Consider the following 137803-nt stretch of genomic DNA (forward strand, 5'->3'; position numbering starts at 1 on the left):
AACTGCCATTTTCATCACATCATATTGAGGGTACATAATATCAACACGACTTACCCCTGTTGATGCTGTTCTTGATCATCTGGCTGAGGTCGTATTTGTCAGGTTTCTCTACTATAAAGTCTTTATTTTTACCCCCTTTTCCATACTATACTCATTAGAAAGAAGTCCCTATGCGCAGCCCTTTCTTAAGGGGCAGGGAATAATGTGGTGTGTGTATACACAAATCATTTGGATTTTTCTCTCCAAGAGATATGTCTATTCTCCCCCACTTATTTATTTATTCACTCATTTATTTATATCAGTAGGTAGTCGTGGATATTTACTTTATACTTCGGGTTATAATCCAACACTACTTTATCTTCTTGCTAAAATTGTTCCGGCTTTGGCCATTGGAAACTCCTTCAATTGGCTACTATTTCCCTTTGACATACCCCCATCATTATGGAGCTTTTATTTCTATTTTTGAGCACTAATTTACTTTCTGACCCTACAAGATGCTCTAGGTTCATTTTATATATTTCCCGTTCCAGTCCTAGAATCAGCCATTTATACAGTGCAATTTATTTTTCTAAATTTATTTTTTTTATCTTTTTAACTTTAAAATATTCAAAAAAAATAAATGTACAGTTCAGTGAATTATTGTAAGGAACACACCCTTCCAGCGTTGTGCTGGAACTGGCTCATACAGCCTCCTAAGAGCTGTCTGTGTAATCTCTTCCCAGATCCACATAAAATGACATCATGTTGGTAGCTTGAAATTGGCCATGGTGGTAGTATTTACATGATGGAAATCAGAAACTGCTACAAGTCAGGGCTTTCTTTTCCCCTTGGAGAGTCAGTTGTTAAATACCAGCATACCACTGCTCGTAACCACCACCCAAGGAAAGAAATAAAGCCACTAGCTAATAAATAAAACTTTGCCAGCCACCCCAGTAACCCCTCCATGTTTTCCATCACAGCCCTCTCTCTCCAAAAGTAACCGCTACCCTGACTTTATAGTAAGCACTTCCTTGTGTGTGTCTGTGTGTGTGTGTGTTTTAATACTTTTTATCATCCATGTATCCATCCCTAGACACTATGCTTAATATCACACATTATTAGGACTTCCCTGCTGGTGCAGTGGTTAAGAATCTGCCTGCCAATGCAGGGGACACGGGTTCGAGCCCTGGTCCAGGAAGATCCCACATGCCGCGGAGCAACTATGCCCGTGCACCACAACTACTGAGCCCGCGTGCCACAACTACTGAAGCCCGTGCGCCTAGAGCCCGTGCTCCGCAACAAGAGAAGCCACTGCAATGAGCAGCCCATGCACCGCAACGAAGAGTAGCCCCCGCTCGCCGCAACTTGAGAAAGCCCACACGCAGCAATGAAGACCCAACGCAGCCAAAAATAAATAATAAATAAACAAATTAAATAAAAATCACACATTATTTACACTGATGTATATTTAAGCCCTTTAATCTACAGACTGACTCTCCATCGCTTTCTTTTCTTTACAATTTATCTGTTGAAGCAAGTGGGCCACTTTATCTGTAGACATTCCCCCATCTGGATTTTCCTGATTGCATACTTATGGGTGTATTTCAACATGTATCTTTGTCCTCCATTATTTACCACGTCAAATTGACATTGATAGGGTATCCCACCTAACACATTCTCTTCAAGTGTCCATGAAATATATCAAGACCACATCCATAAAACAAACCTCAACAAAGAACTGAAACCAAAAAGAATGTTCTCTGATCACAGTGGCATTAAACTAGAAAGGAATAACAGAAAGGTAACAGGAAAATCTCCAAACAAACACCTGGAAACTAAGTTACACACTTCAAAATAATCCAGGTGTCAAATGGGAAATCTCAAAGGAAACTAAAAACAACAACGACATTGAACTGATATGCATATAGCATATGAAAATTTGTGGGACACAACTAAAGCAGTGCTAAGAAGTAATGTTTTTTTTTTTTTCTGATAATGCCACGCAGCTTGTGGGAATCTTAGTTCCCCAACCAGGGATTGAACCCAGGCCCCGGCAGTGAAAGCACCGAGTCCTAACTGCTGGACTACCAGGGAATTTCCAGAAGGAAATTTTTAACACCAAATACTCACATTAGGAAAAAAGAAAAGTCTCAGATCAATAGTTTACATCCTCACCTCAAGAACTTAGAAAAAGAAGGGCAAAATAAATTCAAGAGAATCTTAAGGAAGGAAATAATATAGAGAAAAAAGCAATGAAATTGTGAGCAGAAGAGCAATGGAGAACATCAATGGAACAAAATCTAGCTCTTTGAAAAGATCAACAAAATTGACAAACCTCTAGCAAGACTGTCATATAAGAGAGAAGACACAGATTACCAATGTTAAGATTGAAACAGGGAGTATTACTATAGACTCTGCAAGCATTAAAAAATAAGAGATACTGCAAACAACTCTCTCTATGTAAATCTGGCAAATTAGATGAAATAAGCCAATTCCTCAAAAAAATACAAACGACCATAATTCACTCAATATGAAGTATATAATTTGAATCTGGAATACATCAAAAACTCCTCAAAACCCAGCAGTTAAAGAACCAAACAATCTACTTTAAAAATGGGGAGAAGACAAGAAGAGACATTTCACCTAAGAGGATATGCAGATAACAGATAATCGCATTCAAAAGCATGCCTTTAGGGAAACTCACTAACAGTACAAGTGCTCACTATCTCCCACACCCTGCTTTGCTTTTCCCCACAGCATTTATCATCACAATATGCAACATGTATTTATTTGTGTGTTTATTTATTGTCTGTCTCCCTCCAGTAAAAGGTAATCTCCATGTGAGTGGAGGCTCTGTTTTGTTCACTGCTTTTCACCCTGTGGCCAGAATTGTGTCTGGCAGGTGGTAAGCACTCCTTAAATATTTATAGAATGAATGAATACGTGCTTTTGCAAGTTTAGATGGAACTAAGCTATGAGTTTTATCCATGGGATGCTGGTCTTTTCAAATAATAGTTTTAATCACTTTTCCATTCTTGTATATGGTATTTGATTTAGTCCAATTTTCTGCTCCTTCTTGAGTCTTAGTAATTAATATTTTGTTAGAAAATCATCCATTTCCTCTAAATTTTTTGTTAGAAAATCATCCATTTCCTCTAAATCTTCAAAATAACTTCATTAGATTTAGATGTATCAGTCTCTTACAGTCCTTTTATTCTCTTATCTCTTTTCTTTAGCAAGGATCACCAAGGGTTTATCTATCTTATTGATTTTTTTTGTTGCAAAGCATTAATTTTGCAGTTATGTTTCGCTAATTTTTACCTCATTGAATTCACCTTTAACTTATTTTATCTATTTACTCTCTTCTGACTTACTTTATTGTCCTTTTCCCCAAATCTCTTAAGTTGATATGTTAGTTAGGATGAAGGCTAATTTGCTGTAGCAAGAGGATCCCAAAACTTCTTTGTTATTTTTCTTTCATGGAACAGTCCTGGGTAGGTAAGTGGTCTGTTCCATAAAGTCACTCAGGACACAAGCAAGTGGGAAAACCCTGCCATTCTCTAGGGCAGGGGTCAGCATACTACAACAGAGGGACAATTCTGCCTGTTGCTTGTTTCTGTAAATAAAGTTTAATTGCAACACAAAAAGGCTGATTGGTTTACATTTTGCCTATGGCTGCTTTTGAGTTACAATGGCTACAATGAGTAGTTATGACAGAGATCAGATGACCCACAAAACCTAAATTATTTTCTCTTTGACCTTTTTCAGAAAGTTTGTTGACACGGCTCTAAAGCAGTGTCCTGTGTGCATAATCAAAACTGGGTCACCACCCTGCCCTCATTCCAGCTGGTGGGGAGGGGAGAGGAAATGTGGAGAAGTCAAGCCCCCCCGTAGCTACACGTGGCACTTAACACTGTCACTCATATTTTATTGGTGAGAACTTGGTTACATGGCCACATCTAGCTGCAAGGGAGTCTTGGGGATGTAGTGTAGTTGGAGACCAACTAGACACGCCATGTGCCTGGCTACTATTCTTTTACTGTGGTAAAAGGAGAGAATGGATTTTGGAGGCTAGCTACCAGTTTCCCCCATAGATAAACACCGAGTTCCTTTATTTTCTGTCTTTCTCTTTCAATAATGAAGAATTTTCAAGTCATAATTTTTCCCCTGCACAACTTAAACTTTGACTCGGGGCTTTGGATATGACACAGTCTTCTTTTCACTAGCCTTTTTTGGGTAGTTCGTAATTTCAGTTTGGATTTCTTTGTTAAGTCCAAGGGATATTTAGGATGACGTTTCTTAGTTTTCAAGTAGTTACATATTTTTTAAAGTCATATTTTTGTTATTTATTTCTAATTTTATTAACAGAATGTGGCCCTAATATTTATCCTTTTGAAAATGTGTTTACATTTTATTTATGATCACTTGCATAAGAGAGTTTGTAATACCTGGACATACATATGAGGGTGTATGTATTCCTTTTGCAAATGACAAAGTTTTTTTTAATATATACATCAAGTTTGATTATATTATTTTATGTCCTTTCTTATTTTTTTCTTTTATATTTCATTCTGAAAGAATTACTAATCTCTCTCATTCTAATAGAATTTTTGGAATTAAGTTCCTGCATTTCGAATAGTTTCCATTTATATATTTAGCTGCCATGATTTTTGGTGCAACAAATTTATAGCTACTACATCTTCCTTTTAAAATTGTGCATTTCATATTGCTTTCTCTTCTTTTTCCTTTTTGAATGTTTTAATCTTAAGTCTATGTGTTCTGATATTAACAATGCTACTTGTGATGTCTTTTTTGCTTGTATTTATTTAGTACCTATTTCTCATCTATTTTTTTCTAAGAGTTACTTCTCTACTCTGTAAAATGAAGATTAAAAAAAAAAATGCCCTGCCTTTTGTGAGGATAAAAGAAGATAATGGCTGTGTGAGTGTTTGTAAACGGTAAAGAACTATACATATGAGTAGTATTCTTTCTGCTACTGGGCCTAATAATCTGCCTATGTTACTGGGAGAGTCAGATCCACTCTATCTATCTATCTATTTACCTATCTATCTATGTTTTTCATCTTTCTATCTTTCCATCCTGGTTATCATTCTAACCAATTTAATCATTAACTAGTGGACTGTCTCTACTATTCCAACATATATAGATAACTGTACCAGGCACTTGCCAATTTTCATTGCCGACCTGAGGAAGAATATTTATACTAATACTATTTTTCTATACAGCAACTGCTAGGCAGCCAGACGTCTACAAGCCAGCCCAGGGCACTCAAAGTTGTGTGTCCTTAGAGAGGGACTGAGCCAAGGGAAGGTTTATCATTTTCACAACCTAGCCTTATAGGTCTCACAGCAGCATGTATGCTGCATTCTTTTTCTTAGACGTGAGTCACTGAGGTCAGTCCATATTCTAGGGAAGCGGAATTAGCATCATTGGATGGGAGGAATATCAAAGATTTTGTGGACATGTTTTAAATTTGCTATAATCTGCTCTCTGGTCTCAAATTATTTACTTTTTCCCCATATGCAGATTACATATAACCTTCCCAATATCCCTAAAAGTTACAGCACAGACTCAGGTTTGAGGTCAAGAATCTTGTTATCGGGACTTCCCTGGTGGCACAGTGGTTAAGAAAGAATCTGCCTGCCAATGCAAGGGACACAGGTTCATTCCCTGGTCTGGGAAGATCCCACATGCCACGGAGCAACTAAGCCCGTGCACCACAACTACTGAAGCCTATGCTCCTAGAGCCTGTGCTTCGCAACAAGAGAAGCCACCGCAATGAGAAGCCCGCTCACCGCAACGAAGAGTAGCCCCTGCTTGCCGCAACTAGAGAAAGCCCGCGCACAGCAACAAAAAGACCAACACAGCCAAAGATAAATAAATAAATAAATTTATTAAAAAAAAAAAAAGAGTCCTGTTATCTAAATCTGGTCCAGATACGGATGGGGTTCCTTGGGGACGGTGTCTCAAATGCAGCTCCTTGATACAACTCTCCACATACAGCTCCTCTCAATCTGAGATCTGAGAACTAAAAAGACTAATGATCTGCACCCCACACCTCCAACATACAATGGAGGGACAGGCATAATAACCGCTATATGGGAGAACAACTCTCATTCATAAAGGGAAAAATAGGAGGCACACAAGGGATCACTGGTCTATACAATTCTGAAATCCAGCTAGGCACATGTTGCTTTGATGAAGGCTCAGCCCACCATCTGGGGTGATTCAGCATGGCTCTGGGTTCTTGATCCTGCCTTCTGAGTTAGTCTTCCTTTTTCATAAAACGTAGCTATGTTGGCAGCTGAGGAAATTTTGTAGCCTGATTCTTGCCCTAATTGATTTGAGGGTAAAAATCCCTTTTCATTTCTACTGCCTCTGTCCCTTTCAGTCACGTTGATACTATTCCTTTTAAAACTTTGTGGGTTTCCTATGAATCAATTTATTAAAAAATTCACACCCTGAAACCTTGTTGGCTGGGCTGCAAGTGAGGCCGCTGAGAGACAACAAACTTAAGATTCTTAGAAGCCCTTCTGTTTAATGGAGAAGGTCTGTGAGACACGCACTTCTCCATTTTGTATTGTCTCTGTCCCTTTCATGTCATGCTGATACAATTCCTTTAAAAACATCCTGGATTTTCTATAAATCAATTTACAAATCCATTCCATTAAAAAACACTCCATGCACAAGAGTCACTGAGCCAGTCAGGCTGCTTAGAGACAACAAACTTAAGATTCTTAGAAGCCCTATTGTTTAGTGCAAAGGATCTTTGAGGCATGCCCTTAAGAGCCTTCGAGGGCATTTTGTCTGGCTGAATGGTTCTCTGAGGTACCGTCTTAGATCTTTCTGAGATATTAACAATGGAATTATAGTCCTTCTTTGAATTTGATCTTCTCTCTGAGCCCTTTGTCAAATTGAATATCTTGGAACGAATGAAAATAAGAATAGTTTTATTTTGAAGCCAGCAAGTCTTGGATCTTGTAGATCTTTCCTGAGCTTATCTCTCTTTTCTCTTATTTTGTGGTAGTTCGTTACAGCAGCAACAGAAAACTAATCCAGTTACCAAGGCTCTTTAGTTTTCTTTAATATGAAACAGTTCCTCAGTCTTTCTTTGTCTTTCATGACTTTGACACTTTTGAAGAATATTTTATAGAATATTCCTCAATTTAGGTTTGTTTGATATTTCCTCATGACTAAATTCAGGTTATGAAATGTTGGCAGGAATACCAGTGAAGTAAATGCTGTTGTGTTCTTCTCAGTGTAGCATATCAAGAGGTCTATTGACTTGTCTGATTACCTATGAGGTTCACTTTGATCAATTGTTTAAGTAGGTGTCCACTGGTTTTTCTAATGCAAAGTTACTCTTTTTGTAATTAGTAAGTATTTTGTGGGAAGATACTTTAATCCTATATAAATATCCTGTTTTTCATCATAGCTTAGCCCACTACTTCACACCCATGGATGATTCTCGTCTGAAGTAATTATTACTCTGATAGTTGCCAATTCATAGTTTTCTAATTTCATTATTCTTTCTCTGCAGTTATTACTTGTAATCCTACTTCTCTAGTTATTTATATTTATTCATTGTATTTTTATCACCATAACCTCATATAGTCTTGTCTTAGTCCATGGATTATAATTTATTACTGTAACTATTTATTAATGCCCCAAGTTTCCCAAATTAGGCCACTGGGTACCCATTCATGTTGGCTCCTGTGTCGTTTTTCACATGTTCTTTATCATTCTTTGAACATTTCCTTATTTTCTGGTAAAAGATGTTCCAGGATCATCTTGTATTTTCCTAGCCCCAGGTCCTAGAAGCAGCCATTTTTCCAAGGAGCTCCAAACCTTTTGGTGGAGAATGGTACTTAGAAACCAAGATCTGGGTGTTACTGTGCTCATTGCCATAAGTATCATAGCTTCTAAGCCCTCTCAGGAGGCAAGTTAGGAAACATATGTGTGAGTGTGTGTGTATTTACATATACATACATCTACCTGTATACCACACACACATACACTCTACAGAGTTTGTTGTGTTTTCCTTGTCTTGGTGGAACAGACATTTAGGTAATCCTGTCCGGGGAGAACTTCTCATGTTATTTTGGGAGTGTAGTCTCCCGAACTCTCAATTTCTGCTTTCTTCTCTCCTGTGGATGCCCGGATACTGGGTCTCCTGAAACTATAGTGATAAAGGGCACAGGCCCTGGAGTCAAATAACCTGGTTTAAATCCTGTCACTTCCTAGCAAGTCAATCTCACTGAGCCTTAGTTTCTTCATCTGTAAAATGAGGACAGTAATAGTACTGACAAGGGAGACAAAGACACATAATTTTCATTATCTTCCCAGAATTTGAAATTTTGACGTAACACGTGAAACTTTAAAGAAATTTCTGCTTGTAGCCTTGCACGTTAAATTATGCCTCTTCCTTCCAACAGAGCTGGCTCCAGTGGGAAAACTTCAGACATCTGAAAGCATAAGGAGCCCGGGATTGTGTCAGGAGGCCTGGGCCCTGGTCTCAGTTGTGTGGCCCTGTACAGCAGCTGTAACTGCCTGGTCCCATCTGTAAAAATGGGGGGAAAACCTCAGAGGTCTATTCTGGTTTTGATTTTTTTTTTTAAAGAACAAATTGATTTTCACTGTGTATGTAGAATAAGCAAACAAAAATGTTCCCTTTCAGTGGTTTTTTACTCATTGGCCTAACTGCTAAGGAGAAAAGGCAAATTAAAATTTAAATAAGATCTAAGGAGATTTCAAAATGATAATTTCAGTTAATGAGAACTTATCCTAGTACTTGATGAAATAAAATCTTAAGAACCCTACCGGGCTTCCGTGGTGGCATAGTGGTTAAGAATCCACCTGCCGATGCAGGGGACACCGGTTCGAGCCCTGGTCCAGGAAGATCCCACATGCTGCGGAGCAACTACGCCTGTGCGCCACAACTACTGAGCCTGCGCTCTAGAGGCTGCGAGCCACAACTACTGAAGCCCACGCGCCTAGAGCCCGTGCTCCGCAACAAGAGAAACCACTGCAATGAGAAGCCTGCGCACCGCAACGAAGAGTAGCCCCCGCTCGCCGCAAATAGAGAAAGCCCGCGCGCAGCAGCAAAGACCCAATGCAGCCAAAAATAAATAAATAAATAAATAAATTTATTAAAAAAAAAAAAAAAGAACCCTACCTACTGACCTACCTACTGATGCTTATCTCTAGTCACTCAAGTTCCAGGAAGTTTAAACAGAGCTAAAGACTCCATAGTTAGAAGTGTTGAAGTACAAAGTTACAAGAATTGGGATCCTCAAAGGCTCTCCAATTTTGGTCCATTGCAGTGAAAGCATTTAGAGTGGTTTATTTCTGAAGAAATGGTACTGTATTGTAGAATTTGCTCATTTTGATGCAGGAGGGCAGAACAAAATGTGAGGTTTAAGTATGATCACACAATCTTTTTTTTTTTTTTGGCCGCGCCCTGCGGCATTTGGGATTTTATTTCCCCAACCAGGGATGGAACCCGCGGCCCCTGCATTGGAAGCGAGGAGCCTTAACCACTGGACCGCCAGGGAAGTCCCCACGCAATCTTTAGTATATCAAATAAGACTTTCTATAGAACAAAGATAACCCAAGCATTAAAATTATCCTGTAAAATTTTTTCTAGGTTCAACTTTTGAAAGAGTATTTCTTTTAAACTATGTGTCCTAATTGTTAAGATGGTTGAGAAAGGTAAGAGCCATCATTGCCCTTCAGGCAGCAAATATGTGTTGATTATCTGCCGTGTGCAGGGAACTACGTGGATAGGGCTTTCACCTCCAGGGCTTTAAAAGAATTAAAAACGACAGACACATCCCTGAGAAGATCTAATGAACGTTCATAGGGAAACTAAGATACTTTTCAGTGGGTGAGAGCAAAGAAGGTGTTGTGAATGGAAGAGCTATCATCACGAAAGGGCTAGAGGAGGGTAAGCTTTCGGCATGTGGCATTCACAGGCAGGAACAGAGAAAGCAGGCATTCCAGGGATGGAGAACAGGGCAGAGGCATGCGTAAGCACAAGGAACAGCAAGTGACCTAACATGAAAATGACAGAAAGAGGAAGAGGACGAAACGGGCAGACGCTGTCAAGAATGGAAGAGAATTTTCAGGGTCCTTCAAATCACTGACTAGTACTAATCTGAAGCTCTTTTAGTAAACATCCAATTTAGGAATAACTATGGAAATAGCATATGAAAGAATTTATGACAGAAAATACAACAGTAAGTGCACTTTACTCCTGTGAGATATAATGTAACTTAGAAAACTAGGGATGAGGTGAACTCAGCTGCCTGTAGTCTGTAAACAAAATGGTCTTCGAGATGCTTATAAGGGTGTATATTTGTTACAGCCACTGATCACCGCTAATTCTGGATGGGAAAAGCTGACATAGCTTAAAATCTTAAATAGGGCATAGCTTAGGCTATTAACCTACTTACACAATGAACATTCCTAGGGCATGAAAATCTGGTTACAGGAGCCGTCTTAGAAATGTCACCAGGTGTGTGTGGATACTAATAACAGATCAATTATGTGTTTTTAGAAACGGAGCAGTTTTGCAAGAACGACACTTTGTAAGGGGCCCCAAGAAAAAGATTAAAGTTCTCTAATTACAGCTAGAATAAACCAAAAGTTAAACCTTTGCAAAAATTCTACTACCATAAAACAGGAAACTTCCACAGCTTATGTGAGGAGCCATTGCACTTCCAACTCTCATCTCCCTCAGGATCTTAAGACCTTGACTAAGGTATTACTATAAATGGACCATGTTTTCAAAAAAGATTCAATCTACAAATGTTTCCACTTGTGCATTTAGAATAAACATTGGTTTACATGCCAAGTATGCCTCTCTTGGGCAGAGCAAGATTAGCCTGTTTACATTTTTTTTTAAAAAGAAAACTTGCTCAGTAGGAGAAAACCATTTTCATCTGCAATAATGGCAACCGACAACAAGGTCCTACAGTATAGCACAGGGAACTATATTCAGTATCCTGTGATAAACCATAGTGGAAAAGAATATGAAGAATATACTGGCTTGGCCAAAAAGTTCATTTGGGTTTTTCGGACGATGTTACAGGAAAACCCGAACGAACTTTTTGGCTAACCCAATATATACATGTATAACTGAATCACTCTGCTGTACAGCAGAAATTAACACAACATTGTAAATCAACTATACTCCAATAAATAAATTTAAAGAATAATGGCAGCCAAAATAACAGTATGGTAAAGGAGAGTCTGAGAAATCCTTTATAGGTACAGTCTCCATTAAGTACTGTGCTCTTTTTCTGTTTCTTTTCTAAAGCAGTCAGAACCTGGGAATTTATGTTCTCTGCTATAACAGCATATCAGAGAGAAAGATGTTTCTACTTCTTCCAAGGTAAAACTAGCACCTCTAAAGAATGGCAGTTGTTGGAACTAGCTGTGGTAGTGTTTTCCAGAGAAACTGAAGCAATGGGATATGTATACCATAGAGATAGAGATTTATTTTAAGAAGTTGGCTCACATGACTGTCGAGGTCGACAAGTCCGACACATGCAGGGCAGGCCAGCAGGCTGGGGACCAGGGGAGAGCTGGATCTTGCAGCTCGAGTCCGAAGGCCGTTTGGAGACAGAATTCCCTTTTGCTTTTGGAGAGCTCACTTTTTTCTCTTAAGGCCTCCAACTGATAGGATGAGGTCCGCCCACATTATGGAGGGCAGTCTGTTTTATTTGAAGTCAGCTGATTATAAGTCGCACCTAAAAAAATACCTCCACAGCCGCATCTAGACCAGTGTTTGACTAGACCAGGCATCCAGTCTGGGTACCATGGCCTAGCCGAGTGGACACATTAACCATCACATTAGCCAAGAGTCAAACATCTGCAGGTTAGACAGATTTATTATTGACCTTGTGTTGAATAGAATGCAGTCAAGACCTTCTGGGTCTTTTTGTTGTTTTGTTTTAGTTTTGGGCTGAAATTGCCAATATTTGACCATTTTTGATCTACAAAAATGGGTAACTGGGTACAACTCAATACAATATTTACACTTTCCCACAGTTGCAGTGATGCTGTCCTCTTCTCTCTGATACTTGATCAGGAAACAGCCTTCTTTCTGTAAAGCTGACTTCTTTGGAACGGCCCTAGGGCTTAGCACGAAGCAGTGCCTTTTGCTTAAGAAATGCTTAATTAAGGAAAAGTGGCAGCAAAACTCAAGCTGTCTATAGGCAGACTGAACTTTTTCCTCCCCTTAATGGTAAACCATCAGTATGAACCTTTCAGTTAACAAAAACATGAATGAAAAAGTCTTTTAGCCCCATTGGGTCTATGGTGCAGTAAGCAAACTGCATTTCTAATTAGTTTTCCATAAGTGAGAATATACCTTAAGTGAATTAATCCCAAGCATCCTTTTTCAGAGTATTCTAACTATAAAAAGCGATAGCATTTTTCTTTCTATAAATAGTCCTTGAAATATTTCATATGTGTGAATTTAAATGAAAATGTATTTAGTGTTAATGCTAAGAATTAACAAAGTAATGCTTTTAGGTTTGCTGGAATTAAGTATGTAAACAGAGGAACTGCAAAATTTGGGGTCACTGTGCATTTTCTTTACCTCTCTGAAGGTAGACAGCCTTAAGATAGGAAAGCCAAAGGTAAAGAAGGAATTTTTTCCTATCATAGTAAAAAAGGTGCTATGAGATACAAAAAAAAAAAAATTCTACAGTTGGCTCCTGGCCAGATTATTAACTGAATTTTCAGAATTAATGTCTCTCTTTCGAAGCTGCATGACTGTTTAACTGATGAATTTTAGATGAAATGACATTTGTGTGCTCACCATTTTGGTCCAGATGAATTGTCAAGGGAGGCTTTTCAGCAAAATTTTAGACAAGCAGCCCAAAGGGAACTTCTATAAAGGTAATTTACAGGCAGGACTGACAGACAATAAGGGCTAAAGGAATGCTGAATGCCAATTTTATCTCACGTGAACAAGAAACATGATCAATTTATACATTCCTACAGCCTTTTGGGGATTCCTTTTTTAAATTCTCACCTGGATTAAAGTTTTGATGCATGATGTTTCGACTTTTTTATTTACAATTTCTGTCCTTCCTTTAAAGGTACAAAAGTTATAAAACAAAAGAAACCCTAGAACTTTACATTTCATTTCAGCAACCAAGTATTGTCCTAGAGGCAGCTATTAGAATCTTACATTTATCAAATGAGAAAATATTTAAAATTCAAAGGGAAAAAATGTTATACCAAATAGAAATTTATCATCTATTAAAATTTCAGGAAGATCTACATTATCTAAAGCCATTCTATAATTTTTATTCATATATTTTGTGGAGTTCACATATCTTTTTCTTACAGCAAACATAACACTGTAGGCCACAAGAAGCTGCAGCACTATTGTTTAATTAGCAGCAAATTAATATTTTATATCTGGGTAACTGGACAATAAATAGCCTGCTTCTTTGGATGTGGATGTTTAAAATGTAGTTATCACTGCAGCCTCGTAATGTGATTGCTAATTTACAGAGCTTATACACACACAAAAAATACGATCTTTGTCTATATTTTATACAAATACAACAGTAGTTTGTGAATACATTTTAAGTACATGATATACATGATAAGCCACTTGATTTCCCATATCACAGAATAGCGATTTTAAATGCAATAAAAATATACAAAATTCAGCCTGGAATGCAGAGTTTTTCTTTCCTATTTTGACTCAAAACTTTATCATTAGAACATTTTTAGAGTACTAGTCCAAACACTTTTTTCATCAGCTAAAAATACAATTTCAGCAGTCCAGCTTATGTTCAGGCATGATGCAATCCATTTCCGAATGGATTCCCAGTTTTTGTTAAATTCAAAGGGCTGTTAGTAACATACAGCATGTTCTTCACGCCACACCATATTATAAAGCCCACGTTTCGTTCTGAGTTACAGTCACCTTGTGGACAAAGCTGGGTTTGTTCTGGTAACATCTGCACGTCCGAGATTTTCTTTTGCAAGTGCACATGAATACATTGTTGTGGGTGGTGTAAAAGTCTTGTTAAAGACAAATGAAGTCACAGTATAAAAATATATTGTACACCTTTACGCCTAATGTAGTCCTTTTTTTTCCTATGGATAAAAAAAACACGACTGAATGAGACAGAGAAGTTTGTAGCACCATGAAGAGTTGTATCCCAAGTTACATTAGCAGCATGATCCAACAGAATATTGAAGGAGTGCTTCTGAGAAGATACACATTCATTCTGGTTCATCTGTACCACTGAAGCTTATACAATGAAGTGTTTTATACATTAGCAATAGTTCTGTTATTTCTAAGCTAGATAACTTATCAAAAGACACTGCCTTCCATCCTCAGAGGGCTGACAACGTTGGAGAAGGGCCTGGGGGGGTGATCCGAGCGTGCCTTTACCATTGTGGGTGGGATCATCTTGATTTATATGATCAAAAAGGAGCTCTGTATGGGTTTTTAGCACAGAACTACACAACACAACTTATGCGGCTCTATGGGATCACAACAGACTATCTGTGTGGTAGACAGCTGCTGACGCAGTATGAGAAAAATAAGACAAGGTCAACGTAGGCACTCATTTCTCAGAGATAACAGTCTGCCACTGCTAATGAAGAATACTCAGTATCTGAAAGATCTCCTCCAACGCCACATGGATCTCAGTAGGCTAGAAGCAACTTGGGTGAACTGGTATTTTTTTTTTTTTAATTTATATACTGGGAAGACAGTGTGTTTTGAGACACGTAAACCTTGTAAAAAAATAAACCATTGTAAAACCTTATGAAAAGACACACACTGATTCTGTGCAATATAGCAAATTGATAAGAAAACACTGTAAAAATGTACCTGTTTAAAATACCATCTACCATTTTTGAACACAAAGCATTATATATCAAAGGCCTACATATATATCATCTAATGGCACTTGAAACAAATTATAATAAGTCTTAAAATAAAAGGCATAACCTATAAGAAAGTTTCTGTAAAGGTTTAGATTCGTTTTGAAAGTGCTATATCTTGTAATATGTGTAGTATAGAGGTTGACCAGGCTCTATTTTTTAAAAAAATATTGGCCTATATATGTGTATTGCTTTCTAGATGAATGATCCTGAAAATATGTACTCTTTAACATTCATTATTAGCTTAATAAAGCAATCAGCTCTGGCTCATGTTTCAGTCAGTATATGGTTTTTAAAAACCGCTACTGTCCAAATTAACACAATATGTCACTATATTCCACAAGTGACTAAGAATAATAAAGCACAAGCAACAAATAGGCAAAAATACACAGCTTGGAAGAAACACTAAATGAAATTAAAAAGCTGCACAAAGAGTAGTGCATGATCTGCCAGGACAACTGAAGTTCTGAAAAATGGAACCTGGTAATAGGATTTTAAGATGCACATTGTAACAGTGACCAACAGCTATAAAGATGATATTTGCATCCATCGGTGGAGAATATTGCTTACGGTGTCAAGATCCTTCCACACTCATGCTTCTGTGTCTGGTGATCTAATTTGTACAAACACATGGAAGGGCAAACTGAATGAGGTTCAATATCTTGTCTGAGGTCCAAATTCTAAACTGAAATATTTTTACTTAATGATAATCCCTTTTTTTTTTTTTTTAAACCAAGCAAAGGCACTACTAGAAATTCCAGGGATGATGATTCTGGCCACCGGAGAATGAAAACAGCATTGGCAACAATTATTTTTAATCACATCCAGTTGACAAAAATGTGTCAATTTTTTTTTTTTTTTTTTTAGGAAAAAAAAAAAAAAAGAGTCAGTTCGGTGTTACAGCCTTGTCAGACCATTGTGCAATTAAAATAAATGAGTCAGCCTCATGTTTAATATAGATTCTCTCAAAAGGGGTTTAGTGACCGCTACAGTCAATTTAAAAAACAAATTAGCTGAATTCCCTCTTACTTGGAAGTGTTATTTCAAGTCTGTGGGGCAGCAACAGGCAAAGGGGTGTACATATTAAAATATGAGTCCACAATTTTAGCACTGGTGCCCTGGAAGATATGCCTCCATGTATTTGAATTCCACGCAGGGCGAGAATTAGGCTAAAAATATATATACCTACGTGGTGCCATTCCCCATTTCCAAAATGCTTTATTTAATAAATCCTGGTACTCCCTTTTTAATTTTTTTTTAATTAGCAGTGAAATACAGCCTACTAAGGCCAACGTCTCAGTTCGTTGTTCTGACTTCTCTCTAAGCAAATTTTAGACAAAATAAAGTAGTGCTTCCACACTTGTATTTGTGATTTCTATTTAAAAATAGGTTTTCTATTTATTTGTGCTCTGTCACCAGATTTCTTTTTCCTTTTTTTTTTTCCAATGGTGATTAAAGCAATATTGAACACTAATCATTCAACTAGTGATTTAAGTAAGCAATCTGTTTCATAGAAACTAAAGGAGGCGGTAATAAAGCAGAGCTAAACGCCTACTTTCAGAGCAAATATTCTCCTAATCAAAAGCTTAGGAGCAGTTTGAAAAATTTAAAAATGTATTTCCTTATTAACATATATAATTTTAATGCCTTTGGAACACACTTTTTTTTTAATAAAATGTAACTTTTAATAATAACATTTAAATACATACGTATAAAAACTACTGCTCCTAGGATTAAAAAAAAAAAAAAAAATAGGAGCATGATAAAATATCAGGAGCCCAGGCTCCTTAAGAGAGCAACTTTGATTCTATGAAGTGCGATGTGTGTGTACATATATATAATATATATAGTGAAACCCCCATTTACATTATTACAATTTACATTTCTCCACAAATTATACTACTCCCCAATATTTTAAATAATGTATTCTATTCAGTAATCTGCACTCATTTTTAGGAATTCTTGGTAAACATCGAAATCTGCAGTGATAATTGGCCCTATAAAAGGGAAAAGAAGCTTCCACATAGGGCAGATGAGTGCTCAGAAATATTTTTCTCTCTCTTTTTTTAAAGAGATATATACTCTTCTATAAACCCTCCCTCCTCATACCCACCCCAAAAGACAGGGTCCCCAAATAAGGTGTTAACAAGTGCTTACTAGATATGTTTCTTAGGTTGATGCCCCAACTGATTATTAGAAAAACAGAATAATAATTCGACCTTTGAGAACATATGCTGGTTGCCTAATATGAAGAAAGCCCACAGTAACTGTAGTTGTATTCATTGAACACAATGTTCTCGATTGTTCTTTTCACAATCACTAAGATAATGCTTGTTTTGCTTTACTTTTCTCCCTCCCTCTACAAATTCAACTTATTTGCAACGTTCCTCCCATTTCCCAGGGACGTGTAAAAGTGGGGTTTTACTGTATATATTTTTAGTCGCTTAAGACTTTGTGGTCATTCCTCAAATAGTTTTCGAATGCATTTAACTTTAAAGTCTCCGTCCAAAAATAGCAAGGAAAGATGAATTAACACTGAATAAGAAAGATGCCATGGGAGCAGGGCTGTTGTTTTGTTTTCTGTTTTTGGTGCTTAGGGACCACGAACTGCCTCAAATTCAGCAAGAAGTGACATAAGCGATGTGCTTTGACTAGACTCCTAAGGGATCTCGTTTCCACCCTGGCGACAGGGGACGCGATCCCCAGACAAGTTCCCAGGCAGAGCTGCAGGTCTCACATCCGTCTCCCTGCCTAGGGTCTCTCACCCTAGAAGCGGAGACACCTCCCCTCCCCACCCCACCCTCCTCCCCCCATCCCCTGCTGGGATAAACACACCTGTGTTCCCCAACGGCTCTGGACTCTGGACCGACTGTGCACTGACAATCCAAGGAAAACTGCTGGCTGTGCTTGACCTACCCTCTGGCCATGTAAGGTGGAAAAGACGAAAGAGATCCATCTAGAGACTGACTGAAGACTCTGATGCCATACACTATTAGTATGAATCGAACGGAAAGAGAGCAAGAAGTATAAAACGTGGCAAACATCCTGTGTACTAATTTAAGGCCAACTCTTAAGTAACGTGGAGTGCCGTGTCACCTTACTAGGGGTCTCTTTTTGCTACAGATACTGGTGCTTTGTGTTTCGGTTTTGTTTTTCTTATATGTGCATAATAAAGACGGCAAACATTTGAGCCAGACGATAGCAAGTCTTCAAAATATACTGACCTGAAATTATGGTCTATCTAAGAAACATATGTCATGTCCCCCGACTGGATTCTTAATTCATTTGAAGCTTTTGATTCTTAATCCATTTAGAGGCTAGTAAAAATTTTACAACTCTCAGGTCATTCATATACATTTTAGAAAATTTAACTCTCCTGCAAAATTTTTTAATGAGCCAAATGTCAAAAGGTAGAGCCATTGTTATTGGACAAAAAATGAAAAATTTAAGATCTAACAGTAATTGGAACACGGGGTTGGTAAGACTTTACTACTAATAATGGCTTTCCTATATGAGAAATCATCTTCAAATGTGACAGTTGGCAGTGAGTCAGGACAAAATACCCAGGTAAACATAACTGAACACAAATGGTTCCAAAGCTCATTTAAAAAGCTAGTTTCTATTTTATACTGGCTTAATGAAAACTGGTACTATACAGAAGCAGAAATGTTTATACTGTCTGAAAGTAGGCACTAAAATTAAAATGGTCACCTAAGGCAGGGCTACACACACACTTCTGTAACGGATCCACATCGTGGAACCTACTGGAAAGCTTGATGGAAACGTGGCAGCGTTGTGCTTGTGCTTAAACTACTGGTGAAAGCTGCTGACAGTGAGTGCAGAGAGCCCAGACCTATGGTGCTGGCAGGATCCGGAAGATCCTGGGTTTGTGGCGGGAGCTGAGCCACAGAAGAATGTGCCTCCTCCTGGGGAGAGCTCACCCCAAGGCTCCCCACCGATATGGGGTTATAGGGGGGACCGCTTAATGGTATGAAATTAAACAGCTGAGAAAAGTCCAACGCTGCTGTGTTCAGGGGCTCGCTGATGGAAATCGAGCTTTTGGACAGGGAGAGGTCCCCTGTGCCGTCATCCAGGGACCCAATCTGCGGCTCCAACGCTAGTTTAGACGACGATGCTTGAGAGTCCTGGGAAGAGGGGGGCACGCTGCCTTGCAGTTCCATCAGGTAGCTCTCGATCTCCCCCTTCAGCGGCTGTTCCTTTTCGGGGATGGAAATCGCGTATGAGGTAGAACTGAACGGGTATTTGAAAGAAAGGTGGTGAGAGGGGTGGACAGCATCCATGTCTATCGGGCACGTCATGCCCAAGGGCAGAGTTGTGATCATCTGGTGGGCAGACCCCGAGCTCTGCATGGACTGGAAAGGAGTGTTGTAGAGGTTCAGCTGCAGCGTGTTTGTGAACGGCTTCGACAACAGTTCGCTGGAAGGCAAGGACATCACCGGGAGGAGCTCGTCCTTGATGGGCACGGACACGTTGCAGGTAAAGGGATCCAGGAAGTCCACGGGCTCCGTCTTGACCTTCCGGAGTTCCTGGTTGTGACTCTTCTTCATGTGCCGCGTCAGGTGGTCCTTGCGCCCGAACCTCTGTGCACAGTACTGGCAGAGGAAGTCCTTCCTTCCCGTGTGCACCACCATGTGTCTGCGCACGTCCTTGCGCGTGTAGAAGCGGCGGTCGCAATGCTCGCACTGGTGCTTCTTCTCCTTCACGCCCCCCGACGACTTGCCCGCGTGGGACTTCAGGTGCTCCAGCAGCACGCCCGTGCTCTCGAACGTCTGCAGGCAGACCTTGCACGTGAGGTCGCCGCTCGTGGCCGCGTGCAAGGCCAGGTGCCGCTTGAACCCGAGCTTGGTGTTGTAGTTCTTGCCGCACTCTTCGCACGTGAACGTCTCTTTGTTGGGGTCGTGTGTGTGCAGGTGATTCTTCAGGTGGTCCTTCCGGTGAAACATTTTCTCACAGTAATTACACTTGTGGGTTTTCTCGGGAGAGTGCGTGGCCATGTGCCTTGAACACAGACATATTCTGTCAGCATCACGACAAAAACCGCCCGACCTCACTGTTCAAACGGAAGCTAAGCTGCTAGGCTAACACAGAACTTCCCTCGGCTCGGACACTCTTTTAACTTAATATGCATCTGCTACGAGGGTAGTTACCACACCTAAACACTGCAGAGCTGGAGCCATCTAAGTCGCCACTTTAGTTTTCACTGGTTTTTAGCGATTACAAACGTTAACGAGCAAGGCTGAATATACTCACGTTAATGTCCACACCCTTTTCTTGCAATTTCTTTTTGTACAAACGGAAATTCTACTCTCATTAAGCATTGCATTAAAAAAAAAAAAAATCCAAAAACACTAACACATAAAAGTCTGTGACTTAGAATGCTAAAACTAGCCAACGTCTAATCTACTTAACATTTCTCTCTGCAAATCAGCGGAAAGATGTGGATACAAATATATACGTTTACAATGGCTTCAAATGGCCAACATAATAGAAAATAGAATCTGAAAGACAAATAGAGTTTAATACCTTTGTAATTTGTACTTAGAAACAAAGGCTTTCGTGCAGTCTTGTTGTATGCACTTGTAGGGCCTCTCTCCTGTGTGAGAGTAGGAGTGGACCTTTAATTTCTCAACACTGTTAAAGGCCTTGTCACACAGTTGGCAAGGAAAGTTTTTTCTTGGTTTGGTTTCACCACGCTTACGTTTCCCTGAAGGGACTTTCTGGGTATCTCTTACTTCTGACAAATCACCAGGAATGACAGTGGCCATCGCAGCCTAAACCAGGCCTTCTTGTTGGACACTTGGGAACTGCCCAACTCCACTAAATGATTTAGCTTTAGGTGGCTTCTCAAGTTTCATGTGGTCGTAAAAGAAAGCAAAAAGGGACTGGAAAAAAAAAATAAGAAACAACTAGTTTGTAACTAGATTTAATTTTTAAAAGTTTTATTTGCTATGTGATGCTTTTGAATTAAAAAAAAAAAAAGAAACCATAAAATGGATTCAGCTGGTCTAATGTAATATCTGTAGGCTTCTTTATATTTGTCAAAACACATATTAACGCATTGCTCAGAATGAACAGTTCACAGATCCCCTGAAATCCCACCTGACAAACGTCGTACTCAGGGAAAGCAGTCGGGAACTCTCAGGAAGCATCAAGACATGATACTAAAAGTGGCATTATTAAAGCTTCACTTTTTACAAGGGACTAGAGGACATAAATCTCGCTAAGAACATAAAAATGTTTCCGCAAATATTTTAATGTCTAAAAATCATTTGTGCAATAATTTGTGCAAGCCAGGTCTAGTCACGCTCTGTGTTAGAGGAAAATATAGATTCGCAGCTGAAAACTCTTTCAGGCACCTTGTGAACCATTTACTCCAGGGAAGGAGTACTCAAGGCACAGACACCAGAGGCCTGAAAGAGTTGAACGCATCACCCGAATTAAAAATTGATTCTTTATACCAGTGTCATCACACACAGAGGGATTTCTGAGTCAAGAGCAGAAATGACTTGTCTTCATAACGAACATGCATTCTTGAAATGGTAAAACCTTTTGGTGTTACATTAGATGAGGATCATGGCTCCCTGTCTCTTGGGTGGAAGCAATGATTTGGCTGAAGTAATTTTCCCCACCATTTTTCACATCACAGAAAATGATGCTGTTCATTGGGCACCCGAGGTGAGTGGAAGAGCCAGAGCTGGGGGACCAGTCTCTGACACACCTGTGACCCGTGTGAGTGTGAGCACACCGGTGGGCCTTGTGGCTTAGTGCACAATACCTGTGCAGGGATACATCAGTGTAGAGGTGTGTCAGGTTGTAAAAGGTGTGTCAGAGTTTCGATTCATTATCGGTGCTGTGAGAAAGAAGGAAATGTATGTATTGTGCGGCAAAGAGTATGTCTACCTAAACAAAAACTTAAATTGACTGAAACCTTTGAAAATTTGTGGACAAGAGATAGGAAATATTATCAACTGTATTTCTCAGCGGAAGAAACCAACTCCCCAAAGATCCAATTGATATAAACAAGTTAAATGATTCCTCAAGGTTCATGAAGGCTAGTTTTTAGCAAGGTATTTATTTTTAAGAGACACAGAAATAATACCAGCAACCTCTTTGAAAAAGATCTGATTTTAAATTGAAAATTGGCATGTGGCTAAATGACTGTCATCAGCTACTAATCAATTGGATTTCTCATCCTATTATATATTCAGAAAACAAGGAAAACCAATTTCTTTGTTTCACTTGTGTTTTGGCATCAGACTGACACTTGCCCTCGCGAGCTAGATGGATGATCTGACTTTTGCAGATTCCAGTTATCCTTTTGCAGGAGCTCCAAATTTAACCTACATTTTTGTAAAATTAAGTGTACATTACAACAGATCCTATTGCATTTTAATGTAGAGGCTATCGTTAAACAGGCAAAATATAGCAATTATCCACTCATTTGATTAAAGTGTACAGCATATGGGTAAATTAATTGGTGTCTGGTTCACACAGCCTTTCTTCTTCAGTGGGTAGATACGGGCAAGGCCTTGCTTCACGCTGTTCAAATTGCCTAAGTCTCCTTTGCAGTTTAAAACTGACATTAACACAATTAATGCAACTGACGTTACTACTGCTAACACAGTATGTTCCCTCTGGTTTTAGATTTTTCTGCATCTCAAGGACTTGTTCTTTTCCTGTTATATTTTCATTCAAGAGACAGCTTCTCTGCCTCTCTCAGAAATATCTAAACAGCTATTCTGCTGTAACCAGTAATGACACTGTAAATTGGTATAAAGCATTCTGCCAAAGCAGGAAAAAAAGAATAATTTTGACTCTCTTATTTCCTAACATGATGCTTTTGCGCACCTATTTAGAACATTGTGGGAAACAGGCTGATAAAATTTTCAACTGTAAAATCAACATGGAATGAGAAGTATCTAAATCCCAGTATGTAGCTAATATCTGAAAATATTTCAAAGACTGGTCATATTTTGCCATTATTGTGTTATGAGACCCAACCATAATTGGGCAGAGAATTCCAGTTGAGAAAAATAACAACTTCTAAGTTATTGAAAAGAATGTACTAATAGCGCACCATGAAACAACAAACATTTGATCGTATGAAAATTGGTGATACTCAATATGGAGTAACAAATGAATTCTGTTATCTTTGGATGTACAGACTGAGCAATGAAGAATTGCAGATTTCAAATATTACACTTTTCTAAGACCAGCTGAAATTTTTTCATGGCTAACAATATCTTTTATCTCAATATATTACAAAACTCAAATTACTTATAGGTGCATTTAAAAACTACAGGATAAACATAAAGTTGCGAGCTCAACATTGAATAAAAATCCAAATTCATAATATTCATAGCAATCAAATACTTTAAAGATACGTGCATAAAACTATAGTGATTTCTCTTTAATGCATACCTGATGACAGATGGAAAAAGCGTCAGACCTTGATCTTAGCCAGTTCCATTGACTCTTCGTGGGAGAGAGCGGAATCCAGTCCTTCCCATTTTGGCCAATCTATGAAACAAAAAATAAGAATGGACTACACTCTAAACGGAACCAGTCCGCAAGTGACGGAAAATACAGGATCAAAGAATGGCAATTTCATGACACATGCTTTCATTCCGTACTCTGCTGAAGAGTCATGCATTAATTTTCACCAATTGCAAATCTTTATTAGTTCAAAGCACATTTACATGACCAAATTAAGGCAGAAACAAAAAGTAAAACAGTATTACCTAGATAAATGGCATTTGGTGATGCTGAATGACTCCCCACTTCTTTCCCAAATTCAATTTAATTTTTTAAACCTAACTCGCCTACTGAGAGAAATGGATATTAGGGTTACTATTTGTAAACCAAACGGATCAAGTTTTCATTAAGCTAAATAATATTCGGGAAGAGACAAGCTCAGTTCTCTCTCGGGGAGAGCACACCTGTAGCCTGACCGCAGCCCAGCAGGCTCCCGAGGACAGCACCCCCCACCCAGGCTCACACGGCACACGGCTGTGCAACGTGGGCTTCTCTGGGCTACACTTGTGTTACCTGCGATACCCGCCAATTTATTTCTCAGAATGCTGCAAGCGCTGCTGAAATGTAGCAATAACTCTGTGCTCCTTAGATTTCAAAAGCATGCAAGGGAAGTTAAATATAGGTTTGCTACAGGAGAATGGGTGTCAGGAAGAAAGCATCATTTGGTTTTAAGAGATCGTTGTTGAAAAATCTTAAAATATCTTAAAAAATGCTATTAGTAGCATGATCCTCAGTAGACTAAGAACGCGCATAGAAAAAAATCTGCTAATAATTCTGACTGTGCAAGTAAATGTGAAAAGAATAATGGTCAAAAAGAAAAAAAAAAATAGAATTATCTATTATAGAGAGTACAGGGTAGTAAACCCTGAATAGTTTAAAGATGACCATTCAGAAATCATGATTATGACAACTTGAGAGGGATAATACAAATCAAATAGTTAGAATAAGATTCACCAATGACAGGTTAAATGAAAATAATTTTACTTAACATTCTAAACACAAATCTAATTAATTTCCCCTGAAATCAAATTTTCACATACTTTAAGAATTTGATGATGTGTAAATAAAATATTTAATAGAGGGCATTCAAGCATCATTACAAAAATACTAAGGGTATATTTGAAAGCAGCATTATTCTCATAGTTTAAAAGACAAGAAAAATAAAAATGTAGACTAATAAAGGATGTTTAAAAAGTTAAAGCAAAAGCTCCATTGTTTTGTAAAGCACAGGACATGCATAAATGGAAGAACTGAATTCTGCACATCAAAATTGCGAAATAATAAAATTAACTTTGTAAATACTTACTTGCCCAGGGCACATACTGAGTTTTGGGTAGGCTAATTAAGAATACGAAGGCCTATTTTGCACATTATGTTATTGTGATAATGTAAATACCTTACAAGTGGAAGGTGTTTCCATCTCTATCGCCTCCCTGGAATTCAATGGGCCAGAGAGGCGGATGCTTTTATCACCATATCCATTGTAAGGTGAGAGGCCCAGGGAAGCTGAACATCTCGACAGCACATATGTGGTCAAGAAGGGGCTAGTGCCCTACGTCACTCTTATTCTACTGCATTCTAGGAGAAGGGCTGATTGGCAAACCAATTTGAGAGTGCATAAATCCTGTCATTGCACTTAAAAGGCAAGAACAGGTGACAGTGCCTATTTCTCTATCGGAGCTGCCAATACGATCCCCAAACAGAAACACATTTAAGATTTAAAAAGTTTCTTTTAAATAAAGACGGTTGGTAAAGTAAACTTTAAGTAATTTAAATAGCAGTTAAAAGAACAACTAGTATATCTGTCTTAGTGGATAGTGATTTGGGTAGAAAAAAATCTAAAACCAAAGTTGACTAGTGAACAATAAACTTACATATTTTTTTCTTTTTTCCCCTGACCAATATAAATTTTATTGCATCTCAAATACATCCATAAAAATTTTATTTACGCTTACTGTTCAATGGCGTTTGTAATAAAAACCCTTTAGAGTCAAAATGTTTCAGTACAGTTTAAAATTGTACGTCTCTCGATTTGAAATGTTACAATAGTCTACAAATTACCCCAGTTACATATTTTACAGCTTGAAATAAAATAATAAATAGATATCATTTTCATTCATTTTATCACAAAACATAATTCCAAAGTCATGGTTAATTTCCCTAAATTCAGCCTAATTATTTTGAGTTCTTATGAGTGGCTAATTATTTCCCCAAACAAAGGAAACCAGAAGCTATCTAGAGTTCATTATTATTTGGCTTGGTATAATAAACATATATACACAGTTTCCATTCATGGAATCCTAACTAAAATGTCAACTAAAATTACCTGTGTATTCTCTTTTATACTGTTAAGAAAAACTTTAATTAATTTATTTTTAACATCTTTATTGGAGTATAATTGCTTTACACTGTTGTGTTAGTTTTTGCTGTATAACAAAGTGAATCAGTTATATGTATACGTATAACCCCATATCCCCTCCCTCTTGAGTCTCCCTCCCACCCTCCCTATCCCACGCCTCTAGATGGTCACAAAGCACTGAGCTGATCTCCCTGTGCTATGCGGCTGCTTCCCACTAGCTATCTATTTTACATTTGGTAGTGTATATATGTCCACGCCACTCTCTCACTTCGTCCCAGCTTACCCTTCCCCCTCCCCGTGTCCTCAAGTCCATTCTCTATGTCTGCATCTTTATTCCTGTCCTGCCCCTAGGTTCATCAGAACCATTTTTTTTTTTTAGATTCCATATACATGTGTTAGCATACGGTATTTGTTTTTCTCTTTCTGACTTACTTCACTCTGTACGACAAACCCTAGGTCCATCCACCTCACTACAAATAACTCAATTTCGTTTCTTTTTATGGCTGAGTGATATTCCATTGTATATATGTGCCACATCTTCTTTATCCATTCATCTGTTGATGGACATTTAGGTTGGTTCCATGTCCTGGCTACTGTAAATAGTGCTGCAATGAACATTGTGGTACATGACTCTTTTTGAATTAGGGTTTTCTCAGGGTACATGCCCAGTAGTGGGACTGCTGGGTCGTATGGTAGTTCTATTTTTAGTTTTTTAAGGAGCCTCCATACTGTTCTCTATAGTGGCTGTGTCAACTTACATTCCCACCAACAGTGCAAGAGGGTTCCCTTTTCTCCACACCTTCTCCACCATTTATTGTTTGTAGATTTTTAAGAAAAACTTTTAAAAAGCATTGTGACTACTATTCTGAAAAGGCTGCAACAAAATTTGTACTCCAGTTTTTCTTTTTTACATATCAAAGATCGGTTACTATGCTTTTTCAAATAATTAAAGTTCGTTGTCTTGATCTAAAGAATCATGAAGCAACACAGAAAATATACATATACCCGTTTCAAATTGCCCTAAGATGAAGTAACACTTCAGAATACCTGCCCAGTTTTTGCTGGTACCAGAACAGACGTTTTTTTCCTAGGGCAACTTTGCATACACAAAAACAATAATTAAAGGGGATACAGTGTGTGTGCCCGCACACACACAGGTTTATTATCTCCGTGTTTTGCATTCTAAAACGGTGACTCACACAAAAAAATAACAAGCGAAATGAATCATACATCAGAGGGTCTACTAAAACGAATTCCTATGAGGATACTGGCAACAGAACAGGCCTGAATTAAAACTGTTTCTGTACTTAAAATTTCACAGTTCTAAAAGTCATTTCTCTAAGAGCTGTGAAGTTTTACAACACTTACCTGCATCAATAATTCTTTCATATTTAAGTTAAAACTCAAGCATATACTTTGCAAATTAAGGGCAAATGCCATCATAATCAAAGCTTTATTCTCCTTCATGCTAATCATAAAACACCATTAGTAAACAATTCAGAAAATGTCAACATTTGCTTAAAACATGTTTTTCATATAGAGTAAATAGGTGGGTTGCAAAAGGAAATTTACCAGTAGTTAATACTTTAATTTACGTGTATAAAATACAATAAAGCTTTGAATAATGTGAAAGAAATTATTAACACGATAACATAATTGAAGTCAATTCTGAAGGGCAACAGCACACTTAGAACACTTCTTTGATCCTGTATGATAATGTGGAAATTTGTACAGCATTCAATTTTTGTAGGTCTGTAAAATCACTTATTAATAAAAGGAAAAAACATATCTTGCAAGTATAAAAATCTAAGACAGCATTAAAAGTAGACTGTAGGCAGCATTGGGGCAGGAGCTGTGTTAGTTTCATTCGCTGTTGTTTCCCATAAAAGGAAGTAGAGTTTTTGTTGAGTGAATGAAAATAATTAAAGCAGGACAAGTGCTTTCCAGCAAGGAAGTGAACTATAGGCTCAACCCCCACAGTAGACACAGGACAGAATACATATATCTAAGTTCAAGTAAAAAATAATACAGTGTGGACACAATTTGGTCCAACACACTAAACAAGTCACTAGAAAGGGACTCCCTAAACCTAACAGCTATTTGTAAGGCCTTAGATTAAAACAATAGCAACTGCAGTAAAAGCTGTCTAAGATACTCGTTTTGTTTCCGAAAACAAGCATCCTCTGATTGACCTTACTGCTAAGGAATCAATTAGTACAAGTGTATAATACCAGTTTGGTCCACATTCATTCCTAATAAAAATTTCTAAAGTGCAAACATGCCTGGAGCCTGCGTCCATGCCTGGCATAGAGCAGGAAGGATGGCTGGATGGTTAGGTGGTTAGAGAGGCTGCTGATGCCGCAAGAAGACGGGAAGGAGTAGGGCGCCCGCCCAGAAGCAGGAGACATGGCAAAGAGCGGGGCTGCACCTGACCTGACCCACCCAAGTTGTAAGCAGGTACCCAAATGACTCATACCCGGAATACCAAAAATTACAGAACTTATCTTCCTATGGTAGATGTCGTTAACTGATATCAATCAACTGTCAGGATGCCTTTTTAGAATTACTGTATGTGATATTTTCAACTTTTGAGCAATTCATTAAAATGCAGTTCTAGGACAACACTTTTGAAACTTACCATGCAACTTAGCCTTACAATATTTAGAAAGGCTTATATTTAATATACAAATACTGAAAGCCAACAGAGACCTGAAAGGAGTAGCAGACCTATTTGTTTTTAGGAGCCAAGAGGAAAAAGTCAACGAATTCCAAAGTGCAATCAACAAATTCCAACGTTAGTTCTCTTATCTGCACGACAAGGAAGTTCCTTTGGGGGCCACCTGGAGCCTGGGTGTGGCTGTTTATTTCATTTTCTAGCGTCCCCAGAAAAGCGAAGAGACAATCTGATGAAGACGGACTATTAAAACACATTTTACCTTTCAATTCAGAAATGTTTTCCTTGGTTAATTATTTCATGGAGCAAAAATGTCATGTTTATAGGTTATAAAGTTTTTCTTCTCTTTTAAAAGCTCTTTTAAGGATCCATAACTTAGAAGTTAGGCATTTCGTTTTAACTCCTATGTGGGAGATTTTTCCTCCTATGGTTGTATATTCATTTCAAAATAAAAAAATCTGAAAACTACAGATGGGTGGTATACCAGGGTATTTTCATTCTCTTCACATGGGCAATTAGTATTTGCAAACAGGAAATGAGAGCAGAATGGTGCAAAAGAAATGATGCCAGAGAGAGAGAGACAGAGAGAGCACAAAGAATCGCAATTACATCTGAATACAAAGTAAGATTGCTTAATCACACGTTAACTATTTTTAGAGGTTTTCCTCTTTTTTTTTGTATAAAGCATTTCCAAAATACTGGTGCTCAGGCTAGGATTATAAAGTAGGCAGCTCGCAGGTCAGCTCAATCTGAAAACTGCATGTGTCCCAAATTATGATTAGTTGTTTTTATGTTTTTCTTACCACTGACCCCTCAAATTCCTGGGGCTTTAAGGAAAACGCTTGACACCAACCATAAAAACGTTCACACTGAAGGACCCCAAACATTTGGAGGGCGTGCCTCTGTTCATAAATGGCTAACGGCCTAATGCTATTAAAATCACAGATATAGCATCTCCCAGGCTTCAGGTTTGACCTTCCCAAGCATACACACTCAGTCTGTCTCTACCTATACATTTAACAGGAGGCAGAGATAGCACACCATAAAACAAGAGGGGCGAGGAAAGAAAGTTTCACCTAGTTACAAAAGCTCATGCAAAGAACTAGTTTCAAGCCATCTCAAAGTCAAGCGCACTTTAAACGTAGGCCCATGCGGTGGTACACGAGACAAGGCATAACTGTGTGAGGTGTGTGTGTGTGTAAAATCTTCAGGAGCACCAGACAACGTAAGGACAGAGGACCCCGCACCCAGGGGAGGCTCTACGTGTGCCATCACCCTGTCCTCCCCAAGCTGCACCCGTGTGACTGTCCAGGGCAAGACCACTTCTACTGATTCCCACAGAGTTGAAGGTGAATGGGATCCGCTCTGGGCAAGACTGTCAAGTCAGGGGACCTGTGCCCTCCCCCGAGCTGTCACAATTAGAAGAGAACCGAGAATTATATTCCTTGACCGATTTTAGTTGAGTGAGGATGAACTTTTTTCAGAATGAAGTTTTTCAGAACTCTACCTCTCTGAGCTTTTTACCTCTAACATGGATTGTAAAACTCATGTTGAAATTACCTGTCTCTCCCCCGGGACTGTAAATTCATCTACAGGGAGACCGTCAGTCACCCCACATCCCTGGCATGGTGCCCTGGCCTGTGGTGACACTGGATGAATATTTGTGGAACACACTATAATCCCTTTAAGGAATTTCAGGAATCAAAGCAAGCAGGTAAACATGTTTTGGGGTTCCGGAAACCTCAAATGAGTTTAAAAGCAAACTGAGAAGACAAACCCTATAGGATGAAGTCGTTAGTTCTGGCACAGGGGTGGAAACCTAGGGGAGCATTGCAGCCCCTGGGAGGCCGTGGGTGTCTAAAGCTAGGGAGACGTGGGCATGTCCACTCACAGGCCCGCGGGGGACCCGACGGGCGGGGAGGCACCCCCTGGGCGGCACCCAGTTGGCCTGGATTTTCAGGACGTTTCTGCTGTCAAATGCTCTGCTCCATAGCTCGACGAGCACATGGAACCTGTACTCGTTATGATTTATTGTTGGGAAATGAATGGTTTTACGGGAAAGAAAAAGGAACAAAGTGAAGTTCAAAATCTTTCAAGAGGATGCTCTTCCTGTGATATTAAATGGGGGGATGAAAACCGAAAACGGCAGAGAAAATTTTTGACTAGTTACAGATACAAGAGAAATGAAAAAGGAGAGAATCTGCATAAACAGAGCTGGCTAAGTAAAAGTAATGAAAACATTTTTTCTTTTTCTAACTGCTCAAAAACAGTTTCATTAAAAGAGAGTGTAAAAACTACAATGAAATAGAAAAAGAAAAAAATCCATAACCCGTTAACACTAAAAAACCATTAACATCTTCATATATAATTAAAAAATACTTACAACATATGAACAACTAAAAGTTTATTCTGACTTGATTTTCATGCTTATTCTTCAGAGTGTGCTGAGATTAGAGGATTTCAACCAGCTCAGTTTATGGGTCTTTTATCCCATCAGAACTCTGTCCCTCTGCACCGGGAGACCCTGCCTGGCTCTCAGCCTCGGCCGCGTCCTCCTTTCCTGGGGTGCTGCCCGCCTACCGTCGGTGGAGTTCAGGGCCTCGAGCCCATCCTCTGGCCCGGGCCCAGGTTCCTAAACCTCCATCCTGTATTTGAGGTCTCACTGACAAACTTACCTGGTACCAAATCCATGTGTGCCTGGATTTCCAAGTATCGCTACACCTTGATCTGTGCCACTGAGCTGCACCTTACAGGCTGGGAAATCTAGAAGCCTGAGTTGTCCTCTTTCCGACAAGGCCAGCAAACTGCTGCTGTCCCACTGAGGTCCTCGTTCTAGCATCTGCCGCATCCCAGCCAGCGGAACAAGCTCCCCTCCCCACCTGCCCAGAGTTAACCAGACCCTTCCCAGTGGACAGAAAGAGATACAGTGGTACCACGGGATAATCCATCATGCTGGGCAAGACTCGGAGAGGGAAGAGTTTAAGAGTTTATCTGCGGGTGATTTGGGGAACATGGACAAATAAGCTTTTACAGCAGCTCTGCGTTTTGTGCACAAGGTAAGGAAAAACTGCTCGTTGCCAGGATTCCAATCCTTCCATTAGACTGTAACTATTAACGAAGTCCTGTTGAACATGATACATTTTGATGGACCTTAAAATAGTAAGTGGCATGCTTATTATGTGGCAGGCTTTTCAAAGCTTTTAATGTCATATCTTATATTATTTCGAAGCTGGAATAAGCGATCACTTTGAAAGCCATGCCATATAATGATAAAAGCCACCTACCTGGGGCCCTGCTCCAAACTCTAGCAAGGCAACCTTATTAATAGACCATCACAGAATGAAGCATTCTGGGTGCCAAATACGGTCAAGGCAGCACCAAGAGGCAACCTAAAAAAAAAAGAAGAGTTAGTTTGAAATTCCAAAAGTCAGACCCAGCTTGGTTAATGGCATATGAACCAAATTGGTTTTTTAAAATTCATTATCACTTATTCACATCTTTATACTTTATTGGAAAATCTTTCTCAAATTCTGTTAGGAACAAATGTGAAGCAAATAAAATATTTACAGTATGCTGAAAAATGAAAAGTAAACAAATCAATATCCCTAGGTTTATATACTTCCCCCCGAATCACAATGAAAGTATCTGGGTTGTTTGTATTTTTACTGGTAAAATATTATTCCAAGTTTACTGCTGTTTCTCAAAATTGCAGCTTATTTTCTTCGTTTATATTCTAAACACATCCATGATTTCCTCTGTAACACAGTTTTGAGAAGAACCTCTTGGGTTGTATATTTTGTTCTGAATAACAGGCGAGGGAGAAATCCTGCTGGACGAGTGTTTCCCTCAGGCTGCGTGTTCTCAGGGAGGGGTGCAAACCACGAGCACCCCGAAGGAGAGGCAGAACAAGGAGAGGGGCGACCGCCCAGCTGCTGTGCTGCTCTCCACGGTGAGGCTACCATTGGTTTTAAAGTGAATTCGCAGGTGGCAAGCAAGCCCGCCTTCAACGCAAAGAAAACCCCGAGTGAGGTCTGAAGCTCCCAATGTGTGCTTGTCCTGAGCTTCCTTACGTTGTGCAGGTGATGAAGACCCACACCTACAGGCGCTGACCAGGAAAGAAAGGGGCGCCAGGAGCTCTGTGCAGAAACCACCTGCTTCACTTCCCTGGACCAGGGCTCAGTGTGCAGCCACATGTGCCCACCCCTCCGGTAAGACAGACAGCTGACACCGACGTAATAACTGTTACTGGCCTCTATCCCATGCGGCACCGATCTGAATCACTGGGGATGCTGTTCTCGAGGTGCACAGGGGCTGCAGCTGCAGGAAGGACGCCTTATGTCAGGGCAAGCAGCGTGACGGTTAAAGTAAAAGCTGCCCCAAGGTGGTATTAGAGTGACCCCCCCTCGACAGCAAAAGCAATACTGTATGGTATGAACAAGTGACAGAAGGTCAGAAAAGGAAAAGAATACTGTGGACTTTCGCCCTGAAGGACGCACAGCACAGACGGGAAAAGGGGTGTGGCGAGCATGCCGGTTAGCCAGGACTCACAGGTCACCCCTGCGATTACAGGGTCCAGGGTGACCCGTGTAGCGTAGTCACAGACGTCCTAAGGGTTCAGATGCGAAAAGTGCAGGGGAGCTCCAGGGCAGGGACCGTTGCGCTCATGTACTAGTGATGAGAAGCAAGTGTGAGACAGCGAAGGGGTCCACGGCACCGAGAACAAGTCCGGGGGAGGTGGAGGGGCGGGGACTTCAATGGGATGCAGGAAACGGGGCTGGATGAGCACAAAGCCCGAGCTGAAAACCAGCAAGAAGAAGCCCTTCCCAGAGAGAGGCCGCCTGTGAGCCAGCAGTGTTGACAAAGGACATGCGGCGGGGGGACAGAGCTGGCTGAGTCGCCTCCTCTCGCTCAGGGCCAACCCCGTTACCGGTCGGCTCACGGTGGAGCCTCCTGACCACCACGATAGGACCAAACCAGGCCATTTAGAGGCGGAGTGGCAGGCAGAGCGTCGAGAAGGAAGGAAATGGTGGCAAAACCCGCAAAGAGACAGAGCTGCTAAGGGTTCCGGAACGCCCCTGCCATTGCCGCACAGAGTTGACCACTCAGGCTTGAGGACACCAGCCTTCAGCAAGAAAGACTGTGGGGCGGGGCGGGCGGGGCGAGACCGGGGCCGGGAGGGGGGGACGCCCCCGGGGCCGGGAGGGGGGGACGCCCCTCCACGTGGGTGCCAGCGGAGGGCCCGGGAGGGGGGGACGCACATCCACGTGGGTGCCAGCGGAGGGCCCGGGAGCAGGGGACGCCCCTCCAAGTGGGTGCCAGCGGAGGGCCCGGGCGGGAGGAGGGGACGCCCCTCCACGTGGGTGCCAGCGGAGGGCCCGGGAGGAGGGGACGCACCTCCACGTGGGTGCCAGCGGAGGGCCCGGGCGGGAGGAGGGGACGCCTCTCCAAGTGGGTGCCAGCGGAGGGCCCGGGCGGGAGGAGGGGACGCCCCTCCAAGTGGGTGCCAGCGGAGGGCCCGGGCGGGAGGAGGGGACGCCCCTCCAAGTGGGTGCCAGCGGAGGGCCCGGGCGGGAGGAGGGGACGCCCCTCCAAGTGGGTGCCAGCGGAGGGCCCGGAAGGGGCTTCCAGCGAGGAAGAGAGAGGTGGGCACTGGAGGAGGAGAAAAACGGTAGGGCGCTGGTTAGAGGCGGGGTCGGGGTGCCTGGCGGGAGAAAGCAGAGACCGCTGCGGGGCTGAGGATGAAGAGGCAGGGGAGAAACGGGGACAAGGCAAACCACGGCCGAGAAAACGGACACGTTTTCCTCGTACCTGATTACAGACCTAAGAGAGATGCACACTCACCCAGGCAAGTTTTCTTCTGGTGAAAGGGGTAAGCGATGCAAGGAGTTTGCTTAACTTGGCCAGTGTCAACAGAGCCAAGCGAGAGGGGTGCGTCTGGTAAGGAGGCAGGAGGAGCAAGGCGCTTGGCCTGGGGACAGCAGCCAAGGCTAGAGGGACCCCGCGGAGGACAAGAGAGGGGTGTCCAGGGGCATCCTTGAGGCTCTTACAGAAACACACTTGCCATACAAAATTAAATTTCTTAAGATACAAGGACGTGATGCACAGCGCAGGGCATGTAACCAATATTTCATAACTTGAAATAGATTATAATCTATAAAAATATCGAATCACTGTTACATACCTGAAACCAATGTAACATTGTAAATCAACCATACTTCAAAAAATGATTTTAAAATTAATTTTAAAAATTAAGCGGTTTAGTTATTGCTGTTGGGAGTGTAAACCATTGAAACTTTTCTGGAATACACTGTGGAAATAGGTAGTCAAAGCTAAGTGTACATGTATGTTGACCTGATAAATCATTTCTAAAAGTATAAGGAAAAAAGCTGAGAAACAAAGATTTAAGTACAGGCATATTTTAAGAATAAAAGTTGATAATGTCTAATAAAAGGGGTAAAGTAGCATATGTCTATATGATAGGATAACTACACAGCCATTAAAAACATGCATTTAAAAAACATTAAGTCACATGATTAAACACTGATATAATGCTAAAATTTTTAAAAGCAGGACATGGAATATACTCTGATTCCAATTTTGTAAAGCACACACTTAGAACTACTCCTCCCCACTCCGCCACAATACCTTTAAATGTACCTCGGTAAGTTATTAAAAAATTAGGAAGATGTAGGCTTTATACTCTTCTGTATTTTACAAATGTCTTACTTTTATAATTAGAAAAAATCTTTTTGCCAAAAAAACAAAACAAAACAAAACAAAACGTTTTTTGGGGAAAAAAAAAGAACTTGGATCCATACCTCATTCCATATACAAGTGGATCATGAACACAAACGTAAAGCCCAAAACTATAAAAACGCTAAGAGGAAACATAGATAAACATCTTGTGACATTCAGTTAGTCAAATATTCCTTGGCTACAATACTAAAAGCACAACCCATAAAATAACAAGTTGATAAATTAGATTCCACCAGACTTTAAAACTGCTCTTCAAAAGGCAGTGTTAAGAGAATGAAAAGACAAGCCACCAGAAAACTAGAAGAAAAACTTTGCTAAGCATGTGTAAAGAAGTTGTATTCAGGCTATATAGAGAACTTCCAAAACTCAACAATAATAAAACAACCCAGTTAAAAAATGGGCAAAATATCTGAATCGACATTTCACCAATAAAGATATATGGATGACAAATAAGCACATTAAAAGATGCGCACCATCACTGGTCATTAGGGAAATGCAAATCATACCACAAGGAGATACTGCTTTCTACACACTAGAATGACTACAATTAAAAAAAAAAAAAAGCACTTCCCTGGTGTCGCAGTGGTTGGGAATCTGCCTGCCAAGGCAGGCGACACGGGTTCGATCCCTGGTCCGGGAAGATCCCACATGCCACGGAGCAACTAAGCCCGTGCGCCACAACTACTGAGCCCGCGAGCCACAACTACTGAAGCCTGCGCGCCTAGAGCCCATGCTCCACAACAAAGAGCAGCCCCCGCTCGCCGCAACTAGAGAAAGCCCGCACGCAGCAACAAAGACCCAACGTAGCCAAGAAAAAAAAAAAAAAAAAAAGTGACCGTCTGACTGTATCAAGTGCTGGTGAGTATGTGAGACAAGTCTAACTCATACTGGCAAGAAGGTAAAAATGTACAATCACTTTTTTAAAAGCTTGGCAGTTTCTTGAAAAGTTAAGTATGTGACACAGCCATTTCACACCTAAGTATTTACCCAAGAGATGTGAGAACAGATGTCTATACAAAGATTTATACATGCATATTCATAGCAGCCTTATTTGTAACAGTAAAAAACTAGATACAACCCAAATGTCCCTCAATGTGTGAATGGATAATCAAGCTGTAGCAGGTTCATGCAACAGACTAATAACCAGCAATGAAAAAGAATATACTACTGATACACACAGTAACATGGATGAACCTCAAAATAATCACGCTGAGTGAAAGAAATCAGGCAGAAAAAAAGAGGACATATTGCGTGATTCCATTTATATACGATTCTAGGAAATACAAGCTAATCTGTAGTGACAGGAAACAGCTCAGTGGTTATTGGGAACTGGGTGGGATCGGGAGGCATCACTCACAAAGGGACATGAGCAAACTTTTGGGAATGACGGTTATGTTCACTATGTTGGTTGTGGTGATGGTATCAGGGATGTATGTCGCAACCTGGCAAACTGTACACTTTAAATATGTGCAGTTTATTAAATATCAATTATACTTCAATGAAGTTATGAAAAAGGCCAAGTTTTCATACTGAGAGAGACTTAAAATTAATGAGGCCAAGAAACAAAATCTTCTTATGAATTTACTGAAGTTTGCAAAAAAAAAAAAAACAAACAAACAAACCCCACTTTTCTGTGAGGTGATAAACTCATGAACTAAATCCTTTATGAGGGTTATGACTCAAAATGGCTAAAATCTTTTCTCCCCAGGCGGAGGGGGAAAAAAAAAAAGATGAGTGGGCTACTGGCCTAACTGTAAGGGTCACACTGAATCCTCACTCGAAAGGATAGATGTCGAGGCAGTTTTTAGAGCCACATTCTCAGCTGCCGCCCTTGGAGGAGGCCAGCTCACCTGTCCCTTACACACTGGCATATCCCACTCCGTGATTTAAAGGCTCCAGGAATACACTCTAACTGGAACTGAGACCTACAAATAATAAACAGTTCTGGGATAGGTTCCATTTATCAAATACCAAAGGAAGTACTCACCGGAGAGTTTCACTTCAGCCTGGGTACAGATCTTTTAAATATGTTAATTAGTGGTAGCCTTAGAAAAGAAAAGTGTCGCGCCGACTGGTAGGCCTGCCTTTGAGTCATTAAAAATATAAAGTGACTGTTCAGCCAAGACAACAAAAGAATGAGTAAGAATTAGCCAAGCCTGGGCAGGTATGGCAGGTGGGGAGTTGGACACTGTTGGTGGATCTGGGTAACTACAGGCAATTGGTTATTTCTGGAGCCAAGAGTGAGAGAGACAGAACGAGGCTGGAGATGGTGGAGGAGTCCCGTATGACTCATGTTATCGAGGGCTGAACATTTTAAATTATTCTCATGATTTACAAATTCTCCTAAATGTAGGGGCCTGAATAATGTGCCCCCCCCCCCACTCCCATCCCCAGCCACGTTTTTAGATTATGCGGCAAACAGCCAACCTTTGTGTGTCGTGTTGCTTTCCGAAACAGAATTAAGTGGTGATTTTCCTATCAACTTTTTTAGGTTAGCTTTTTTTTTTTTTTTTTTAAAGAAATGTGACCTTGACCCTGCAATCCTACTCCAGGGCATATATCCAGAGAAAAACATGGTCCAAAAGGATACATGCACCCCAATGTTCATTGCAGCACTGTTTACAACAGCCAAGACATGGAAGCAACCTAAGTGTCCATCGACAGATGAATGGATAAAGAAGATGCGGTACATATATATACAATGGAATACTACTCAGCCATAAAAAAAGAATGAAATAATGCCATTTGCAGCAACATGGATGGTCCTAGAGATTGTCATACTGAGTGAAGTAAGTCAGACAGAGAAAGAGAAATATCATATGACATCGCTTATATGCGGAATCTAAAAAGAATGAACTTATTTACGAAACAGAAACAGACTCACAAACTTAGAGAATGAACTTCTGGTTACCAGGGGAGAAGGGTGAGGGGGAAGGGATAGTTAGGGAGTGTGGGATTGGCATGTACACACGGCTATATTTAAAATGGATAACCAACAAGGACCTACTGTAGAGCACAGGGAACTCTGCTCAATGTTATGTGGCAGCCTGGATGGGAGGGGAGTCCGGGGGAGAGTGCATACATGTATATGTATGGCTGAGTTGCTTGCTGTGCACCTGAAACTATCACAACATTGGTAATCGGCTGTACTCCCACGTAAAATAAAAGTTAAAAGAAAAAAAAAAGAAATGCGACCTTCCTCAATTATAAACTCACTTTGGCCTTTGCAGTGTTTGCTGATAGCTAATTAGCAAAAAGGGACTGTAAACCCATCAGTGTGAGGCCTTACATGGTCCAGAGCCCAGAGTATGGGGAACAGTGGCACAGAGGCAAAGGACTTGCTTTTTGAGAATCAGAACTGGGTTTGAATCCTGCCGGACCCTTACCTAAGTGTAATTTTGGACAATTTAGTGTCTCTGGAGGATGGGAACGAACGCCGTGCGGTCCTATGAGAATTCACCGAGGGGACGTACCTGAGGTCTCTAGCAGGGCTCTGAGGGCTCAAAATGCAAAACTCTCCTATTCAGTGGGTGACTCAGGAGTTAGTGCTGCCCCCAAACGACCAGATGTGCACTTGAAAATAAGGGTTCTTTTTTTTTTTTTTTTTTCTTTTCTGGCACAGGCTCCTACATAGAATCACAGCCAACAGAATCTTTGAAGGACAGACAAGTGCAGGACTCCGAGTGAAGAAAACTATCCCGTCACATGTGATGTGAGATTCATATGAAAACTGATATTTGGTGAAGCAGTGTACTTTTGATCGTCTCGTCTCTGTGAGAGAGGTGGGGTGTAGCTTAAATCTCATGGTGGTCATGGGCACAGATAATCCCGTATCACTGATAAACAAAACCAATCTGCATGGGGCCAGCAGTCACTTTGCGAGTTGTGTTGAATGGTAATTCAGGGAATATGTGACTGCTGACCTTCCGGGGATGGACTGACCCCTGCTTGTGGCTGAATTGTGGTCAAAGATCCTCACGCACCTGTGGAAATATGACGATTACTAAAAATCAGAGAGAACAGCTACTTTATCAAAGTACATAGTAAACCAAAATTCCACACTGTGAATGCTGCAGCGTGGGAATGTCCCTGTCACATGGCATCTCGAATTCGTCCCCTCCCCTCATCCTGCTGAAACCGAAGCAGGGTTGGCAAGGGATTGGGAACTGAATGCCGTGCTGCAGAGCCAGGCGGGTGGAGGGATTAGGAAGGGAGGGAAGGCACGGGAGGAGATGGCGGTCCACATGTACTCAAGGAAGGCTGACCCCACCAAGGGGGCTGCTCCAGCAGACAGGAACTTCCCCGAGCTTCAAACAAGCAACTCGTGATCTCTGAGGTTTCTAAGTGATCATACGTGCATTCCTCTCACACTCTTGCTCATCCCGTGCAGAGGAAATGTTTCTAAACACTAGATGTAATTTTAACTCAGTAATTTACATTGGGCCCACCTTGTCAAGCTCCCTCCAGCAAAAATGCAGTGTTTGCCAAATTTGTCTACGGGTACCTGTCACAACCCTAGACTTGCCTGTTTTCTTTTATTTTTAAAAACTTTACTGGCATTGATGGAGTGGGAGTTTTGGATTAGCAGATGCAAACTGCGACATATAGGATGGATAAAGAACAAGGTCCTACTGTATAGCACGGGGAACTCTATTCAATATCCTATAATAAACCGTAATGGAAAGGAATATGAAAAAGAATATATACGTGTATAACTAAATCACTTTACCGTCCAGCAGAAATGTACACAACGCTGCAAATCAACTATACTTCAATAAATTAAAAAACACCAAAAACTTCACTGGCACTGTTCCTGATCATGATGGAGTGATGATACAGGGACCTGAGTATGTATTTCTTCGTGTATTAACCTATGCAACATTAACATGCCTTGTGGCCTTTCTGAACCTTAATGTCTTTAACTGTAAAGAGAACACAGTCAATTCTTGATTAAGTGGGATAACTGAGAAGTAGGGTCCCAAGTGGCCAAGGAAAATCATGAAGAAAACAAAATTAGTCACAACAGTACACTGACTGGTGGTCCTTTTGCTTTTTAAACTGAAACCCATTTGGATAATATAAAACTAGGGGTCAATCCATGCCAGAGGCAAGGGGAAAAAGGGGCTTTGGGGGTAACAAAAACAGCAAAGAGACTCCTGGTTCTGTCTCCAGTATCTTCTATGGGGTCCCGGCGAAGGCTGCAGGGTAGGCACCCTCGGAGCTGAGATCTTGCCTTTTCTTATCTGTTTCCATATCCCTCCTACCTAGAACAGTGGATGCACAAAGGAGGTGCTCAAATATTTGCTGAACGAATAGAAGGAGGAAGAGAAGAAGGGAAGGAGGGAAGCCTTCCCTCCTGCTGGCCACATGGACCTGTGAAGGAACACAGGGGTCCACCCTCCTTGACTCCCTTTGTGAATGACGAGGAATAGGCTGAATGCTTTAAATCTGAAAACTCTCTTGGGTCTCCCCCGGGGCCCAGCAGTCAAGAGCACCTGCTGTCTTTCTTGGCTTGGCCCAAGCTCACCGACACCAGGATGCTGCAGTCACTGTGCCACCTGGTGGTCATGCCTAGAAGCTCGTCTTCCTCCAGAGAGGAGGGCAGTCCCCCCACCTGCACAGAGGGGGGAATGGGATGTCCGACCACACTTACCGATAAATATGCACTACTGTATACAAACTAGACAACTAATAGGGACCTACGGCAGAGCACAGGGAACTCTACTCAACACTCTGTAATGACCTATATGGGGAAAGAATCTGAAAGAGAGTGGCTGTGTGTATATGTAGAACTGATTCACTTTGCTGTACAGCAGAAACTATCACAACATTGTACATCAACTATACTCCAATAAAAATTGTTTTTAAAATGTAAAAAAAATAATGTCTCTAAAAAGAAAAAACTGGGGGTGAGAGAGGTGAGAGGTGTGGGCCTGTGGAGTGTGGCCCCGAGGGGGAAGCAGCAGGACAGAGGACAGCGCCCCGCCTGGGGAGCAGGGGCGACGGGAGGCGCAGTCACTGCCTTCTTGCCTGGAGCCAGTGGTAACGTAGGGAAAGGCAAGGCTAGCAGGAGACCAGGAGGTTAGGAAGGGCCTCCGCTTTAGGGAGCCGAGTAGGCAAGGGAAAGGCAGGCTTGTGATTACGGGGTCGAGGGAACCAGCCCTTGGGTGAATGACTTACCATTTCCCAGCTTGGGTTTCCTCAGCTGAAAAGTGAGAAAATTAAACCCTACAGGGTTGTTATGGGGAATAAGTGATGTCGTGTGTAGAGCACATACCGCAGTGACCAGCACTCAGTAAGGGCTACACTATCCATGTTAAGAAACAGCCCATCAGGCGAAGACCTTGAACGGCAGCTTATCTGTCAGACAAGGGAGAAGCAGCAAAGGCTCCGAAGGGCAGGTGAGGGCAGAGGGGAGGCCCAGCAGGAAGGCCACTGACAACACACAGGGCTTCGAGGAGGGACTCCTCCTTTACAGGACGGATGGAAGAGGGTGGCCTGCAGAGGGAACATCCTTGAATAGGAGGAAAAACCAGGAAGAGAGTGATTCATGCAGACAGTGGTCAAGGTAAGGACTACCTCCTACTCCCTTTTGCTTGAGTGACACGCAGGCTTTTAGTAATCTTGGGAAGAGCTATCTCAGGGGATGGAGGAACCGGGATGGATCCCTGAGGTTGAGGAATCAGCTGAACCTGAGAAATCCGAGGCTCCCAGCACGCATTGCTCTTTGGAGAAATGGCATCAGCTGGAGGGCGAGGGGTAGAAAAAGAGAGCCTTCTGTCACCACGTGTTGCTTGTTTTTACAACAGCAGAGGCTTGACGCATTAAGTGCTGAAAGGAAGGACCAGGTAGAGAAGGAAAGGCTGAGAGTAAAAGAACAACGGATGAGAGGGGATGGCACCCACAGCACAAGAATACACAGGAGGACGGCGTGTGTGCAGACGCCGGACCAGGACACCCGGGTGCAGGCAGAGGACAGAGAGGACAGAAACTAGGGCTGCTGCATGAAGGGGGGACCCCCGGGGCACAGTCTGCAAGGAGGAGCGGGTGCCGGCCACGTGGGCAAAGGAGGTGAGAACGTCCCCAAGGACCAGCCAGCAGAGGACATGGCATTTCAAAACATTCCGGTGCAGGTTTTGTTGAAGTTGTTTCCGGAGATGATGCTGGCCCTCAGTCTCCCCTGTGTGGTTCTGCCTCCGTGTGGACTTATCAAGTCCTCTGCCACGGAAGAGCCCCAGGCCACGTCCATCAGTCCCAAACTGACCGATTCCTTTAGAACCGTGAGAAAAACCCGCCAACATGAGCACGGCCACAGGAAACCAGACTGCTGTGCCTGAGCACCTCCGGCAGTTTGGTGCTGGGGGGTGGGACCCGGGGAGGGAGGGACATTCCTGAGGCAGGGCTGGCAGTGGCCGCGCTGCGTCACCAAGTCACAGCGCGGCAGGCCCGGGACTCCGCTGCCGCTTCAGGACCACTCTGCACTCACGTGCCGCCGCCGTTGAGTCACCTGGTTGCAGAGGCCAGCGGTTCAAGGGCCAATGACACGTGGCAGAGCGTTATACAAATGGGAGGTATTCTTCGGATGTACTGTAATTTCAGAGCATCTTGATTAGGACGTTTGAATGTTTCTAAGACTTCAGACTTCTAACTGACGTCCCCCCACGTAGTTAAATGGTGAAAGGTACCAAAAGAGGTGCCAATCTGAATCCTTATTTTTTAGAAAAGGAATTGTCGGGTAATGTGAATAATTACTCCCTTAATTTATGTGTTTTGCAAATTCTGATTAATTCAGAGTTTGGCAGGTGAGTTTCTCCCCCCTCAGCTTAACATGAACTTGTAGTATTAATACACAGTGATCTTTCATTTAAGCTGCAACATCCATGACCTAAAACAGAGGGGGAGAAAGAGAAAGGGGGAACACAGGTTCTGAACAGCCAAAGTGATTGTTCCACATGCACACACATCACACACTTCATAACGGAGGTGGGCGCTGTGCCTGCCCTCACTCAGGGCCAATCTCTCAGGCAAAACCACAGCAGGTTGGGTTGCTGAGATTTTTGGCCCAGGGAAGATTAGCAGCCTCAGGTGTCAAAGGCAAATTAATGATGGCGGCAAGAGGGGACTGCTAAGTGGGGGAAAGAGATGAAAGATAAATACACACGAGAGAAATAAAAAAGCATGGACGGTGGTCATGGCCACGCTGGGGAGGGCTAAGGAAATGGGCATTCCCATGGCGACTTCCAGAAGTCAAACTGGCCACATGACTGCCGAGTAAAAGACGGCACTTATCATTTTCTCCACTCATTCACACCTAAGAATTTATCTGAAGAAAATAACCTGAGATGCACATAACGACTTATGCACAAGACCATCCATCACTGCATTATGTGAAGACTAGGAATAAGCTACCTGGCCGACCACAGGGACGACTAAGTAAATGTGGTGCTTATTCAAAGGATGCTTTGAATTCAAAGGTGCTCATTCAAAGGAGTCCAGCTTCTGAGCAATATGTAGGAGTACCATAAAAGTACACGGGAAATAACCTTTATACAGTGTTAGGATACAAAACAAGGAAGATCCCAATTCAGTTTACAAAAGTATTACACAGGTTGAAAGAAAAAAAAATACCAGAAGGAAATACCTGTTAGTATTGAACATAATTTTTGATGATGTGAACATCAATACTCCACCAGAAATAAGGGGTCACATATCTAGATTTACCACACATATATCAATGTCATTCTTATTGCTTGTAGCACTTCATTCAAAATTTACTCCTTCCGCATTCCAGCTTCCCCACTTTTCTTTCTAGGAGACTTCAACGTGTTTGGAGGCAAAAAGCAGAAGCTGATTCTTACACAAAATGAGGGGCCACAGAAGCACGTGGAGTAACCCAACAGGGATGCAATTAGCAAAATCCAGACTTGTGGGAAACTCTACAGGACAAAACCAAAACCAAACCAGACCGAAAAACCCACTTCTTCAACAAAGAAATTTTAAGAGGTGGGGAGAAGGGAACAGGTAACCTGTAGGTCAAAATAGACTTGAGAGATATGTCAACTGACTATATAAACAGGCTTATTGGATTTGAATCATGCAAATTGTTAAAAAAAAAAAAAAACCTAAGAGACAACTGTGGAGATTTGAACACTAACTAGATATTTGACGATATGAAGGCATTATTGTTCTTTTGGGGTGTGACAGTTGTATTGTGATTATATCTTTAAAAAGAGTCTGTACATTTTGGAAATACATACCAAAAATATACAAGTGATATCAAATAATTTTGTATTAAATTAGTGGGCAGGAGAAGGGGTGGGCGTGGGTAGGAGGACCTAGTCACTGAGGTGATAACTGCTGAAACTGATTATGGGTAGGTGAGGATGCATTCTACTGTTCTCTCCACTTTTGATTTTTCAGTATTTTTGAAATACTCTATAATAAGAACTTTTACCAAAAAATCTCTAAAGGCAGCACTAAACTTAACCTCCACAGTAAAGCTATATGTGATATACTACAAACTCTGTGGGTGCTTAATAAAACCTGGCTGATGATGACAAAGTCAGAAATGATTTACATGCAGTTTCCGACTCTCACAATTTCTGTGAAGGACGGAGTTCATGAGATCGTTTCTGAAATCCTGACACAGGGTCACAGGCCAGCCAACCGTTCTACACACTCTACTGAAGCCAGGCAATTACTGCTCGGAGTTTGAGAGGATGTAAAAGTAACAGAACAAATATCTTTATTAGTCATGGCCTTTCAACTTTGTAAATTATTTTCTAGAAACAAATATTCTGGGAGAGGGTTTTCAACATTCAGGCTTTCAAACAATCATTTAGCATACAATGACTGAGTCATTTTTAACTGTAATGAGGGTAGAGGACAAATCAGTCTAGCAAGATCTGAGAACTGTGTCGGGCCGGGAGGGGGCTGGACACAGTGGCCCGAAGGCGGCAGGCGCCCCAGAGGGGAAGGGCCCCGAGTCACAGCACCGGGGGGAGCACCTGCCGGGCTTGGCGATGGGGTGGTTGTGTGTGTGGTGCATGTGCACAGACATGCTCACGCACGTGGAAGCCCGAAGTGGCGAGGTTTGGGAAAGGAGGTGAAGGCACGAAGGTCTGCAGGAGAAAGGACGGCGGGATGGATGGAGGTGGCAGAGTCCAGCTTCCAACTGCTTGGTCTGGGGAATCCTGAACATCTCCACTGGCCGGAGAAAAAGAGCCAGTGGGGTGAACACATTTCCATACTCAGTGGGACAGGAAAAGAGATGGTGAGCCTTGGGCAGGAGAGCACAGCTGCTCAGCAGCCAAGAAAAGAGGGGATGAGGGGGCAGACGGGGTTGGTGGCCAGGGAACAGGCTGCTGACAGGCAAACCCGATAGACTCAGTCTTCTCAGTGAACCTGGGCAAAGTTACCTAATGTCTATTATAAATTCTAATTAGCTCTCTATTAGACTATTAGCTATTAATAGGTTAGTATTAATTAGAACATAAAATAATAGGTATTCCTATTCTATCAAACATTATAGTAGGATATAAATAAAAGGAAAACATGAATCATGCAACAAATTAATACTTGTCTATTACTAGACTCTTAGAGGTCCTAGTTCTATGAGAGGAACTATTATCGCTGTTACCATTGTCAGGTAGAATTTCGCAGAACGGAGTCGACAGGGCTGACAGACAATGAGAACCGTTTGAGCACGTATATGAACCAGGTCCTATGCTGAGTCTTTTCCGTGCATCCTCTCATTTACTACTTGTACTTGGTTACTCCTCTGAGCCTCCTTTTCTCCCTCCTGGAACTCGGAGGAGCTCAGCACCCATCTACGGCCTTGTGATGAGGCTGGAAGGAGTGGCCAGGTGTGAGCGCGCTGGCTGGAAGCGCGGAGGGAGCGCTTGGTAACGCCAGGTGATGCTGTCGTTCCGAGTTCCCCAGCTGGCTCTCCACGGGGCTCCCACAGAAGCTTCCAGGCTCCCTGGACCCCGTGATGAGATGGGAGCAGCACAGGGAGGCAGGTGGCGGGCGAGGCCCGCTGGGGAGGTGAGGGGGGCCTGGCTCGCGGTGGGGACAGGAGTCGAGCCGGGAGGGGCGGCCCCGAGGAGCGATGGGCGGGTGGGAAGCCGGGGCCTGAGACTCCGCTTTGACTGTTTCAGCCCAGGAGCTGGCACCTCCCGAGGCTTCCCGCGCGCTCGCTGGGCAGAGGTGAGGGGCGATTTCATGACAAGTAAGACCTAGTTCCACGAATGGGCGACAAGGACACCCGCCACTGCAAGTCCCAGCCAGCCGGTAGCGAGCAGGGGCCCGGGGGGGGGCAGGGGCCCGGGGCCCGGGCTAGAGTCCCGGCCACAGCCATGGCGATCCTACTCCCGGACCCGGGAGACGGCTGCGATGACACGCACGTTACCCTCGGAGAAATGCAGCTTGGATGGGAACGTATGGCAGCGTTCAGTCCTTTACTGAGGTTAAGGGCACTGAAGTCTGGCCTTCCGTGTGGAGCTGGGACCTGAGGGCGGCCTGGCGTGTGAGCTCCGCACAGAAGTCAAGTGATAACGTCCGCTCAGAGAGTGTCTCCGGGAAAACCCAGGGGGCGTCAGAACACGTCACCCCCGACCCGGGCCCCGGGTGCGAGCGCGGCCACGGGAGGCGCGGGTGAGGGGCGTGTCTCCGTGACTCGGGGGGGCTGTGTGCGCCCCCTTCGCGTCTGCCCCTCCCCTCCTGGCGTGTGTGCGTGCACGCGTTCTTCCTCGGCGGCTGTCTGTGCGCCTCTCCGCACACCATCTCAACGTGCGCACGCACGTGTCTGCACGTGCGTCACGTGCCAACTCCCTTTTGAATTTGTCTTGCTTTCCCAACGGGGCGGGTAGACACGTCTCTCCCGCTCCTGGTGTGCGCACGCTCCGCTCTCCCGCTCTGGGTACGCGTGTGTCCCTCTCTCCTCTCTGGGCCTCTGTCTCCTGCAGGGGGTGTGTACGCGTGTCTCTCCCAGGCTCCGGGTGCCTCTGTGGGTGTCCAGCTCCTCCTGCGTATGAGGGTGAGTCTCCCCTCACATCCTCGTGTGAGTGTAACTCTCCCGCCTCCTGCCTGTGTCCGTGTGTCTCCCTTTCATCCCCCCAAGGTGAGTGACCCACCCCTTCCTGGTCTGTCTACTGACCCCCCTTTCTGGGTGTCTCTCTCCCCCATCTTCCACCTTCTGGATGCGTGTCACTGCATCACCAGTCTCCCCCCCAGCCCACCCCGTGGGAGCACGGATCTCTCCCTGCTGTGCGTCTGTCCCCTCCCTGGGCCAGAGCTGGTGTGCTCTCTCCTCCCTCCGTCTCTCCAGAAGTACAAACAATAACTTATAGACAGACAGATACAGCAGCCCCGGTGTACGCGTCTCCCCTTGACCCTTGTGGCTCTGTGTGTGTCTCTCTCTCTGGGATTCTGGGTCTCCCCCAGTTCCGGGTGTGTCTGCATCCTCCCCCCAGTCAGTCGTCTGTCCTTCTCGGGGGTACGTGCACTTGTCTCTGCAGACCCACCACAAAGCTGGCCTGCTGGTGGCAGACAGGGGGTCTGTGTGTACGCGCCGCAAGGGCCCAGGCACAGGGTGGGGGGCACCTGGCTCAGAGTCTGGCACGGTACCTGGCCTGTCAATCTGCTGACTCGGGAGGAGACGGAGGAAAGTGTCTTGTACACGGGCGTGGACGTGGAGATGTCCCAGGCCTGGAGGTCCCGGGACGGGGAGAAGGCCGAGGCTGTCCCCACCCGGCTGCCGGGGCGGGCACCGCAGGAGCGGACGCTGGTGCGGACGAGTGGACACGGAGGGAGGAGAGGTGGCCCAGGGGAGCCCGGGGACCGCGGAAATGCCGGTGACTTGGGCCGGCCGGGGAAGCGTGGGCACCGTCCAAGCTGCCGGAGGAGCAGGAGGGGACGGAAGCACGACGCGTCTCCTGCTGCAGGAGGGCCGAGGGGGGACAAAAAGGAAAAGGTGCCACTGGCTGTGGTACCTGGGGACTACTGATGGATGCTCCCTCCACAGCCTCCAATCGGCGGGGCAGGACGGCTCAAGGAGGAAGCGGTGAAGGGAACGGACAGCAGAGACCACTCTTCCAGGGAGCCCGGCAGCGACGGAAGGACGACTCAGGAGGGGGTGTGAAGACGGCAGAGGGCTTCTAGGATATTCTGTTTCTGCCTGGGGAAGACGGGTTGAACGCACCGTGTAGGTGGAAACCCCAGGATGGGAGGGGCAGGGGCAGGAACGAGGCGAGGGGCCCAGCCCCCCACTAGACCGACTCTCCCCAGGCCAAAGGCCACCAGTTCAGAGCCAGAGTTAAGGAGGCCCCGGGCAGGGAGCTCCTCTGTGACCTGGGGAGAGGGCTGAGGAGGGGAGCTCAGGAGAACGTTAGGTGCTGGGAATCGGTGATGGGAGGGCTGAGTGAAGGGATGAGAACGGAGGCCCAGCGAAGAGAGTGGCTTCACATCACTACAGACCCAGCTCGGACCCTCAGGGGTCGATCTCTCAACAGCGAAGATCTGGTCCACCCTGACCCCAGCCTCCCTTTCCACCTCATCTACCAGCGTTCTTTTCACTCACGACACGCTGGGCCCCAGTTATAGGGGAGCACCCAGCGTGCACTGCTGGCCGGCACCCTCATCCTCCCCTCGTTCTTGGCTGTCACCCCCCCGCAACCCGACTCCCTGCTCCAGGACCACCTCCGTGCCAACTGAATCCTCCCACTGGCATTAACGACTCCTTCCCCTACGTGTCCACTTCATTTTGTGTCTCTACGACAGAAGTACCAAGCCTACAATAGAAGTTTCAACTCAACGCGGAAAAGATGGTTTCCTGACCAGGGGCCTGAAAGAATGGTAGGGCCGTTCAGAAAAGGACTGAAGTCTGAGTTGCTAGTAGTAGGGATGCTGAGTTTGAGATGCCGGTCGTCCATGCCTGGTGGTTATGTCCAAGAGGCCCTTGAAAATCAGGGTCTGGAACTTGCTAGTGAGAATGGGCTTAGCAAGAGAGATCTGAGTCGTCCCCCCAGCAGTGGACCACCACCTCAAGTCCGGATGATACTAACATTTTTGTAACTCTAGTCTCACACCCGTGGCCTTGATTCATTCTGGATTCTGAATCGACTTCATTTTCCTAACACCCTCCCCTGCTCAAAAAGCTGCAGTGCCTTCTAAGGCCCAGAGCGCAGATTCCTCAGGCTGGCAGGCGAGATGGCTCACAGTCAGGCCGCAGCATACCTTTCCAGTCCTACGTGGCACTGCTCCCTAACAAACCATCCTCTCCAGTAGGACTGGTCCTCTTGGAGACTGCTGACAACAAGCGCATTTCTGCCTCCTAACCCCTGCTGAAACCATTCACTTCACTGGAGTGTCTGCCCTCCTTTCTGCCTATTCCTCACTCATGCCTTGTTCAAAGCCTACCTCAAGTGCCACCTCTCCCCCTCCCTTGAAGACCTACAATTTTTACTGTCAATATTTTCAGTTGTCATGATATAGAATTACATTATTTACTGAACTGAAACTATTCAAAAAGAGATGCTCATTCTGAAATCAGGCTTTGCTCTAAATGTGTTTTAAAGCAAAAATTAGTAAAACTGTACCTATTTAAGATCATTAAAAAAGAAAGTTTAGGGACTTCCCTGGTGGTCCAGTGGTTAAGACTCCGCGCTTCCAATGCAGGGGGCGCAAGTTCGATCCCTGGTCGGGGAACTAAGATCCTACATGCCGGGCAGCGCAGCCAAAAAGAAAATAAATAAATAAATTAAATAAATAAAAGATAGTCTACTATGTTTAAAAAAAAAAAAGGAAGCTTAGGTTTATATCTTTAAAAATCTCCTTAACGTAGTAAATTCATAAAAAATATCCCCCTTATCTATAACTTTTAAAAATTAAGTAGACATGCAAGCACTTTCTAACTTGAGTTACTCAGTGTCAACTTTATGACTGAAATTTTTATTTTTACAAAAAATCCATTTTAAAAATAAATATTTAAACTTCAATATGGAGATAATTTAGGTTTACTCTAGCAAATTAATGTATTTATTAGCTCCTATGGCTTGTCCAGTCTAAAGACTTACTCATAAAAAGCAACAGAATTCCAGTTTCTGAAATCATTACTGCTCCTTGCATACACATTATGCCTGCACTTCCTATCTCACAAGACTGCTGTAAAAATTAAGTGAGATAATATAGGTGAAAACAGAGATTGCTATCCAGCCGAAGTATTTTATGGCTGACGGACAGTATTAATACTCAAAATATTTGGGGTGATATAATTTAAAAGTCATGTTGGCTAATGATTCGGGGAATAATTTAACCAATCAAGTTTAGTTTCTTTTTCTTTTAAACAGAAACAGTCTCTTTTGTGCTCATTTTTGGTTTTGCTTTTACTAGGAAGAACTTTAACTAAAACTTGGCTAAAAGAAAAGATCTTATAATATTTCTCATCTTTAAAGGATCAAACCCTCTGCTTTCATATTTGATTAATTTCAAGCTGTATTTAGAATACTAGTCCAATTCCGCCTTTAGTGAAGTGACAGATGAAACAGATAAAGGTATTTATCTGTAAAAATTCCCAAATTTTGTTTTTGGCAGTTGAATATCATACTTCTGAATTGTGTAACCTTTAAAAATCTAGGTTTAGTACAGCGTTAAACACAGAGCACAGTATACTAAAATATCTTTAAAATTTATTGTAATATGCATGCTTATTTTCCAGAAGTAGTTTTGGACGTTATCGCTTAATAAAAAAAAAAAAAAAAAAAACCACAGAAAATTAGTGCAGACAGTACCGAGGCACTGCCATACACAGGGTGGCAGCACTGAGAGCAAAATACGTGCAAACAGCAGAACACTTGGAATGGCCAGCGCAGGCATACAAGTGTGCCTGAAATCTGATTATGAAAACACTTCTTAGACACACGGGTATTATGGTTTTAATTAAGAAATTCCTTTTAATTCTGGCAGAGGTATCATGCATTTTAGAAAAGCTCTTGTGAGTCAGCCTCTGAATATGATCAATTGCACTTCTCTCAAAACAAATTGCTTTCTCTTCCTCTTCCTTCACTGGCTGATAAAAGGTGAACTGGGTATGATGAAATTTAAGCGTCACAGCAGACCCAATGTTTAAGTAGACCAACTGGATCTCTAGTATATTTTTTTGTTTTTGTTTCCCATTTAAACTAAAACAAAACCAAAAACAGTTCATCCATTTCTCCTACCCCCTACCCCTTGCCTCTGGCAACCACGAATCTGCTCTATGTATCTATAAACTTGGGGTTTTTAAAAAATTAATTAATATATTTATTAGATTCCACATATGAGAGAGATCATACGGTACACATCTTTTTCTGTCTGACTTATTTCACTCAGCATAATACCCTCGAGGTCCATCCATGTTGGTGCAAATGGCAAGATTTCATTCTTTTTTATGGTTGAATAATATTCATACACATATTTACCACACACACACACACACACACACACACACACACACACACCCCACATCTTCTTTATCCATTCATCCACTGATGGACACAAATTGTTTCCGTATCTTGGCTACTGTGAATAATGCTGCAATGAACATACAGGTGCATATGTCTTTTTGAGTTAGTGTTTTTGTTTACTTTGGATAAACACCCAGATGTAGAATTGTTGCGTCATATGACATTTCTATTTTTAATTTTGTGAGGAACCTCCATACTGTTTTCCACAGTGGCTACACCAGTTCACACCACCAAGGGTGCACAAGGGCTCCCTTTCTCCATATCCTCGCCAGCACCTGCTATTTCTAGTTATTTTTTTGAGAATAGCCATTCTAACAGCTGTGAGGTGATATCTCATTGCAGTTTTGATTTGCATTTCCCTGACAATTAATGATGTTGAGCATCTTTTCACGAGCCTGTTGGCCATCTGTATGTCTTCTTGGGAAAAAATGTCTTTTGCCCATTTTTAATCGGACTGTTTTTTTGCTTTAGAGTTGTATGACTTCTTTATATATTTTGAATATTAGTCCCTTATCAGATATATGATATGTAAATATTTTCTCCCACTCAGTAGGTTGTCTATTAATTCTGTTGATGATCTCCTTTGGGGTGCATAAGATTTTAGTTTGATGTAATGCCACTTCTTGATTTTTGCTTTTGTTGCTTTTGCCTTTGGTGTCAGATTAAAATAATCATTGCCAAGACCCATGCCAAGGAGCTTACTGCCTATGTTTTCTTCTAGGAGTTTTATGATTTCAGGCCTTATGTTTAAGTCTTTAATCCATTTTGAGTTAATTTTTGTGTGTAGTGTAAAATAGTCATCCAAGTTCATTCTTTTGCAAGTGGCTATCCAATTTTCTCAACATGGGTTATTGGAGAGACTGTGCTTTCCCCACTGTATATTCTTGGCTCCTTTGTTATGTATAAATTGACCATCAATGCGTGGGTTTATTTCTGAGCTCTCTGTTCTGTTTCATGGATCTATGTGTCTGTTTTTATTCCAATACCATACTGTTCTTTTACTATAGCTTTGTATAGTTTGAAATCAGGAAGTGTGAGGCCTCCAGCTTCGTTCTTCTTTCTCAAGATTCCACTGGGCATTCCAGGTCTTTTATGGCGTCTTATAAATTTTAAAACCGTTTGTTCTATTCCTCTGAGAAATGCCTTTGGAATTTTGATAGGGATTGCAATGAATCTGTAGGTTGCTTTATAATCTACAAATAAATATGGACATTTTAACAATATTAATTCTTCCAATCCATGAGCATGGGATATCTTTCCATTTATTTGTGCCTTCTTCAATTTCTTTCATCACTGTCTTAATAGTTTTCAGCACACAGGTCTTTCACCTCCTTAAATTTATTCCTAGGTATTTTTTTAATGCAATTTTAAGTGGGATTGTTTTCTTAATTTCTCTTTCTGATAGTTCATTATTAGTATATAGAAATGCAATGTATAGATTTTTTTGGTAATGATTTTGTATCCTGCAACTTTACTGAATTCATGTATTAGTTCTAATAGTTTTTGGGGGTAGTCCGTAGGGTTTTCTATATAAAGTTATCATGTCATCTGCAAGTAGTGACAATTTTATTTCTTCCTTGCCAATTGTCTTTTTCTTGCCTAACTGACCTGGCAGGACTTCCAATACTATGTTGAATAAAAGTGGCGAGAGTGGGTATCCTTGTTTTTTCCTGATCTTAGAGGAAAAGGTTTTCACCACTGAGTATGATGTTAGCTCTGAGCTTGTCATATATGGTCATTATTATGTTCAGGTATATTTCCTCTATACCTGATTTGTTAAAAGCTTTTTTTTTTTTTATCATAAATGAATATTGAATTTTGTTAAATGCCTTTTCTGTATCTGTCGAGATGATCATATAATTTCTGTCCTTCATTTTGTTAACATGATGTATCATACTGATTTGTGGATGTTGAACCATCCTTGCATCCCTGGGATAAATACCACTTAATCATGGAATGTGGTCCTTTTAAGGTATTATTGAATTCAGTTTGCTAATATTTTTTTGAGGATTTTTGCATCTATGTTCATCAGAGATATTGGTTGGCTATAATTTTCTTTACTTATGGCATTCTTGTCTGGCTTTGGTATCAGGGTAATGCTGGCCTTGTAAAATGAGTTTGGAAGAGTTCCCTTCTCTTCTACTTTTTGGAAGAGTTTGAGAAGGACTGGAATTGCAGGCATACCTCGGAGATATTGCAGGACTGGTTCCAGACCACTGCAATACAGCAAATATTGCAAAAAGCAAGTCACATGATTTTTTTTTTGTTTTCCCAGTGCATATAAAAATTATGTTTACATTATACTGTAGTCTATTAAGGGTGCAATAGAATCGTGTCTTAATAAACAATGTGATTAAAGAATACTTTATTGCTAAACAATGCTAATCGTCATCTGAGCCTTCAATGAGTTGTAATCTTTTTGCAATAGTAACATCAAAGATCACTGATGATGGATCACCATAACAAATATAATAATAATGAAAAAGTTTGAAATATTGTGAAAATTACCAAAATGTGACACAGAAGTGAATACTGTTGGAAAAATGACACCAATAGACTTGCTTGATGCAGGGTTGCCACAGACCTTTAATTTGTAAGAAACACAATATCTGTAAAGCACAGTAAAATGAGGCATGCCTGTAATTCTTCTTTGAATGTTTGGTAGAATTCACCAGTGAAGGTGTCTGGTTGATCCTGGACTTTTGATTGTTGGGAGGTTTTGATTACTGATTCAATCTCCTTAACCAGTAATCCATCTGTTCAGATTTTCTATTTTGTCATGATTCAGTCTTGGTAGATTGTATGTTTCTAGAAATTTGTCCATTTCTAGGTTGTCCATTTGTTGGTGTAACTGTCTGTATAACAAAGTGAATCAGCTATACGTATACATATATCCCCCTATCCCCTCCCTCTTGTGTCTCCCTCCTACCCTCCCTATCCCGCCCATCTAGGTGGTCACAAAGCACCGAGCTGATCTCCCTGTGCTATGTGGCTGCTTCCCACTAGCTACCTATTTTACATTTGGTGGTGTATATATGTCAATGCCACTCTCTCACTTCGTCCCAGCTTACACTTCCCCCTCCCCATGTCCTCAAGTCCATTCTCTCATAGTAGTCTCTTATGATGCTTTGTATTCCTGTGGTATTAGTTATACCAACTCTTTCATTTCTTATTTTATTTATCTTAGTCCTCTTTTCTGGGCAGGGTGAGTCTAGCTAAAGGTTGTCAATTTTATTTATCTTTTCAAAGAACCAGCTCTTAGTTTCATTGCTCTTTTCTATTATCTTTGTAGTCTCTATTTCATTTTTTCTCTAATCTTTGATGTTTCCTTCCTTTCTTTTTCTAGTTCCCTGAGCTCTTTTTCTAGTTCCTAAAATATCCCTAAAAGTTAGGTTGCTTATTTGAACAAGAAGATATAACATCTGTAAATATTTGTGTACCCAACATAGGAGCACCTAAATATATAAAGCAAATATTAATGGACCTAAAGGGAGAAATAGACAGCAATACAATAATAGAAGGGAACTTTAATACTCAACTTACATCAATGGACTGATCACCCAGACAGAAAATCAATAAGGAAACACTGGCCTTAAATGATATATTAGACCAGATAGAATTAACAGGTATTTGCAGAACATTCCATCCAAAAGCAACAGAATACACATTCTTCTCAAGCACATATGAAACATTTTTCAAGACAGATCATATGTTAGGCCACAAAACAAGTCCCAATAAATTTAAGAGAACTGAAATCATATCAAGCATCTTTTCTGACCACAATGGTATGAAACTAGAAGATAATTACATGAGGAAAACCAGAAAATTCACAAATATGTAGATTAAACAAAATGCTACTGAGCAACCAATGGGTCAAGGAAGAAATCAAAAGAGAAATTTTTAAAAAAAACCTTGAGACAAATGAAAATGGAAAGGTAACATACTAAAATTGATGGGATGCAGCAAAAGCAGTTCTAAGAGGTAAGTTCATAGCGATAAATGCCTAACTCTAGAAGAAGAAAAGTTTCTATGTAGTATAGATTTAAAAAGATAACCTGAGCTAGATTAAGAGTGCTTCAAGATAGGAACTTCTTTTAAGAATAATATGATCTAGGGAACAGGAATTCTCTTATTAAATAAAAGCAGTTAAAGTTTTGAAATAACTGTCTTAATTAGGTTATAATGTCCAAAAAAGAAAGGGTTTTAAGGAAAACACTGTTACACTACGTAAAAAAAAAACCACCAAAATATCCCTAAGAGTATTAAATGCTTTAATGATTAAAAATTTCAAATACAATGAATATTCAACTGATGTAGATAAAAGCAATACTAAACCATTCATCTCCATTTTTCTTTCAAAGATAACTATAATAATTGAATATGTTATGATTTTTGAAGTAATTTTGCCCACGTATTTGAAAAGTACATTTTCATTAACTGTCAAAGGATAGATGTTTTAGGAACTTCTATAAACTGCCAGATTTTATATGTGTTCACTTTTGTTTACAAACTTCGAGGCACACAAAAATAGATTCGGGTACAAAAACAACTTTCAACTAAAATTCCCTATATTTCAGCAGTACATCAAGTTATCCTGTTAAATACTTAAAACCTTCATTCTATGTCTAATTAAAACGATTACTTGATAGTTTACTTTCATTTTGATTTGGGTAAATGATTATGATAATATATTTTACCTGTAATATCTTTTAAGATGTGATGTATACCAAATTATTACTAAGGAATACCTGTCTTATACAATTTTCTTATAAGAAAGCTAAAGCAAGTTACATTAGAAGCTAAACCTGATATGTGTACTTTACACAAGGCATAGTTAAATCAGTTATTTGTTTGCATGGCAGTAGCTCTGAGGATGCTCAAATTTTATGAAGCAGAAAAAGAAAAGCATAAAATATCACTAACTGCTGTTAGAGGTATGCCTTACACTCATAGGCACTTTGCTGGAAACATTTTAAACTATTCCAAATAAGAACTACTAGGGCTGCTTCCACCACTCTTGGTATAATCAACATACCTATTTTATTATATATCTAATGCTATTTTAGTGCTGAAACACTGTGCATTTGAATAGTAATTTTCAAGTAAAATTCTATTAATATTAGAAGAGAAACATAATTGAAACTGAAATTTTACCCAATTAAATTACTTCAGACAATATCAAATTAGAAAAACACATGAAAAACATTTTCTCAGTTTTATTTAGAAAATAATTTTAGAAGTACAAGGGAAGCAAATTCATGTTTGAGAGGTAGCTTATAATCAGATATGATGATCATATTAATATTTATTTTTTAGGTTATAATAGATCTTACCCAAATATCTAAAGTGACAACCCTCCCATAAACTGTAAATTTAGAGCAAATTTAGTTTTAAGGTAAAGGAGCTAATTTCTCTTCTTTGGAATGGAACAGTTACAGAAACTGGGAATTTGCACAAAGTAGCTTAAAAAAGGTAATGCTCTCTTATATAAAACAGTATTTTCATTTCATTGCCTAAAATTGATAAAAATAAAACCTATTACTATAACTCTTTTGGAGTATGATGAAAAGTGATGCAGGCTCTGTGTAATTCCAGCATTAAGACAATACAAGAAAATAAAATCAAGTTTTTGAGAAAATCTAGCAGGCTAAAATTCAACTGGTGCTATTTTGAACCTGCACATTTGAACTACCTCAAGTTTTCAGGTTCAATTTCTTAAAATTCTTCTGATCAAGAACAAGTCAATCAACTTTTTGCTAAAGTATCTTCAAATGAACAAAATTGACTAAAACATTTTTCTAACTTTGCCTATTAGACAAAGGGACTAAATTCCTCATTCTCTAATTTCTAGTTTAACAGTCTCCAAAAATATATCTCAAAATTAAAGGCTCTAAGGTCAAACTACTGATTAAAAAGATAATTTTTTAAAAAGTCAGATGGCAGCCCTTTAGTTGTAGCATTTCATCTGAGAATTAACATTCCCATATTCAGAAACTAAAAGATAGGATATCATAAATAATCAATAAACACATGTGCAATTCCAATACTGGTTTGAGAAAATAATTCAAACATTTAATATCTGAAAGCCTAAAATGAGTCTCTCACTCTCAAAAAAGGTAGCGCTCAAGACTCTGCAATGGCAGATCATCACACTCTGTAGAGACCCGTGAAGAAAAGATGCCTCCTCTACCCTCAAAATATTTTCTGATATTGAAGGAAAAGCCCACTCCCGAACATAATACTGTAACAGGTCTAGATTCTCCTTCAGAAAATCAATTGCTAATTAGTAAATGGGAAGGAAAATTCCTTTAATTGTCAGCCTACACCTAAAAACATTCCAGAAATTAAGAAGTTTGTGAATGTTCTTATCTTTACCTTGTGAGAAGCTTTTTAAATGTTATGAAGTCTGTAAGAAATGATTTAAATTGCCCTAAAAAAGTCCACAAAGTACACTGTTCCTACACTAAGGTTTTAAAATTTATTTCATTAACTTAACAGAAAGTTTTAAACTTTCTGATGAAGAATGAAGAAAATAATTTTCAACAGTTTCTAAGATTTTTCAGAACACTTCACTTAGGTACACATTTAAAATAATCTTTAATCTTTTAAAAAAATAACAAAAAATCGTTTTTCCTTATTTAAAAATAAAGAATTCCAAATAACCACTACACATTATTCTTAGAATTTAATTTAGTTTAATACAGGTCTAAAGATATGGAGGGAGAACTTTGGGGGAATCTATTTTTAAAATGTTATAAAACCAGCAATTTGTATTACAAATACTCTCTTATAGATCCCCCAATTATCACTCTCATTTTGGGGGGGGGGGGTAAATTTATTATTATTTGCTTTGCATTTAGTTATTCTTTATTCAAAGAAGTCAAATTTTAGCTTTACCATGATTATTATTTAATCTGGTATTCTCATCCTCTAGTTCTTCCCCATTAATTTTGGACATTTTACTCCATACTTATGTTCTTGTAATACACTTTCATTATTGAAAACTCATTTTTTTTTAAAGACATCAAAAAAGAACACTTTTGCTTTCTAACACATTCATATTTCTAGTTTTTCTATGTATTTAGATTAGGAAAAGTTTTCACTTAAAAAAAAATACAGGGAAACATTTCAAGCCAGTTGCTTCTCCTACTAAGCTAGGACATAACTGCCTGAATTCATTCATTCTGTGCAGGCATACCCATTTCTTAGGTTGCCATCTCAAATCCCCCCCACCCCACACTGTGGTTAGTTTTAATACCATGACCCTGCAGTAACTCTGTTTACAAGACATCCAGGGACTTATAAACACTAACAATTTTAATGCAGTATCACATCACATCACTTCACTTTTTAAAAATGAGATATTATTTGTTTTCTGAAATTGTGATTTTGTTTTCTGATAAGCATTAAAAAAAAAAAAAGAGCAAAAACCTTAACACTTTAACAACAACAAACACCAGTACATACACAAAATCAGAAAACAAAAATACCAAAGCACCTTTGGCAGTTCCTCACCACTATACCCTTGTCAGTACCACCCTTGGGGGACAAGGTGGAGACAGGTGGGCACCCAGACTAGAATGCAAACGACTGGGCGGTAGGCCAAGTGATTTAAAAGCAAAAATCAAATCATGGCCCTGCAATCATTTCTGCCAGGCTTTCACACATGTATATTTCTCATAACTTCAAATGGGAAGTACACACCAATACTTTCATAAAATGTTATGGTCTCAAATTTTGCATTTAATTTCTCAAATTAAATTTAAAAATTAAATTTGCTAATGAGATATAAAAATTGCCCTGTATAAATGAAATGTAGTAACACAGTAGATGTCAGGTTCAGGCTTTTCAAAAAAAATAATTAGGGACTGAAATACATACAAAAGTAAAAATTAGTTGCCTCCAAAGTGGTCTTATTGTACAATGGGAAAGAATTCCCCTGCATGGATTCTAAAATCATAGTTAACTTTACAGTTCATCAATCCAATGTACCCTGCCCTCACATTTAACTTATTTGTAAATACTTTTCCAAGGCTACCTAAACAGTTACTAATTGGTTAAATATGCTGCCTACATTAATTCCTGTTAAAATTAAAGAAATCAAAGGTCCATTTTTGTTCTTTTGCAGTGTCTGATATATTTTTAAAGTATTTGATGTTTCAGATAAGGTGTTTATCAGGTTCTTAAAGCATTTAGAAAATGGCTCAAGGGACAATTTTTAGCCCTTTTACCTTTAACATATTCATTATCTTGGATTGTGTTGAACAGATTCAGTTGTTCCTTCCTTCTTCTGAAACTCTTCCCTACTCAAATAACTTAAGAATCTAAGACGTTATCAACATAAAGAGGACAATTTGTTATTTATTTCCTATACATTTGGAAACACATCAAAAAGAACAAGTATTCCAGGTTGTGTAAGTAAAGTTATTCAGTAGAACTTTTTTCTTTTTTCTTGGGTGTGTGTGTGCGTGTGTGTGTGTGTGTGTGTGTGTGCACGTGTGTGTAACAGGTAATTTTTTATATATATTATTTTTCCAAAGAACAAGATTCTAAATAAAAAACATTAAAACATTCCTGGAAGGAACCAATATTTTGATTACACAGCTTAAGGGGCAAATGATTATCAAAACAAAACTTCAAAGATAGCTATAGATACATGTTTCAGTTCTCGGGCTTTTCAAATCTCAAAGACAGGAGCATTGTATTTCATTCAGCAAATAACAATTTAATCCTTACAAAGGAAAATTTCCAGAATACCAAACCAAAATGTATGCAGTGACAACCAGGATTATGTTAAAAACAAAGGAAAGAAAAAGAACACCTTTGTATGATATTAAAACACAGAGTATCCTTAAAATTTTGAAACTATGTTGATAAAAACATTCATTAATTTATTTAGCTGTAAGATGTCTGTTTATTAAAATATTTAGGTTATAATAAATATGCAGGTATTGAATTTTATCAGAATTAGCCCAAATTTATAAATCATCTTCCACAGCAGCTAAATACCTTACAGAATTTCAAATAGCAAAATTAGGCATATAAATTTCAAATAAGAATCTCAGCCTATGAGGTTTCTCTAATTCTAACTGAAATAAAGATTTTGAGTATACAATAACTTTAGGTTATTTCTGTAAATTGGTACAATTTAATGGTAGCTTCAGAAAAAAGATGTTCAACAGGTAGTATTTCTTAGGCATTAAAAAAGCTCAGTACAATCAATTCAAATTAGTAATCATGCTCTATCTAAATAAGACTCTCTGAGGAATTACAGGTTTATACTTGTGCGCTCTGAGTGCATTTTCTGATTCAGAAAAGTAACTAGTTGTGTAAAACCCAAACATGAAGTAAGTTTCATACCAATCTTTGTGAGATAGAAAAAAAATCACAATACCAGCACTTTTATTTAGGTTGACAGTAAACTAATCATAACTTGAAGTGTCCAAGCAACCTCAATAACCCAATGGTCTAATGTAACTGGAAGAAATACTTTTCCTTCACTTTTACAGAAACTGAATTTATTGATATTAGTATCTGGTTTGTGAAAGTGGCAACTATTCAAGATCTAAAAGTCTCACTTATTTTAAACACATAGCCGAATTCTGACCATTTATAGTCAATGTAACTGTCTTGAGCCAAAATACAATGAAAATGTAAGATAAATTTCAAAGGTTTTATAAGTATTAATGGCATTCTGAAACCTCTGGAAAGATTATTTAGGGGGGGGGAGTTTCTCTTCTCCATTGACAGTTTAATCACTTTCCAATCAGTTTTGATTTAACAGTGGTTCATGGGATTAATTTTTTAATGAGTTCTTAGAAAGCTGCAATTGCTTCCAAAATCAGAAACCACACTACACCAATGTAATGCTGTCATGGAGATGTTTACAGAAAGGTGCAGATAAGAGCTCAGAGGTGAACACAGGTTAACATACACTAGACTTCAAAATAATAATTTGTACAGTATGGCAAGAAAAAATATTCTGTATAAGAAGTCTAAAAATCCAGCCCTAATTTTAATCCATTTCTATAAATCATAAAAACAAGGGAAAATAGGCATCTATTCCAGAAACTTCATATACCTGTGGAAAACGGAACACAAGTAAATTCTATTCGAGATTAACCTTAATCTCCAATAGAGGACAGCAAACAACCTACACATTTTAAATTTTGGAAATACTGTGAAAATCTAAGCCATTGGAGTCAGTAGCAGTTTATGATCAGTAAACATTTCCTGTTAAATAACACAAATAAATTCAACTTAAAAGATGCAAACTGCTAGGTCACAGGACTTTAAAACCTTTCAATTTCCAAGGCGCAGAGTTACAGCACATGTATAGGATGGGGTTTTAAAATGGGTATGCGTAAACTTTTCCATGGTGTTGGTGTATGTGCTTTTTTTCCCTTAAAGAAATGTCTCCTGCCTACAGTGTAAAAGAATCTCCACCACTCTGTCTGCAGTTTTCAACCAGAAGTCCTCAATGTACCTTAAGCCAAATTGAATATTAGGTATTTTACAGCTTTTACAAAATGGCTGTAAAATCACATTATGGGCATACACAGCTCTTTGATCTCACTGCACAGAATTCATAGCTGTTCAATAATGCTATACCATTACACCACACACCTTAAACTATTCCCATTTTTCCACAATTCCTTCCAAAATCAGCTTCCAAAGCAAAGCAATGTAACATGCAAAGTTCCTGGGAGGGCTTGTTACACAAAAGAACAGCTTGGATACAAACTGATCTTCACAATATCCATCTTCTGTTGGGCTTGCTTATCCCTCCTTTCCCTCCATCACTGCTAAAGGTGGGTGCATTTGAGTAATGGAAAGAGGAGACTCTTCCATCACCACACCCTCCCAGAACCTCTGCATCTGGTCCTCACGCAGGGATTCTGTGTAGGTGATGAAAATCATAAGAAAAGAGAAGCTGTCCCTTTAAAATGCCCTGCTCTGTCCCATATCCCACGTGGAACCAACATCAGCAGCACTTTCCCACTAACTTCAATGTGATGCAAGAGGCACCATCCTTTTCTATACGTAAAACCAGAAAACCTCAGCTGAACACTCTTTCCTGAGGATGAGCAGGTGAAGGAAACGTGTCAGGAAGGGATAAACCCAGCAGCTGCCCACCCCACCCCAAAAGGTGCTCCAGCCTTGCACACCAGCCTCTGTGTGAAGCATCACCTCTCTACCCCTCCTCTGTAGAGCCTAGTCTGAAGAAACGAGGGAGCCACCAACAAAACCTGAAGCATAAATGCGACGAAAATGCCATCTGAAGCCGGAAAGGTTTATTCTCCCAATCACACATATTAACTCTATTAAGAAAATGGCATCACTTTTTTTTCCAACGGAGGGGGGGGGGAAACCCCGCAACGATCATTAAAAGAGAGTTATAAAATAGCAAATATAGTGTTTATCTTATCTCAGATCAGTCCACATTACCAATAAGTTTAGCAGTTTCTGCACTACCACCTCCCCCCCTCCCTCCCCCTCCTTCTCGAGCATCGGATTTTCACGTTTTCTCATTGTCGGTTGAGTTATAAAAGGCTTTTGCCCTTCGAAAGTTTTAAAAAATAAATAAATATTAACTCCTTGGTCCCTGCAAAGTCAAAATGGGCTTCAGGGGAAAGGCGGTTCATCCTTCTACCTTGAGCGAGAAAAGGGGGAGCATCCCGGATTTTTTGGGATTTTTTTGCGATTTTTAAAAAATTTTTATTTGGTTATATGCCTGAGTTCTCCCTCCATTTTGGTTGTTTATGATACTGACAACAAGCTGTCCCTGCTCTGTGCAGATCTCCTGCTTTCATTTACCACCCCTCCTCCCGCAGGCACACACCCCGGGCTCACACCTCCCCGTAGACCCCGCACCCCGACCCCGACTCGCCCACCTGAGGAAAGGGCAAAAACAAATCCGTTTCTCCAAAAAAGAAAAACCTCTTTTGAAAAAGGGGCAAAGTTCCCCCAAGTCACTCAAAGTGCCCCCCAAATATTGCCGACTGCGGGTTTCCGCCAGGCCCTTTGGGAAGCGACCTTCCCCCGGGATGTTTTGGTGGAAAATGCGGAGAGTTTACTCGTAAAACTGAATTTATATTAATTTTTCCCTTATTTTTCGGGTCTCTAATGTCTTCCGCTCTCGCTGCTGCCGCTGCCGCTGTCACAATATTCACAGCACCAGAGAGGAGGAGGAGGAGGAGGAGGAGGAAAACTTTTCAAACTTTCCAGACCCTGAATAAAGGGGTTTTTTTTTTTCCCACCGACCTCACCTTCGGGTCTCCAGCCGCATCGCCCCCTGCCCTGTCAGCAGCGACTCCGGGAGTCCTCGCACCCCCGCTGAATGATTTTATTTTATTTTTTATTATTATTTTTCTCTCTGGGGTCCTGAGCAGGGGCTGAGAGTAGCACAAACTTTTCCTCCTCCTGCCGCCGCCGCGGCTCCTCTGCCCCCTCGGCGAGTCCCATAATTTAAATAACCCTGATATTTCTCCCGCTAAACGCCTCTCCGCCGCCCCGGACCCCGGGAGAACTCACCGCGGGGCTTTAACATCCTCCCTCCGGCCCGTCCGCCGCCTTTACACCGCCCGCGGAATTTCTAATAATTTTTTTCTCATATTTCGGGCTGGACGCGGCGGGCCTGGAAATTGTTTCCTTACGCCTCTTTCCAGCAGCCATTGTAGTGTATGCGCTGCCCCTGCAGCCCAACTTGCAGCTGCCGCCGCCGCCGCCGCCGCCGCCGACGTCGCGCCCACCGCTGCCTCCCCCGGCCCGCTCGGCCGCCGCCCCCGCCTCCCGCCGACCCGCCCCCTGCCCCCGCCCGCCGCTGCGCCCGCCCCCCCCCGCACGCTCCGCCCCGGGGTCGACCACTGGACGCCGCCGCCGCCGCAGCTCGGCCCGCCGATTGGCTCGTCAAGCCGCCCGTCAAGCCGAAGTGTTAAGAGGCGGGCCGCGGCGCGGGGGGGCGCGAGGGGGCGGGGCCGCGCGCGCCGCCCCGCCCACTCCTCCCGCCTCGGCCCTCCTCCCGCCGGCCGGGGGCGGGGCGAGGCCCGCCCGCCCCCGCCGCGCCAGGCCCCGCTCGGCTGTCAGTCAGGCGGCGGCGCTCCCCGATTGGGCCGGCGGCCGCCGGGGAGCGGGGGCAGCACGTTGGGATGCGCGCTACTTAAGGTCCCGCTGCGTGAGCCATTGACGTGTTTGGAGCTGGAGACGGCCTGGGCGCTGGTGAAGCGGCCGCCCGAGGTGAGTAGTTCCCCGCCCTTCCCTCTGCGGCGGCTGCCGGGCTGCGGGGAGAGACCGGCGCGCCTGGGCCGCCGCGGGGCCCGCATCCGCTTTTCCGGCGTGACGCCGCTTCCACCAGGCCTCGCCTGGGCGCGGGCCCCTTCCCGTCACATCCTCCCCGCAACACGGGTCTCCTCGGGCCGGGGACGAGGAAGTTGCCCCCTGACTGGGCACCCCCGGCCCTTCCTTCACCCTTCTTCCCAGCCTTTGGAGCGTAACTGCCTAGCCCTGCCCCCAGTTCCCTGCGTTTTTCTCTCCCCCTGCCCTCCTGGGCGCCGTCGAAGGTGAAGGTCGGAGCAAGGTGGGTTCACCTGCGCCCGCCGTCGGGGGGCCGGGCAGCTCGCTGGAGGCAGCGGGGCCTGGGGCTCGCCTGGCTCCAGGCTCTCCGCTCGCCTTCCCCGCCCCCTCCGCAGGGCCACCGCGACTTCCTGACCCTGCCTGCCTGCACCCAGCCGTGGGTTAAAGACTTGAGGGCCTCGCAGGACGTGTTTCAGCTTCCCGACGGTTGTCCTGCGGTTTGGGAGGGCCGCAGCCCCTGCCAGGGCAAGGACCAGCATGGGAGGGGTGGGTTGCACGGGTCAGCAGCGTCCGCGTCCCCCTTCCCTTGCGGAGCTGCTCGGAGTGGGGACCTGAACCACTCACTGGGTGGGAAATCAAGAAATACTTTTTAAAGCAGTTTGCCCTTTGGAAAAGGTTTTAGAGCTATTCCTCAAACGTGCTGTGCTTTTGCGGCCCCTCTCTCAAATCGTTGGTTTCTTTCTGACTGTCCCCTGCGAGTAGAGCTTCGTCACGTTTGTTTGGTACCTTCAGAAACTAAGTAGATAAGGCCTCGCTGGCGGAACACTCGATCTCGACTTCAGCCCCGCTCCTCACTGTAAACTGACATTTCCTCTTCATTTCCAGTTGATACATGAGGATTCATGCAAAGAAGGTGACAGTCGGAAATCCAAACTTAGATTGACTTGTATTTAGAATCCGGAAGGGAAAGGAAATGAAAGGTGGATAAACTCCTACAGCAGACCTGATTCGGTATATGTGATGTTACCCGGTGTTACTTGTAAAGAATTCCTGACCCATGACAATGATAAAATGCGAAGCAGAACATTTTCACAGAAGGCAGGCAACCTGAGTTCTGTCTGCGTCTGATTGTTGTTGAGATTATATCCAAGGCATATGAACAGCTAAGCAGAGTTCTCTGCTCTCACAGCATAGGACAGATGCAGAAAGGAAGACTGTGAATTTACTTAGTGCCCTCACCTCTCATAAGAAGAAGTGAAGCCTGCAAAGGAATTGTATTCAGGAGAGGAAGAAGCTTCTACATATAGTTGAACAGCATCTTGAATTTCCTTTTTGCCAAGATGTTTCTGCTAGCTAGGTATACTCATGTATTGGTCAGTGAAGATCATAAAATAGAAGGATTATTTAGTGGGTACTGAAAAGACCCCCGAATGATTAGGCTTTTTTCCATCCTTCTTTGCAAAGGTTACCTCCTTCAGCCTGGACATCCTGGTCTTTCTCTTAATAGAGAAACAGTACTAGTTGACTCAAGATTCAGAATACCTTCACTTTTCAGGAGCTTGTGGGGTTTGATTGTTTTTCCTGAATGTACTTTATTTATTTTAACATGACTGATATTTTTTGATGGTCCCATCTTGGGCAAGGAAAGTAGAAACCACTTTGTACAAAAATTCTGAGCTCTTGTCTGGTTATACTGATGCAGTTTTTATTCAGTGGTGTTTTTGGTAAGTCATACTGCATTATTTGCTGGCTTCTCCTTTGATCTTTACGTAAAAGACAGTTAAGCTAGAACACCGTTCAGGAGTAAGTTCCTTAAACTTAGTGCAGAGCGTTTAAAAATATTTGTGGGTGGCTTCATCGATAGTATGCCAATACGCTGAAATAAACAAAAAATTACTTTTTAGTAATTAACAGTTAGTTGATAATTTATTTGTTTAGTTTTCTCTTTTAGTTCATTTCTATGGCATGTCTTTGAAGATAATAGTATACCAATTTCAATTAACTTCATTATAGAGAGTAGTTGTCCTGGGATAGAGTCGACATACTTGTTATAAGAGTATATGAGTTGACTTGGAATCACTAATTGGCTCTTAGAGAGCTGTGATCGTCTTTAATGGATACAGGCTTCTTCAGAGCTGTACCTGTATACGGCTTTAGTTGGAAGATGAATGCTCCACAGTAGCGTTCCCTGACTTCCTTCAACCCTGGCAAGTACCAGTTAAATAGAAGATGCCCCTGGACGTTAAGTTTCAGATTTATTTTTTTAACTTTTCAGAATGTCAACTAAGTAATAACTTTGTTTTGTTTTTGTTCTTGGTATATTGGCCACCCCAGGGCCGGCCATGGAGTAGACATTCACGTACTTTAGTTAACAAATGTTTTTGCTAAAGTTGGGTTGTACTAAATTATTCCACCCTTATTTTGTGTGCTAATCCATGTATAATAAGGAAGTAATAGAGTGCATGCGGTATTCTTAGCTTTCGTTAATACATTTAATTGCTTAACCTTTAGAAATAGGAGTAAACTAAAACCAAAGTTTAGCTGAACTATCTTTCTTTCTGGACATTGTAATCAAATTTCAGTAGATGCACTTCAGTAATTTAAATAAGGCCTTTGTCCTGAGGCACACGTAAGTGCAAAGGAGAATCACATCCAAGTCTTTACTCTGAAAATACAGAGGTTATATGAGTTCCTCACTGGATAATCATTATGCCAAAATTAACTTTTCAAGTACTTGTGGAGCTGATGAGATTTACTGGCTTATATTGTCATCCGCTGTGTAACTCTTCCCCAACATCTGCCTGCAGGAAGAAGACAGTTAGGATGTCCGTGGTAACTGGAAGGCTGAGAGATCCTGACATAAATCCTTGCTTGTTGGTAAGCCAGTTCGTTTTTAATTGTCGCGAGTATTAAGTTGGAAAAACAGGCTTCTTCTGATTTTGTGGGTGTCAGTTTTCTGCAGTTCTTAAATAAAGTTATTTCTGTACAAGAAATATTCCTGGCCTGTGTATCCTTATTTCAGTAGAGCATTTTTAGATATTCATAATCTAGCTAACAAGGATTCATCTCTTTTAAGTTTCCCTAATTTGTATAACATCACTGTTAATGCTAGACAAGCATGTGTAACACTGAGGAAATTCTTGAGTCCAAACACGCAAAGATGGAAAGTAGGTATTTTTAAACGGTCACTGAAATTTATGTTTTGATAGCAGTGATTTCATCATGTCCCTGAGACAGCCTGGCTGAGGATATGGGCTGATAACTGAATTAGGCTATTTAAAGCCTGAAGGTTTTCACAAAGGTATCATGTAAACAGAACATTTTGTTGTAATGGTAAGGTTTTATTGGCATTTATTTGGTAAGATTAGCGGTTCTTACTTGTGGCATTGTCACCCTTGAATAATGCAGTCATCGGACTGGTGCTATGAAAATTATATTCCCGATCCTATATGCATTTTCCACATATACACATTCATTAAATATTCGGCTTAGAAAATTAGCTTTGCTATACATATGAAATCTGTTTAACAGCTTTAGCTAGACCATGTTTCTTAGATCTGTGAAGCAAGTTACCTTCCCCTTTATTTAAAGCTTTCCTTTAGCTGGAGTCTCAGAATCATGCCTTTCACTTTGAAGTTTGTTCTCCAATCTACTTCCAGTTCAGACAGCTGAAATTTAACTCCCAAATGGCAGCTACCCTCCTTTGAACTCTTAGCCCTGTGTTGCTTGCTCATTGTGGTTTTGAAGTGATATTAATGATACCTATTAAAATTGCTCCCACACTAGTGTATTTACTTGCGTAATGGAGCAAAGGATAGCCGAACATGCGTTGAGATGACTGTCGTTAATTTAAGTTACCTCGATGCAGACCGGTCATTAGCAACTTACTTAGGTTCTGGAAACCACCTCAGCTCAAACATTCAAGTCCAAGCGAGAACTTGGAGGGGCGGAGAGCTGCCCTCCGAGTCGGGAGACTGGGTTTTGCTTCCGTGTACAGCAGTGATGCCCTCCCCGCTCCACCCCGCCTCGCGTGGCTTGTGGGATCTGTGTTTCGAGACCAGGGATTGAACCCGGCAGCGAAAGCGCCGATTCCTAACCACTGGGCCGCCAGGGAACTCCTTGCATCGTGATCTTGAGCACGTTGCACCTTGCCTCGGCCTCTTCATTGAACGGTTACTGGGTTAAGTGATCTCGGTCAGTGCTTCGACTCGAATTCCTGTGATCAGATATTCAGAGAACTGACGCAACTGTGAAAAGGAAGATGTCTGCTTTGAGCAGAACGAATGCTGGGATAGTTGGAAAGATATTTCTGTTCCTGTTCATTATCTGTTCGTTCAAATGAACGAAAAGGAACTATTTCACATGACCTGCTCTGGGGGGGGAAGCAGCTTCAGAAGTTTGTTTGTTTTTAGATGCCATTCCACCTCTTAAATGATACCTACCTTCTGTATTTAAGGAATCTGATGCTTCTACCAGATGTATGGATGAGAATAACTATGAGAGGGGAAGGTGTTCCACTCACTTCCTGAAGTACAAAAACTGCCGGAAGTTCTGGGTAAGCCTGGTTTGGTTACCTTTATGTTAAAACTCATCTGTTCGCCTTGAAACTGAAGCCTGAAGTTTGTCAGTACCCGCAGTCCTTCCTTAGTGACGGCTGTCGGAAACTTACCTTTTCGGCTTGATCCTCCGTGTGCCCTGAAGGATCCTTGGGCGCTCTCGGTAGCTGCCTCACCCTCCTCCCACGTGTAAGGACGCAGGTCTCATAGAGGTGGGTCTTCCTACGTGCATAAGCGTCTGCGGCCCTAAAGTGATAACCTTGTTATAAGTGGAGTTTTCTGGAGGTGAGCGGAACGGGTGGCTCGTCCTGTCACAGAGCGCATCAGGCTTGCTTTCCTCTTCCTCCTCTCCCGCCATCACCCGTGGTCCCATTTTTGGCGGACGTTGCCGTAGAATTTCTGTTTCTCTGAGCGCTGGTTGCAGCTGCTTCCCGTCCCTCTGCTAGATCACCTGTTGGTTTCATTCGGCGGTTATTCCGTAGCTCCTCTCGATGGGCCTGAAGTTACAAAGTGTGTCCCCACCCCAGTTCCAGTTAACATATTCCTGTGCGAATAATCACTTCTGTTTAATTGACAATCGTCTGAAAACAGTATCTGGAGTCCTAGAATTCATTCTTTGTTTTTTTTTTTTAAACTCGGTTTTTTATGTTTCCTTTTTGAAGACCACAATAGCAGGTTACTGGCAATTGATTAGCATTTAGTACTTGACTGATTTTGGTTTCTTCTTTTTTGTACATGCACACAGAATGCTATCATGATCCAGAGAAGACGGAATGGAGTGAAGCCGTCTATGCCTACAGCAGCAGAGAGAGACATAATCTTGGGAGCAATGGGCAAGATGCCCTATTGAGTGTTTGCATTAAAGTGGTTTATTTAACTCAGAAGTAGATGAATATGTTTAATAAGTGGTTACGGTAACTTCTTAAGACCTTCCAGGCCTTACCCAGACAGATCTCAGATTCCACCAGGGGAAGCCCTGCGTCCTCTGTGTTTGCTCTCAGTGCCATAACGAGAGCAGGCCACTCTGGCTGTGCCGTGTCACCAAGTTTACAAGACTTCCTGAAGGCAAGGGAGCGTCAGGAAAGACTCCATGAAGAGTTGAGCTTTTCCGCTGGGTTTCGAAACAGAAGTAAGTCGTGAACGAGGAAGGACTTAATGGGGGTGAAAGGGGAGCAGTGCTTCCAAGGAAGAGAAGTGATGTGAGTGACAACATGATGGAGGGAAAGCTGGAGCCACATCTGGAGCGCAGTGTGTAGACAGTCCCCCTGGAGGGTGAGGTGGGGGACTGAGTGGCGAGGAGAAGACGGGAAGGTAAGTCCAGGGTGGGTGCGTGGCGGGCGTCTAATCCCAGTGTGCTAGTAAGATCCCTGCCCTGACTTCACTCACGTACCTCGGTTTAAAAAGGTTAGGGGAGCAGGGGAAAGGCAAGGTTGGCTTAAGTGGCATGAGAAAGAACTGGCTTTCTTCATTTTCTTTCTTTAAGGAAAGGCTTAGTCAAAGGATTCTGTAGCTCAAATCTATGAATACTGGACAACCTTGTGAAGGCGTAGTATCCTTGAACCACAACAATGGAAAGAAAAGGTGATACTTTCAAAAGTAGGATTTCTACTTGCAGGATGAGGTGGACAAAGGAGGGTTTGGGGTTCATCAGGTGATTGCAACACAGGATGAGGCTGGAGCTCAGCTTCATTTTATGATATAAAAGCAGGAACATTCAGTATAGTGACCGGGGTGGATTGTGTAGCAGCTCTCAAACTCACCGCCTTTTAAAATCCAGTTTGTTTCATTTACAGAATTGTAAAAGATATATTATTTGATAAAATGTAATGTACATATGAAGTCAGTGAAAATGAATATCTTGTGTCCCTTTTTTTCATCTGGTCCTGGAGCGAGAGTATTATATTAACGGATGCTGACAACGGACTATCCATCTCGTTGGTCTGAATCCAAAACCCGGGTCAGATGTTTTTAAACCATATGATCTTGATTTTCAGATGCGATTCTATTTGAATAAAAGATAGATTCTTTCAGAAATTCTTTGATTTGTACTGATTGCTCTACAATGATGGATTAAAATAGGAGCTGACAAGAAACTAATACGTACTGTGTAAGAAGCATTTCAGTACTTTGAAGCTTGTTCAAGGGTTTGGAATTTTAATGTCACCCTTTTAAAAGGTGCATACCAACAGCAGCATTCATCCGGTAGCTATTTGTCCTGGCCTAGCTCTTTTTTTTTTTTTTTTAATAGCAGGTTCATTGAGATGCAGTTTGTAAACCCTATAAGCCATCTATTTAAAGTGTACAATGCGATGGTTTTTAGTGTACTGACGAAGTTGAGCAGCTGTCCGCACAATGGACTTTAGGAGGCATCACCCCAGAAAGAAAGCCTGTGCCTGTTAGCACACACTGTTCCTTTCCTCCTAACACCACCCTTCCTCCACTTCCCCAACACTTAGGCAACTACCAGTGTACCTTCTGTCTCTAGCATTGCCTATTCTGGACATTTCCAGAAATGGAATCATACAACATGTGGTCTTTGGTGGCTGGCTTCTTTCACTTAACCTCATGTTTTCAAGGTTCATTCCTGTTGCGTGTATCAGTACTTCATTCCCTTTCACTGCTGAGTAACCTTCGATTGTATGGATGTACCACGTTTTATTTATACACTCATCAGTTGATTGGTATTTGGGTTGTTTGCACTATTGGCTATTTTATGAGTCATGTTGCTTCTTGAACTTCTGTGTACGAGGTTTTGCGTGGACATTAATTTCTTTCTGGATGTATACCTAGCAGTTGAATTGCTGGGTCATGTGGTAACGGTGTTTAGCTTTTTGAGGAACCAGCAAACTGTTCTCCAAAGTGGCAGCACCACTTTGCAATGTATCAGAGTTCCAGTTTCTCCACATCCTCATTAACCCTTATTATCTGCCTTTGATTGCAGCCATTCTAGTGGGCGTGAGCAGGTATGTCACTGTGGTTTTGCTTTGCATTTCCCTGATGCCTAATGATGCCAAGCATCTTCACGTGCGTATCGGCCACTTGTATATCTTCTTTGGAGAAATGTGCTTTCGGGTCCTTTGCTCATTTTTAAATTAGGTTGTGTATCTTTATTACTGAGTTGTCAGAGTCCTTTACATACTAGATACAAGTCCCTTATAAGACACATGGTTTGTGAATTTTATCTCCCATTCTGTGTGGGTTGTATTTTCACCTCGTGGTGTCCTTTGAAACACAAAAGCTTTTAATTTTGATGAAGTCCGACTCATTTTTTATTGTAGCTTTCAGTGACATATCTAAGAAAAGGTCCAAAGGTTTACATCTGTGGTTTTTCTAAGAGTTTTATGGTTTTAGCTTTTGATCCATTTTGAGTTAATTTTTGAATGTGGTGTGAGGTAGGGGTCCAGCTTCGTTCTGTTGCACACGTGGCTGTCCTGCCTGTCGTCCCTGCCTCTTCTGTTGAGAAGCCTGTGGTTTCTCCTGAGTTGTCTTGGCACCTTTGTGGCACAGCAGCTGATTGTACTTGTGAACGTGTTTCTGGACCTCAGTTCTGTCCCCCTGATCCCTGTGTTGATCCTAACGCCGGTAGCGCACCGTCCTGATGACTGTGGTTCTGCGGTGATGGTGCAGCTCCTCGATGATTGGCATCTATAGGTGTGTCTTCTATGAAGTACGTTGGAAGACAGACTAACTGGGGATTTCTGATCAGCAAACTCTTAACATATGTAAGCATAATGTGGCTCTACCCAGGCAACACTGTTGAGTTCTAACTTTGTCTTCAGTAGTTTCCTAATTTCTTGCTTACACCTTTGCACACACCCTGCTGACTTCAGGACACTATTCTTGTAAGCTGGTTGTTAGAGATCTTGTTGCACCACTTGAAGGGACAGAGTCCCAGGGGTTTCCCTCGTCATCACTGTTAAATGTGCCCCTCTTTTATTTCTCTTTCTAAGATTCTACTTTGGGAGAGGTGAAGCTAATAAATTAATTGTGTCAGGACGTGAGTAGGTGCCTTGAGAAATTTGGGAGTCAGGCAGGCCTTTGGAAGCAACTATCGACTAACAAGATGCATAGAAGGTATTCTACTGTGTTCCCGTGCGTCTCACGCTGGTAGGAAGCGTCTCATTGCAGGTTCCATGTGTGTGTGGTATGCAAAAACGGTCCTTTTGAGAATCACTGTATCTATCTGAAAGCTCCTGGAGGATGCAGCAATGTCATTTGTGGTTCTGCCCATAACGCCTGGCAAGTGTCTAGTACGTAATAAAGGATCAACAGCTGTGTATGTGTTTGGGGAGGGAAGGCTTTTAAAATTGAACACATTGAAAAACTTGCAGGTTCAGGGCTTCCCTGGGGGAGCAGTGGTTAGGAGTCCTCCTGCCAATGCAGGGGACACAGGTTCGAGCCCTGGTCCGGGAAGATCCCACATGCCGCGGAGCAGCTAAGCCCGTGTGCCACGGCTACTGAGCCTGTGCTCTAGAGCCCGCGAGCCACAGCTACTGAGCCCACGTGCCACAACTACTGAGCCTGCGTGCCACAACTACTGAGCCTGTGCTCTAGAGCCGGCGAACCACAACTGCTGAGCCCGCATGCCACAACTACTGAGCCCGCACACCTAGAGCCCGTTCTCTGCAACAAGAGAAGCCGCTGCAATGAGAAGCCTGCGCACCGCAACCATGAGTAGCCCCCGCTCACTGCAACTAGAGAAAGCCCGTGCACAGCAACGAAGACCCAACGCAGCCAAAAATAAATAAATAAATTTATTTTTAAAAAACCGCAGGTTCAAACAATGCCAACGGGTTTACAATGTAAATAAATCTGCCCAGAAGCAGCCAACGTCAAGGGTTTTCACGGTTTTATATGTATGTACAAACGTATCTGCATATTTGTTTATTTGTTTTGCGCAAAAGGCACATCATAGTACACGAGCGGGGGCCCTCTGCTTTTCTCACGTAGTGATATAGTTTGGAACAATTCCCCATGCGTGGTTACAGATTTCCTCTAGTTCTTTCACTGTGCAGGTACACCATCCTGAAACCAGTCTCCCACTGAGGGGTCCCCTCTTAGGAACGAGGCGACAGCTGCGGTTCTTTGCTTGTTCCGTTTTTATCTGTACGCTACGCGTGTAGGAGTGGAAGGTTTCAGTAGTTTGCCTCGTGTAGGTGTTGCTAGACACCCTCCCACAGGAAGCACACTCCCTCGCCCAGAAGCAAAGCCTGAGAGTCTTCGTTCCTCACGCCCTCAGTCCCACTGGGCACTTTAAAACTTTCATCCTTGTAAGTTGATGAGTGAAAAATGGAATGGGCGTATTTATCTCCTTTGCTCATTTTCTTTTAGATTGTTGGTGTGAGCAATTTGGGGAACTCTTGGTATAGTAAGGGAATTACCTCTTAGTCAGATGTATTCTGTATATTTCTCCCAGTTTGTCTTTCAACTTTGTGTTTTCATTTCTGAGCAGTGTTTTACATTTTAAGGTAATTAAGTAGATCGGTCTTTTTGCCTATGGTTTCTGGTGGTCAATAAATATTAAATGAATCCAAGTACAAGCACTGCACTTGCAGTTCAATTCTGCTCAACAAACATTCGCCAGGTGCCCGCAACGTGCAAAGCGCTGGGGTAACAGTGTGGGAGCAGCAAGGTACCGCCGGCTGCAGGGGACTTCAAGATGCTCCCGGGAGCGGCCAGAGCAAGCTTCCCAGAGGGTGAGTGGCCTCGACAGACACGAAGGGGCACGTCTGTGGGGCATATCTGGGGCCCTGTCCTCTTCACTGACTAGAGCAGAGTAGGTGAAGGGGATGCGGCAGGGGCTCTGGGCAGGCGGGCTGGGCTCATGTTGTGTGTGGCCCTGAATGCTGTTCCCGGGACTTAAACTTCCCTCTGTACAGAAAGAAAAGCTCTGCAGAGTTCTGAGATGGAGAAGGTCAAGTCCCATGTGTGTTTAGAAGGATAGTTCTGGAGGCGCTGAGACAGAGGTTATCGCGATGACCCTGGATCCCTGCGACTGTCTACACTGTTTCCCTCGGGAACCCTTGCCCTGCTCCAGGTCCTTCTCGGGACCGCAGCCCGGAGGACCTCCCTAAATGCAAACGCAGCAAGCCCCCTGCTTAAACTTCCCAAGACCTGCCATTACTTCAGGATGGACAGCCACACTCCTTCCCCTGGTTTCCAAGGTCCTCTAGGTCTGGCGACATTTGTAAAGGGTGCAGCCTTGAGCAGGCTGGGGAGGGTGTGTTTTTGGACACACGAGGCCCAGGCTCTGTCCTCAAGGACCTTAGACTTCAGAGAGGGAGGCAGACGGGAATATCCCTGCCACTCCTTCCAGGCTCAGTGTCTTCCCTGCACCATCGCTGCCCCTGGGCGGCCCGGTCCTCCCCGCCGAGCGCCCAGGCCTCCCGGGGCCGCAGTCAGGTCTCAAAGGGCCTTCAGCCCCCGGCCCCCTCTGCAGCCTCCCTGCCGCCCCGGTCAGGGCCCATCGCGCCCCCCTCAGTCCCCCACTGCGGTGGTTCTCACATTGTGAGTTCATATAATCAGACGAGGTAGAACCAGGCAAATAAAGTCACCCGGGTCGGCTTTTAAGTTTTCACCTTTTGTTTTTATTTTGCAGAAGCAGAGTAAAAGAAATGTCTCCTAAGTGTGAAATGCTTTATTCTGAGAAGGAGACTGAAAGAGGTGAACCGGTTGTGCTTTGAGTTATAAACACAGGAACAGCTTTCGTGCACAGGCATCCTTATGAGGAGCCGCCTGTGTCGTTGGTCGTGTCCACGCTCGACGCCTGAGGCGGCGGGGTGGTGCGCTCAGATTCTCTCTCTATTTCATCACTGTGTTTAGAGACCACAAATATGTCGGCTTGGTACCAACTCGGGTCCCTCCCCAGTTCCGATCGTCCTCCTGGAGAAAGAAGAGAGTCGGGACTGTCTCCCGGCCCGTCTTCAGGGCAGGCAGGATGAGGAAGGGGCAAGTGTAGGGCGCTGAGATGAGGGAGGAGAGAGTGAGCTGCCCAGTGAGGTGGGCACCGAGGGTGAAGATTGTTCACACTGCAAGTAAAGCTTCCAGCGCTAGAACCTAAACCAAAAACCTCACTTAATACCCAGAAGCGAGACACAACATGATGTGGAAACGGCATTGCATTTGGAGTCACAACATCCAGGTGTGAGTTTGGGCTCTGCCCCTTACTGCCTGCCCGCACAGTCCTGAGCAAATCGCCTACCCTTCTAGAGCTTTTCGTACTGTGAATATGCCCTAACTGTCCTGTAGGTTGTTGTGAAACCCAAAGCAGATTTCACGTGTGTTGTGCAAGTAGGTATTATTAATATTAATATTATTAATATTTGAAATGCACTGATAAAGATAGATAGTGGATTTATATGTAATCAGCAAAAGCCTGGCTGATTTTGGTCTCCTCTGAAAACCATAATATCAACGACTACAATCTTCTTACTTGACACCCTCCCTCAAGCCCTCCCTAAAAAATACCCCCAAACCCCATCTCTGCTAGAAGAGGTTGCAAGAAGCCAAACTGATCATTGTTTTATTTCACGCCCTCACTTTTACAGTTTTATTATGTAATTTGGCCCAGAATGTTCTCTCATTTTCTTCTCACACTCTACCGCTATCCTAGTCACTTCATGTATACCTGAAATCTCTAGTAAGCAAGAACAAGTACAAAAAAATTCATTTTGGGGGTGGGGGTCAGATTAGAAGAACAGGAAATGTTTACCAAGTCACTCCGAAGAAACTTACTAGGCATCGGCGTTCAGGGCCCGACGTGCGTGGCTAGAATTGAGCGCGGGCTGGGTGGTCCCTCTGCCGGCGCACAAGAGCCCTCTTCTTCCTCTTCTCTTCCAGAGCTGTCCTCTGTTCGCTTCAGGAGTCGCCCTGGCCTCTTGCTGGGTCAGCTCTGCCTCACGCTAGTCCCAGCCCCACTCCAGAAGCGGCTCTTCACCCTCTGCACCTCCTGCTGCCTGAGCGCTAAGTGCAGCTCTACTCCGCTCTGGCCCTAATCAGATGCTGGTTTCCATCATGTCCCTGATTGTAGACCTAGGTTGTCCCTGTCCTGCGCTAAACTGCAAAAGCAGGGACCGACCGCCACGGTACCTTGTGCAGCACCTCGCAGTTTGCAAGGTATTGTCAGAAACACCGTCGTATTTGACTCGCAGCCCACCCCAGGGAAGCCGGTGGTCTCCCCGGCTCGCAGATGCAGGAGTGAGACTTGCAGCTTATAAACTGCGGTTTGGTGCAGTTGCCTCCCGACCCTCGCGTTTCTCCCGCGTGGACCCGGCCTCCTCAGCGTCTTTCATTTCCTTTGCAGCTCCTGACTCTGCCTGGTATTCCAATTACTATTCATGTCACCATCTAGTACTTATTGAGTCTTGGGCACAAATGAAAGGCTTCTGCACGGGATGTAAAAGTGAATGAGGATTTATACTCTAGGAAGAAATTTACAAACTAATCAGCGTCTGTGACTGTGTGACTTATTCTTTACTAAACTTCTAAGAAGCCTTTCAAATGTTTGCTGCCGGGTGCCCTGTCAACCCTACCTGCTTCTGCTCTTGAGGTGACAGTGGGATGTGACATTGCTGAGATGACCGTGCTCTTTGTCGTGAAGAACAAGGAGGGAAGGCCAAGGTCTGGGTCATCTGCAAAGCAGACTTTTTCCTGGATATAAAGGTGGGTTTTGTCATTTTGTTGTGCCAAAGTGCTTCCTGACACATACCTATGCCCCTTAGAGACTGGGGACTTGTGGCCAGGGGTTGGGGCGTTTGCAATTCGTGGTTCATGGGCTCGGCTGCTGGAGTTGTCATCTGTCTCCCTGCTTCCTTCTCCCTTTCAACGTAGATGTCATCTTGTAGAGCAGCATTCCAGAGCCTTGACAGCTTCTGTATGTAATTCCCACTCTTGAAGAATGTCTTTCACAACCTCAATAGACTATATTTCTCTACGTCTTGGGAAAACAAGACCAAACAACGCCAAGAATAGCAGCAAACCCCGCCTGGTTAACTCTCCTGAGTCCTGTTCCCCGGCAGGCGCGGCTCCAGCCCCTCATGGCCGCGTGGCCCCTGAGATCCAGCACAAGACGGCTTAGAGCAGTGTTTGGGTCAGTTACCTGTATGTCTCTAGAAACCCCTTTATTTATCATTTGGGGATGGGGGTGGGGTGAAGATGTGGAAAGCACAGGAAATCAGGGACAGGGTGAGAGGCGTGCGGTTGGTGGTTGAAGGTGAGGGTTCTGCTTTGTTCTGGCTCGATTTGTAACCCCACTTCTTTCTAGCTGTCCTAAGCTGTGGGCTTTGGATAATTACTTAGATGCAGAAACCTCAAGTTCTGCAACTGTAAAATGCCAACATTTTATAGTTCCTGTGAGCATCGAGTCAGATGATGTCTGTAAAAAGCTTAGCACAGTAACGGTACCATAGGAAGCACCAATAAGTATCAGCTATTTTTATTCTGTATCCCTCCCTTTTGAGGAGAAGGAGAAGTAAAATACCCTCATGAAATCTCCATTCAAGGAGGTTAAATTTTGAAAATCAGAGACCTTATACGTTGTTTTTCTCTTCGCGGGAATAGTAGATCAATACCACTTATTTCCATGTTGTTGAACTCCTCGCACTCTCAAAATAGCATCCTCGTCTTGACTAAGAGTTCTTTAGTGCTGAGTGATTGCAAAACTAATTATAGTAATTTTACTATCTGGGTATCGTTAAGGGAGAGGGCCAGCTGCATAAGATTGTATGATTTGGCACTAGTAATCTTCAAGAAGGCAGTAGCATATTTACAAAGATAGTCTATCTTCTAATTTGAAGAGACTTTCCTCCTGAAATGTTTATGGCTCTGAAGTTTTGACTACTTCTCTAAACAATAACACAAATGATGGGATGGATTTACTTAGAAGGGGTGAACAACCGAGAGAGAACGCATTATATATTGAAACACGGGGCTCTTTGAAGAATATGGGTCAGACTGGACGAAAGAAATGGTTTTGTTTAGGTTAAATAAAAGTCCTGGGCCACAGGGATTATGGAAGGATGTAGAGAGTGCAGGAGAAAAACATGGACAAAGTTTAAAATTTTGCCAAAGCTTTGTACGTAGAGATAAGGAAAGTAAGCAAGGAAAAGACTTAGCAGTCTATAGGGTATGCTTTATGACCTGAGCATTAGAGAAATATCTATCTTTTGACATTCATTCATTTGTACAGCAAAAACCTTTTTGTTTGTTTTTCAGCAAATACTTATCGAGTACTTACTATGTGCTACACTGTCCTTGGAACTTAAGGTTCATTACCAAACAAGATAGACAAAGACTTGTGCCCTCATGGGACTTATATGACTGAAGAGAGAGACAGAGACAGAGAGACAATGAATTAGCAATAAACACAATAAATGAACTAGTGTGTTAGAAAGTTATAAGTGCTGTGAACAAAGGGATTATTAAGGCAGGAGAAGACGGGTGAGGAGTAGTGGGTGTCAGAGGGGGAGAGGATGTGGATATGCTGTATGCTCAGTCCTCCGGCAGCAGTTGGGGCCACCACGCAACGGGTGACTTTGCTTCTTGCTATTCTGACTTTGCTTTTCTAATGAACGTCTCCTGGGTTTTAGGATATGGAGGTAAAAGAGGTCATACGAGTGTCCCTGGGAGAGCAGGAGAGCAGGAATAGGCATCTAAAGAACCTGGAAATCACATTTATTGAGGTAATGGAAATGCACAGTGAAAAGTAGTGTTGAAGCTTCCCAGGGTCCAGGCAACCAAGGACAACAGGGAAGGCAGGACAGTGAGAGTGTGCCGTGAACTCAAAAACCACACGCAGCAAGGAGCGAGAGCTGTTGTCATACATAAAATAAACAAAGGCTCTGCAGGAAGGTTTTGGATTCAAAAACGCTTTCGATTTTGGATCGATAGAGTGCTAAACGCCTTTGAAGAAAATCTCTTCCCACAGGGGATTCTAAGATCCTAAGTGAGAAACTCGGTGAACTGCCTGCTGACGTGACTCCCAGCACCTCCATGGCTGCCTCAGTTTCTCTCTTTCCTCCAGGACGTGGCACTGCGTACCCGTGGTCGAGCCCGGAGCTGTGGTCAGGGGCTGGTGGAAAATGCTCAGGATTCTCATTTGAGGTTGGAGGAATGTCATCTCAGGGAGAGGGAAGAAAAACTTTCCCTTTGAGGAAACATGCTGTGCTCTGTCCTAGCTGCCGGGGACCTTGCTGAACACTATTTATCGGACCTTCACCTCTGACAGAGGCAAGCAAACGTGATGAATCTGAGTCTCAATTGCGGAGGGCCCCTCTAAGCCAGGGGGAGAATTTGACCACCTCTGACCTACTGCTATACATTTATGCCAGAGTCGGGCCCTGCTCCCCAGTTCCCAGCCTTGGACTGAAGAACCGGGTCAGGAGAAGTGGAGGAACGAGAAACCCTGTGGCAAATTCCAAGACCTTCCCAGGGCCACCCTGCACCCCGCCCCTGAGTGTGATGGCCCAAGTGTCTGCGTATCCGAGGACATGATACGACCAAGAATGCTCTGACCACCTACCTAGGTCAACACGGTTTCTCCCCTCTGATGCTTCAAGCTGGTGCTTGAAACCTCACAAAAGAATAAAATAGCACTTCTTAGAGTATGCTGGAGGCATTGGTGTCTCCCAAAATGAACCCAGTGAATGAGACAAATTCACCTCTACATTCAGAACACCCTACATAGCCCACCCACAGAAGACGTTGCCCAAGTCAAAATATTTCACAATATTCCACCCAAATTAAAACGATGGAGACAACCAGGGAGAGTAATAGGAACTTTGTGCTGTAACCAAAGGAAGAGAGAGCAGAGTCTGTGCGCCCACGGACACATCAGTGAAAAATAGGCAGCAGACATTTTTGCAATTTTTTCCCAAGTTTGGGAGATTCTTTTGCAGCAGATTTTCTGGCCGTCAGGAAGGGGATTACAGGAAGTGTAAGGGACACATGTGAGACAGAGAGAAGGGCACAGAGCTGGGGGCATAGAAGCATCTTTAATTTTCACTTGAAGCTAAACATTTTTATAGAGACTGTCAGAATTTGCTGGCCTCACGATAGAACTCTGCTACAAGCTGCAATTGTTCCATAATGTAGACACAAGGAAGTGTTCCACGAAATTGTGTTTTTCCCCTTTGGTTTTCCTTGCTTCCGTGCAAAAATGTTTAAAAGAAGTATACTTGGTGGTTTATTCTAAACAAATTCACTTTGGCACCCAGGTATTGCTCAAGCGGCCAACTTAAGTACTTATTTTTAAAAGTGTATTTTTGACTTTAAACACTTAAATCCATTGTGGTCTATCATGTCAATATATATTTTGGCTTGCGCACAGCTCTGAGAAGGCCTGGTAACATTCCTTAAAGGAGTCTCGGAAAGGCTCCTGCTGCAGAAGCATGGCCTCCCTGTTTCCAGTGCAGATAGGTGTGCACCCGAATACCTTCCAGCAAGTTCTGAGACGGCCTGTCCTCCTTTCTGCGAGCCAAATTCAGGCCCCGACGGTGGAGGAAATGTACCAACCAAATGAGTTGTTTTTCAGTGAGTGCAAACAGAATCCAAGAACCAGTGTGTGTGTGGGGGGGGGGGGGACAGTGAGCTCACATCTTGAAATAAGAACAACTTAAATTTGTACAACTTCAATTACAATTGGATCCAAGGTTTTTCTCATCTCATCTGCAATAACCACCTTGGAAGACAGGAGGGGCAGCTACTGAAGAGGAGGAAACAGATGAAAAAATATTCGACGATGGTCCAGGCCCATAATATTCTACCCAAGACAGCAGCTGGAGGAGCGTTTCACATACAGTTTGTTTGGTTTTGTTTCAACTTAAAATCCAGCGCACATCTCATGTAATAGTGCCTCGCGAGAATAAATTGGACTTCAGGTAAATACTTAAAATACTCAGTGTCAGACCAGTGAAAAATTTTATATTATAAATATTGGCAGGAATTGTTATTGTTTTTATTAGTATCCCAACTATTAAAGTAACACATGAAAGATTTTTAATAAGTCCAGTGGAACAGTTCAGGAGGGAAAAAAGTGTTTCCCTGTCTACACATTACTGGATGCCGTGCACTCCCAATTCATCCGGAACATTCTTTCAAAGCTTCTTGCGCTGTTCAGAGAAGATGGGTATTTGTAATGAGCTCCAGTCAAAGATGGAAATATTAATTCTGCCAAGAACATTTTCCAGAGATATTCCACTGTTAATAATTACAAGTTGTCTCCCAAATAAAGCAGTATTACTACCACTCCTGCTGCCATTGCTGCCGCTGCCTTTCCACTAATAATAACAATAACTAATATTTTTTAAATACTTACTACACACCAAGTGCTGTGCTATGTACTTTTGTGGATATGTTGCATTTTTTCCTCATTGATTCTTCATAACAACCTTCATCCTCAGAGAAGAAAAACCCTGTGACTTGAGAGGTTAAATAATTCGCTCATAGTCATATAATTAACACGGGATGGAGCCAGGATTGTTACTTAGGCAATGTAATTTCAGAACCCACAACCCGAAATTTTATGTGACATTCCCTTGTGAACAACTAATAATTAATAGTAATGATAATAACAACCGTAATATCTGAAATGTGTTGGTTGTTTATCATCAAACTTGTTTTTACAAATGACCTAAATGAGATTTGAAGAGGTGAAGTGATCTGCCCAAGTTCCCACAGCCAGTAAGTTAAAGAATAGAGATTCAGATTCAGGCAGTCTGATTTACAAAAACAGGGAAATTGAATCGCATAGTTCTACCACTTCCCCTTCCTGGGGATGCTCTCACCAATTAAATTGTAGGTGTAGATTATCTCATATGAGGGCCTCGGATCCATGTCCTTTGAAATCCAAATTTCTGGGCTAGGAATTCTCAAACTTCTGAATTGGTGAGGAATCACTTTCATTCCTCTGGAATATTATAGATTACAAAAGAACTTGAGAGACCTGGAAAGGTGTAGAAAAAAACCTTCCAGGTGATTAGGGAGGTTTTATTGACAGATTCAAGGAATGACATTCTTTTCTGTACTGAAGATGCTTCCTACCAGGTAAAAAACGTTATGTCTGTTTTCACGAGAAAACGTTGCAAGATGATGTGTGATGGCAGGTGCACTATCTCTCTGGATCCCGAGGCTTTGCAGAGAGTGGTCCCTGCCCAGAGGAAGGTGAACTGCAAAAGCATCGCTCTCATCTAGCCTTGCCAGGGTCTAGGGATTAACACAAGAGGTGCTGTGGAAAGCTCACTGCAAGGCCAGCAAAAGGCATGGTGCTTGCTTGTTTTGGCCCATCCCATCCCACAATGGAAACCACCATCACCATGTCAAGTAACGAAAGCTATCTTTACTATTGCCAATAGCGATAATGCAAGGAATTAGCTTCTATCATGGAGTCCCCCTTAACTCTATCTTTACTTTTTGGGCAAAACCAGAGAAGAGACATACTGTTGGGTGTTCCTATAAGTGGACTTGGCTTTTTTCTTGAACTTGTTCGTTTGAGTTCAGAACATGTACTGGCTTTCAAACTTTCCGAATTTCTAGAGGACACGTTGATGGAGATAACATGCCCCTGGAGCAGTGTGGAGCCCTTCACCTACTGCCGTTGCAAAAATTGAAAACACCTGGATGGTTGCCAGAGGGACCCACATCAGGGAGGCAGGCAGAAGGTGTGCATCTTGGATGCCATCCCAGAGCGGTGGAATGACTCCAGTACTGCAAAAGGTCTTGTACATGACCTGCCTGAACTGACGGTCCCAGGGGTGAAGTGTATACAGGGGTGAAGCGTGTGAATCAGTGCTAGAGGTGAAGCCTGGCCATGGTTTCAATAAGAGCACCAGAGACCAGTCTGATACTGACTAGTGAGAAGTGTTTGCCAGACGAGGATGTGTGGCAGTGGGACACCCTGCCCATCAGACATTTTGGGAGTGAACCACCGTTCTGTGTGACCTTCGACAAGTCACTCAACCAGCCTGGTCTTTACTCTCCTTGTGCAGTAACTGAAAAGTTGAGCTGGTGGTCATCAACCCTTCTCCCTCTGAAATGCTCTGATCTCTGGTCTAAACTCATAGACCATGCTTGGAGAACCATTGATCTAATAACCTAAAAAACTGACTGTATTTCCTTCCTAAGCTACTGAAAGTATAAAGGAAGAAAAGCTTACTCATCGCTAGAATTTGGTTTCAGAGATATTTAATTACAGCGTTTGGAGATGTGTCATTCATCCATAGCTGGTAAGAGTCATGGTGTTTTATTAAGTCATTAATCATCTCATTGTACAATTCCCAGTCTCTAATTCTATTCCACCAGTATGTGTAAGGAGAGTCTTATTCTTCCATTTTCTGCATCTAGGTCCTAAAGTAAACCTATGTTGTTCATGATCATCTTTCATTCTGCTGCGTTTCAAAATTTTTCTACTCCTGATTTTCTATCTGATTATTTCTACTTTTCCCAGCTATAGGATCATAGATCATAGTCTTTCAGAATTAAAAGTGATTTTAGAAGTTATTTAATCCTGCCTTTGTTTTACTTAATTGAAAATTGGGAACAGGAAAAATTATTCGATTTGCCAAAGGGCTACAGCTGGCTGGTGGCAGAGTTCCGCTCAGGATCAGACACCTAACCCTTGCCCTGCTGATTTCGGTGAGACCCAGGGGGTTCTGGTTCACTCGGAGTGCAGAGCCCAATCTGATCTAATTTGAGAGATTTGGACACCGCCACCTGGCCTCGGAAATGCCCAGGTAAAGATTCATAGTGTGAGATACATGCAGGGGTGGAGGGGGGAGAACCAAAGTGGAGTTGGGGACATTTGGTCTCCTTTTCAACTGGGTAGAAGGTGAACTCTAGGGATGAGTGACAGGAGAAGGGATTTTACTAGGATTAAACAAAGCTTGGATGTCTTCAAATGCAAGAATATTCAGCCAGACACTTCATTATGTATTTCGCCCAGATCTCTCCTCCTGTGAGGTTTTCTGGTGAATGTGCACAACTTTGTTGAAAGTGCCAAACACAAAAGGCACACCTCAGCTGCTCTGGTGAGAATAGATGGGGAGGTGACACGTAGAGGTGGGGAGCCCAATCTTTGGCCAACAGATGATGGAGTCTTGGAACAGGTGATGGTAACCACACAGAGGGGACAACAGATGCATGACAGCAAGGACACGGGAGGAAAACTGTCATCATGGGAATGCCTTCAGAGTAGGGAGGTGGATTGTGGGTGATTTTACTTTCTTTGTAAATATTCTATTTTTTTTTTTTTTTTTTTTTTTTTGGTCTTGGTACATGTTGTTTCATTAAGAAAAGAATAAGTAAAAATTACTTTACTGGATCTTAGCCTGGAATGACTTTCTGGCTACCATTTTTTAAAGGATTACCTTTTATTTTGAAACAATTTCAAACTGATAGAAAAGTTGCAAGAATGATCCAAAGGACTTTGACAAACTCTTTAGTCAGATCCACCAATTGTTGACATTTGCTATGTTTGCACATTCTCTCTCCCCCTACACATGAAAATTATGTATTCTTTCTGAATCACTTGAGAGTACATTGCCCTTTACCCCTAAATACTTTAAGTGTATATTTCCTAAGAACAAGGACCTCCACTTACACAACCATGTACAATCATCAAAATCAGGGAACATTACATTGATACATTATTATTATCTAATCTGTAGACCTCATGCAAATTCCACCAATTGTCCCAGTAATGTTCTATATAGCAATTTTTTCCCCCTGGTTCTAGATCCAATCCAGGATCACACGTTGCACTGAGTTTTTTCCACATCTCTTCAGTTTTCTTTAATCTGGGTCAGTTTCTCCTTTTTTCTTTCATGACTGTCATTTTCCAAGAGTACAACCCATTTATCTGTAGAATGTTCTCCAGCTTGGGCTTATCTGTGATTTCCTCACGACTGGATTCAGGTTGTGCCTTTTTTGGAAAGAGTCCTATCTGAGAGCTATTGTGGCCTTTCTGGTGCATCATACTAGACACACATGATGTGATTAGTTAGTATCTCTGATGAGGTTAATTACTGGTGATGTTGACTTAAGGGTAAGGCTATATATTTCAAATAGTAGATGTTTTGTTGTCTTCAGCTCAATGTAGTGTCATTATTAATAGATAGTTTGGGAAATATTCTAAAAATTAACATGGGCTCACATTTAATCCACATTAAAGTTAGGTGTACCTACAGAACAAGGGATGTGCGCATAACTGCAATACCAGGCCAGGTTCCATCGCAACAAAAAAGGCAGATTAAGGGAAAACTTCAGGTACAGGTAAACAGTGACATAAGCAAGAATAACGTGTTGTTTTCAATTTCTGCATAATGTATAATTTCTAGGGAATCATTTGGATACATATGTTTTCATATCTGTTGACAAAATCTAAGCAGCAAATGTAAATTATAGCATTTTGGGGGACATTATGTATATTTGTGAAATTCTCCTTGAATGACTTACTTGGCGCGAATGAAAAATGAGTGGATTCAGACTGATGGTCCTATAGTACTTTGATCTATGGTAGATCATTGCAATGTTATTCCTGTTGGTGGCTATAAAGAAAAATGATCTGTTTGCCTCGATCAACAATGAAAGCTCATAAAGACTTTGGGTTTTTGGATGCAATATACTTTATTTGTATGAATCCATTTAGAAGCTATTCAGTATCTGAAAATTAATCTTAAAAGATATTGATGGCATAATGCTTGACTTTTCTGCAAAAAAGCAAGTGGATCTCTGTGGCGTCTTTGGTTTTGAACTACTTTTGTCAGAATGTGATTTACCTCTCACTGTTTACCTCTCACTCTCACTGGTGGTACTGTTAAGCATAGTAAATGGTGTTTTGTTTTAATAAAAGTTTTAGCTGTGGCTGAACCACTATGGGTTTAGAAAGAACGGCTAAGATGCTTGCTGCAGAGTGGACCCTGCAATTCTTCAGTTTGGGAGTGGAATGATTCTTTTTTGTAGTAAATCAGATTTACTAGTTATTCTACCTTCCCAAGGACAGCAAGAAGAAAAGGGGGAGTGCGGGAAAGTGGATGGAAAGGGAATTCAGGAACATCAGCGCTCCAGTCTTAGGTGATGCAGTAAAGGGAGTCTGAATGGGCTAATACCTGTTTCCATAGCTGTGAACCCCGTTCTTCTTTGGAACATTGTATGTAGTTCTGCATCATGAAGCTGCAATGCTGCCCAAGGATGAAAATGGCAGTTGGTCTATGCTGCCATCTGGTGGTGAACTGCTGCTCTGCCTCACTGGTGAGTCAGACTCACTGGCCCTGGGCTGGTCCACCAGCTAACAAGCAAAGTTGGGGATTTGGCCTGTTGGTCCACTATGCCCAACACGAACTTCTTAATTCTTTTGGCGTGCTTTTCTCCTCTGTGGATTATGTCTCTCATCCCCTTGGAAAGCTTGGTTCCCTTCGTACTGTCTCTCCTTTTCCATCAGTCCAAGAAGGAGAGCGAGAACAGCTAACGTTTACTGAGTTTGTGGCCTTGGCTGACATGAAGCTGTTCTGTGAGGTTTGCTTATCAACTAATTGGACTTAGTGATCAAACTGTGCAGTACTTTAAGCATAAAAAAGTTTTCTTTTTATTATGCATTGTATCGAATTTACCACCGTATGAGTGGAAATTAAGACTTTATGTAGTTTTTGTATGTTGCAATTTTTCTTCAAATAAATCTCTCCTATAAAAAAAAAGAAACCTGGGAAAAAACACATGGGGTAGAGATAATACATAATCATGATTCCCTTTTACAGATGAGGAAGCATGTTTAATGATGGCTGAGCCCATATTTCATCATTGGTCTGTCTAGAGCCTGAACTCTTATTTACCGTGTTGCCTTCACACTTATGTGTGAAACTGAATAAAGTATCACCTATCCCATGGAAAATTTTTTTGGTCTTTATTCATAAGATTTACCTCTTATGAAAAGATGTCAAGCCTTCGTGAGTAGGTTGTGAAAATATTTAGGGGATACAGGGAGCCCTTAACTAAGGCCCCTCAAATTTGCCTGTGATAAAGGCAGTCGTGTCTCTGGGGTGGCAAATCTGATCTGAAGAAAATGGAGTGACTTAATAACTGTGAAAGTCAAACCAGATAATGCACGTGAATTGGATCTGGATATTCTACACCAAAATTAATTATTGTTATGTCATAATGTTGGATAGATTCCTAGTTGATGTTCACACATGACCAAAGCAATATATTTGGTAAAGGGGTAAATATCTATTTTGTGATGCACTTGAGTTGAATATAACTTCTTTAATTTGAAGAATAAAAACTCTGGTTGATTTTAATGCAAGACTATTTTTTAGAATACTCAATAAATATTATATTTTGTATTATTTTTTATCATAGACTTTAACCAAAAATAATAGTCAACCAACCAACCATTCATCCAGTCATCAAAGTACAAATTCTTGTCAAACTTATGAACATGATTCCTTAATAGTCACCATATTTCCAAGAACGCCTTTGTGGCCTTCTTTTTTTTTGGCCGAGCCACGTGGCTTGCGGATCTTAGTTCCCTGACCAGGGATCAAACCCGTGACCCCTGCAGTGGAAGCAAGGAATCCTAACCACTGGACCACCAGGGAAGTCCTGGTCTGGTATTTAGATAGATAAAATATTTAGAAGTAAAATATAGACTTTAATATTCTATATTCTATTGAATATAATCTTTTATAATTAAAATATAGAATTTATATTTTATATTCTATTGACTGTGTTTAATACTTTATAATTAAAATATAGACTTTAAGTTAGTGGCAACTGGTAGGTGTTCCATAAATACTCCATTCTGTAGGCTCCGCCTTTGCACTGAAACCCTATTTCTATCCACTTTGTCTGGCTCTACATTTTTGATTTGTGAGGATCCCAGAGTGGGATACTGAGCTGTAACAACCTGTAGGTTCTGCCATGTCTGGAGGTATCTGGAAGGACCCCCCAAGAGATGAACTAACATGAGATGCTAGAGAGGACATGGGCAAGAGTTTCTTGAAGAAGCCTGTTTCTTTCAAGCTTCAGAATAAGAACGGAGGGGACCATGGTGAAGTCAGTTGAGTGGGGCGGTGTTGCTGATTGCTCCACAGCGTGTTATCCGCCAGGCCCAGAGTTATGAGGAAAGGAGGCTGTGGCACACACACTGAGCAAGGCCAGTGGGACCGTCCACGTGGGGCACTGACAACATGGCGGCATTGTCTTCTCCCAGACAGACAATGGTGGGAGCAAAGGCTCTGAGTCAGACACTGTGGCTTCACTGCTCCCAAAACCATTCCCAGTGTCCTCTCCCTTCCTCTACGGTGGGCTGGAAAGCTCACCACTCCCTTTTCCAGATTCCTTTGCTCTAGATCTTATAGTGGCACACTATTCATTTGTACAGTGAAACTCATCTGTCTCCCTAAAGTTTTCCTTAGGATTTTCCCCACAGAAGCTGAATGATGTTGAGCAGATTCTCTGGGCCAGTTCCTTTCTAACGCATAAGACCCCTATAGTGGTGTGTTTCTGAAAATGTGTTCTGCAGGTTATCAGTTCCATTGGAGATCTAAAAAAAAAAAAAAAAAAGTGTTGGGGATAAATAAATTTGGAGAGCACTGAATTTAAAAAGTTAAACCAACTCTGTCTCATCCGGTACAACATCTACCCAGTCACCCAAGCGAGAAATCCGTGGGTTGTTTATTACATATTATTTATAGTATATATTACATATTATTTATATGTTATAAATAATATATAATAAAATAATATCATTACTTATTTCCCTTCTGCACCTAATCCATCTTCAAGTCCTATTAATTTTACTTCCTACATATTTCTCCATTTTTGTCTCTCTCTCTCAATCCCTATTTATTTCCCCAAATATCCTATTTCGGGTTCTGGCTGCCTCTTCTAATGTCTCTCCCAGCCCCCAGCGCCACCTGCCAGAAGCCTGTGGGAGAATGGAAATGTCACCGTATCTCGCCCTGCTGACAGCCCATCCACCCATCACTGGCACTTTCTGATTGGTTTTCTCTGGGGCGTTAGAAGTGCTGCAAGAAAAATTCGGCACAAAGCCTTGTATAAACCAGTTTAAACAGAGTTCTTTACCTCTCAGAGCTCTTAACATACTAACTGAACATTTTGACCCTTTGAGAAGGGATGTGAGATACAGCCTTTCCCAAATCCAACTGGTTGTGCTGCGCCCTTTCTCCAGGGAAGCACCACAGTGATTAGTATCACAATGTAAACACTTTGAGAAACACTTCCTATAGAAATTGCTTTCAAACTAATGGGGATTCACTCAACTCTGCCTCCCCCATCTAAGAATTAGTTTCTCTTTTGATGCTGCCCACACCATTTTTCTTGGCTAGATTGTCTACTTTTCCCTTATGACACAGCCTGGGCAAGAGGGGACAAAATAGATCAGAGCGACAAAGAGATTGGCCTTGGAATTTCAACAGCTTACTAAACGTATGAGCTCCGGTAAGCTTCTTCCGTTTCGTCAAGTCTCCTTTCTTCATCATTAAACTCTGTATAAAACCTACCTCCTAGGAATGTTTTGATTAAATGATACACCATCTACAAGGTGAAAAGTTTAGTGCCTGGCATACAGAAACTGCCTAATAAATGCTGTTTCTACTTGTTTGAACTTTCAGGGGATCTCAGCAGGAAGGTCATGGAACAGACTCTGTATTTGGTTCAGCCTCCTCTCTGAATGTTAACTAAGTCTCTTGTGCACGAGGAAGGCGCTTGAGAAAATGCAATGTACAAAGTGTTATCCATCCTACGGCCACAGGACCTAAGGAGTGGGTTTTGGGTGGCCCTCTCTTCACTGTCCGGGTGATTTCATCTGCTCCACCGTGTGGGCTACAATGCCAGGCCAGGGATGCCTTCTCGCAAAGGCTCCAAGGATGCACTTAATTGCACATTGTTTGCATTTGTGTTAAATAAGGGTGAACACATCTGGCCATTGCCTTGTGTCAAAAATCCTTTTACCCCCAGAATTTGTGAACAAAACAAGTAGTATTTTTTGTTTGTTTGTTAATAAATAACAGTCTGGACTTTGCAGCTGTGCTATCCACTAATTTCTATTTTTTAAATTTAAATTAAGGACATCTAAGGAAAAAACACTGCAAATTTTAAGGAAAATATGAGCAAAGTTTGATGTATTTAAAAATGGGCACAGGATATTTACTGAGGCAATATAAAGTTTTCCTAAGTAACATGTTTAAAATAATCTAGAAAAATACTTGATAAAATATGCAGCGGGCAGAGTAAGAAATTTGGTAAGGCAATTCCTAGGAGCAATTTAAAAATAAGAAACCTCAGAAGCTTTCATGTCTCTGTTATGCTCCATTTTCTCAGTAGATGGCGCCCTTCTCCTACCTTCAGAGCTTTTATTTACACTAAGGTGTAAAGGGCTGACAGTCCATTAGAACAGTTACAAAATCCTCTTTGGGTCTTAGCTAAATACATACATACGGCCCTATGCCACTTACAAAACTTGCACATAGAATGGATTGCATGGCTAAGCCAATATTTTAACTACAGTAAAGAAATCTACTTCTGTATTTTATCTGAATATATTTGCAAAATTCAATTCTTCCGTTCCTCTCTTGGTGATTCACAACCATAATCCCAAATATCCTCCTCTTTCCAATATTCTAACGTCACCCTAGGCCTCTTAGTCTAGACAGGTGACTCAACTACTGTTTTATCAAAGAGATCAAGCCATTCATGTTTTTCACTCTTTTATTTATTCAATCTACAATCATTCATTCAGTACCTTCTATATGCCAGATACTGCTAAGCTCAAAGGAGGCAAAGATGCATGAGTTTTGCTCCTTGCCTTTAGCTCAAAACTTATTTGGAGGAGACAGAGAGAAACATAATTATACTATGTACACAATTATACTTATTACAATGGTAGAGATATGCACTTGTTGTTACGGGAGCCCAGAGAAAATGGATCAAACCCAGTCTGTGGGAGGGAGTGTGGGAGAGCTCCCTGGAGTTAACAGTACCTATGCCTAGTCTTAAGGGATAAAGCGGAATTAGTTCAGCAGATGTCAGGGCAGAGATACATTCCAGGTGGGGAATGTTATGGGCGAAGGAATGGAGGTGAAATATGTCATAGGTGTGTGGGTACTTTTCCAAGCAGCTCAATCTTAAATGCTACCAGTGGTTCTCAATCTTGGCTGCGTATTCGATTCACTTGGGGACTTTCTAAAAAATACCAATTTCTGGACTTCATTCCCAGGTAGTCTTTAATTCGTCTGGAGATGCCTAGGTGCTGGTGTTTAAAAAAAATAAATTCGCTAGGTGATTTTAACAAACATCCAGGGTTGGGAAACACTGTCTTTGCTGGGGAGAGAGTGATGGCAAATGACCCGGGAAGGTAGACAGGTGTCTTCACATTTTACATGTCGGAAGCTTGTTAAATACATAGATTCTGGATCCCCTCCCAGGAAATTTAACTGTTTCCAAATGAACGTGCTAAAAGTGGTCAGAAAGTAACATTTGAGAAACACCAGAATACATCAAAGAAACCTTGAGAGTCTGGCTAAGGTGCATGGACTTTCCCTGTTGTTGTGTGGTACCGTTAAAGAGGTTTTATTTTGTTCTGTTCGTTTGTTTTTGTTTTTTTCTCTTTTTTTTTTTGCAAGGGACTGAGATGGTTCTGGAATTGCTTTTGAGAGAAGCCACCACAGTGGTCCTGAGGGAAGGACGCTATGATGGGAGGGAGACGGGGAGATAGTTGAGAAAGCACTTGTAAAACTCCAGTGGGAGGATAAGAGCCTGACCGAGGGTGGTGGCTGTTAAGGATGAAGGTCGGGGTGTGCGATGGTGGGGATGCCGGAGGTATTTGGGATGCCAAATTGCCAGGACCTGGTGACTAGTAGCAGCTAAAAGAGAAGGGCAGGGCTAGATTAAGATCTTTAGGGACCCTAAGTATTAAAAATGAATCTGTTGCCTCATTGTACATATTTTTAAAACAAGCTATAATGGTCTATATAACAAGTATGAGAAAATTCAGCAAAGTTCTGTTTTAGTTTTGTTTTCCTGTAGTAAGTTTGTATGTGTGTGTGTGTGTGTACAATTTCAAATACTGAATGCTTTCCAAATATTTTTTTCTGGTGTCTCTCCATTACTGGTACCTTGAACACATACTAGATCTGACTATTGGGAAATTGAATACCAAGAGGGAGAATAAAGGATCAATTCCAGGGTGCCTGGGTGGGTGGCGGTTCTATCCACTGACACAGAGAATACAAGGGGAGGGGGTCCTGTTTTTTTTGTTGTTGCTGTTCTGGTTTTCTTTTGCAGGAAGGGATTTGTGCAGACGTCCATCAGGCTTTTAGAAATCCAGGTTTAGGGGCAAGGGCTGGGCCTCAGATGCTGATATGGGAGCCATGGACCTATCTGTGGTTGCTAAAAAAATAAGAAGGATGATTTTTTTTTTGTTTTGTGAAATAGACTCGACTGTCTGTCTAACCATGGGAGGTGCCGAGAGTGACAACTGCTCTGACACAGGAAGAAACCCTGGGGATCACGTGCACTTCAGAGGTGGTGAAGAGAGATGTGAAGAAGAACAAAGAGAAAGGTCAGTGAAGTGGAAGGAAGGGGCCAGGTGTCAGTTCAGGTGATAAAGAGGACAATTTTATTAAGTAATAGACTAAAAAATGTTCATTGGTGATAGTATTATAAAGGAATATAGGATGATGCTGATAGAATGCAAGGAACCTGTTGATTTGGGGGAGAAAAGCATAAATCTTTTGAGGGAAGTAAAGGGACAGACCCTGTGGTCAGAATGGGAAACTGAAACCTAGGACATCAGGGACAAGGCAATCTGGCAGGCAAATGTCTTAGCTTGGGCTGCTATAAAAAATAAGCTAGCTCTCTTCTTCTTATAGGGACACTAATCCTACCTTGTGGGCTCCGCCCTCAAGGCTTAATTACCACCCAAAGCCCTACCTCTGAATACCATTACATTGGGGGCCTAGGATTTCAACATGTGAATTTTGAAGGGACACATTCAGCACATAGCAGTGAGCTCTAGGGAAGCCCAGAGACAAGGGGGTTCCTCAAATACCATTGATGCTTGAGTACTGGATTAGTCATGGGGACAGCAGCATTTGAGCTACCCCAAAGGGTGGTAAAATTGTGGGGGGGGGGAATGGATCCAGGAGCCAGGGGACCAGGTTCAAATTTTATGAATGAGGGAAAACTTGGGGGAATTGTTAGATATAAGAGTGACAGAAGGTGGTTTAAAGTGAAGATGTAACTTATGGGAAAACATTGTTTCCACTCAAAGCTGGAGGAGTAATATCCTAGAATCTTGTAAACTAATATTTGTTGAGTGCTTCCTGTATGCTAGGCACTATTTTAAGCTTTTTTTTTAACCTATATCAACTTGTTTAATGGTCACAGCAACTTTATAGGGTAAACATTGTCATTATCTACATAGTACAGATGAAGTTGTAAAAAATTAATAAACAGAAACCTCAGTTAAATAGCGCCAGGAGACCAGCAGGGGGAGCTCTCACGCCCTGTGACTATAGCGGAGCAGAACAGAAAGAAGCCCGACTCCTCTTTTTTCCTGGAAGGACCCGGCCAATGACAAGCCATGGGCTCTGTTTAATGCATCCCTCTCCACTTCTTTTCCCCTCCATAAAAGCTTCCCTTGCCCTGCAGGGACTTGCTGTGGCTGCCGTGGTTGCCGACCCCAAGCTGCAAAGCTCTGCTATCCCAGGGAAGCCCCTCTTTGCTGGAGAAGCATCTGGCGGTCTGCCTATTTCGGGTCAACATTTTGGGGGCCTGGTGGGGGCACCAGAGAAGACCGCTGCCGGCTCCGGGGCCAGTGAGCAAACAGGTGCGGGACCCACAGTGGACCCCACTGAGGTCATGGTTTTTCTCCCAGACCCTGGAGTCTTTCTCCTCAGTCTGAACCTCCACTCTCTTTGCATTTGAAGCTCTCTGGGCTTTAATGGGGATCTGTTTTACCGTTTTGTTTTCTTCTGGTGAAGGCCTTGTTCTGTATGATCGTACTTGTTTGGTACTTTGGTCTGATTTTTGTAGTATTTGTTTTACCGAAACTGTCCCAGTTCAGCTGTCAGCCCATGCCTTTGGAAGAGGAGCTGATCTATAGGCCCTGGTGAAAAGCCCTTGACCCTGCTCCTCTGGGACCAAGCTGTTGCCTTAGAACTGGCTGGCATTAGGCCTACAGGTGGTTTGAGATGTTTGAACTCTTTAAGTTGCTTGAATTGAGTCATTTGAGCTGTAATGAGCTATTTAGGTTGTTTGAAAATTATTCTTTTACTCTAGGGAAAAAAAAAAGAGAGAGAGAGAAAGGGGATCCTGGTTATCTAAAGATTTTGAGCGTGTGCCCCCCTACAGGGATTCTAGCCGATTTTATGTTTAAAAACCCTGGTCCTACCTCATGCCCATTTCTAACTAAATGGACCCACCTGACCAAAGGCAGATTAGCACATCAATGGCTATGATGGGGAACCTTGGAAATCCCCAAACCTAATCTTCTTAAAACCAAATTGGACATCTAGAGCTCTAGAATTTCTGGAAGTGAATGGAATGCCTATTTCGAATGGTATTTTGAGGCTTCTAAATGTTATCAGGGGTTTGCCTCTCTGTAAAATGAGATGTTAAGATTAACTGAGGCAAACTAATGATTAAAGAAAGATAAAATGGCTCCCGAAGTGTCAGGCTCTTCTTCCTTGGCTTCTTTTCCTCAGACCCCACCTCCTCCTCCATCTCAGCTCTCTCCCTTGTCTCCTTGTGGTCACACTCTGCCTCTCGTACTATCTTTCTCTTTCCTTTCTTGCCACTTACACCTCCTCTAGACCCTCAGTTCCTCCGTACTAATCTCTCTCCAAACTTCCCTTTCTCTCTGAAACTCTCCCTACATCCTTTTCCTCTTAACTAATCAGAACCTGTCCCTTTAAAATTAAGCCTTCTGAGCAGCCAGAGGCTAAACCCTTGATTTCTTATATTCCTGGGCTAAAGCTGAACTGCAAACCATAGTCAAAGATTCTCCCAAAGTAACCGAAGAGCCTCACAGATTTGCTGAGGAGTTTAATTAATCATTCAAACGGATCAACCTGGTTTCTCTGACTTACAGCATATGCTTGTCAGTGAAGGTCAGGCCTAATATTGGATGAAAATTGTCAATTGGGAAAATCCTGGACTCTCCAGAATTACACCTGGGTGACCAGCTAGGTGACTTCATTGGGCAACTCCTAGGGCTTTTCCAAAGTCTGTTGATTGGAACAAAATTCAGGCTTGCGCACAAAAATCTGATGAATCTGTTTATGAATATTACAATCGACTTCAGATTGCTTTTAAAGAAAATCCTGGTCTTCCTTCAGATGTTGATTGCCCCTGGGTAGCTTGAACTCTATGTTAATGGGAAATTAGTAAAAATTCTAGTAAAAAGAATGGGAAATTACGTCCACTCCAGACTTAATTTGGCAAACCAGCTCTCTTGCTCTCTAGATGAATCACCAAAAGGAAGACGGCCAAAATTCTTAATCTTCAACTCCAGCAGATGAAGTCTTCTAAACAAAACCAAACCCTCCTAGTTTCTGCTATTGTTGCAAAGATCCAGGACACTAGAAAAGAGATTGTTAGAAATTTTAGAGCTTTAGACACCTTCAGCCTTCTAACCAGCCTTTCCAATGTCCTCCCATTCACAACGGTAAGGCTCTGAGGAACTACAGGGGCTTTTTCCAATTCTCCCTTTTAATTGGCTTGGAGAAACATTTCCCCAGATCAGGGATGAATCTCTTCCAGTCCTAACTGGCACTGGAGCCACATTCTCTGCGCTCAACCCCACTATATAAAGTAGCCCCTGCCTCGGAGGACTAAAAGAGTTCAAATTGTGGGTATCTCTAACAAAACTCAAGAGGTTCCTGTCTCTGAACCTATTCCCTTTTGTTTAGGTCCTTTGAGAGATACACACCACTTTCTCCTTAGTTACTCTGCCCCTAGCCATCTGTTAGGCCAAGACTTCTTAGAGAAGAATCATGCTGGGATTTCTTTCTCCCAAAGGGAGAAATAATCCTAGAATTTGACAGTAGTCATCAAAGCAGCCAACCCGGTGAATTAAATCACCCTTTGATTTAATTTGTTCCATCTCTTATGGTACTAGAACTGATTCTGGAAACACTGATCATTTGTCCCTGTTGAATCGCTACCACCCTCCTTATGGGCAAAAGCTGCAACTGATATTGGCAAAATTCACAGTGCACCTTCCATCAAGAGTCAAACAGAGGCATCAAAATCTCTCCCCAGAATTAATCAATACTCGATAAGTAAAGAAGCCTTTCAAGGCATACAACCCATAAGAGCAGATTGAAAGTCTCTCAAGCCCCATTATCCCAGTGCTAGCCCCTGTAACACTCCCATATTGCCAGTGAGGAGACCAAAGGGCTGAGGGTGGAGGTTTGTCCAGGACTTCTGAGCAGTAAACACCTTCTTATCCCTCAACACCCTGTGGTTCTAACCCTCAGACTTTACTACCATCCATTCCCACCAGAAGTAAATTCTTTACTGTAATTGACTTATGCAGTGCTTTCTTTAGTATTCCAGTTGACAAAGTTACCCAATACCTTTTTGCCTTCACTTGGGAAGAAAAACAATTCACCTGGACAGTAATGCCTCAGAGTTTTACTGAGAATCTTCTTATTTCTCACAAATCCTGACGGTTGATCTGGATAATATAAAGCTCCTTAGAGGTTCTACTTTGTTGCAATATATGGATGATTTACTTCTTTGCTCTCTTTCTCAAGCCTTCTCACAGGAAGACAGCATCTACTTGCTAACACTTTTAGCCTTAAAGGGACATTCTGTCACCAAAGAAAAATTGCAGTTTGCCCAAATCCAGAGAGACTTTTTGATGATAGCCATTCTGACAGGTATAAGGTGATATCTCACTGTGGTTCTGATTTGCATTTCTCTGATTCGTGATGTCGAACAGCTTTTCATGTGCCTGTTGGCCATCTGTGTATCTTCTTTGGCAAGGTGTCTATTCAGGTCTTCTGCCCATTTTTTCATCAGGTTATTTGTTTTTTTTGATATTGAGTTGTGTGAGCTGTTTATATATTATGGATATTAACCCCTTATTGATCATATCATTTGCAAATATTTTCTCCCATTCAGTAGGTTGTCTTTTCATTTTGTCAATGGTTTCCTTTACTGTGCAATGCTTTTAGGTTAATTAGGTCCCATTTATTTATTTTTCTTTTGTTTCTTTCGCCTCAGGAGACCACCTGGGGAGAATATGTTATAGTGAGATGAGAAGGGAGTTAAAGATGGGACACTGAGAACAGCAACATGCAACAGACAGCATTTTATGGACTGAATATTCGTGTCTCTCCCTGCCCCCAATTTGTATGTTGAAATTCTAATCCCCAATGTGATGGTGTTTGGAGGTGGGGCCTTTGGGAGGTGCTTAGGTCATGGGGGTGGAGCCCTCATGAATGGGATTAATGCCCTTATAAGAACAGACACAAGAGGGCCCCTCTACCCCACCCTCTCTTTTTCTCTCCCTCTCCCTTGGGAGGGTACAGCAAGAAGGTGGCTGTCTGCAAACCAGGAAGCTGGTCCTCACCAGACACCTGCTCTGCCAATCTACTGGCACCTTCATCTTGGACTTCTCAGCTCCCAGAACTGGGATAAATAAGTTTATTTTTTAAGCCACCCAGTCAGTGGTATTTTTATTATTGCAGCCTGAACTAAGAAACAGGGTGCACAAGTGAACTGGCATGGAAGATGGAGGAGGGGCTATCAGAAAGATGAGACTTGAGTCAGGAAAGAGTGATGCGCTAGAGGGATATCAAGAAGAAATGCATCAGCAGTCGAGAATTCGGTACTTGTGCAGGATGCAGAAGAAACATCTACACCCAGCAGAGGAGAATCTTAGGGTAAAGAAGGAACATGGGAACAATCAGAACACAAACTACACTCTCAAAAAAGTGTTTTAGACTCTGTTAAACTTCCTGATTACGTTTCTACATGACCCATGAAGCTACTGTGTGTATGTGTGTGTGTGTGTGTGTGTGTGTGTCTGTGTGTGTGTTTGGGGGAAGGATCACTCTGCATTTCCACATCCCTCAGATTTCTGTACCCTTTGACTAGAGTCCTCTCTTAATGTATCCTGGATGGTTGGGAAGTGTGATTCTGGGCCATGAGGTATATATGGAATATTGCCCAATTTCTTCTCTTTCAAGTCTCACCCCTGCTGTCAGCAGCAACAGCCTTAGCTCACCTTTCTCCTTTGGGGAGTGATTGGCAACTTCCTGCATCTGCCTGGGGTTGATTTTATTTTGAATTTGCCTTATTTGGGACAAAATGTTCTTTCCTGATTGTCTCACAACTAGTGTCACATGCAGATTGACACTGTGCTCGTTATTTGGGTTGTGCTGGCCCCCGATCACCGGTGAGCCATTTCCCAGTGCACGTGAGTCCACGCGTGATGGTGGAAACTTGGAAGATGAGATTTGTCAGTGCTGGTCTAGAACGTGGCTGTAGGTTCCCTCCAAGGCACAGGTGTGCTGTACGTGGTATATGGAAAAAAATCAAGCTAAGCAAGTGATAAACTCCACGTAACTATAAAATTCTAGGCTTACAACACAGATTGTTCTCTAGGTGAACAATCTTGTCCAAATCCCTTTAAAGTGCGATTCTATATCCTCTGGTTTGACAGCTCAGACACTCAGGTGAGTGCCTTTTATCTGTAATCATGATTAGACAATGTTGGTGATGTTTGTAATTGTCAGGTATTGCTCAACAGTGCTGCAGAACAAGTCATCCCAAAGCTCAGGGTTCATTAAAGTAGGCATTTATTTATGTATTCACACTGTTTGCTTACAGGTCTGCAAGTCATCGGGAGGCTTTGCTTCAGGCTATGAGTCAGCCCAAGGCCACGCCTCTTAAGACATCTGATTAGATCACTTCCACTGATCACATCACCTCTTCTGTCCAAATCAAGACACATGGCCAAGCCCAAGGTCAGTGGAACGTGGAAGTGTGCTCTGCCCCAGGGGAAAGGGGAGGGGAGTGAATAGTAAATTCATCCTTCTGAATTAAATTCTGACTGAATAGGAATCTAATCCTTCGTGGTGCTGCTGCTCAGATCGGAGAATGTTCTTAACAAATGAAATTCAGAAAAGTCGTCTTTTTTTTTTTTTTTTTTTGGCTGTGTTGGGTCTTTGTTGCTGCACGCGGGCTTTTCTCTAGTTGCGGTGAGTGGGGGCTACTCTTCGTTGCAGTGTGCGGGCTTCTCATTGCAGTGGCTTCTCTCGTTGCAGAGCATTGGCTCGAGGCACGCGGGCTTCAGTAGTTGCATCATGCGGGCTCAGTAGTTGTGGCTTACGGGCTCTAGAGCACAGGCTCAGTAGTTGTGGCGCACGGGCTTAGTTGCTCCGAGGCACGTGGGATGTTCCCGGACTGGGGCTCGAACCCGTGTCCCCTGCATTGGCAGGTGGATTCTCAACCACTGCGCCACCAGGGAAGCCCCAGAAAAGTCGTCTTTTAACGACTTTTAAAAGACGTTAAAAACCTTGTTCCAACTCTAATGAAATCCCCTGAGAAATCTCAAATCATTACCTTAAAAAAAAATAAATACAGTATTCCTTGCTTTTACATATTCTTAATAAAATGAGTAAACTTAGAAGGGGGAGAAAACAATTACAATCTAATTCATCAAAATTCTACTCACACATAACTGCAGTGATACAGGTATTGTGAATCTGTAACAATACAAAAAAATCATTTTTTCAATTTGCATATTTTATGATATATGGTATTGTTATCTAACCTTCTAGACTGGTCAGGTTGCACCGCTGACCCTGCCAGGATGGAAGGGATCCAATGTAATCACTTGCCATGAAGGGCCTGGTTAGTCTCCTTGAGGGACAGTGTTGTAATGGAGGGCTCAGCATCCGTCTCCGTAGCAGCTGCTCGATCAGCCTCAGCAGAAGGGAGCCTGTGGTGAAAGGCAGCCCTGCTGGGACATGCCTGGCTTCCTTCTCTGCTACCATGGCTGTTCCAGTCTATGGCCATTGTACAAAGACTGGGGTAGCTGAGGACAGAGGCTGGCTGATGTCTCCTAGCCAAGCTATCCTGTCTATTCAGTTTAACGTCTCTGCTAAAGGGATGCTCTGTGGTGGACATTAACATGTGATAAAAGACCCTCACGGGAGTGCTATGGCCACTCCCATATGTTTATCTCCATGCCCCTTCCCCAGACCTTCTTGTCTCTGATATCCCAGATTTGCTCCTTCTAGGTCCTGATCACCCACCAAGCCATTTCCACTGCACGAGTCTGTGTGTATCCTGGCTATGAACCCCTCTCTCTTACAAAGGAGATGGCTGGGTACACCGCCTGGACCCCTGCGCAATTGGGATGGTTTCCATCCCACTCGATCTCCCAACACCCTCCCCTGCCCCCCCCCAGGGGGCTGAGGTGACGCATCGCTCCTTTGTTGACTTGTACCAACACCGAACATCCCCGTGTGAACAAAGCTTGGGGTTTTCCTCTGTCATCTGGCCACAGGGGACTTCCTGTATGTGTGAGCTGACAGAATGGAACTCGTGCAGCAGTGGAAGGTGACAGGGAGCCTGAGTGGCCTGTCTGTGCCCCTTACTTGTGCCTTCTGGGCCTGTCAAGCTCGATCCTGGATATACCACTTCCATCCTGTGATAGACTGAAGCTGGCTTTGCCTGATCCTATGTCCTGGTGAGTGGGACGGTCCTCATTTAACGTGGGGAGTTCTTGCTGCATAGTTACTTGATGCTGTACAGCCAGATGCTTCATCTCTCCCAGGGCCCCGCTGGACCCAGGAGCTAATTTCCTACTACGGATGGTGCGGTCTTGCTCCAGAAACCAGGAAGCGTGCCTGCATCTCTCCTATTGGATTTCCAGCATCATGGGATCTTCTGGGTCGTATGGCCCAGGTAGCGGGGCTGCTTATCCCACAGCTTATACAGCTCTGCTGCAGAGCCCTTTCTTATTCCAGGCCACTGAAAACCCCTAGCCTGCCCCAGCACTCAGTGTGGGTTGGTTGCTAAAACCCTGGATGGCAGTGAGGGAAGCTTTATAAGGAAGGGGAAAGAGCAAAGCCAGGCGTGGGCAGGTAAAGTCTTACCTTGAGCCCGGCTCCGTTGGGGTGGAGGGGGCACTCTGGAGCTTAAACTGTATCACTGGGTCCACTCCTTGTACCCTGAGTCAAACAAATACAGGCCCTGAAGGTGGGGCATTGGCTCAGTCAGGCAGGAAGGAGTCTGGGGAGAAGGTCACAAGCATCAGCTGCTAGGAATCCCTTGCAGCAGCTGGGTGGGTGTATCAGGGGGAAAAAGGGATCTGGGTGAGGCCCCACTGGCAGAGATCCTCATTACAATTTGAGAGATACAGGAAGGAGAAGTGAAAAAAAGCACCCTTAGTCACATTACCCATGGAGGCAACACCAGAGAGATTTGGGGTGCATGTCCATAAGCTTTTCTCCAAATGATGTTAAGTTGTTTTAAATTTTATTTTATATAGTTATGATTTTGCACAATTTGTTTTCCTGTTTTTAAAAGCCCTGTATCAATTGTCAGAAGCACTTCTCAATCATCACAGGAGTTTTTAGAAACATAATTTTTAATGTAATGCAAACATATAACACTTCTCAATGACAAGTTTAAGAGTGAGTAGCAAATCTCTGATTTCATGTGCTATTTAAAAAAATAAAGATCTGGATAGGGCTTGTATGAGCATCCAGGTTGACAGCTGTCACTGGGCAGGTATGAGCAGATAGCAGGGGTGCTGGGTTGGTAGGCCCAGACCTGCAGGACATGGAGGGTTTGTGCAGAGAGGCTTATATTTCCTGGTAATGCATCCACATCAAGACAGCAAAGGGACTATATTCACAGGCAATATGACACCAGCATCCAAAATCTGAATGTCTATGTGGGAAGGCAGGTAACATGAACAGATGAATATCAGGTGAAGGGAAAGGGTGCATGCCCAAAGGGGGAATTACCAAAGCACATTGTCATGGAACATCTGATTGCTTTAGCTGGAATCCAAAAGAGAGAGAGAGAGAGAGAGAGAGAGAGAGAGAGAGAGAGAGAGAGTGTGTGTGTGTGTGTGTGTGTGTGTGTGTGTGTGTGTGTGATCTTAGTAAAAGAAACTCTTGGAAAATTAGGGATAAAAGAGAACCTTCTTCACTTGATAAAGTTTATATACTAAAAGACTTTATACTTGTTGAACTATAAGTGTTTAAGTGTATAAACTTTATACTTAATGAAGAAGCTTTACACATATTCCTCTTAAAAGCAATATAAAGCTTTTTTTCTTTGCTGTAAGGAAGGCTTTTATATTTATCTATTTGGACTTGTTAGCCCTTCCTTTGAGGTTTAACTAGAAAGGCTTCCCCTACTCCAAGGCTCTATTTGAATTTTCTTATGTTTTTCTTCCAGTACTTTCATGTATTTTGAATTAAAATTTCTCATGTTTTTCTTTATGAATTGAATTTATAAATTGAATATTCTCATGTTTTTCTTCTGGTCCATTTAAATCTTCTATTTATTTGAAGTTTGTTCTACTGTTGTGTAAGGTATCTAGTTTGTTATCCTATTGTCCCAATTCCATTAATTAAAAATCCCATCTTTCTACCGCTTTGCTGCAGAGCCCTTTCTTACGCTGGGCCACTGAAAACTCCCAGCCTTCCAGCCACTCTACAAATAGGTTGGTTGATTAATACTGAAATAAAATCCAGTTAGATTTATAAATGAACTTTTATAAACTTGCTCTAAAAATTTTATGCAGGAGTTAAGATCTGAGGTCCATGATAATTTAAGTCAACTTTAGAAAGAATGCATTGATGACTTTTCCACCAGACATTGAGAAAACTAGAGGCTTATCAATTTTGTTGATCTCCTGTGCTGCTTCCTCTGGTTTTGAGCATTTCTTATGATTCCATTTTATCTCCTCTGTTAGCATTATATTGATTTTTTCTACTGTTTTCCTCTTTTCAGTTTTATTGATTTCTATTCTAATTTTTACTGTTTCTTTACTTGTGCTTACTTTAGGTTTAAATTGCTCTTCTTGTTTCTGGTTTCTTACGGTGGAAGCTTAGGTTGTTGTCTTGAGAGCTTTCTTCTTTTCTAATTGATAGTTTTAATGATATAAATTTCCCTCCATACATTTTGGTAAGTTGTATTTTCATTTTCACTTAGTTCAAAATATGTTTTATGTTTAAGTTTCTCTTGAGACAGGTTATTTAGAAATACGTTGTTTAATTTCCACATATTTGTGGGCTTTCCAGATATTTTTCTGTTACTGGTTTCGAGTTTAATTCCATTTCGGTCAGAGTACATATTTTGTATGATTTCCATTTTTGTAAATTTGTTGTGGTATCTTTTATGGCTTGGTATGTGGTCTCTCTTGGTGGATGTTCCAGATGACCTTGAGAAGAATGTATATTCTGCTGTTGTTGGATGGCATATTTTATACATGTCAATTAGGTCCACTGACAGTGCTGTCCAGATTATCTGTATCCTTATTGATTTTCTACTTGCTTTATCTATGCATTACTGATTGAGGGACATTGAAGCCTCTAACTATAATAGTAGATTTAAAATTTCTCCTTTCAGTTCTATCGGTTTTTGCCTTACGTATTTTGACTCTCTGTTGTTAGACGCATACACATTTAAAATTGTTAGATCTTCAGAGAGAATTGACCCCTTTATCATTAAGCAATGCTTCTCTCTATCCCTGATAAACTCCCTTGTTCTGAAGTCTGCTTTGTCTGAAGTTAATATAACTACTCCAGCTTTCTTTTGATTAGTATTATTATGGTATATCTTTCTTCATCCCTTTACTTTTTACCTGAGTCTTTATATTTAATATATAAATTATATATGTAATATATAGTTGAGTCCTGTTTTTTTAATCCACTATGACAATCTCTGTCTTTTAATTGGTGTATTTAATCATTCACATTATAGTGATTATTTATGTAGATGAATTAAGGATTTCTACTGTTACATTTGTTCTTTTTTTCCCCCTCTTTTTCTGCCTTCTCTGGTTTTAATTGAACATTTTATATGATTCTATTTTGTCTCCCCACTTATCATATTGATTATACATCAAAAATTTTTTTAACGGTTGCTCCCGAGTTTACAATATGTAGTTTTAACTAATCTAAGTCCACTCTGAAGTAAACCATATAGTGTTGTGTGGCCTGCAGGTACTTTATAACAGAGTATTACCAATTCTTTCCTCCTATTCTTTGTGACGTTGCTGTTATTCATTCCACTTATCTACATGCTATAACCATATAATACATTGATGCTATTATTCCTTTAAACACATAATTATCTTTTAGGTCAATTAAATAATAAAAATAAAAAGTTTTGTTGTACCTTCATTTATTCCTAACATTATTCCTTTCTTTATATAGATCCAAATTCAGACCTACATAGCATTTTTCTTCTCTCTGAAGAACTCCTTTTAACATTTCTTGCTTATAAGATAGGTTTACTGGTGATGAATTCCTTCAGTTTTTGTGTGAGAAAGTCTTTCTTTCTCCTTTACTTTTGAGGGATAATTTTGCTGGATATAGAGTTCTAGGTTGGTAGTTTTTTTCCTTGAACACTTTACATATTTAAATTCCACATTCTTCTTTCTCACATAGTTTCTAATGAAAGCACCCTGAAATTCTTATCCTTGTTCCTTTAGCTGTAAGGTGTTTTTTTATTCTCTGGCTTCTTTAAAGATTTTTCTTTAAAAATTTTCTCTTTTTTTTTGTCTTTGATTTTTCTGTAGTTAGAATATGATATATGTGTGTGTGTACGTGTGTATTTGGTATTTACCCTGCTGTTGTTCTCTGAGCTTTCTGAATCTGTGGTTTGGTGTTTGTCATTAATTTTGGAAAGTTCTCAGCCATTATTACTTGGAATATTTCTTCTGCTTTCTACTCTCTTTCTTTATGTTCTGGTATTCCAGTTATGCCTATGATACACATTTGAAATTGCCCCACAGTTCTTGGATGTTTTTCCCCCCCCATCTTTTCCTCTTTCCATTTCAATTTGGGAATTTTCCATCGACTCATCTTTAATTTCATTGATTCTTTCCTTGGCTGTGTCTAGTCTACTAATGAGCCCATTAAAGGCATTCATTTCTGTTATGATGCTTTTGAGTTCTAACTTTTTTTTGATTCTTTCTTAGAGTTTCCATCTCTCTGTTTACATTACTCTGATGGCTGTTTTCCAACACCACCAACTGAGTTGGGAAGACTACCACACTCACAACACTTCTGACACCAGATGTGTGGGGTTTAAGCAATTTTCCAGTTCTCAGGGGACACTGACCAGGTGTCTTATAAATTAACACAGTTCTGACACTATCTACCTGGAGAGAGCATCTGATCCTACAGGTTATGGACTCAGTCCCATAAGACTGCCCCCACTGCAGATGCCAATTGTAAGCACAGGTTGTCACCTGCGTTTCTGACCAACTGGCTTGACACTGCATGTTCCCATGACTCCTTTTTCCAGTTTGATTAATTTGCTAGAAGGGCTCACAGAAGTCAGAGAAACTTACATTTATAAGTTTATTAAAAAGGATACAGATGAATAGCCAGGAGAAGAGGTCCATAGGGTAGAGCTGGGAAGGGTCTCAAGTGCAGGAGCTTCTGTGCCCATGGAACTGGGGGTGCCCATCCTCCAGCCATGGGGATGCATTCACCAACGTGGAAGCTTTCTGAAGGCTGTCCTTTGGGTTTTATGGAGGCTTCATTACATAGGCATGAGATTACATCATTGGCCATTGGTGACTGATTCAACCTCCGGTCCCTCTTCCCTCCCCAAAGGTTTCCCAGGCAACCAGCTTGCACCCTTACGGGCTTTCCAAAAGTCCCCTCATTAATATAAACTCAGGTGTGGGTGAAAGGAACTTGTCAGATGAATAATAGGGCACCCATTTCATCTTTATCATTCTTATCACTTAGGAATTGCGAGGGTTTTAGGAGCTCTGTGCCAGAAATGGGGAAGAGGAATATATATATCTTAATATAAATCACAGTATCACAATTATGTGCATGTTTGTGCATGTTATCTACTTTTTCCATTAGAGTCCTTAATATATTAATCATAGTTATTTTAAATTCCTTGCCCAATAATTTGAACATCTGTGTCATATCTGAGTCTGGTTTTGATAATACTTTGTCTCTTTAGACTGTTTTTTCTTGCTTTTTGGCATGCTTTGTAATTTTTGGTTGAAAGCCAAGCATGTTTTATTGGGTTATGGGAACTGGGGTAAATAGGCTTTTGGTGTGAGGGTTGATGTTAATCTATTTAGGGGCTGGGCTATATTTAATGTTTACTGTAGCTCTAAGTGCCAGAGGCTTCAAATCCCTCTATGACCCTTGTTTCTGTCTCCCCTCTGGTGTTTGGGTTTCCCTAAGTATTTCTTTTTAGAGAGAGAGCTTGTATGTTGCAATGTTTTCAGCTATAATCCACTGCTATTACACTGGAGCCCTGTTGGTGTGCAGTAAGGTGTGGGGAGAAGGGTAGCAGTCTACAAACTTCTGACTGAGCCTCACCTTCTAGGGGACCTGTTTCTCAGAGCTGTAATCTTCATAAATGTTTTCCAGGAGTGTAGCTTTTTCCCTGTCCGTCTTCTTTCCCTGGTTGCAGTGTTCCCAATCCACTTCCTGAAAGCCCTGGCCCGAGCTGACTATTTTCTCCTCTTAGGTGAGACAGTAGAGCTGGAAGCGGGTAGAATGACCTTCGTCCTGCTGAGATAAGGCTTTGGCAAAGTTCCTTCCCCTGGAGAGTGCTTTGTGTGGGGAAAGCCCTGGGCTTCTTTCACAATGATCCCTCTTCCCCAGAGCCAGGAAGGGATCTTTCTCAGACCTTCACTGTGAGAACCTGCTAGGATTCCCAGAGGTAAAGCCCACGTAAGTGTGAGGGCCCTTAAGACTTTGATTCCCAAGAGTTTCTCACTGTCATATTAGTTCATCCTCAGCCTCTAGCGATTTGTCAGAATTGCCATTTAAGTGTTCCGACCACTTTATAGCTCCAGTGGTTTCTGCTCCAGGTAAGTAGATCTTGGCTCTGTCTCTCTGAACCAACTTCTCCAGAATTTGCAGTGCTGGTTTGCCCTCAGTTTTCTTCTTCTTTTTTTTAATGTTAATTTCTTTTTATTGGGAGGTTTAAATCATTAAACTAATGATCTCATCCATATTTTGCAGCAAGATAATAAACCGCATGCAGCTATAATCACATTTAACCCCAAAACTACACAGAATTTGGTATAAAAGATTCCATTATATATTTTATTTTATTCTTAAAAAATTTTTTAATTGAAGTATAGTTGATTTACAGTGTTGTGTTAGTTTCAGGTGTACAGCAAAGTGATTGTTTTACATATATATGTAATATATATATATAAATTAAGTATATATATATATATATATATATATATATATATATATATATATATATATTCTTTTTCAGATTATTTTCCCTTATAGGTTATTACAAAATATTGAGTATAGTTCCCTGTGCTGTACAGTAGGTTTTGCCCTCAGTTTTCTGATGGGTCAGAGAAAAGTAATTTATTTTCAGTTTATCCAGATTTTGTCGTTTAAGATGGGAATGATGACTTCATGTCAGAGATGAAACCTGACGTTTAGAAGATGAAACCCAACGTTCAGAAGATGAAACCTGAAACCAGGAGTTGGCATCTATCAGCTAGTCCTGCGTGCTTATGTTTAGCACTGTTTTTTAGAAGATAAAGGTCCTTACCCTCCATGTTAACAGCTTTGTGGCTTCAGCCAAAATTTCAAGATGTCAAGAAAATGTTCCATTTAATAGCCTGTAACATATATTAAATATGTGCATACCTAGTACATAGTACTTTGCAAAGTGACTGAAACGTAATTTTTTTGAAAGGAAGAAAGGAAGAGATAGAGAAACAGAGAAGTTAGAAAGGAGGAAGTCAGAAGGAAAGAGAGAAAAAATAGGAACCATAAGGAGAAAGAGAATTAAGATCCAAAGTTTATCCAAAACTATATCAACATAAGTGGCCTATGTAGAGTATACTGAATAGTAACATGAATAAGAATCAAAGGAGAACATTATATTTTCTCTTTTTTGGTATACTCCCAAAGGCAGGCAAATTCTTTTAGATAACAAAGAATTAAAAGAATATTTATTCTATAAAAATCCATAGCTCCAGGACTTCCCTGGCAGTGCAGTGGTTAAGAATCCGCCTGCCAATGCAGGGGGGCAAGAGTTTGAGCCCTGGTCCGGGAATATCCCACATGCCGCAGAGCAACTAAGTCCGTGTGCCACAACTACTGAGCCTGCGCTCTAGAGCCCGCGAGCCACAACTACTGAGCCCGTGTGCCACAACTACTGAAGCCCACATGCCTAGAGCCCAAGCTCTGCAACAAGAGAAGCCACCGCAATGAGAAGCCCGCACACCGCAATGAAGAGTAAACCCTGCTCGCCACAACTAGAGAAAACCTGCGCGCAGCCGCGAAGACCCAACGCAGCCAAAAATAAATAAATAAAATAAATAAATTTCTATATATAAAAAAAAATCCATAGCTCTGAATAAATACTAAAATACCCTTAACAAACAGGTTAAAAAATGTCAACGGAAATGTGTTACAAAGAGATTTCAAGTGGTACCAGACTCATTGCTACAAACTAGAAGTTTAAGATCAGAGTTTACATAGGGGACATAGTAGAAACTGATGTTTATTGAGTGTTGGTATGTACCAGACCCTACATTAGGCATTTTATCACCGTCAACTCATTTAATCCTTGTAACAGTCAAAAGAGGAATTACAGTCATTTGCAGAATTGGAAAAGGGTTTCAGAAAGTTCAAATCACTTGACCTAAGTTGCATAGCTGAACTGATTCGAATCCTCTTCTATGACTTGGGAGCGCCTGTGGCCAAGATTACTAATGCCCATTTTCCCACGTTTAGAAATCTCTGCCGTTATTAGATGGAGTCATGGCTGCTGTAATAAAAGCTACAATCCCAGTCTCACTTGCATCTGACTAATAATATTTGAAGAGAGTGTTGTGTGGCTGTTTCTAGAAATATCCTTAAAAGGCAAATTGGTGCCTATGTCATTTTCATCCTTACCCCTTCCTACATCTGCTGCCTGGAAGGTTCTATGATGGCTGCCATCTTGGCGGTGATGATGGTGGCGACACTGCAGGGATGGCCGAGTGAGGACCTGTCCGTAGCCCAGGTCCCTGGAACTTCATAGAGCGGAACCAGCAGAGAAGGCGTGGTCCACTCACCTCTGGACTTTCACACAACAGAGAGAACACACTCATAGTTTCTACCTCACTGTTATTTACGAACATTATTACAGCTGAACATCATTTTTAAATTAATATAGAACTCAGTACCTTGTCAAGCAGCACTGCATACGGCAGAAATGAAAAGATGTGGTGTAAGTTCAAGTTCTCAGGTGGGAGGTGGCAAGGGCTCAGAATCGTACAGACCAGAAATCTGGGGATCCGTATTTGGCAGTGGAAACATTTAGTTCAAATTGACCTTACTCTACCTTGAAAGCTCTGTCACCTGCTGAGGGAGATTGTAGCATGAGGGGAAAAGGTAAGACAAATTCAGAATTTTGCTATGACTTGGATGTTTCTGCTGCTTTAAGTGGTGTCTCCCAGAGTTGAACCCAGGCTGGAGAGCACCCACGTGCAAACGGAGGTGTGAGGGAATAAAAGTCTGTTTCCAGGAGGCCCTCTCTACCTACAATCTAGAGCCTCGGATGGTTGAAACAGCCAACACCCTCTGTGTCTGATGAGAAGCCCTTGGAAGTGTGGATTCCGGACAATGGCCTTAGCAGAGTAGGACTGTGGTCCTAAGCCTTTTTCCAGCACCTTCCATTAAAGGCTGTTTGCCAGACATGGTATCCAGCACAGTAGCAATCATCAAATGATAGGTTTTTCCCCTAAAGCTATGCTTCAGATGGCCCCAAGGGAGTCTTTACTAGATGGGGAGGGACGGGGGAAGAGAGAGAGGCAGGGCATAGATGCCAGTAAGAGAGCAGAGCCAGGACAGAGCAAAGTTCTGGACTTTGCAAGACATGCAGTGAGTGGGAAGGGCTTTGAGGTGGAGTGGGTCTGTGGGTTCCATCTGATAAGAGGATACATAGATATTTAGGGAAGCAGACTGTGACAGAACTGTAAGTTGACACCAACACCTGTTTTTATCCTTTTCTACAGTGATATAACCCCTGATCTTTAGCTTGTTCATTCAGGGCAAAACGGGGACCACACTTAGCATCCATTGCAGGCTGGTTTAGTCATGTGACTAATTCTGGCGGATAGGATGTGGTGTTTGAAGCCCTGACTCCTAGTGTAATGATATTTGGAGGTGGAGCCTTGGGGAGGTAACTAGGGTCAATTAGGTCATGAGGGTTGAGCCCTCGTGATAGGGTTGGTGCCCTTATAGGAAGAGGAAGAGCATGATCTCTCTCTCCATGGCCACACGTGGAAGAAAGGCCACGTGAGAACACAGTGAGAAGAGGGCTGGCCGCAAGCCAGGAAGAGCCCTCACCAGAAACTGAACCAGCTGGCACCTTGACCTTGCCCTTCCCAGCCTTCAGAACTGTGAGAAAATAAACCTTTGTTGTTTAAGCCCCCCCAGTCTGTGGTATTTTGTCATGGCAGCCTGAGCTAATACAACATCACAATGTAAAACCCAAGCCCCCCAAACCCCCCAAAACCATGGTCACACGTTTTCCCCAGCCAAACTCCTTCTAATACCAAGCGTTCTTCCTCATTCTTGAGCAGCGTGCCAACTACAGGATGATGCCATCTGGAGGGCAGGGTGCCCACTTCTGGGGACAGCCCTTGTTTTCCAGCCTTTCCAGTCTTAAGGCCTCCTTAGGTGTTGGGCTCTTGATCATGGCTTCCTTAGGATTAAATTTCAGATGGAAACTGCTCGGAAACACACACTGAGGACACTTGCTCCCCTGTGGTATTAAACCAGCTTGTTATTTGTTACCCTCTAGAATCCTCTAATTTACATGTGGTCTCTTCTCCTGTGAACGCTTCAAATAAATCTGAATTCACTTAGACAATTGTATGGGTACTGTAAAACCACAATTAAATTTCAGGCCTTTGTAGTCGTCCAGCCCAGATGCACTCCAATTAGAAATAATTGCTGTTAACGCTGTTATGATGTGGTGGTGCCCACTCTGCCCCAGACCTTTGTTCTACAAAATCCCCTGAGAGTCTCTTCTTTATTCTTCAACTAAATAGATAGGCCCCTAGAATATACGCTTTTGGAATTGTAATATAGGAGCAATATTGTGCCTCTCTCTTAATTAACCTTGTTAACCAAGGATTTGGAGCATGAGTTGGTTGGTGTAAGCGGGCCTTTGATCCTCTGAATGCACGTCTCCGGTTGAGAAGGATGTCACCCTCGCGAAATAAAACGCCTTTTCTTCTTCGGCATACGCCAAATACCTTCATGATTCTGGTTTAATGAAATAACGTGTGTAAAGCGCTTAGCTTCGTGCCAGGCGCGATGAATATGAGCTATCGTTTTTAGGATCACAAAAGGAGTTTTTTTTAAAAGGCTTTCTGAAGGGAAAGGAAATACAGGGGCGGAGCTGTCAGAGCCACGCAGGAAGCTCAAGAGAAATCAGTCCACAATGAATCCCAGATGCCGCATTCCCTGAGATGGTCGCTCCTCTAAGAGAATCTTACCCCCAAGATATTCAAACTCTCATTTCTTTTGACTCTCACAGGGTCTTCCAGGATACTTCTCATCCCTTCCCGCGCTCCACCAAAGGATGGGAAAAGACAAAGGCTGCTCTTTCTCTTGCAAGGCAGGCGCTCCCACCAGCCTGGGAAGGAGCTCCAGGGATACGGTAATTAACGTGTTTCTCTTCATCTTGCTTTTATAGTTAATCTCCAAAGCGTGAAAAGAGTTGGCCAGTTGATTAAACTGTAAGCATACAATAGATCTGAAGTGAAGGCAGCCCTGAGGAATGCAAATGGATAAAATTTTTCATTCTGTGATAAAAATACCTCACAAGAACCCCAACTTGAAATACTAAATGAAGCACTTGAAATTACCCACATGGATATGATTTCTGGCTTAACAGGGAACAGGTCATCTAACTCAGTAGAATATCATTTCTTCAGGGCAAGAAGCAACCATTCTTGAATCTCTTCTAGGAAAGAAATGTGACCCTATTTAGAGTGTGGTCTAGAATCACTGCCCCTCGGGTCACCCAGGGAATGTGCAGGAAGGCTCCCTGACACAGTGGCCCTGGTGTACCCTCAGCAGGATACCCAGGGCTGTAGAAGCAAGCATTTGTGTAGCTACTGTGCAGAGGGGGACATGGGAGGCTGGCCTTCCTACACCAGGCGGCACAGTTTCAACAAGGCCAGGGCTGAGAGCAGGGCAATGGGGAATCCAGAGCTCTGTGTCCTCTGGAGAGAGGGCACCCAGTTCAGCACTCACCCATCAGCCCTCGTCTCCGCTGCCCAGTGCAGGCTCAACCGCAGCCAGCCCCATCTGAGCAACCTCCCCAAAGAGCAAAGCGAAAGGCAGTTCACGAGAGAGAGGGTTATCTCACTTTCACAGCTCTTGCCAGCAAATGACAAAGATGGGCTGTTTTTTGTTTTTTTTTTAATTTAAAATACTCAACCGAAAAGCAGTACGCAACATTATTTTCAAAGGCATTGGTTGAAAATACTAGTCCGGACAGCAGACGAAGAACTTGTGGTTTCCAGATACATTCTGTCGGACAAAGACACTTCTTCATTGAAACACACATTATGTAACTTTGGGTATCAGGTGACGTCAGCCAGAGTTGGTCTTCAGTCTTTCTTCTTATGGCCAGAGAAGCCATCCATTGAATTAAAGATACCCATGTACTCAGCCAAAAGCATTCCAACCTTGAGGGGCAAGAAACTAAAGAGAACACAAGAGTGAACTTTCCTGGTTATAATTCATGAAAGCATCTTTACTGGCTCCGCTGAAAAGCAGGGCCACTGACTTGTTGCAGAAGAAGTCATTCACACACTCCCACCTGAATGTCCCTGCCTCATGGTCACTCAGGGCTTGTCCACCACGTGGGAGGACACTGGCCCAGGGTCTCTGTATCTCTCCTTGCTTTATTTACATTATTCAGTCTCCAAGGCCTCACTACACTCTGTAATGATGGATAGGAAGCCGTGAAGTCCTGTGGAGTCGTGAGCCTGGCTTGCATCCTAGTTCTGTCACTCGCAGTGTTACTAGCCTCTGGAGACTCAGTTCCTTCCACTGTCAAAAGAGGTCATCGCTCTTTCTTTCTGGGACCACTGGGAGGATTAGATGCAATAGCTCCTCTGAGCTTTGGCATGACCCAACTAAGACTGTTCATCTTCTCCACCCCGCTCCCCCCTCCTGACACTCTGACCCCGTCCATCCTGACGTTCACACTGCAGGGTGAGGAGAGGCACAGTAAACACACCGGAGACTCGTCCTAGGAGCAGGGGGGAAGAAAACGGCCCTGTGCTCATCGTACCTCCGAGGGCAGCCCCAGATATCCAGGTGGTTCCTGCCCTCCCCGGCTTCAGGTCTCTGGTCAAATGTGACCCTTCCCCATGAGACCCCTGTGAGGACCATACTGACAATTAAATCCTGACGTGCACTCTTCCACCTCCTGCTCTGGGATCATCTTCTCCTGCTTTGTATTTCCTTCATAGCACTTATGACCACCCAGAATATCTTTCTTTTACTTCACTTTTTTGTTTGTTTGTTCCCTCCACCAGCCCCCCCGAGAAGAGAATATCCAATGAGAGCAGGGACTCTTGTCTCTCTTGTTCTTTGCTGTAACCCAGATCCTGGGATGGCCAACAGAGCATGGCACACACTCGCCACTCTAATGATGATTGAATGGATATTTGAAGGAGTGTGTGATGTGGTTCCCTGTCACTGAACTTCTTCGGGTTTCCAAAGCCTTCTCAGGACCTATGCAGATATCTCCCCATCTGGGCCCAGAACTAACAGCCTATGAAAGTAAATGTAACCTCCATTTTCTGACTCATGGGAAGCACTGCAAGTATGCAAATTTGAGATTGTGTCAGCAAATGGGCACAATCAAGGGATCAAAATTCATTCATTTAACAGATATTTTTTAAGTGGCTCCTCTCTGTAGGATCTGGAGTAATTTGTTGATACGACTGACACATTACGGAAGTAATAGAAGCAGATACTGTTACCTTTTTAAAAACACTATGAAGTACATAAATCTTGGCATATATAAGTATGGTTTTTCTTGCAGGATAGCATCTACTATCTTCCTGACTGCATATTCTGGTTCCAGAATCGGTAACAGAAAAGGACAGCTAGGGGGTCAAAAAAAAAAAAAAAAAAAAAAAGCCACATATTAAGAAATTAATAAAAGCAATTCTTAAAAATAGGATAAAACAGTTATAAGACATTATCATTTATTTGCTTCTTTCCTTGCCAGATTTGATCTTTTTCTATACTTACTTCCTTATTATCGACCTGGCAAATAATAGCATAACTAGGATTCGAAATGAAAAATGATTCTAATTAATACACTGATGTTACAATATGCACATACGTGAAACCATATTAAATGAATGGTCTAAATGTTGTAAAGCAAGTCTTTGAGAAATCACTGCCAGGACTTCCCTGGCAGTCCAGTGGTTAAGACTCCATGCTCCCAATGCAGGGGGCCCGGGTTTGATCCCTGGTCAGGGAACTAGATCCTACCTGCATGCCGCAACTAAGACCTGGAGCAGCCAAATACATAAATAAATAAATATTTAACAAAAAAAAAAAACAAAAAAAGAAAGAAAAGAAAACTACCTGCCTGTCATCTCATGAGTGCAGACTGGGTATTTATGCCCCTTCAACAATTTCTGGTCCTTCTGTGGAATCAGGGATGAAGGCAGGATGGAGTCAGGTGGCAGAAAGGGGGTGCGATGGGAGTGCCGAGGAGATGGGGGAGGAGGTCTGGGCCGCAGGGTGGCTGCAACTTGGATACAGCCTTGATAACCCATTGCTTTTAAACCCAGTTATCTTAAACACAACCGCATTTGAGGAAAGAAATTCTGAAACCATTTATGAATCAGGCTGCATGCTGGAAAGATCTTTTTAAACAACTTTAGAAAACAGATAGAACACAATAAAATGGATGGCCAGTCATTTTTCAAAACATAGTTTCTTTGAAATCAAAGGACATGCTTACCCAGTAGTACAACCGTCAAACATTCCAGTGTTGATAAAAAATGGGCACACAATAGTGGTTTTGACCCCATTTTGTTTCTTGGCAAATGTTTCCATAAATACCGATTCAGCAAATCCAAAGGCTGCAAATTTAGTTGCACAATAATCTGAAAAAAGACAAACGATGCTAATGCATAGCGTAAAGTTTTAAAATGTCATTACATTAAGGTTTCCTCGTGACACGAATACCAACAGAGAACGGGACAGCAATTTCAGAGTTCTTATTCTGTATGATCTTGGTCTGCTCCACCTGGAAGGGGCGAGGAGTGAGTGGGAAGGACCACGGTCACCTCAAGGTCAGAATACAATGCCCACGTGGATTCGCGGAGAAGCAGGGCTGCGGGGAGCCTCCTGAGAGGCGGGTCACACAGCTGGCCTTTACTCCCGTGTTAGTGATGGTCAGACACTCTGCCGGCCGTGACATGGGGCTCAAGATGTGCGTCCTGTCCCTGTCCCAAAGAACTGCAGCCCAATCGGGGCAGGAAGACGCACAAAAGGAGAAATAAAATAATGGGTCAAGTGGGAGTCTAGGCAATGGAGATCAGTGTGGGCCATGATACTCAGATCAAATTTTCTTCCAACTCTAATTCTTCCACTTCCGGAAGAGAAACAAAGGACTCTGTCCCTTCCACCTAAACTGCTCAAGCATCTTCAAATGCAGGGGGGAGGGGAAACTGGTATTTGTGTCAGTTTTGAGCTCTCTGTCCTCAGTTACACTCACTTCAAGTAAACACCTGAATATTCAATTTGCTAAATGGAAACGTGGGCGGAAGAAGAGGAGTCTAGGTGGACTTACCCTTCCCTCTGCCTCACATGATGCACACTTCCTGGCTCCGGTGGGAAGCAGCTCCCCCAGCTGGCAAGATCCAGGCCCCACATGCCGGGTGTGGGCTGCCCAAGACGGGGGGGGGGGGGGGAGCCGACAGAAGGAGGGGCGGGGAGGGGGGGGTCCTGAGCCGCCTCTGGGATCATCTGAGTCGTTTGGTAGAAATGCAGCTCTCTGAGCTCCTCGACCCCCGAGGTGAGGAGGTGTGGGTACGGCCCAGGGCCAGGGAATCTGCATTCTAAGGAGCATACCTGAGGTTCTGACACAGGGGAGCCACCTCTCACCCTGTGGGAACTCAAAAGGCTTACACTTGTTCCTAAGGGGAGCACGGGTGGGAGAGACGTCCGTCTGAAGACAGAGATGTTGTGTCCAGGAAAAGGATTAAGAGGAGTTGTAAGTACACCCGTATTATTTCAAAGACCCGTGATTTCTCAGATGTACGAGACAGAGGTAATAATAACACCTGATGAATTCTAAGGAGGACAGAGGAAGGGAAATCCAGGGCACAGGGAGATGTGTACAGACTGCTAATATTTTGGGTGATGCGTGGTTCCAGAAACCTATCCATGTAGCTGAGACGTATCTGCTGAGACTAGTGTTGTGAACCTTGAACCACACTGCTCAGCTCAAAAGCACTAGGCGGGGCCCAGTCGGCCGGCTGGGCCGTCCACTACTGAGTGCTGCAGTTAGGGTTCCGGTGGGTGAGCCTCCAGGAGGGACAGGACTTCCGCTCCTCCTAGAACCAGCTGCCCCAGTGGGCCGCCTTCACCGAAGACCTTGGCGTACGTCTTTGTCCCCTCCCCACTGCTAATGTCAAGTCAGTTGCCAGGGGAATGGGAGTCACAACAAGTTCCTGCCAGTCTCCAACCAATGGAAAAGCAAAGAGGTTAATTTTAAGTTTCCTGGGGTGAAGACATTTTCTCTAAACTCACGGCTAGGGGAGACCACTTAATGGAAACTTAGGAGGGATGAGGGTCCCCTTATCATCCTGATAACAGTGCCGGGGGAGTTCTGGGGGACGGTGACTAAGCTGATCCCTTGTGTAAGAAATTTATCACTAGGGTCTCTCTTTTCTCTTTTTTTAAACCCAAGGGATTGCCTAAGACCTAGTGCTTCCGAAGTGCATAGTTCAACTTCGTGTAAGTATAAACTGCTGGGTGATTTTGCTGGACCATGAAGTTCTCAACCACTTACCTTACTGAATATCCCTCTTCATCTATTATCCTTTATTATTAGTGCATAAGGTCAGTGCTGATTATTCAGAGCTATTACTCAAGTTAAAGTTACAAGAAACTTTGCAATTGTGAAATATCACATTTCTCTTACCGGCCAGCCCATTTACTCCAATTAATCCAGCTGAACTTGAAATGCAGACCAAATGTCCATGGTCATTAGCGATCATAGCAGGTAGAAAGGCTTTATAAGTCTAAGAAGATCAAGGTAAAATGTTTAACATTTTATGCCACATTTTATATTTTTTTCAGATGTTTATATGATCACTGTGATTGAAAAAAAAATGTTTAAGCTTAAAAAAATACCTGAAGGCACTGGGATATTCAAACTTAAACATCTGGGAAATAACCATCTTAACTTGTTTAACCTGTATCAGTGCTTTCCTGACGGCAATTCCAATATTATTAAAAATAACTTACTCAGACTTATATTTTGCTCATATTTGACTTTTAAAAACACAATATTAAGCCAATAATTGAAGCAGTATAGGAAACTCTCAGTTGTGGCAGCCACAATCCACAAACCAATAAGAGCACTCAAGGATATGATTATTTCGATTCATGGTGCCTTTTTTCCTCCCTGGGCTTATATTTGAATTTCAGATTTTTCCTGAACATTGTTCACAGGACATGCGGCTGCTGGCTTCAGTTTAAAAATATCACTTTATTTTTAAACTCATCTATACTTCTTTGAATAATGGTTTCTTATTTTTATTCCATGTCAGAAAGGAGAATATCTGTTAGACAGAGGAGACACACACTGTGTCTCAGTATGTATTACATAGAATACCTTCACCTTTCCTGTGGGACCTGGGGAAAAAAGGTAAAAGAGAAATAAATTTTGGGACATGTATTCTGCAACAAAGGAATAATGAATCAAATATGGATAGTTGCATACTTACATGAAATAAATTTATATTCATATTTTCAAATAGGAATAATATGAATAAATATGAGAAACGGGATCTCTAATAACAGTCAGACAACCTTTGTCTGCATCTCAATGAGTTTGAGAGAGAAACTAACAGAGAGAAAGACAGAGAGAGAGAGAAGCGGAGAGTCAAAGAGGCGCCAACAACTCAGCGTGACCCACGGCATCCTGAGTTCCGACGGTCCACGACGAGGGGCGTCACTGCTCTGTGGGACACGCCCCTTGGGAGCATGGTCACCATGAGCTCTCTGACCCTCAGCAGTCACGTGCCTGCTCCGGGCAGGTGCTCAAAGGGCGTTTGCGAACTCGCCTGGGAAGAGTGTACAGAGGGTGAGGACTCGAGGGGATGACAGGGGCCAGGGCAACGCCAGAAGCTCACGAGCAACTAGCAGGGGAGAGAGAAAGAGGAGACCAGGATGGAGACGCGGACAGCGGCGGGGAAGGAACACAAAGCCCCGGGAGCGGACACTGAGGAGACGACGCCCTCATCTTCACGCTGACCGTACATCCTAACTTCTGTCTCGAGAAGGAGCGGGGCGCTTGCAACAAGACAACATCAATCACTTGCAGTCGTTCCTGAAGGAACTCGGTAGCCCCTTAGCTCGGAATCTTTCCATCTTTCTCCCCAAAACTATACGGAACGCTGAAACTACCACCAGCAGCATTACGTTTTTGGTGAAACCGGGGACACAAAACCTACAAACTCCAAATGGCATATGAAGGCTGTCACAGGAGAGCTGGGCAGGAACCCCTGAGGTTGGCGTGGGGAGAATGGAGGGGGTCTCGGAAATGCCCAGCAAACTCTCACTCCCTGATGGAGAGAGCTGGTCTGGGGGACGGGCTGTGAGCAAGGGCCGGGACGGGGGGGCAGAACGAGGGCACGTGTGTTGCTGGGGAAGCTGTGACTGGTCTTTGCAAAGGCCAGGAAGATGCAGCTTGAATGTGGGCACATCGCCTTGGAAGTCAGGGCTGTGCCTCAATGTTCAAGCCACGTAGTCACCAGGTGGGACTGGTGGGAACTCTCCTTTCCCTGGTTAGGTGCCGAGTAAGGTGACCGTGTGTCTTGGTTTGCCCTGAACAGACCTGATTGATGCTTGCTTGTTAATCACGCCTCCTTTCACTTCAAGAGAGTTCTAGCCAGGAACTCTCTTAGGGAAACGATAAGGTCACCTGGTCATGTCTAAGCACGGTCACTTTTAACTTCTATGGTCCCTTGTCTCACTGGGCTGTTTTAAGGCTTCTTCATGAGGTGCCTGGGATAGTACCTGACACAGGCTGGCCTTCAGTTCATGATTATGACAGGAGGAGAGGACAGTTGTGTCTTTGTAGGATTCTCTGAGCAGAGGCGCTGGGAGGTGTAGGTTAAGTTGGATCAGGAGAGGACAGCTCAAGCTAGAATTAAGAAGTCTGTGCTTTATTTAGAGACCAATACTACTGTAAGAGAACAAGAGGAAGGCACTTTAAAATGACAGAGTAACTTTATATTTATAATGAGAAGAAAAAATAATTACCCATAAATGTGCTTTGAAATTCACATCGATAGACTTTTCCATAAGCTCATCTGGGCAGTCGAGGAACTTTTTGCCTGTTACGATTCCGGCATTGTTGATGAGGATTGAAACGTCTCCAACTTCTTTCTTAACCTGAATTGAATAAGGAAAACAGCACCACCAGTGCAGCACAGGCAGACCTCGGAGATACTTTGGCTTCGGTTCCAGACCTCCGCAGTAAAGCAAATACCGCGATAAAGCGGAGTCACACGAATTTTTCGGTTTCCCAGTGCATATAAAAGTCATGTTTACACTATACTGTAGTCTATTAAGTGTGCAATAGCATTATGTCTAAGAGACAAGTTGCCTTAACTAAAAATTTTTTTTTGCTAAAAATACTAACCATCGTCTGAGCCTTCAGTGAATTATCGTAGTAACAAAGATCACTGATCGCAGATTACCAGAACAGACATAATAATGATGAAAAAGTGTGAAATACTGTGAGAATTACCAGAATGTGACCCCGAGACAGGAAGTGAGCAAATGGTGGAAAAATGGTGACAACACTGTTGCTCAAGGCAGGGCTGCCACAAACCTTCAATTTGTTAAAAACCTTCAAATGGTTAAAAAAAAAAACCACAGTACCTTTGAAGTGCAATGAAACGAGGTATGCCTGTAATTTCTTACATCATCCAGCTTCACTTCCCCATAGTCTTATATGCTCCCTGTCCTTGTTAACTCAGACTGAGTTAATGCGCTCTAAAAACAAAGTATGTTTATCTCCTTTGCAGAGTTTATGGCACATCAGAGATCTAAGTCTGATGCCTCTCTACTCATTTTCCTCCCGTCCTATGATGGTTCCAACACTGCAATGCTACTTTCCTTCTACAGGTAGAGCTACTCTTATACTCAGTGATTAGTAACTTGGTCCTATGCTAAAATGATGTGTAAGCAGCACACCATTTTAATTAATGCGATGGCACATCAGGCATGACAGCCATGCCGTATAAATCACGACCTGGCCCGCACAGCGATGGGGGCGGGCAGGGAACGGAGGGTGTACGATATTCACATGCGTGTTTCAAACACACCGTTGAGCTCAGAACCTGTCCGTCCTGTTTTCACCAGCTGGCTGGTTCTCTTCTCCCCAACACAGACTTTCAGGTGTAAGATCTGTGAAAGGAGGATCAGAGGGGGCCCCCGTCTGCTGCTGTCACACTGGCCAGAGTAGGTGTCAACAAACTTCAGGAATAAAAATTCTGGGAGCGCCGCTGGAGCCTTCCCCTTAGAGCAAACCTTCAGCATGTGACCCAGGCCCTTTGTCAGAAATGAGCAACAGGAATTTCTAGGCTTGACGGCAGGGGCTGCGGCTGTCCCTCTGCCTTTGTGTTTTGAATTTCATTCCTGTGACCTGTGTCGCACAGCAGGGGCCCCGTCCCCCCGGAATCGGAGGGCACCACTGGTTGCAGCACCACTTACATCTCCAGCTCTGTGTGTTGTGTGCACACGTGTGGGTGTGCACGTATGGGGGTGAACCTGCCTATGAGGATGGTGCAGCTGGGCACAGGGAGGCGGTACTACTGAAGCCAGGCAAATGCTGCCACCTTCCTCATCTGCTGATGCAGAAGGCCTGGGTCCCAGCACGGAGGCTGACGTGCTGGGTATCCACTAGCCAACGAGATCCACAGCCTGGGAGAAATTTAGGATGCAATCGAGAAAGTTTCTGGCTCTGAAAGTTTGCCCCTTGTTTACACCTTCTTATGGGAAAAAAATTCTCTGGTACCTCTCGTCTATCAAGAACAAGAAGTGGAAATGGGTGCTTTATAGTATCAATATCTTAAGGTCTTTTGTGTTTAAATATGAACCAATCACTGCTTAAGAGTGGCTGGAGACGTCAGTCATAGCCAGTGGAAGTCAATGTGCCGGGCGATTGGCGCTCCAAGTGCAAAGAGCTTACTTTGTGAGGGTGGTCACAGCAAACACCCCTGTGCTTTGAAGGGTGGTCCCTGCACAAGTCCATGCCAGTTTGTTAGGTCTGGATCCCCAGACTCTGCTGGGCAGCCTGCGATTGGTGACGGTGGTGGTCACGGACGTATAAAATGTAAAGACAAAAGACAAACTTAAAAGAGACTCACTGGCCAGGGACCTGCGCTAGGGAGTGAGGTGAGAAGCCGCAAGGGGATCCCGGTTAGAGCCGACAAGCTGTGCAGGAACCTTCCCACAGGCCGGTCTGCCTCCTTCCTTCTCGCTAAACTGGGGAATTCTGAGAGCCGCAGAGAGTGATGTGTGGAGCGCTCGTGCCAGTGAGCGGGTGGAGAAATCCTTCTCGGAAAAGGGGCAGCCTCCAAACAGGTACGTGCCTCCACGAGCTAAGAACGCCCTTACCGCTGGCCTATTGGAGCTCTGGTTTCCTGAAAGCGTTCTTTCTAAGTGCATCTGTGTCATTGCCAAAGCAGCAGCTGCAGTTGAGTCTTTAGGATGAATATTCTGATTTTCATATGACCACTTAAGAGAAATGCACGTTAATGGAAAGCTCTGTTGGGGGAGAGGGAAGAGCTGGACTTACAATGAGGCTAGATATGGGTTCACATCCTGGCTTGGTCCTGTGCTAGCTCGGTGACCCCAAACAGGTTATTTAATAGCCCTGTTTCTCAGTCTCTTTACCCTCAAAGAAGGGTGCTACGGCCCATCTCTCGCACGGTAACGGGGGCCAGCACAGCCAGCACACGTGCTGGTTAGAGGGCGTTCTTCAGAGTTAAAAGACTCAAGTCCCAGCTGTAGCTCTGCTACTTATTACCTGTGTTTCTCAGGCAAGCGACTCACCTGCCCTAAGTTTCCATTTTCTTATTTGTGATGTGGAGATAATAAGAGGCCTGACTTTACAGGATTGTGATACAACTCATACAGGGTGCTAAGCATGGTGTATTGCATGCAGTGAGAACTCAAAAATCCTAATTCCCACTCTCCAATATTTTTTAAAGTAAAGGGATGTGGGAGAGAGGCACATCAGCACTGAGGAAGGCAAACAGACAAAGAAACTGATGGATGTCAAAGAATTTACGTAGCGTTCTCACTACCCATAGGAAACAGCAAGCACCCCAGGTTTACCTGATCGGCCACTCTATACACTTCCTCCTTCCGGCTGCAATCACAGGTATAGGTATAAACCTTTGTGGCTCCAGCTTCCCAAGCCATCTTGCTGGTCTCCTCATTCCCCTCCTTGCTGACATCCCAGAGAACAAGCACCGATCCAAGGCGGGCAAATTTGAGGGCTAAGAGCCTTCCAAGTCCACTCCCAGAGCCTGTTATAAGTACGATTTCACCAGCAACACTCTTCTGTGGCCTTGGGATGAAGGTAAAAACCATAACCTCCAGAAGGGCAAACACTGATTTTCCTAAGAAAACGAACAAGTTCTTGACTGAGTTCAGGTTGGGCGCCATGTTCTGGCTGACACCTATAAAGCAAGAGAGATTCACATAAGGACCTCGGTATCCAATCCCTCTGAGCTTGCTTACTCCATGGAGCTCATACTTTCTGCAATAGTGAAAGAAACCAAGAAGTGTGATGTAAACATCTCTCCTGGTAGCTGACTCTGAACTTAGAAAGGGGAGGGAACCCACAGGGACCATCTCGGCCAACTTGCCTTCACAGCAGCAAGGTCATTGCTATCTGCATGCCTGCTAAGCATTACACGTGACAGAAAGGTTCAGTACCCAGGAACTGTACACGTGCCCAGATTTAACCCAAAGGAGAAGTTCACTATTTCTCGTAGTTAACCTTTCTTCATAATAATCACAGGTCCTGATTATTCACAGTCAAAGTCTTGACCATGTGGTGTTTATGATGTAACTGCTCCCTTCTGGTTTTATTTTTACCTCCGTTTAGGTTTCTGTTTTCGTATTTGCACTGTTGTTCTTTAAAATCTGAGATTCAAGAGGAAAACGTAAAACCCTATTTGTATAATGTACCTGGAGGGGAGTAACCAGACGTTCGAAACCTTTCGCCTGGACTTGCTGTCACCACACGGTACCCCTTCCCCATGCTCTGAGGCCCAGATCACTTCCCACTCGGCCCTGTGATTGTAGGATATCGGTGGGAGATGGGTAGGCCCTGCCCCTGCCTAGCTGTGGAACCTGGGGCGGCCCACGAAGGCCCTTTGGGCCTCGGTCTCCGCACCTCTACTAGTCCTGTGGCCTCGGGTGGTTTTGCAGACGGGATGAGAACGTCTGCGGTGCGTGTGAGCACAGTGCTGGCCAGCAGTAAGTGCTTTCCAATGTTACCTTGTTTCTCAGACCCACGGGAAGGCACTCAGTAGGTCTGCTGAATGAATAAAAGGCCTCCCCTTGACAAACACATACAAGGCTCAGTGCTTCCGTCCTATCAGTTACTCACACTTTAGTGAGAATGAGTGTGTAAGATGCTTCACTAACAACCAGCTGAGAAAGAAGGGAAGGTATAAGAGCTTCAGGATGAGGAGAGAAGGGGCAAACTGTGCTGTGGGTGGAAGGCTTCCCTGAATGGAGTGGTCACTTGAGAGGCGGGGATGAGGACAGAAGAGGGACATCATTAGTGAGGTGAAGCGGTTCTTCACTTACTTTGCAGTTTGGCTGAGGACAGACCAATTCTCACAGATTCATCTACAGGACGGCTTGAAGCATGGTCAGACCCTTAGGAAATTGTGACCTGAATTGTTGTTTCTTGGCTCATTCTACAGATGGGACTGAGGACCAGAAGAATACGTGTGTGGCTTAGCCAGGCTCCCTGTGCTAGTTCGTGCAGGCCAGGTGAGTTCATTATCATGTTTACTGAGCACCGACCCCGGCCAGGTATGATGCTGGTCCCTGGGGCTGAAGGGGTGGGCAGCCTCCCATAGTCTCTGCCCTGGTGAGACACCTCTCTCCTCAGTGTCTCCAGCACCACAAGGGTGGCCGGAAGCCTCACCACTGTGCTGGCTGACATGGAAGTTACCGGGTTCTAGACTTTGGTGTTCTGCTGTCTCAGTGCCGGCATGATGCAAGCCCTAAAACAAGCCCCTTGTTAATCCCTGTCCTGGCAGATTCTTCCTAGGTTCTCCAGAGCCTAGCATCCTGCGGTCTCCCTCATTTGGGGTTTAGGGTGTCTGCTGGGTACCTGCACAGGTAGTGAGGTCTAGAGATTAAAGTTTGGGTTGGAATTCTGGATCTGCCACTGACTTCTCAGCATCCTTGCTAAAAACTGTTGCATCTCTTCTGCCTCAGTTTCCTCATCTAAATAGGGGGATTCTACGGGTACATGCCAACATTTACGAAATAGGGAAGGTGTGCAAGTTAAATGAGGTTAATACAGGTATTAAGGAAAGGAGGGTAGTATGGTCACTACTACCCCGTAGGAAACTTCTGAGCAGATTGGGGAAAAACAAAAAAGTCCCCATTGCTGCGGGCAGCCCTCTCCAAGAGGTAGAGGAGGGCGTGGCGTGGGGTCGGGGCAAGAGGAGTCGCGCTGGGCTGGATCTCAGCCCCCGCCAGGTTACGCACCCCTCCACCCCCCCCCCCCCCCCCCCCGCTCCCCATAACGTGGAAGCCTTGCCAAAACAGTGCCAGGCACGTGACAGCAAAGTAAATAATAGCTAAGGCTGTGATTGGTGTTCCTGCTAGCATATGAACTTCGGATCCTCAGCTATACCAAAGAAAGACGGTTATAGCATGCATAGGAACCCAGGTAAACGTCTGGTTCTGTTTTAGTATAAAGTTTAGGAAGTCAGGGAGCATGTGCATTAAATTTAATCATCAGGCTGAAGACTTCTTTGGTGTCTCCATCCCATGGTTTACCCCCTTGGTCCAAAAGCTGAGTTAACGTGGTGCAGCCTAAACAGGTGACTTCCGCTTCCCCGGCCAGGGCGCGGCCGCAAGTCGGCCCTGGTACCAGGGGGCGGGGGGCGGAATGGGGTGAATGCGGGGGGATGGCTGGGGAGGGACAGGCAGATGCACAGAGCAGCGGGGAGCAGGGCACCTGGTCAGAATGCCCCGGAGAAGACGAGGGGACCAGGGATCAGCCCCGCGCTGCTCCGGGATGGGGCGGGAGGCCACCAGCTCACTCCTCGGGGGCCCGCGCTCGTCCCCGCCGCCCAGGCTCCCGGGCTGCGCCGTCTCGAGGCGCCGCCCCCCCTTGACCTTAACGCAGCCGGCGGGCCTCGGCTACTCACCCGGTACGCGCTGCCCTCGCTGCGGCCGAGAAGTCGGTCTGCTCCGCCGCGGGTCCCGCGTCACTGGCTCTCAGCCTCGCGAGGCTCCGGATTTATCCCCGCGCCGCCGGAGACCACGTCCAAGGGCGGGACGGCCGCGCCCGCGCGGGGGTGGGGCGCCCGGGGACCCCGCCCGCCGTGTGGGCGCGCGCTCTCTTTTTTTCCCAGGCGGCCGGATGCAGGAGCTGGAGATTCTGTCGCGGGGACCCCTCGCGCACCTGGATTCCGAGCAGGAGAAGCACCAGGGGGTGTTTAAAAATTGCGATGCCCAAGCTGCACCCGGGATTATTAAGTCAGAATTGCCGGGTTGGCAGGGGGCCCTGGTACGAGCGATTAAAAAGCTCCCCAAGTTGGGGATTGGCATGTACACACGGCTATATTTAAAATGGATACCCAACAAGGACCTACTGCAGAGCACAGGGAACTCTGCTCAATGTTATGTGGCAGCCTGGATGGGAGGGGAGTTTGGGGGAGAGTGCATACATGTATATGTATGGCCGGGTCGCTTTGCTGTGCACATGAAACCAGCACAACAGGTAAACGGCTCTACTGCCACATAAAATAAAAAGCTCCCCAGGTGTTTTTAAAGCACAGCCGGAGGTTGGGACCCCCGTAGAAGAGAACCGGGGGCGGCAGATGCGGGGCCCCTGCGGGAGGGGGCCAGGTCCAGCCTCTGCAGCCTGCAGTGCGGGGCACAGATAGCAGTTAGGGTCAGCGTGTGGCTCCTCCGCTTGGGATCAAGGTCGACAGCTTCGCTGGCCCGGATCAAGGTCGACAGCTTCGCTGGCCCGGACTTTGGCGTGTGGGCCTGGGAGAGCCCGGGGGAGGCGGGTGGGGGCGGAGCTAGCTGGGGGCCGAGGAGAAGCGGAAGAAGTTTGTTCTAACGAGATGGGGTTGGGAAAAAGAAAGTCAGCACTGCTTCTGATCCAACCGGTGTTTATTGAACGTCTTCTCTGTGTGCAAAGATCCAGAAGACATAGCAATGCTACATCTGTCAGGGGAAAAAAGAAAAAAAAAAAAAGATAAAAATCAGTTAAGAACCTTAGATAATCATTTAATATGAGTCACCACGGAAATGACTGAAGTGACTGAGTTCAAGGATCCAGAAGACACAGCAATGCTACATCTGTCAGGGGAACAAAAGATAAAAAAAATCAGTTAAGAATCTTAGCTAATCATTTCATATGAGTCACCACTGAAATGACTGAGGGTGGAGTTTGATGGGTGGCGTAAGGAGAAGAAACACCAAGTTACAGGGTGCTGAAGGAAAAACTGGGAGTCGGGACAAGATTGCCTTTGGAGTTCAGCCAGGGTTGAGTTGGACGCCCAGGAGTGCTGAACACGCAGAGGAGAGCTGGTTAGCCAACCTATATCTGGGACAGACCTGGGTATGTGAGGAACTGCACATTTGTTCTTTATTCGGCTGTGAGAAGAGCCAGGTAGGCTGTATAAGCCTGGAGAATGGGGCAGGTGTGTTCATTGGTTTCAAGTCAGCGAACATCACCCGAGGACATGTGCCGTGGGGGGGCCTCTGCATGGCTGGGGGAACCGCAGAGTCTTTTGTGGGGGGATGAGACACAGTCAGGAAGTGCACACCTGCAGATGATATAGACATGCAGGGAGGTGCCCCGGGTGCATGGAAGAGGGGCACCTGCAGCCTGGATGAGGAGAGGTAGCTGCGAAGAGACTTCCCCACTTGGGGACAGAATGGGTCGAGGTGCGGGGGGCACTCAGCAGGGAGTGAGAGTGGACTAAGGCACAGAGAAGTTGGGTGATGGACTCCAGGTCAAACAGCCCACCTGCAAGAGCTCAGATCGGGGGACGTCGGAAAACGGCAGCCTTATGTCATCTTCATGGTTTCTCTGAGAAAAATCCTAGGCTGTCCCTCTTCTTTCTGGTCGGAAGTTCACAGTAGACCTCAAGAAAGAAGTCTCCAGCAGTATTAGAAAGCTCATTGAAACAAAACGAATGTAAAGCAGTGGGGCTCCACTGATGATACAGTTCAGGGAACTAGAGGCCCCGCCTTTGGAAAAGGCCTCAGTCTGACTTGGTGTGGGAATGCTTAGTGGATGACCAGAATCCTGAAAACTAAGAAAGTACTTTTAAAGGGTCCTTTGTGGCAAAGGCTAGGGACAGATAGTTTATGATGGCAGATGTACAGTAGAACGGGCTAATGAACATATGAAAGAAAATGCTCTAACTTTATTCTTAGAGAAATGCATATTAAATCATTCCTTGCCTTCCAAATTGACAAATATTAAAAAAGAGAGAGAGAGAGAGAGAGAGAGAGAGAGAGAGAGAACGTCTTCATATGGAGGTGGTATAAGTTATACAAATCTGGAGAGCAAGTAGGTATCAGAAACTAGAAAGGTATGTAACCTCTCACCCAGTTTCACATATGGGATTTATCTTTACAAAATAATCAGATATCATTTGTTGATTCCAGGAACGGAAACTGGCTACTGGGAGTCGGGGTTGGAAAGGAGAATTCTGATTGTATTGATTCATGGAAATGTATTACTCTTTCTGGAAATACATATATTATTAAAAAGAAACTGATCATTGATTTCTAAGAAATATGTGCAGATGGAGTACTCTACAGTCATTTTTTTATAAAATCATGTTTTCAAGGATATAGAAAAATACTCTTCACATAATATGAGTTTAAAAAGCATAGTATAAGACTAAATATATGATACGATCCAACATTTCTATGAAAACTGTATTTATATGCATTAGAAATGCTGGTAGTGAATTCGCCAACATCTTGATATTTTTTATTATCAAATAGTGGAATTTTGGTTGATTTTTATTTTTTCTTTGTGTCTTTTTGTATTTTCCAAATTTTTGATTATGTGCATATTTTTATTTCATAATAAAAAGTGTTTCTCAGAACATATATACACAGACATTTCCATTCAAGATGGCAGACGAGCGTGTGCATTTATATCCTATTTTCTTCCAAAATTCCATTGAAATGAAAGGGAAGATGTAAAAATGTGAATACAAACAAAGTAGTGCTAGAAAAAAGGAAAGGATCTATCAGTGAGGACTGACTAGAGGTCGGTAAGCAGATGGATCCCATTTCCAGAAACCAGAGCAAAAGATACTTTAACCTAAAACACACCCGTGGCAGAAACTACAGAAATGAGTCATTCTTCCCAACAAAACCCAGAGTAACTGCAATTCAGTAAATAAACACAAAAGAGTGGAAATAGGACACAGGGCATCCGGATGGAATAAGAGTCTTGATATAAAAACAAAACACGGAAAGTACTGAAATAAAATATAGAAAAATTATTTTGTAATTTGGGGCTAGGCAAGCGCCCACCCCGAAACCATCAATTATTCATCTGACTCCATAAAAAGTGTCCAACTACCATACAGTAAAAAAAAAAATCATAAGCAAAACAAAATGACAAGCAACAGACTAAGGAGGCAATACTTTCACATAAAGAATCAACAATTGATAATTAGGCATAATTTAGAGCATTTCTCTAAACCCCTCTGAGTAGGGCAGTAGGAAAAATGGGTAAAGTAATGCACAGGAATTAATAGGCAAATAAATACAAATGACTGAAAACATCTGAAAAGATGCTAGATTTCACTAGTATTCAGGAAAGTGCAAACTGAAAAAGAATATCCTTTTTTTAATCCATTGATATCGAGATATTAAGAAGTTAGATAAAAATCCAGGAATGATGAGGGTGTGGGAACACAGGTATTCTCATGCACCGAGTGTGAGAGCAGATTCTGATGTATCCTTTATGGAAGGTGATTCGGCAGTAGCTATCATGCCTTTGACTCTGCTCTTTCACATCTAGGGATCGATCACATAGGAATATTGACACTTGTGCATAAAGAATTCTCACTGAAGCTTGTTTGCGATAGCAAAAAAATAGAAACTCTGTTAATCATGGTGTAGTCATGTAATAGAATTCTATGAAGCAACAAAAAGAATGACGTTAGAACTCTATATACTGACAGGGAAAGATCTCCAGGGTATGTTAAGTGAAAAAAAAAAAAAGTACAGACTTATTCCATGAAAGTTAAATTTAAGATTGCACTGTGTGTGTGTGCGTGCGCGCATGTGTGAATACAGATGGAAACACTTAGAGCAATGGGTTTGAGGACACACACCAAACTGTTCAAGTGGTTACCCCTAGGAGGGGACCAAATTCAGTGAGGGCCATTAAGGGAGGCTTCCCGCTTTAGGATATAGGTTTCTTTTTTTTTTTTAATTAATTTTTACTACAGTATAGTTGATTTACAATGTTGTGTTAGTTTCTGCTGTACAGCAAAGTGACTCAGTTATACATATACATACATCCACTCGTTTTTAGATTCTATTCCCATATAGGTCATTACAGAGTATTGAGTAGAGTTCCCTGTGCTATACAGTAGGTTCTCATTAGTTATCTATTTTACATATAGTAGTGTGTGTATGTCAATACCAATCTCCCAGTTTATCCCTCCCCCCTTTCCCCCTTGGGAACCGTAAGTTTGTTTTCTACATCTGTATGTTTCTTATTATTAGACATTTTACAAATGTTGTGCATTATTTTGTAATCTTAAAAACCAAAATACCGTTTAAAATGGACTTACTGTCTGTTTAGAAAAGACTAATTTTAAGAACAGATTGTCAACACAACATTGTAAATCAACGATTATACTTTAACAAGAAAAATAAAAGTTTTAATTCCAAATCTCCAGGAAAAAAAAAAAAAAAGAAGACCAGATTGCCTTTGGGGATTACTTTGTAAAATAGTGGAAGAAGTCTAGTCAACAGGTGACACATTCAAAATATATTAGTTTTACCAAAATGTATTATTTTGGGATACTGTCTGGATTTGGTTAGAAGGAAATTATAAAATTCTCAGGGAAAAACAAAATTAGCTTAAAAATAGATTTGTTTGTTCCATGTCAAGAGGAAAGCAGTGTTAGCTGGGACAGAAGTAGGAAACAAGTACATGAGACTCGTGTGAGTGAGTAGGAAGAACAATACATATGAAGAAGTAACCCAAGAGCTGAAGGAGGTGAGGGACATTTGTGCTGACACATGGCTGGGGAGAGTAACCATATACCACAGAAACTCACAAGTTCCCCTAAGACTCGGGGAAGACAGTGATAGGACAGGGCACATGACTGGCATTCCCTGTGTGCTGCATTTCTCAGGAGGGCTGGTCACACAGCCAAACACTCTTCATTCCACCTCTCACAGAAAAAGACAAAAGGAGGGGTTGTTATGAGTTTGTTCTTGCGCCTCTATTTATCCCAAGATCACTTTTTTTCTTCTGAGTAATCATAGCGTGAGTGTCATGGTGGTGAATTAATGCAGATTTGACCTGGTTTGCTATGCCAAGGTTGCTTGAGTCATGTTGGAAGACAATTCAGACACAGCCAGTGTCTCACAACACGGATAAGTTTTCTCCTCTTCATTCTGCCTTTCTGTTCTTGGATTTCTTTTCCCTTTTAATTCTGTCTTTGGTCAGGAAACACTGCTGGTGAAGGGCATTAGCTGCCTGTATTGGCTATTGATATACGATCAGATCGGGAGCAAGACAGGCGATCTGCCTCCTACCTCTGACCCCAAAGCGTTATTGAAGTATAATTTACATGCTATAGAATTCACCCATTTTAAGTGTACACTTTGGGTTTTAGTAATTTACGTAGCAAATTTACATATGCAAGTTTCGTTAATTTAGTATATTTACATAGTTGTGCATTATTGGGCTGCTTTCCATCACCCCAATAAGTTGTTGGAAGCGTTTTAAACCAACCATCTGGCGGAGATTTATTGTAGGGGATAACACGGATGATATAAATTCTGGCCCAGCTGCACTGTATCTCTCTAGGGCAGTTCTCTAGAGAGAACTCCCTCCCCAGCTCAACCCTCTGACAGTGTATCCTTTCTGGGATTCTGGGTTCATGTGGATGTTTCCCAATCCATCCTCTTGACTTTTACAGGCCTCGTGATTTTGTCTTTTCTCCCCACTCTATGAGCACCTAGGAGACCCAGGTACACACGCCTGCCCCACCTCCTGACAAACGCCAGCACAAGAGAGGCTTAACTCTCAGGATTTTCACTTTCTTATCCTTATCTATTCTTTTCAAAACAGTTTTACCAATAGTTTTAAAATATTAAAACATTTTTTATCCAGAATGCTTAGATCCATATCTGAAGGCTTTCTCTGGACATCTAGTCCCTCATATAACCAGAAATGGAAGTCATCATACTCATCCTTAAAAACTTTTCTTTTTTGAGTTTTGAAATAATATTTAGAATATTCCAGGAGTCTTCAAAATGGGTGTATGTGAAAACTTCAAGGAGGTACGAAGCAGAGTGGGCTGATTTTAAGGGAATTAATTTCCAGGTCTTAAACCCCACATGTGCTCTTTCCTAAAGTGATCTGCCCGAAACTAGCCTGTGCTCTGCTGGGTCTCCTTTTCCACCTTCCCTCATAATCAAGCTGGTCCTGTTGTACAAAGTCTGGGGGTACTTCTCACCCTTTCTGAATTTTACTCATGTTTTGCCCTGGATGCAAACCCCTCCTGGATGACAATTAGATAATTCTAGAATGGATAGCTCCTGAGGAAGAGATGCACGAGGGCAAAGGAAAGCTAGCACAGAGCTGAAGGGGGCAGTGCCTTTTCATCCAGGTGGCCAACTCATGACAATGCTTCCTGCTTTCTCCATCTTAGTGCTAGAATTTAGAAGTGAGGTTTTTTGTTTTTTGTTTTTTAATTTTAATTTTTTATTGGAGTGTAGTTGATTAACAATGTGTTAGTTTCAGGTGTACAGCAAAGTGATTCAGTTATACATATACATGTATCTATTCTTTTTCAAATTCTTTTCCTATTTAGGTTATTACAGAATATTGAGCAGAGTTCCCTGTGCTCTACAGTAGGTCCTTGTTGGTTATCTATTTTAAATATAGCTGTGGGTACATGTCAATCCCAAACTTCCAATCTATCCGCCCCCCCATTCCTCCCTGGTAACCATAAGTTAGTTCTCTAAGTCTATGAATCTATTTCTGTTTTTTAAATAAGTTCATTTATATCATTTTTTTTTGGATTCTGCATATTAGCAATATCATATGATATTTATCTTTCTCTGTCTGACTTACTTCACTTAGGATGATAATCTCCAGGTCCATCCATGTTGCTGCAAATGGCATTATTTCATTCTTTTTAATGGCCGAGTAATATTCCATTGTATATATGTACCACATATTCTGTATCCATTCCTCTGTCGATGGACATTTAGGTTGCTTCCGTGTCTTGGCTATTGTAAACAGTGCTGCAATGAACATTGGGGTGCGTGTATCCTTTTGAACCATGTTTTTCTCCAGATATCTGCCCAGGAGTGGGATTGCTGGATCATATGGTAGCTCTAGTTTTAGTTTTTTAAGGAACCTCCATACTGTTTTCCATAGAGGCTGTACCAATTTACATTCCCACCAACAGTGTAGGAGGGTTCCCTTTTCTCCACACCTTCTCCAGCATTTACTGTTCATAGATTCTTTTGATGACGGCCATTCTGACGGGTGTGAGGTGATAGCTCATTGTAGTTTTTTTTTAAACTTTGGGTTTATTTTATTTTATTTATTTATTTATTTATTTACTTATTTATTTATGGCTGTGTTGGTAAGTTGGGGGTTGACCTTGAACCAGCCATCACGTGGCCTCGCTTGCAGGAGATCCAGCACAGTGTGTGACACAGGGCGGCAGGACCAGCTGCAAGGACCCTCGAGTGTGAGGACGCACAGGGTCCTGTGCTCGGAGGGCTTTGTATGGACTTAGCGTAATGCTCTGCCTTTGCTCTCTTCAACTTCCTCATCGTTTATCCTTGAGCTTGTGTGCTGTGAGTTGAGTCTGATAGGACAGCAGAGCGTGTGCATGGGCACATACGGTAAGCAGGTAGCTGTGTGCACGCAGGGCTGTGGTCCAACTCCGCCCACATGCACAGCGGCTGGTGCACACAGAGATGACTCTGAAGGCATGTGCTTTTGCTGTGGGGCAGTTTGGGGTGCACAGGGCCCAAGAAGGTGGCTGGGCCTGGACCTGGCCTGGTGGTGGCCGCAGGGGATAGAGGGCTCCACACAGGGGCAGTGCCAAGACCCAGGGTGGAAGGCTGGCTTGTCCTTTGTCCCCAGAGCCTGTCCCTGAGGCATCCACACGAATCTGAACTCTCCCACCTGAGCGCCAGAATAGAACCTGCTGTTCTGTCTTGCCTCTTGCTTCAGGGAGGGCTTATTCATCATTCCAACACGTTTCTGAAATTCTTTCCAGCTAACTCCTAAGGTTCATCCTAAGATGATCTTCTCTTCTAAGAAAAGATATTCTCCATTTTCTTTTTTGCTTCACTTACCTTTCATCGTTTTTCTTCCAAATTCTGCAGCTACCCTCAGATTCTCCTATTTTCCTTTTCTCTTACTGAGTCTGACTAGTGAGTCAAAAGTAAGTTCAATAATTTCACAAATATTTATGCTTTGCACTTAGGTTCTCAATAAAGATTTATTACAAGAATGAGCCCTAAATAAAGATCTTCCGGATTGGAAGGGATCCAGATAATTTAATCATTAACCTCCTTTGGTTTTCAAAAATGGGAAACTTCATTTTTCAAGAGTCAAACTAAAGTCATTTTTATCTCAAGCAGCTGTTATTATTAGAAAGTTCTTTCTTATGTTAAGCCAAAAATCTGCCTCCTTTCCAGTATCAAGGAGAAGAAAAGGCTACTTTAAGAAATGAACTTACGTGAAAGAAGGTGCTCTCATTTTCCAAACCCTTGGAAGATTCTAGTCATCAATTTCAGAGCCATCACAAGCTTCTCCTATCTCTTCAGCCTGTAAATTTTTTTCAAGCATTTAATTAAAAAATGGCCAATTGATTATTAAATACTGTTTTCACATATTTTAATTTTTAACATTTTTACTATTTTTTATTGCATTGGATTAGGAAAACTTTTGTAGGATGAGAGTAACGATCAAGTATAATATTATTCTGTTGCACAAATGAATCTTCACTTCTCAAAACACGCCCCTGAAGTGTTTTAAGTACAGGGAAAGGGTGAGGGGGGCCTTCACGTGTAAAGTACTAGGGTAACGGGGTTTTTGAGAACTTGGTGGAAGGAAGTAATAGAGGCGACCAAACTTTGGACACAATAATCAATTCAGTTTTGCTGCTTCTGTTGGACAGAATTCATCGTTATATATGAAAACTGGGAACAGAGTTACATGGACAGCTGTTATATATTCTCAAATTTCAAAGATACTGAAATAGGAAGAGAAAATGCACTGCCCACCAGGAAATCTTTTTTAGGTTCAACTAACTCCACATTTAGACTCAGGGGATAGGTATCTGCTCCAAGGTGGAGAGGAGGAGCCGGGGAGGGGGTCCTTCCCTCAGTCCAGGTAGCACTGGGCACAGACGTCAGGAAACTTCTCAGGTGCCAGCCCCTAAGTGCAACGTCCCTCCCCGTCAGGTCCTTAGAGTTCATTCACAGCTCCTCTCAATCTGAAGCAAGGTACCAATCATTGGTCCTTTTCATCATGAGCAACGTTGCTTAGAAACGTATTTGACATTTGACTCTTGCCAGGTTACCAGGGGAACAGAGCTCAGATGTCAACCTAAGGGAACCTTCTCTTGAAGAAAAACAAAAGGTTGGTTAACCCTTTACCCACAATACAAATGAAAGATAACAGAGAAACAGACTATGCAGTTTCTAGATGCAGTAAACCTAGGAGATGAGAAGCCAGACTTCCAACAGTATTAAAATAGGCAAAACCAAGCCAAAGCCCCTATGTGGCTGCAAGTTGTCACAAAGATCTTGTACCTCACTTAGTGACTGTCTTATTCGCCACTGTGTTTCTAGTGGCACACATAGTAGGCACTCAGGAAATACGTGTGGAATGAATGAACAAGTGAATGCCTAAGAGACCCTCCTGAGGCCTGACAACCGAAAATAAAATGGGCCCGAATTAGAAGTAGCAGTACCCCTCTTGGCTGAGTGAAGGGGAAGGTGGAGCCCAGTGAGGGGGTGTGGACCAGTTTACTTAGAGATAAATGGCCGTTCAAAAGCCACTACTGGGGGTCAACCCAGGTAGACAAAAATATGTTAATGCTCCTTAGGCATTAAGGAAAATTTATAGAAATTTATGGAAGTTTAAGAAAAACTTAAATGGTTCTTCGAATACTTGGTTTAAGAAGGCA

General features: G+C 42.8%; 3 protein-coding genes across 5 annotated transcripts; 1 reads left to right on the plus strand and 2 right to left on the minus strand.

Annotated features, from left to right (window-relative positions):
- Positions 1-17778: 17778 nt before the first annotated feature.
- PLAG1 (PLAG1 zinc finger) lies at positions 17779-64475 on the minus strand. Of its 2 annotated transcripts, XM_068525669.1 has the most exons (4): positions 64307-64475; positions 23368-23466; positions 20470-20828; positions 17779-19944 (listed from the first exon to the last, which is right to left on the minus strand). In XM_068525669.1, the coding sequence occupies exons 3-4, from the start codon at positions 20709-20711 to the stop codon at positions 18687-18689; spliced, it is 1500 nt and encodes a 499-aa protein (XP_068381770.1). In that variant the 5' UTR covers positions 20712-20828; positions 23368-23466; positions 64307-64475; the 3' UTR covers positions 17779-18686. The 2 variants fall into 2 exon arrangements, with proteins under 2 accessions (XP_068381770.1, XP_068381771.1); XM_068525670.1 differs by lacking the exon at positions 20470-20828.
- A 432-nt stretch (positions 64476-64907) lies between these two features.
- On the plus strand, positions 64908-70505 carry CHCHD7 (coiled-coil-helix-coiled-coil-helix domain containing 7). Its single transcript, XM_068526001.1, has 4 exons — positions 64908-65008; positions 67873-67942; positions 69522-69620; positions 70367-70505. Exons 2-4 carry the CDS (start codon positions 67889-67891, stop codon positions 70469-70471), a joined length of 258 nt encoding a protein of 85 aa, XP_068382102.1. The 5' UTR covers positions 64908-65008; positions 67873-67888; the 3' UTR covers positions 70472-70505.
- A 43756-nt stretch (positions 70506-114261) lies between these two features.
- On the minus strand, positions 114262-127656 carry LOC137751135 (epidermal retinol dehydrogenase 2-like). Of its 2 annotated transcripts, none has more exons than XM_068525570.1 (7): positions 127553-127656; positions 124479-124825; positions 121392-121523; positions 119044-119143; positions 116854-116998; positions 115856-115981; positions 114262-114563 (listed from the first exon to the last, which is right to left on the minus strand). In XM_068525570.1, the coding sequence occupies exons 2-7, from the start codon at positions 124809-124811 to the stop codon at positions 114470-114472; spliced, it is 930 nt and encodes a 309-aa protein (XP_068381671.1). In that variant the 5' UTR covers positions 124812-124825; positions 127553-127656; the 3' UTR covers positions 114262-114469. The 2 variants fall into 2 exon arrangements, with proteins under 2 accessions (XP_068381671.1, XP_068381672.1); XM_068525571.1 differs by lacking the exon at positions 114262-114563 and adding an exon at positions 116476-116533 and having other exon boundaries at positions 115886-115981.
- Between the last annotated feature and the right edge of the window lie 10147 nt (positions 127657-137803).

Source organism: Eschrichtius robustus, chromosome 17 (assembly GCF_028021215.1).
Source record: "Eschrichtius robustus isolate mEscRob2 chromosome 17, mEscRob2.pri, whole genome shotgun sequence".
NCBI classification, from domain to species: Eukaryota; Metazoa; Chordata; class Mammalia; order Artiodactyla; family Eschrichtiidae; genus Eschrichtius; species Eschrichtius robustus.

What these genes read in the sequence shown, in the direction of transcription:
- PLAG1 (XM_068525669.1), bottom strand. Translation starts at nt 20,711, where the DNA reads ATGGCCACTGTCATTCCTGGTGATTTGTCAGAAGTAAGAGATACCCAG. An exon ending in TCTAAGTACAAATTACAAAG is followed by an intron (nt 19,945 to 20,469) that starts GTATTAAACTCT and finishes TCTGTGTTCAAG; the next exon opens with GCACATGGCCACGCACTCTC.
- CHCHD7 (XM_068526001.1), top strand. Translation starts at nt 67,889, where the DNA reads ATGTCCGTGGTAACTGGAAGGCTGAGAGATCCTGACATAAATCCTTGC. An exon ending in ACATAAATCCTTGCTTGTTG is followed by an intron (nt 67,943 to 69,521) that starts GTAAGCCAGTTC and finishes TCTGTATTTAAG; the next exon opens with GAATCTGATGCTTCTACCAG. An exon ending in AAAACTGCCGGAAGTTCTGG is followed by an intron (nt 69,621 to 70,366) that starts GTAAGCCTGGTT and finishes ACATGCACACAG; the next exon opens with AATGCTATCATGATCCAGAG.
- LOC137751135 (XM_068525570.1), bottom strand. Translation starts at nt 124,811, where the DNA reads ATGGCGCCCAACCTGAACTCAGTCAAGAACTTGTTCGTTTTCTTAGGA. An exon ending in TGTATAGAGTGGCCGATCAG is followed by an intron (nt 121,524 to 124,478) that starts GTAAACCTGGGG and finishes TATTCAATTCAG; the next exon opens with GTTAAGAAAGAAGTTGGAGA. An exon ending in TTCATAGTGTTTTTAAAAAG is followed by an intron (nt 114,564 to 115,855) that starts GTAACAGTATCT and finishes TGTTCTCTTTAG; the next exon opens with TTTCTTGCCCCTCAAGGTTG.